The following is a 144179-nucleotide window of genomic DNA, read 5'->3' on the forward strand; positions in this document are numbered from 1 at the left end:
ATCTATTTGTGTCTATGCACTTTGTAATGTAGATTAAGCCCCTGAAAACCAAGAGTGTCAAGATTGAAGGCATATCAGGATGACTGGGATGAGCTATGTAAATCCACTCTTATATTATCACTGTTTAAACATGTTTATTAAAGATAATGCTTGGTAGCTATGGGAAAATACATGTAATCTTTATGACAAGCAAATTCTTGTATCATCATAAGTCCTCTTTGATATGTCATCATTGTGGAAAGCATAGTCATATTGGGCCATAGTGCCATAAGTTGCATGATGATAAGCACAAAGAGAAAGGAAAAGGCAAAGTGCAAGAAAAATTTGATGACTGTAGCATCATCCTTAGTAGATCCAATGTAAATATTGAAGAGATACATATATTGAGTCGGATGATGAGTACATCTTAGCTTTCTCTTTTGATGTTTCTTAGTTGACCAATGCTTCATCTATATATTCTTAGTGTTGGCTACTTAATTCCCGCTCTTCCTTTCATATTACCCCACATAGGGATTGGTTTCAGTCCTATTACAGTATAACATGTTTTGTGTGACTAGGAAATGACTTGGGCATTGGGGATGTACGGCTGCAATTTCCCTCAAGAAGCTCCTTCAATTTGCATAATGTATATCATGTAACAACTTTGACCAAAATCCTTCTATTTGTTGGATAGTTGGATGATATAGGCTATTATGTATCCTTTGGTGATTCCACATGGAAAATGAATTATGGGAATCTTGTCTTTGCTTGAGGTGCCAAGGCTGGCAGTCTCAATCCTTTATTTGGATTTGAATCTATTGACCATGTTTTGGCTATGGCCAACATATCACATGTATGTTTATGCCATCATTGCCTTGGGAATATGTCCTTAAAGGGAATGAAAATGCTTACTTGTTTGCAATATTTTTGGCCTCTTGATTATAAATGTTTTGATTCTCGTGACCATCATCTTTATGGTAGGTAGACATGTAGTTCTCCATAAGAAGCATGTCATTATGTGCATGGGTGAGACATTGATTCTTGTGCATTCTAATGTATGTGGTCCCATGGCCTGCCAGTAATCATTGGGTAGTGTGAAGTACTTTGTTACATTCATTGATGATTATTCACATAAGATTTGGCTATATCCTATTAAGTAGAAATCAAGGGCCTTATCTACCTTTCAACATTGTCTTGCTCTTATTGAGAACCAATTTGGATATTTATTGAAATTCCTAAGATTTGAAAATAGAGGTGGATATGTCTCCAAAGTATTTGAGTAGCTTTGTGATGAGAGGAGTATTAAGCGTTAGTTGACCATCCCATACACTTCACCCCAGAATGGTATTGCTGTGCCGAGTGTCTGAACATGACCATTTAGGCAATAGTCGACATTATGCTTAGTTAGGCAGGCTTATCACAATATTTTTGGGTTGAGAAAGTTACTTTTGCTATACATTTGATAAATAGGTTCCCATGCATTGCTATTGGTTGTCAAGTTGCAGAAGAGGTATGATTTGGAAAACCTCCCTTGTGCGCATATCTTAGAGTCTTTGGATGTGATGCTTTCTTTGCCATGCACTGAAGGACAATCACAATAAGTTGGATCCTAAGTCAATGAAACACATATTTCTTGGTTATGGGAATGTAGGTGAGATGGGCTATTGCCTATGGGATCCATAAGCTTGGAAGGTCATCCACAACCATGATATTGTCTTTCATGAGGAGAAAACGCATAAGTAGCATGAGCAGGTGGTTGATGTACATATAGTGATCTTTTAGAAGGAGCCTCATATTACCATACAACTAGCTAGATAGCTTGTAACAATTGATGTTTGAGTGGCCCATGATCATGATGTTGGATAGGATGTACAAGCCTCACAACATGTTTTGAGACGGTCTACTAGAGATAGACATCAACCTGATTAATTTGCACCTACCATGGACAATGTTATGGTGACAGATTCCAATAAATCCCTTATGAGAAGTCCATGTGTAGAGGTGATAGCCACTCTTGGGAGAGGGCCATGTAGTCATAGTTTGATTTACTATACAAAAATCATATATGGAATTTGGTTCCTTTTCCTAGTGGAGAATATGCATTACTATGCAAGTCGATGTATAAGTTAAAGAGCATCCTTGGATGTTCCAAGCTAGCATATAAGGCCAAATTGGTTATTAAGGGTTTTAACAAGAAGCACAATATTGAATTTGATGAAGTCTTTTGTCTTGTAGTTAAGATGACTATATTATGCTTGGTTTTTGCCTTGGTTGCGTACTTAGATTTTGACCTTGATTAGATGGATGTAAAAATGGTTTTTATTTATGGGGACTTGCATAATGATATCTATATGTAATAGGCTAAGGGATTTATGGAAAAGGGTAGGAAACACCTAGTATATAAGTTGCGAAAGAGCCTTTATGACCTTAATTAGTCACCTAGAGAATGGTACCATAAGTTTGATGTATTCATTCATTCACATGGTTGTACTTGCAGTGATATGGATCTATGTTTATATAGAAGAAGGCCCATGATGGTAGCGTCATTATCCTGGTAATTTATGTCGACGATATGATTACTAGGAGAGATCATGATGAGATGGATGCTTAGAAGACTCATCTCAAGAAGAGCTTTGAGATGAAGGATATGGGGTAGGCCTCACATATTCTTGGTATGCACATCACGTGCAATCGCTCTAAGGGGCTTCTTTACTTGTCACAATAGGCGTACATATAGAAGGCGCTTGAGAGATTCCATATGCACAATGTTAAGTCTATTGGCTGTCCTTTATCTTCCCATGTGAAGGTCAGTCAGGCCAATTTTCCTCAATTAGATGAGCAGAATACTAAGATAGCCAAGGTCCCTTATGCATCCATAGTGGACTGTTTAATGTATGCCATGTTAGCCATGTGCCTTAGCATAGCATTTGCAATGGGAGTTGTGGCACACTATATGGCTACATTTGGGCATTGATGACATTGAGATGGTGTCAAGGATATCATGAGGTACTTGAAAGAAACTGTAGTAGATACATCCATTTCCTATGGTGGACATGATACTATAGTCGTGGATTACACTAACTCCAACTATGTAGGATATGTAGATAGTAGAAAGTCCACCTTTGGATATGTCTTCACTTTTGCTAGAGTTTTGTTTCTTGGATGTCCATGGCACATAATGCACAATCTTATCTACTATTGAGACAAAGTATATTATATCCACGAAGGCTTGCAAGGAGGCCTTATGGTTATAGTAGGCTGTTTGGTGGCCAAGAATTTGGTCTTCTATATGAAGACAAAGCACATTGAGATGTGCTATCACTTCATTATAAGGAGCTGATAGAGAGAAACTCTCTCAAGCTTGTCAATATATCAGTTGATGAGAATCTTGTAGATTTGCTCACTAAAAGTCTATGAATAGAATGTTTGGCCTTAGGAAAATGAAGGATGTAGGATGAGATGATGTCTATGCCTCATCCTATTGCACTTTATGTACATTTTTACTTTGTCACTTTGTTCTTGTTCTCTTCTCACTTGAGGCACATTCACCTTTAAGTGGAAGGTTATTGGGGGTAAATGCATATGTGTCTATGTTGCCCTATACTTACTATACACATTGTGATCGCATATCTATACATTACAAATGATGGATGACTATCACGTCTCACTTGATTCGTAGGGAACCTCAAGACTGATCTTAAGAGAATTCGGTGGCTTGAAGAACTAAAACCAGTTCGATGTTTCTTATTTGAAGGGCAAAGGGTTAATGATATTGTGACAATTACTGGGGAGACAATGACACTAAACACAATATTAGTGAGGTTGGGAATCTCCCAATTTCCATTTTTTGAATACTAAAAAGGTGGCACCTAGATAACATGCCCATAAGTTTCTCAAAAATATATCATGGGACCTATCATTGAAAAGCGCTTGAAAAATGGAATCTATTGAGCTATGGAGTGCTCAATTTGGAGTTATAGTGTTCAAGTTGTGACAAATCCAAAGATTTGACCACGTGTCCCAAACTTATGGGAAATTTCCATTTTCCCCAATATGGTGTTACTATATCTTTGGGTGTATGAACAAGTCATCCAAATTATACCTCTTGATCATATAGTAGTCCGCGGGAGACATGCCAAAAAAGGCTACTCTGTCAGAGGATACCCTCCTTTACCCTTAGTTTATAGAGCCTTAGAGACAGACAAGAAACCACCCATACTTCTTATGCATTGACTGTCAAGGGTAGAAATGATAGTGAGAGTGATAATGATTGTTGTGATAGAGACTCACAGAGATCTCAGTCTTGCAAATAGTTTTGCAGTAAGTCTCATGGTCACAAGACCTCTTTGACATGTCATTCTTGTGGAAAATAAGGTCATATTTGACAATAGTGCCATAAGATGCCTGATGATAAGTGCAAAGAGAAAGTCAAGGGAAAAGTGTAGGAAAAGTTTGATGATCACAACATTGTCCCTAGTAAGTCCACTGTTAAGATTAAAGAGATAAATATAGTGTAGCTTGAGTTAGATGAGGAGTACATCTTAGGAGCTTCCTTTTTTAATGCTTCTCAATTGATTGATGCTTTGTCTACATATTCTTAGTGTGTCTTCTTAATTCAGGGTCTTCTTTCCATGTTACCCTGCATAGGGATTGGTTTAAGTCCTATCATAGCATGATAGGTTTTTGTGAGAGAGAGATGACTCGACATTGGATATTGTTGGAATTGGGGATGTACAACTATAGTTTCCTCCTTTAGGTAGCTCTTTTACCTTGCATAATGTATATCATGTACTAGCTTTGACCAAAAGCCTTCTATCTCTGCTGGATAGTTGGATGATATAGGCTATTATGTTTCCTTTGGTGATTTTGCATGGAAAGTTATCTCTAGAAATCTTATCTTTTCTTGAGGTGCCAAGGGTGGCAACCTCTATTGTTTAATTTTATTTGGGTCTCTTGACATTGTTTGGTTGTGATAGATATATCACATATATCCTTATGGTATTATCACCTTGGGCACAATCCTTAAAGGCAATATAAATGCTTACTTGTTTGTAGTATCTTCCATCTCTTGATTATGAATGTTTTGATTCTTGTGACCATTGTCTTTATAGTAGGCAAACATGTAGCTCTCATAAGAAGTATGGCAATACACAAATGGGTGAGCCTTTGGCTCTTATGCATTCAGATGTATGTTGTCCCATGCCTTGTCAATCATTGGGTGGCATAACGTACTTTGTTACATTAATTGATAATTACTTGCATAAGGTCTAGGCATATCCTATCAAGCAAAAAGCGAATGTCTTATCTATCTTTCAACATTGGCTTGACCTTGTTGAGAACCAGTTTGGGTATCAATTGAAATACCTAAGGTCTGATAGTGGGGATGAGTATGTCTCTAAAGTATTTGAGAGACTTTATGATGAGAGGGGTATTAAGTATCAGTTGATCGCCCCATACACCCCACCCTAGAATGGTATTGCCAAGTGCATGAACATGATCACTTTGAAAAGTGTTCGTACTATGCTTGGTTAGGTAAGCTTACTGCAACATTTTTGGATTGAGACAGTTAGTATTATTGTATATTTGATAGATAGATCCCCATGCATTGCTATTGGTTGTTAGGTTGTAGAGGAGGTATGGTTTGGAAAAGCTCTCTCATATGTGCATCTTATAGTTTTTAGATGTGGAGCTTTTTACCATATACCCAACGACACATGCAATAAGTCTAATCCTAAGTTAGTGAAATGCATCTTTCTTGGTTATGGGGAGGCACATAAGATGGGATATGACCTATGGGATTTGCAAGCTTCGAAGGTCATCCATAGCTATAATGTTATTTTTCATGAGAAGAAGATACATAAGTAGCCTAAGCAGGTAGTTGATGTATATAGGGTGATCTTTCAAGAGGAGCCTTTTATTATCATACAACCAGCTAGACAACTTGTAGCAGCTAATGTTTTGGTGTCCCATGATCATGATGTTGGATAGGATGTACAAGACCCAAAGCTTGTTTTGGATATGGTTTATACTAAAGATAGAGGTTAGCTTGATTTGTTTTCACCCTTCATGGACTATGCTATAGTGACAAAATTTGGGGAGTCTCTTACTTATGAGAAGGCCATGTGCATAGGTAATAGTCACTCTTGGGAGAGCGCCATGTAGTTTGAGTTTGATTCACTGTAGAAAAACCATATATTATGGGATTTGGTTCCTTTGCCCAATGGGAAATATGTATTGTTATGCAACTGGGTGTACAAGGTGAAGAGTACCCCAGGATGCACCAAGCCAACATACAAGGCAAGATTGGTTGCTAAGGGTTTTAAAAAGAGTATGGTATTGACTTTGATGAATTATTTTCTCCTATAGTCAAGATGACTATCCTACAATTTTTTTTGGCCTTGGTTACATAGTTAGATTTGGACCGTTATCAAATGGATGTAAAAAATGGATTTTTGGCATGAAGACTTATGTGAGGATATCTATATGCAGTAACCGAGCTTTATGGAAAAAGAAAAGGAACACTTAGTGTGCAAGTTGAGAAAGAGCCTTTATGGCCTTACACCTAGAGAATGCTACCATAAGTTTGATGCTTTCATGTATTTGCAAAGATATACGTGCAGTGATATGGATCCATATCTTTACACAAAGAAGGCACATAATAGTAGCCTTATTACCTTGGTATTTTATGTCAATGATATGTTGATTGCTAGGAGAGCTCATGATGAGCAAGATGCTTTGAAGACTCATGTCAAGAAGAGATTTGAGATGAAGAATATGAGGTAGGCCTCACATATTTTTGGTATGTGTATCACACATAATCACTCTAAGGGGTTCCTTTACATGCCACATCAAGTGTACATACAAACGATTCTTGAGTGATTCCACATGCAAGATGTTAAGCATATTGGCTTTCATTTATCTTCCCATGTGAAGGTCAATTAAGTCAGCTATGCATAGTTAGATGAGTAGAAGACTTAGATGACCAAGATCCCTTATGTGAGAGTGCATAATGAAAGAATAAATAAGGAGAGAGAGAGAGAGAGAGAGAGAGAGAGAGAGAGAGAGAGAGAGAGAGAGAGAGAGAGAGAGAGAGAGAGAGAGAGAGAGAGAGAGAGAATCTACAAGAAAAGAAAAGAAAAGTGCACTGAATAATAAACAAATATTGAATACAAAAGGAGAATCTATCAGTTCCTCCACATAGCCCACAATCTCAATTGAGGGCACTAGATTAGGATGATGATGAGATGGTAGCATGAAAGATGGAGGAAGATAATGGAGTTGAAGTGTGCACATGCAAGGAAGAAGCATGTTGAATGCTAAAATGACTTGATTTTTTGGTTGATTTTTATTGTCTTTAAGGGTTGAATGGTTGATTTTTGATGGATTTTGAATGATGTTTAGTTTTTTTGAGAGTGTTTTGGATGAGGTTGGTTATGTTTTGGAATCTCATGATGTTTTATAGTGGAGATATGATGTTTTGTTATATTTTGATAATGTCTTGATAAGTGTTTGATTGGTTCTGACAGCTTTTATTTTGCTTTTGTTTTGTTCAGTTTTTATTTTGTATGGAAGGATGATTAATGATTGATGAAGTTTGATGTTGTTTGAAAGCTCATTGAATGGTTTTTGATGGGTTTGAATGAGCTGGATGCTTTCTATTGACCTTCTGTAGCCCTCTATCGAGAGCTTATGTAGAGCCTCTGTTCCCATGCTTGTTTGCTGATGACTTTGAGGAGAGTACAATGACACTCATCCCTCTGATTTCATTGACCAGGGTACTTGAAAAAACCACACATGATATGCAATACAAGTTTAGGATAGGATGGTCGATGTGTTTATAGTTGTACATATAACCTCACAAAATGAAGTGGAGCACTTAATTGTTTTAAATTTTTGATAAAAAAACTTAGATTGCGTAAGTACCAGCAGCAATAATGATTGAGCAATGTGCCTTAGTGCTTACAAGCACTCATCTCTAGTTTATGTTGCTAGAGATGGTAGATGTCAGTCTTTATGAAATTGATGATGCCCTTCCAAGTAAAAGAACCTCTGAAATGAAGTTCCCAAATTAGTAACTGACTCTGGGAGAGATGACTCAATGATTAAAATCACTGTTAGTGACACCAAAAGATGAAAAAAGCCAGAAAGTCAAGCTTTCAAGCTTGTGGTTATGGCTACCATGAAACCACAGTTAGGGTTTGGCTCTGTGGGAGTAGCAGAGGAAGAATTTTTGAGAACCCTCTTCGGTGGAGATAGCCCACTTGGGGGGCTATCAAAGCCCCATGGTGGCCGCCATTATTATGCTTGCTATAGGCTGCACCAAGCTTGGGAACTTCACACTGTCATAACAATGCCGTTTTTTGCATTCGTTGCAATGCTGCCTACCACGTCATCCAATGTCAGGAGTTGATGCATTGTGCTGAAGTGCCCTAAGTTGAGGATGAAGTGTCTAAAAGAAATCAGGAGCTTATACTGCTTCTATTTCACACACTACCTTCTCCAAGGTCAGGGAGTCTAGCTGGCTATGGTGGAAATGAAGGTAACTGAGATGGCAAGAGTTCTTCTTGTGCACTTAGATGTGTAAAGAGACTGAGGGAAGCTGAAGGATCAGAGATGGCTCTAACACCATGTCGCAAATCAGAGTTGGAAGCATGAGAGAGTGTGCACAAGAGGGAGAGAGAGAGCTCAAGTACAAGAACAAGATCTTATTTAGTTAGTTGTTCAAGGTACAACTAGTACACTCTCCTCTACATGAGTGTGTACTTTAGGTTGTTTATATAGCCTCTCGAGGAGTTAGGGTTAGGGTTTCCCTTGTCCTCCAGTCCATTTACACCTAGCTACCCTTATCCTCTCCAGTGTAAGGAGAGTTTCTATGCTTATCTTTCAACAAAGACTGTATGATGAAGTTGAAGCAAGGTTGTCAATGACCTCAGGAAGAGGAGTCCTACCTCCTTCCATGCTAGGAAATGCAAAAGTAAAGAGTTCATGCTCAAATCTATCTAACAACACATTGAGGGACATGAATTAAAGAGGGTTATGTTGCAAATGTAGTTAAGAATGGTCACCTCATCATAAATATACATGTCAAGCAAAGAATGCTAAGGTGTTAATGATTTTAGAGTATTTACTTGAAAAAGAAGAAGAAAATGATGAGGAAGAGCAAAAAGCTAATGAAGAGGACAATGAACAAGAAGATGACCAAGGGGGTGACATAATAACTAAACAACCACATGATTCATCTATGACCAAAGAAGGTTATGCTGAAGTCTATGGTGAAGATGGGTGTATTGGAGACTTTGGATCACGTCATGATGGGTCTATGGATAGTATGCATTAGGCATGCAACAACCTAGAGAAGAGTTTAATACTTCTTTGGATGTTTCATTCCAACTTGTTCCTCGTGGGAATTTTGATTTAGATGCATGTGATGCATATAATGCATATGATGGGTCAAGTGAAGACATTATGCTTGAAGCTGAGGTAAGTACACCTAAAGAAGGTTTACATCAGCCTATAAAAGAGCTTTTTGCAAATCATGAAGAATTTAATGATGTAGATCATGAAAAGATTGATGTTGATGTTCAGGAAATAATGAAGATACACAACAATCATTAGAAGAATATGATGCATTTTTGTTTCCATTTGATCCAAAGGATCATGAGAATAGTTCTTTGTTTCCATTCGACCAAGGAGGTGATGGCAGAAAGTACTTTTCTTTAGTGGGTACCTCTGGATGTGATGTTTACTTTGATAGCTATCCATTTGATCTCGGGGGTGATTGGCTTTGTGATGTTCCATTTTGGCAAGCATCAAACACCAATTTCATACCTACCCTAAGTGCATTCAACCATCCTTTTGAAAGCATCAAGAATCTTTCAAAACTCTGAAATTATTCTAGTCCTAGGATAGTGGATAAGTTGTTGTATTAAAATTTTGTCACAAACTAAATTGCCCAAACTTGGTCAAAATGTCCCTTTTATGGATTGGAAAAGCTTCTATCTAGAGTCTAATTTTTAATGATTCCTCATTTTCTGAATTTGGATATGGATTTTCCAAGTTATATCCTTTTTCTTTCGACAACCCTATTTATGTCACCATGCATGTTTTTCATAATTTCAAGTTTCTAATCCATCCTATTACTTGAGCCAGATTCTTTATGACTTCGTGGAGTTTCAACAATAATATTTTGATATTGTACTCTTGCAATTCTAAGCTTTGAGGACAAAGTTTCATTAGGAGGGATGCCTTGTAATGTAGGGATAACTAGCATTAGTCTTTAAAATTAGTGTTTGCTATTAAAGGAGCAAGTGTGCCAAATGTAGTGTCCTCTTATCATTTTGATAATTTTCAAGATTCAAGGATCTTTCATGGTTCCTTCCACAATGGTATGGGTGTGCTCATGTCCCATCTAGGTTGGAGGTGAGTATCTAACCCCACCATTGCAAGAGGTGAGTTTCTTGGTGATCTTCCATCTCACATGCCCATGTACTTCTTGCTTTATGGCTATGGTTTCTTTCTTGGTCATGTGTGAATGATATCTAGATATGGTTCCAGAGATATTTTCTTGGTTTATTTGCAAGTATTGTATGGTTAAAAGCTCCCTTTGTTATAGTAAGGGTAATGGTTTGTTGAACTTGATTTCTTTGTTCGCCTTAAAGTCAAAGACTACCAAGACGCTTGATCTTTGTTTCTCCTAATATCTTTGCACAATTTCTAGATTCCTCTCTTCTTCTTATAGCAATAGATTAAGGGGGAATAGGGTATTCAATCACTTTTTGTGCAATTGTGCTCTCAATGACTGTATCATCATGGCATATGTCTCCTTTTGCTTTTGGTCTTGTTCTTTCATTTTCTACTCTTTTTGATTTGCTTGCATCAACCTTTGTTGATAGGGGTTGCCATGACTATTGGTGGCGCTTGTTAGGGTTAAAGGCTATCCGTGCCTAGCCACCTATAATTATAATGTATTTTTGTACCCACACATTTTTACATTAGATGTGGTGGCCACCCATCATTGTCATGTTTATTCTTTATTCATTAGTATGGAATAGTAAAGGAAGGTAGGTCACACATTGGAGCTTCAACCACTCTACTTTAGCCAAGGAAGAAGAGCTTCAAAATCAAGCTTCCATAGTAGTCATATCTTCATCCGTTTGAGGTACATATCAGCTTCCCATCTTCTGCAACTTCTTCCTCAGCTCTAGGAGGACTTCAAAATCATTAGTAAGTGACCTTCATCTGTTTGAGATACGTATCAGTTTCCCATCTTCTGCAACTTCTTCCTCAACTCTAGGAGGACTTCCTTAGCTCTAGGAGGACTTCAAAACCATTAGTAAGTGACCTTTGAAGGTTAAGAGCAATAGGGTAGGACCTAGGAAAACATGTCAAAAGTTGCCCTATAATTTTAGGGTGCTTCCCTAAATTGATTGCATTAGCCTATTTCTTTGCCACTCCTCTTACTACTTGCTTACCTATTGGGAATTTTTCCTTGCATACTAGACTCTACCTTGGTCACTATTCAAGACAAAGATGATCAAACATTGATTCACAATTGTGGATAGACATACCATTCACACAGTTGAGGGTAGTAAAATTTTGAATGATTATGCTTCTTTGATGCTTATTCATTGAAGGTTTAATTCTTGGATAATATATTAATTCTTGGGGATGCTTTAGGATTGATTAGAGCTCACTTTACTCAGCCACCATTGGAAGTTTTTATTGTTGTCATAAATAGTGTACAATAAGTATATGCATTGAATATTAGTGAAATACATACTTTTATGCCATTTGAGACTACTCTTGGATAATAAATACACATAGCTCTACTAGCTATATTAGATAGACTCTTCTTTGAGATTTGAGCTTTGATTTTAAGTGCCTTCACATTGATATTTGATAGATGTTTCATTGGTTAGTGATCTATTTACAGGCTTTGATATTCATGCCATTTATATGCTCTTGGATATATTACATGGTATCATTGGGCTTTTACATGTTATGATGATGTACATGCATTAAGCTTTCTTTACTCTTTGATACTCTAGTTTTCTTCCAATGGGTGTCTTTTTAGTTTTTCATACAGATCTTAGCTTTTGGAGCTTGTGGAATCTCTCTATATGCTCATTGGTTCATGTGGACATTGTTATGTAGTTATTGATCTCACTATGGGTTAACCTTAGTTTAATATTTGGTTATTTGGTACTTTCTCCTATTAAATGGGTTGTCGATCATGGATACATGATTCATTATGTACAAAGACTCATTGTTCACAAGTAGTGAGTTGGTTGTAGCTTGCTTGGGATGCATCTATTTAGTACTTGGAGTTGCATGCTCTTTCTTGTATATTGGTAGTCACATTGTAAGTCTTGTTGCTATCTAGAATTCCTTGCTAGTGAGAGCATCTTATCTTGGACATTTGCCTACAATTTACTTATCGTTTACTAAAATTTTATAGAAAAGATTGAAATTCAGTATTGAGCCATTTTACTAAGATTGGTCACTTGTTTTAAGTATTGTAGTGCTTCTACTTTGTGGGCAACAATGTATTGATTTGTTTTTCTCCTGCTACATATATTTTTGGATCGGTTTTGGGGTTGTTTTACTGATATCATAGTAGTCTATTCTCTCTTTATTTTGCAGTCATAATGGTAGGTACTCCTAGTGTTTCTAGGGACAATGTCATTTTTAATATTGAAAAGTTAGATGACAATATAATTAACTATTGGGAGACCTAGATTTGGCAAGTTTTGGTGCAAAAGAAGCATGTCAAGCCATTGAAATACAAAGGCATAAAGCCAATAAGATATGGATATTGATGTTTGGGAGGAGCTTGATGAGCTTGATGAGTTATGCAAGTTCACTATCCTTTTACATTTGTCTAAGCAAGTATAATTTAATATAATTAAGACTATTGGTGTGCATGGAAGTTATGGGAGAAAACATGTGATTTGTATGATAAGCAAAGCCCTGCTTCATAATTGTATTGGCTTAAGAAGCTTGTGGACCTTCTATAAAGGAAGATACTCATATATCTACTCATTTGAATGAGTTTCACTCTATTTGCAACCATCTCACATCGTAGAAGATAATCTTTGATGATAATGTTAAGTCTATGTCTTTGCTTGTCACTCTCCTAAGTTATACATTTTGTATTACCATTGATATTAATGCTTCTCAGGATGGATTTAAATGCTCAGATGTAGAGAGAGCTTTTTCTTTGCTATGAAGAAGTGAGTAGGAAGAATGTTGATGCTACCCGTGCATGTCATGCTCTTACAATTAGAGGTAGGAATGATGCTAGAGGCAGTTATGATTGCCTTGGTAGAGACCCACAAGAGAATATATCTAAGTCTAGATCTCATGGGCAAGGTCGTAGTAAATATCACTATCCTAAATCTTCTCTTAAGACCACAAAGCTATAAGGTACACCAAGACAGATGTGATAAAGGCAAAGTGAAAGTGCAAGTTAAGGCTAAGTTAAATGAGGATCAATGCATCACTAAATCTATTGCCAAGATTAAGGAGTTTAATTCATTGGAGTGAAGTTCAAATGATTATATTATGGCTACTTCTTCACTTGGTGCCACATAGTGGACTAATAGTAAGTCTTCGTTCTCTTGATGTTGTTTACTTGATTTGGGGGCTTCCTTTCATGTGACCCCATATTGCATTTGGTTCATACTTATCGTACCATTCTGGTTTAGTATGCATGAGAGATGATCATGTGTGTGATATTTTTGGCATTAGTGATGTATGTTGGCAATTTTCTACTAGTAGTTCTATTTTCTCCATGATATACATCATGTCCGAACTTTGACCAAAAGTGTTATTTTTGTTGGAAACTTGGATGATGTTGGGTATCATGTTTCTTTTGGTGATTTTACAAAGAAAATAACTCATGGAAATCTAATTTCTGATAGAGGTGCCAGAGTTGGTAATCTTTATCCTTTGCTTGTTTTTAGATCCACTAATCATGTATTGGCCATTGATGATCCTTCTCATGTATCTCTATGGCATCATTACCTTTGGTACGTATCACTTAAAGGAATAAATTTTTTTGACTCAATTGTAGTATTTCTTATCCCTAGACTATTCATGTTTTGATTCTTATGAAAATTATGTATATGTTTGGCAGTCATGTAATACTCTGGCTCTACATACATGGGTAATCCCTTCGTTTTTGTTATTCAGATATTTGTGGTTTTATGCTCTATCCATCTTTGGGTGGTGCTAAGTACTTTGCTATATTTATTGATGATGTTTCAAGCCTAGCCTATCCTATAAAGCAAAGGTTAGATGTTCTAGTGACCTTTTAGCACTTTGTTGCTTTGGTTGAGAACCAGCCTGGGTACAGGCTAAAATGCCTAAGATTTGATAATGGGGATGAGTATGTCTCACGTGCTTTTGAGTACTTTTATGATGATTGGGGCATTAAGTGCTAGTTGAACACCCCCTATAATCCACCTTGGAATAGTATTGTGGGGCGAATGGATAGGATCATTTAGGAGAGGACCTATAGAGTGCTTAGTCATGCAGACTTACCTCATATATTTTGGGTTGAGATAGTTACTACTATAGTTTATTTGATTAATAAATCCCCATACATTGCTCTTGTTAGTGCTAGAGTTGCAGAGGTTGTACGATCTAGTAAACATATCTCATATACACACTTATGAGTCTTTGGATGTCAAGCATTTTTCCATACTCCCAAAGACAAGGGCAACAAGTTGGATCCAAAGTCTATCAAATGCATCTTTCTAGGATATAATGATGTAGGTGAGATGGGCTATCATCTTTGGGATCCACATGCTAGGAAATTTATCCACAGCCATGATGTTGTGATTCATAAAGATAAGATGCATAAGCAACCTAAGTAGGTGATTGAGATGCATAGGGTGATCTTTAAGAAGGAGCCTTGTGTTACTATATATCCATATCTAGTTAGACAATCTACAGTTTTTGTTGATGCTCCAGTGGTCTAGGATCCACTTGTTGTGTAGGACCATGTTGATGATTGACAATGAGGACAATATGTACGAGCTTCATAGTCTTGTGATGCTCTACTAGAGTCTGGTGTCATTCTAATCATTATGACCCTTCTATGAATTATGTCATGGTGATAGATTTTGATGAGCCCCTTACTTATGATGAGGCTATGTGTAGAGGTGACAATTCATTTTGAGAGAGGGATATTGAGTCTGAGTTTGACTTACTACAAAAAATCATACTTGGGATTTTGGTTCTTTGCATAATGAAAAACATGCAGTGCTATGCAAGTGGTTGTATGAGTTGAAGAGCATTCCTAGTCACCTTAAGCTAGCATATAAGGCCTGTTTGGTTACAAAGGGTCCTAAATAAAAAAATGGATCTAACTTTTATGAGATCTTCTTTACTCTGGTCAAAATGACTACCCTTTGCTTGGTTTTGGTCTTGGTTGCATAGTTATATCTAGACTTATATAAGATGGATGTTAATATCTAGTGTGCAAGTTAAGGAAGAGTATCTAATGACTTAAGTAGATACCTAGGAAATGGTATCATAAGTTTGATAGCTATATGTATTCATAGCCCTATACCCATAGTACTATGAAACCATGTACGTCATCACTTCATTAGAGAGGTGATTGAGAACAAGCAGATAGAGCTTGTCAATATCTCTACAAACAAAAATCCCATTGATCTTGTCACTAAGAGTTTCTTAGTGGAATATTATAACTTCCTTAGGAAGATGTTGGGTCTAGAATGAGATGATGTCTGTCCTTATCTACTTGTACTCCTATGTATGTTTTTGTATTTTCTTCTCCTCATTTGTAGAAAATTTGCCTTTAAGTTGGAGATTGCTGGGGATTAAAGGCCACTTGTACCTAGCCACCTATAATTATCTTGTACTTGGTGTCCACACATATATATGTTGTAGGTGGCAACCACCCATCACTATCATCTTTATTCTTTATTCTTTACTATGGAGCAATAAAGGGAAGATAGATCACACATTGTGACTATTGGAGTTCCCACATAAAAGTTTGGCTCTCTTGAGTTCAAACCTCCATACCCATAGCTCTTGCTTTTGCTTGTGATATTCTCACTCCACTCTTGCTCACGCTTTTAGCTCTTTGGCAATGGGAGATGCTAGATGGGGTTTTTTTGGTTGCAAAAGACCAACGACTTTTAGTTCATGATCTAGATAAGGGCACCAACTCCCATGTGACATGATCCATAAGTGCAGTCATTTCTTCATCCATAGGATGACCCCAATGCTCATTACCCACTACATTCTCAAAACATCCTGCACAACCTTAACCATGTATGAATAGTGATGAGCTATATAGCTATTATATGTCAATCACTGGGTTGGCTTTCTCACTCTACTTGACCTCCGTGGACTTGAATCACTACTAGAAGCTTTAGCATCCTCTTCTGCCTTTCACACACCAGGTGTTTCAATAGATGGAATCCCAAGCTCTTCATCCAAGCTATGCTTAGCGCCATCTAAATCAACATCAACATGAGAGAAACCTAATAAATCATGTGTCACTATAGGTGAGTCCCCAACTTTCTCTTTACCTTTTTTTGACATCTATGATGCACATGGTGGAGTAACTTGTGACCTCAATTTGCTACTCCAAAGTCTATCAACAGAATCATGACTTGGAGACTCTTATGGTCCACTCAATATCTGTGACTACTGACCTATTTTTTGCATCGCCACACTCTCACGCTCATCAACCCCAACTACATTTTGCACATTATTGTACTAGCTCCTTATTTTATGAAAAACAACATCCTTGCTAACTTGCAACTCATGTTAACATGGTTATAATATCTATATTCCTTTTGCTCAAGTGAATATCCAATAAATACATGTTTTATTGGTTTGGGATCCAATTTACTATGTAACTCATTAAGAATATACACATAAACAATACATCCAAATACTTTTAGATGGGATAGATATGGCTTTTTGCTTGTAAACTTCTATTTGGGTGTCATACTATGTACAATAGCATTGGGTGTCCTATTGATAATGTATACAACAATAGGAACTATTTCAGCCCAATAGTAATGATGCATGTTTCTTTTTTACATTAATGCACGAGCCACCTTTGCAATATTCATGTTATTTTGCTCAACAACTTCATTTTACTACTGAGTATATCTACATGTATACTATCTCTATATACCATTTTTTTGCAAAAAATAAAAGAAACTCATAAGAGAGATATTTTTCCCCACCATCTAATCTTAGGTATTTAATATACACCTATGTCTCCTTCTCAACCAAAGCCTTAAATCTTAAGTGAGTGAACACCTCACTGTTCTCATGCATAAAGTAAACCCATACTTTGTGAGTACGGTCATCAATGAAGGAAACATAATACTTGCAACCACTCAAAGTTGCAGTGTTTGTATTAGGACCCCACACATCAGAATGTATCAATTCAAGTGGCTTCTTGCATATATGCTTTTCATGTGAAAAGTTGTGCCTTGCTTGCTTTCCAAGTTGACATGCTTTGCATACTTTGTGCATCTCATCAACTCTAAACTTAGGCAAGCCATCCACAATCTATTTTGATTACATGCCTTTCACCCATTGTACATTCATATGACCAATTCTCTCATGCCAAATTTCAATATCAACCACAACACCTAAACCTTGTGCAAACATGGCGACATCCATTTCAAGTAGACTTACATCAAGAGTAAACAATCTGCTAGCATGTTTCCTTTTTGCAATCAACCTACAATCATTTTTGAGATATTCTGCATAACAACCATCAGATATGAATCAAACCTACAATCCTTGTTCTACAATCTGACCAACAGAAACTAAGTTTTTGTAATATTTGGAACATGATAGCACATCAACCAAGTACTTAGTTTTGCCATCTTGCATACTCAAATGAATATTTCCAACACGAGTAATAGGGTGAGCTGTATCATCCCTTGTCTCCACATAGCTTGGAGACTCTGGAGTGCATCTCTCTCTAAACCACTCTCCATGAGAAGTGGTGTGGTTAGAGGCACCTGAATCTACATACCATACATCATTCTTTGATGAAGCCTCAACACTCATAGCGTTCATAAACTGTTGCATAACAAACAACTGTTCACTTCTGTCATCATTGTTTTATGCTATACTGAATGCATAGTTACCTTGTTGCTTTTTTCCATTTTTAATTTTAGCTTTCTTCTTAAAGCAATTTTTAGAAATGTGACATTTTTTACCACAATACCAACACTCTCTACTATCACCAAAATTCTATTTCCTAATAGAATGTGTACTTTGCACTCTTTGGCTTCCTCTTCTTCGGGGACTATCCTCCTCTATGTTGCTATGCATCATAGCCTTGACCACAACCACAACCTTGGCCTTTGCCATGACCTCTACCTCTACTAGTAGAGGAAAATACTTGTTCAAACTTATTCTTGCTTTGAGAAGAAGAGTTCAAGCCAAGATTCTTCTCCTCAAGTATCAACATAGAAATCAAATATGCGAAATTGGGGATATCATCCCTCATATTCATAGATGACTTGAAGCTCTTGTATTCATCTCCAGGTCCATCTAAGTATGCTCGCACAACATCATCATCATCAACTACCATACTGATAGATCCAAGAGCTTTTACAATACTCTTGATCTTCAAGGCCTAATCTAGGTTCTCTCAATTCACTTGGTTCAACTCTAAGTTAAGTTGCAGCTTTCTAACCTTTGTATTTACTTTGAATAGCCTTGCCAAATTCTTCGATGCAATAGCAGGGGTTTTAGATTCCTACAAATAGCCCATATGTTATTTGTGGCACTAATAGATAGCCAATACATGACTTTACTCTATGTCTATTCCCAATCTTTCTTAGCCCCTTTAACTATTCTATAGTAGCATTTTGTGCAAGAACTTAAGGTGCTAGTGCCATGTCTCCTTCAACGTAATTCCAAACACCTTTTTCCTTAAAAAAACATGTCATCTTGAACTTCCACGCACGCTCATTGCTCTTATCAAGCTTCTCGCTAAAAATCTGGTTGAAGTTGTTAGACATTTTGACAAAACTGAAAACCTCGCAAAACCTACAATGTGCAAGCAAGCTGATACCATGTGCACCACTTTATGAACACTATGCAACACTTTATGAACACTGTGAGTAATTAGATTTATGAATACTATGGCTTCTTTCCATTTTCCAGCAATTAAATTACTTCATGTTTGATTCTCTGGTTAGATTTTGACTAGGTTAGGTTCCTTTCATTTCACTTTCTAAGGCAATGGATTTCTTGGATTCATAGGCTACATGGTGATCATCTTGCATCAACACTCCCCGGATGCCATAAACACATTTGTTGAGATCTCGATGGGCTTGGTGAAGTTTGGCACCTTGAGTACGAGTGTCTGGTTCATATACTCCTTCATTAAGTCAAAGGCTACTTATTGATCACTTCCCCATGTGTAATTTCCTTCTCCTTTAGTTAGTTGGGATAGTGGGGTTGTGACTAGACTATAATCCTTTACAAATCTTCTACAAAATACAATGAAGCCTAAGAATTCTCCAACTTCTCGAGCTATTTTTAGGACTAGCCATTTCTTTACTGCTTCGATTTTCGTGGAGTCAACTTTGATTCCTTCCTATTCTACGATAAACCCTAGGAATTCTAGCTCTTTCACTAAAAACTCACATTTTTCTAGTTTGGCATATAATTTGTATTGCCTCAACTTATCGAATACTAGCTTTAAATGTTCATTGTGCCCTCCACATTTTTGCTCGCGACTAACAGAACATATATGTATATAATGATGAATACATCTATCTCTATCCTAAATACTCCATTCATTAGCCTACAAAATTTCCCGGTCCATTACTAAGTCCAAATCCTAGGACTAGCCACTCCAAGCTTTCATATCTAGTACAAAAGGCCATCTTTGGGATATCTTCTTCAACTATGCAAATTTGGTGGTAGCCTGACCCAAGATCTATTTGGCTAAAGTATTTCACTCCATGGAATCTATCTAGCAAGCCATCAACTAAGGGTATTGGGTATTTGCTCTTGATGGCAATCTTGTTAAGTGCCCTACAATCTATGCATAATCTGAGTCCTCCATCCTTCTTCTTGACAAACAATACTAGGGCTTCAAATGGGGATTTACTTGGACAAATAAAGCCTTGCTCTTGCAAATCATGCAGCCGCTTCTTCAATTCTATTAGTTCAATGTGATTCATTCAATATGGGGCCTAGTTAGTGTGATTGCTCTGTCAGCTGGATGTTGTGGTCTACATCTCTTTGGGGGATAATCCTTTGGGTAGTTCTGCACGCATCATATCTATATATTCCTTTCTACTACGAGCATCACATCAACATAGTCCTTAAGTACTTCTTCTACTTCTTTGTTGCCCACTTGTAATTTGGGACCTTTGGTTGCCTCCTTCACTAGCCTAAGTATACATAAGTACACCATGTCCCCCTACTTTACCAATTTCTCCACCTATTTTGCATTTCACATCATGATGTAAGGTCTATTGTTTGTAATGGGTTGTGTTGTTGATTGAGCTGGAGCTCTTGGGTTGCCAAGTCGTGTCTTTGTGGCTTGGCAAGAGACTCCTAATTTACTATCCTTTACTTGCACTCTAATTGGTCTTTACCTAGGAATTACATTCTTTCACATGGCACTCGTACATGTTCTCATTGCATATCTAGCAATATCTCATTGAATCCCTTGCCAAAAATTGTGATCACATACTTGTCATAGAACTCAAGGCTCAATTCATAGGTATCACTAGAAAATTGAGTGTGGCCTTCCATTTTCCTACTTCTACTTACACTCCAAACACGTGTTTCACTTCCTTTGCTTCTTCTTGTGTAATAGTTACTTTTAATCCTGGTGTGATAAAATTGTGGGTTGCTCCTGTGTCCACCATGATAGCTTAATTCCTTTCACTAACACTTCCCTTTAAGCGTAGGTGGTGCATTGGTGCTACTCGTGCGGCCATGCATTGGGGACCACACTCATTGTTCCCACCCTTAAATGATCTAGATTCTGATCACTTCCATTGGGGATCTCCTGAATGCGCGGGGGTTGTGGCTCCTCTCCTTCATAAGTGTTTATGGCTTTTACTCTAGATCCACTTGTGGATGCTATTTGGCATGGGGCATCTATTTTGGTTGTGTGGTCCCCCACACTTGAAACATCAACTCCTGTGGTTAAGGCTTGGGGTCTCCACCATGATGTATTTGACCCTACTGACCGATAAGATGTGCTTGGAGTTGGTCTATAGTGATTGTTCCCTTGCCTTCCAAATGTTTCCCTTGGTACCGATGCGGATTGTGATGTGGCTAGGGTCTTGAAATTCGACTTCTAATTTCTAAGATGGGTCCTTTTGGGGGGTTTAGTCTTGTGGTCCAAGAAATGGTGGTGAGGTTGGTGTTGAATCAGACTTAGCTCCCTTGGGAGACCCTTCTTCCTTCCAAATCTACCAATCTTTTAGCCATTCTCATGGCCTTAGCCACACTTGTTGGTTCTTGTCTCTCTACATCTCTTCTAGCCCACTCCTATATGCCAAATAGGAATCTATGCAATTTTGTGTCTATGTCTATATTTGGGAGTTGCAACATTAATTGCCTATACTTGCTAATATATTCCTTCATCTTTCCTTATGCTTACCTAAGGTTTCTCCACTCATCCCTGACCTTGAACTTTTCCATCTTTGGGATGAAGTAATCCTTAAACTCCTAATGTAGTTCCTCCCATGAGAAGATGGTACGGCCTTGTTCTTGCTCCAATAGGTTCTAACTAGTTACATCCTCTTCGAGATAGATGGTAGCCACATCTCCCTTCCTCTCTCCAACAATCTTGGCATGCTTCAAGTATCTACCTACCTCTATGATCCACTTCTTCAAAATTTACCTATCTCTCTCTCCCTTGAATTTGATGGGTTGGGGTATCTTGAACTCGCTCTCCTCTTTCTTATCGGTACTTTGTCTTGTCTTACTTTGTGTCCTTCTTTTGTCTCATATTTCAAACTCCTCCTTGTCCTTCTTCATCTCTTCAAACCTCCTAGATGCTTCTTCCATAGCTAGCATATCTACCAATCTATCTCTCTCTTCTTGTAATTTGGATCTCTTCTCCTCCTCTTGTTGTTGTTTCATCCACTCCATGTATCCTTGCTCTTCTTCAAATTTTCTTCTCCTTTCCTTCTATTCTTCCTTCATCTGCATGCTCTTCCAAATTGAGTCCAACGAGCCTAACATGCCCTCTAACTATATCTCTAATCTCAATACTTTCTCTTCCTAAGCTTCTCTCCATTCTTGACCTCAGCTCTTCTTCCTCTCTTCAACTACCACATGTGGGATGGGTGCATTCTCTCCGTTTTCCTCCATGTTGTTGTGGGAAGCTGCACCTTGGCTCCAAGTGGTATGTCACGGGGGAGCTGCGCCTTAGCTCTAGCTCATATTATTTGCCCTTACTTCCCCTGGACCAAAAAGTCTCTCTTGAATAGGTGAAACCCATTCAAATTGTGTTATGAAAAAAAAAAGGGAATCATTTGGGTCGAGTGTAGATATCTTGGCAACATGTTACTACAAAAAAGCAATTAAGGGAAGCTACTTTGATGGATGTCAATCTCCATATGATAGCTTTGAGAATGGTGCTTTTGCAAGTTCTATATGTGCAAAGTTACCCTTGGACTAATATTGCTGAATTTTTTATTGAGAAGAGTAGTATTTCACATGTTCGTAGGTTATTCAGGTTTCTTGGTGGAAACCTGGTGGCATGTGTTGAATTCTACATAGCCTCTTAAAATTTCATAATCCTTTCTCCTCATTTAATTGGCTCCCAACAAGATATTCTCAAATTTAAAGTTTGGCAACATAATCTCCAAAAAGGATGCTAATTCATCACAAATGAAAGTGTTGGCCACTTCCAAGTTGTTAGGTTTGCTTGATAAAGACTTACAATGAGATAAATTTAATCTAATAATGACATTCCTAAGAAATCTCGTCTTTATTCTTTTCGTCACAACATACATCAGTACTTCCAAGTATCTAGAGGCTATGGGCAAATTTGGTCGATCTTCCAAGAGTAGCTTCAATGGTATACTCCATTGCTTGGTTTTTAACCTTCTTTCCCTTAGCAAGTTAAGATGTTTGTGAAAACAAACAAACTCTAAAAAAGGTTGACTCATAAGATCTAATCATATGATTGAAAAATCCAATAAAATATAGCATGTTCAAAATATCAAAGGAAAACGATGAGACATATTTCTCCAACTATGGAAGTCCAAGATTTTTTTATCAAAGGAAAGTTTTTATATGGAGTATATATATTAGGAGTCTCCCCACTAGAGATAGGTGTATACTCATAAGATCTCTCACAATGGTTTTCTTTTGCACTACATGCGATGAAACCCTAATTCATCTCTTGCCTTGTTGTGAGATAGATTTGGAGCTTTGTTTCTTAAGTGTGAACCTTGGAGACTCAGTAACAAACACCCAACCATTCTTGGGTCATGGGCAAGTTTCCTTCTTTGTCCACTCTCCTATAAGATCATCCATGCCTATTCCATTTTCTCAAATGTACCGCTCTTTAGCACATCTATGCACCCCCAATACCTTTTTTATTTGGCCTCCAATATATATGGTCATATGGCCTATATTCAAGGATTAGTGTTATGGCATATCTCTTCTATGGTTTCAATAGATCCAATCCTCCCTGATGTGATTGCTCCTTGGCTACATATTGTTCACTCCACTCTTCTTGTATCACTTACATGACATTTGCGCAATGTATCTCGGAGGCCTTTTGGCTTTGCTTGTGCTTGTTGGGATTTTCTTAGATTGGCCAAAAGGCCTAATGTAAATGCTTTCATTTAACTTAAGCTTTGAGAGAGAGAGAGAGAGAGAGAGAGAGAGAGAGAGAGAGAGAGAGAGAGAGAGAGAGAGAGAGATGCATAGAGATGGTGGAAGACATTTTTGGCTTCGTGATAGCTCTTGTCATTTATGTCTTGTTGGCCTCAAGGGTTGATTTATTATGAAAAGCCTATGATTGTGCTTGATTGGCCAAAAGCCCTGTTGCAAATATTTCTATACATTAATTCAAACTTTTTCACAAAAATAAAAAAGGACATTGGAAGGCATTGCCACAAACTTGGCAAGATAAAGCCATAAACAAGGAATGAAGAGATGACAACAATAAAAAAGATGAAGTACAATCCTAAATAAAGCATGTTCTTTGTAGTCATTGACCCAAAAGTTTTTTATGAGTTGTAGATGTGACAATGGATATGATACATTAATGCACTTAATTAAATTCCTAGCAAAGTATTTGCTATGTTGACAAGCCATCCAACTATAGGTATAATGTAACATATTATAAAAAAGTAGAGTTAGTACACACACAAACACAAAGCCAAGTATGGCTAAGCAATATTGTGAACAAGCGTTAAATAAGGGATGTTACTCCAAATGAAGCAAACTTGTGTTTCCAAAGTGTACACAAGAATCATATCGTGAGTAATATATCCCATACATTGGACTGTATCCTAGTAGGTCAACATGCTTAAATTGACCACATGAGTGAATTGCCTATAATGAACAAAACTTGATATTCCAACATTAGAATACAAGCTGAATATATTTGTAGCTGACTTTACAGAGCCCCACAACAACTTGTCTCTTTCAGAGTGCAATTTCTGCTCACTTTAGAGTAATTGTAAGGAATTATATTTAGATGCTACAACCAAAAAGCCGCATGTCAATACATGGGATTTCAAAGATAGTAGAAGTTAACTGCAATTATTAACAAATGCTTTCTCCTGTGTACAATTATGTTCACAGACTGTCTCTGAATTTTTTTTGTGTCTGGGCTGAAACTTGCCAATAGGACTTGAATCAGCCTTTAGAAAACCCAGTCCAGATGGTAACACCCATGCAACAAGATTTGTTCCCCCATATTCTGTTCTCCCTCTGTGTCTTTAAAATGCACCTTGAGAACTCTCTTTCTTGCCAGACAAAGGGGAGCATATGTAGGATCATCTTGCCCTGTCATATAGACTGGCTGTTACTAGCTTGGCTATCTTGAACTCCTTCACTCAACAATGCTGTTTTTTATTACCTGACTTTCGAGGGAGACATTCAATCAGATCTGACAAGTAGCTGCATTCACTCCCCATGCAAAGAAATTATATGTTCTTTGTAGTCATTGGATTGAGTATTTTTGTGAGTTGTAGAGGTGACAAGGGATACGATAAATTGATGCAGTTCCTTAACTTCCTAGCAAACAATTGTTACATTGATGATGTGACCAACTGCAGATGCCAGATATACTGTAACACATTGTAGAAAAACAGAGTTAGTGCATACAATATACATACATACATACATATATAGAATATGCCTATGCAACATTCTGGATGGCCATTAAATAAAGGGTGTTGCTCTAAATAAAGCAAACTTGTTTTTCCTAAGTGTACACAAGAATCTATTTTAAGGAGTAACATACCTCATATTGGACTGCACCCTAGTAGGTCAACATGCTTAAATTTGCAGAGTGAATTGTCATAATGAACCAAACTTGATATTCCAAGATCAGAATACAAGCTAAATATATTTGTAGCTGACTCTTACAGAGCCCCACAACATCTTGTCTCATTCAGAGTGCAGTTTATGCTCCCTTTACAGTAATCTTAAGCATTGCCATACCATATTTGGATGCTACAACCAAGCGTGCCACATGTCAATACATTGGACTGCAAGGATAGCAGAAGTTAACTGCAATTCTTCACAAATGCTTGTCCCTTTGTACAATTATGTTCTGACTGTCAGTGAGTTTGTTTCTTGGGTGAAATTTGCCAATAGGACTTGAATTAGCCTTTGCAAGGACCCTTAGTCCAGAAAATGACACACATACAATGTGTGTCAAGAGTTATTATTGCTCCATTATTCCATTTCTCCCTCCATATCTCTAAAATGCACATTAAGAACTCTCCTTTCTTGCTAAGCTTAGGGTGAAGATAATCAGGACCATCCTGCCCCCTGTCACCCTTCCCTCAACAAAGCTATTTCTTGATACCTGACTTTCTAACAAGACATTCAATCAGGTCCGACAAATAGTTCCATTCACTTTCCATGCAAAGCATTGAAGGACAGTTTAAGGTCGTGCATACAGGGTTGATTTCCCTCTCTTAGTTCCCTGTTTTGCTAAAGGACCTCTTGTAATGTGATACATATTAAGGATTCCTGTCCATTGTGTAGCTATTTCGGAACAAATGCAGAATTTTGAAGCTCTGCTGCTCTCTTGGATTAGGCATGATGACATACAAAAAGCTCTGGTTAACCAGTTGCATCTTCAGGAAAGTTTGGGTTTATTGTCAAGCTGTCCTCTAATGAAGTCCTTACAGCAGTTTCCTCAGGAGTTGTCAAGCTGTCCTCTAATGAAGTCCTTACAGCAGTTTCCTCAGGAGTTTCACTTCCACCACCACAACTGTCTAATCTGATAACAAATTCTTCATCACTGCAAGCTAACATTGTCCTAAGATCCATTTGACACCCTTTCTGAACAAGCAGTTTGTGTCTTGGAACAATTCTTGAATCCAAAGAATAACTGAAGAACCTGTAGAATGCAAACATCATACATGGACTTAATGTAGAAAATAAAGTGTATCATGAAACAATTTTCTTGGATATCAAATAATTGACAACGGATTAACAGACTATGATAGAGATCTTGAACATTACCTTGGGAAATTGACAAGTTCTTTCAATGGCCGGCTCATTACTTTAACTAGAAATGTGAACTTCGGTTTCAGAATCCTCAAGCTGTATCTCAGGAGCATAGGAAAATCTGTGACCATTGCTCCTACATCATGTTTGTGAATCCCATGATAACGGAAAAACCTGACAGCAACCTGTACTTTGTTGGACAAGCTGCAATGAACAAGATCTGGTTGAAGGGATAAAACCTTTCCCAGATTTTCTACTGGAACCCCAGCCTCTTCAAGCAAAAATTGTGCCTGACCAATTATGGAGAACATATCAGTATCATGCACACATTCAGTCCTGCCCACCTGTGACAATTCTGAATGACTCAGGCTAAGAAAGGTGATTTTAAATCGTACAACCTTCAGGGTGAAAAGGCAATGCCTTGTTATCCATATAGCTGCCTGATGGACCAGCTTGACACTCTCAGATTGTAACACTAAAGGCTACTGGCCCTGCTGTAGTTGCATAAAACAGGTCACAGCACAGGCAGCATAAAAAGTTGCAGCAAAGATGGTCTGAACTGAGGACACAGGCCATGAATTGAAGTAGAAGAGAAAGATAAGGCCACAGGCAGCAAAAACGATTTCCTACTAGAACTCCAGCCTTTCCCATATTTTCTACTGAAACCCCAGCCTCTTCAAGCAAAATTGTACCTGGCAAACCCAATTCTGGAGAAGATACCAGTATCATGCACACATTCAGTCCTGCCCACATGTGACAATTCTAACTGAGACTAAGAAGGCGATCTTTAAGCACACAACCTTCACTGAGACTAAGAAAGATGATCTTTAAGTATACAACCTTCAGGGTGACAAGGTAAATACCTTATTATCCATATAGCTGCCTGATGAGCCAGCTTGACACTCTCAGACTAGAATACTATAGGCTACTGGCCCCTAATCACTGATCTGAAAATGAAGTTGTTGTAGTTGCACGAAGCAGGTTGCAACACAGGCAGCATAAAAAGTTGCAGCAAAGATGGTTTGAACTGAGGAGACAGGCCATGAATTGAAGTAGCAGGGGAAGATGAGGCCACAAGCAGCAAAAACGACCCCTCAGATAGATTTGCAGCTACCTGAAACCCTAAAACAAGGTCACATGATAGTTCTTCCACCAGCTTGTTTGCACATTATGTTTCCAGCCACACCCATATGCATGTGCGCACGCGCATGTGCACACACCAAAAGGGCCAGCCCTCATCATACACTTCCCCACACTGGAGGCTAGGAAGGATTTCCTCATTCATGAAGCACAAGGCATTAAAGGAAACAGGAGTCTCCTTAGAAGATGACTTCCCCCCACCCAGCTAGCCCACATGAGGGCGTGCATACCCAAAATTCAGGCAGCTAGGGACTCGGGAGGAAGGTAAAATGGCTTTCTTTGCAGGAGGTAGATTTGTGACTATGGAGATACACACCAAATGATGGTGTGAGACCTATGGGACCAGCCTTAATCTCGCAGTTTGGGATTGTAATGGATCACTACAGCTGGACATAGGTGCTTTTGAGGAGAATTTCAAGAGACAAGGATATCATATTCTTCTTGGAAACACCCTAGGACCCACATAGCACATTGCCACGTGTGCCGGATACAGATGGGGGTCAACACACAGGAGGGGAGGCATGTACCATGCATGACAGTCCAGGCTCAAGAGGAGTAGCAATATTATTCAGGGAGGAGCTATACTCACGGATCTAGATAGTCCATAGAGATAAGCAAGCCAAATATATGTAGGTGAGGATACAAGGGGAGAAATGCTCCTTGTTTATTGCTATATGATATTTCCTTCCCATGACATCCAAATATGCCTCCCCAAAGGGACAATCATCATATGTCATTTTGTTGGGGGACTTTCATGCCTGTACAGCTTGCCACCTAACATCCTTCGTCGGCACATCAAAGGAGATGTTATAGAAGTTGGACCCATCTAATGTGGGGGTGGACCATACTTCACAGGATACGGCAAAATACACAGAATATGGGCACTATCTCATTGAGATGGGTATAACATACAAATTAGCCATACTAAACAGCATGGCGAGGTTCCCCTTATTGGAGGATTCACATATTACCCTCGTCAAATGGCACTAGCACAATGGACTATGTATTAGCTACCCCACATTCACCCCACACATCCATGATTTCATAGTATCTCTGAACCCAATTAGAGTTGGTGATCATGCTTACCCCTCATTCACGATGGATCTCTGATACACACTAGACACTAAGTCTCATGCAGTTTCCACACATTCAAAATACTTCTTCTCTAGGGAGACAGCATGCATTTATTTAGGAGAGATCTTCAAACTGCCGTATGAGGTCGACCCCCACACTCCACCACTTGCACTTACTCAGCATTTCGATGAGACTTTACACATGGCAGCAAGCACAACTTTACCTCACGGTCCACACAATGAGCTCCTTCCAAGATGATCCCTCAAAACAGCTAGTATGAGACCGAGACACATCTAGAGAGGGAGATAGCACAAGAAGCCACCACACACACAGGCAAGGAAACTCCTTAGATGCTTCAAACCATGGAAGAAGAGAGCTTTCCTTGCCTAGCTAGAGAGAGACTTGTACCAACTATTCCTAAGTGAGGATCCCAAAGACTCCAGAGGCATGGAGGCTGTCGTGAGGACGTGTATTTTTGAAACCTCACTTAATATGTGGATTAATTTTTAATCACATGGTTAAGTAAATGTTACACATGTGAGGTGTAACTAGGGTTAGAGTAAATTTACGAGGCTAAGACCTGATGATATCACAGGATGCCAAAGGCAAGTTGCTATAAGTTATGCTACACAACTACTTGGTGGTATCTGATACCAGTTGTTGGCCTAGGTCATTCATTTGGCCATCAGTGTCGGTTAGTAATACTAGAGAAGTGGCATTTAATGGTACCTAACGCCAATCTGATGGTCAAAGATGATACAAAGATCCTCGGTAATGAAAGTTGCCTAGCCAATTTAATTATTTTTTTGGGCACTAAAATAATTATCAGATTAATTTTTAGTATTTAAAGACTAAAAAATAATATTTAATTATAGATAATGCTGAAAAACCATTTGGGAAGATTGCCACTTGTCAAAAATGCCCATGCAAGACTGAAAAACGTCTTTAGAGACTAGAGAGAGGCATTTTAGAGCATTTAGCCTCCAAAAGAGAGAGAGGAGATACTATTGATATGATTTGCAGCCATTGGAGGACCTTCTGAGACAGCCAAGGCAAGAGAAGACCAATCAACAACAGGTGACAACATCTATAGGCTGTTAAGACAGGGCAGCAACAATAAATTACTGATTTTTATTCAGTCCCTCGTAGAGCAAGTCTGAATTTTCTCTCCTTAGCATTCTCTCTCATCTCCCAACCTTTCTACATCCTTGCTCCGAAGATTACAACATTGAGATCAACAAAGACTCGAAAATTTCAGATTTCTATATTGTAAACCCTAATCTGTAGTAGAAATTAGGGTTTACCAATAGCCTCGGGAAGCGTGCCAAAAATTGGAAGCTCAAAGACTTGGATTCAATAGGGTTGAAGATGTTTTCAGTCAAATTCAATTGGAGGGACCAGCAAATCAATGAATTTGAGGCATTTCCATCTCCATCAAAGTGGGTGAAGGCCAATTGATTGCCTGAATCAAGGGCCAAATTAGATTGAAGACTTGCCAGTCATTTTGGACACCAAGGGAAGTTGAAATACCAAAAGGGATTGGGAAAACCCCATTGTACATCAACTTCTTCTTCAATTAAGTTATAGAAATACCGAAAGGGATGCCGGTTTTGGGGCCAAAAGAGTGTCCATTGTCCAAGATTGTGAGTTAATTTGCATTTCTTAGTTTTATAATAAATGTTGTTGCTGTAACTAAGTTGTAATTAAGGAATTACCACCCATCAACGGAAGGAAGACTGATTTCAGAAACTCTTCAAAGAGCACTCTCCAACCACGCCTATCACTTCACTTGACACATGAAGACAATATACAGCCGATCTACTAGACCAGCCTCCTCTCCTAGATCCACTGACATTGTGCCCACAATCAGCTACTTTTCACAAAGAGCATGGTATGAAAGGCCATTGATAGGTTATATACAGGTAAGGTGCACGACCATGATGGATTGGTAGTTGAGCACTATTGAGAAACCATATCATTTAATACCGTTTACCTCCTCCATTTCTATTTTCGATTTCCATTTGCAGCCCCAAAAAGGCTTTTTGAGTGCCTTCCAAGAGAGTTGAGGTGACACCCAAGAGACTTCAATGGGTGACACTCTAAGTGATCTATGCCTATATATATAGCATTAACTCCACCCATTCATTCACCCCACACTCTTTCCTTCCGAATACTCTCTCCATCATCTCTCTTCAACCTCTCCATTGTTGCTCACACCCCTCTGGAGAACATTGCAGTTCTTCGTGGTCATCTTCCATCTTCTTCATCTCTTCCTACACCAAGCTCCCTGTCTTCCACACCTTCCATGATGCCTTTTGGGCTACAAATTCTCTTTCTCCACCTAGCAACCATCTTCACCATCTAGCATAAGATTGTACCTACGTTTCTGGTTGTAGATTCTGTTCCTCCACTTGGAGACCATCATCTCCATTTGGCGTCAATAGGCACCTACGTTTTTGCTGCCACATTAGCTCTCTCTACCTAGCAACAATACTCTCCACCTAGCGTTAACCCCTCAGGCTATGTTTCACAATTTGACACCTCGTGGCATTAGTGATGGCTCTAGCAAGCACCTGCTACCTTGGACGCCTGCATTTTTTGCAATTCCTACTCCATCAAGGGCTAGATTTCCTCATATGGCAAGCCATCCTGTTGATCCTCATCTTCCAAAGTATGCATCCATAGCTGGTAATCTTCTTCCTTGACTCCAATAATATCAAAGGACTACATCTTGCTCCCTCGACATTTGTCCTTCACCTTCAACATACATATTTGACATCCTACTATCGAAGGACCACATTTTCCTCCCTTCATTGTGGATATTCCCTTCAGATGTTGCTACTTGATCAGACATGACAATGCAATTATCTTTAGAGCTTCGGTTTTGTTGTATCAACTTTGTTCACTTAGCATGAGTCAGTGCTTCATTATCTTCTTTTTCTATGTTTTTGGAGTTTCTCTTCTCTCTCAGTGTTTGTTGTACAGCTTTGTATTCCCCTCAACAAACCCTATTGTCTCTTTGGTTTGCTTTCACAGCACTCATTTCTTGACATGGTATCAGAGCCAAAGGTGCTCAAGGAGCCATGAAGATCCTTTGCATCAAAGTAGGCAAAAACTGGTTGGAGGAGCAACAACCTCTTCTTATTTACCCCCCCTTTCCCTTTCCATAGCATCATCGAGAGTTATCATTATCTTCTTTTCCTCCCACCCTCCCTTTTTACAGGTTGGCACTTGGTACTATGGATTCTCTTGGCAAATAGTCCATCGGATGCTCCTATTGCAACAAGAACGGTCATGCCACCAAAGGCTTTCAACTTTGACCTTTGCTCCCCACACCACCAGAGCACATGCATCTACTACTAAACACTCCTTGTGTCACACCATAGAGATTATTCTGCATCAGCTATCAAAGTAGTATACTCAAGGCAATAAGATGCATTCGATGCCCACTAAGTCCTTACAAGAAAAGAAGGATCATCATGCGCCTTGACCTCTTGGAGACTGCTGCAATGTACTATGAAGGTTTTTCCCACCTATTTTCAAGACCAATGGCTTCCATGGCCACAGCCTATAGTTCTGCAATCCGCTCCACCAAGAGAAGTGACTGTTGGAGATTGTCCTCTCATCAATTTGCTCCTTTGAAAGGCAGTGACTATTACACTCCTTCCTCTTCTTCGGCTCCACAATCCACTCCATTCAACATTGAGATACAATGATTGTTGTCAAACCTTGGCTCCTTAGGAGTTTCCTATTACCTCACTTCCCTTGTTTTGCTCCATAAATAGTGACTCTGATGCAGGCATCAAGGAGATTCTGTGTGATACCCCTCCCTCCATTACCTCTCCTACTCAAGTTTGAGAGACCAACTCTAGAAGCTACCTAGCTTCTATTCCATTGGAGCCCCAAATACCCTTTTCGGCATTGTTGACAGCATTTCCTTTGTCTTTCGATATTTCAAAGGCCATGATCCATGAGTTTCTTGATTCCCTATCTCCCTCTAAGGGGGATTTCACGAGGGATTTGGAGAGGGCTCATCTTTCTTCTTCGGAGGGCGATCCCATTCCTTCAATTTAAATGGGATCCCTACTCATCCTGTGGTTTTTCAAATACCATTTATCTTCTTGGGGTGGTTGACATCTCCATATCATTTCATCCATTGATACCCCTTTCCCTTTATTCCCAATGATATCCTCGAGCTGCAAGTTTTTCCTAGTTTAGGGCTTTGGATGTTTCAGCCATGGCTTGCTGGCTCGGCCTGCATATGCCTTCCAATATGAAGTAACGGAGCACGTGGCTTCTTTCCTGAGGTTGAGTTTCAAGTCCTATCAGCTCATCATGTCTATTGTTCACTCATGGTGTATGATGCATCGTTGAACATCTCTGTACATCCTCTCACTAGCTACAAATTGAGATAGGCAGATATGGTGCAAACTCCCTCCCCTTAGAGGACAAGATTTGCCAACTTTGTCAGCTCGAGCCAAAGACAAAGGAGCACTATGTTGAGCTAAAAATGTATTAGCCTGACTTAAACAGCCCCAAAACACACTTAATTAATGAAGAAAACCTTTTATTTTAAAAAGAAACACGATCCTAGAGAGTTATTATGTCCCACATGCAAAACCCTAATTTGGGTGTCCCAAACTTTCTATAAATATGTATACAGCCCACACTCTCCTTCAATCTCGTTTTTGTAGGTTTTAGGAGCCATAACTTTGCTGCCTACACCCCATTCATGGGAAACATCGTGGTCAAAGCTTCCACTAGCCACCTGCAATCATCTAGCACTTGATTCCAGCCTTCTACACGTGTATGCTGCTGTCACCAGGCCTGTGGAGTTGTCGCCTATAGTTGGGTATTGTCACCCTACAATTGGATGTTGTCACCACTTGTTGTCTGCCACAATTTTCTCTCTTCTCTAAATGCTACATTTCCAGTTTCTAGCTACCACCTGACATTCTCTCACCTTTGACATTTGCATTTGCATCTAATAGTTGTCGCCTGTTTTTCTCTCTCCTCAAGTACCTACGTTTTTAGTCTTTCTCTCTCTTGCACTGTCATATGCATCAGATCCAACCTTCCTTGGCTGCATTTGTTGGTGTTCGACACTCCAAGTCTCTGCCTTCACTGCGATTCAAGATTCATTTGGAGTACGGCACACTCTACAACTTATAACCTCTACCTTGATCCCAAAAATACGAGAGTTCAAGGTTCAGTATTCACTACATAGTGTGTTTGTTGCATTAGCATTGTATATTCATTATTAATTCACTTTGTTATTTATTGTATTCACTATCTCTGAGTTACCCTGACCCTAACCCTAGTTGTGTTCTGAGTTTATCAATCTATGCTCTGTCGTAAGATTGGTTTCATGCTTTTTGCATTTAGAGCATTTCTTCAAATGATATCAAAGGTAGACTCTCTGAGAAACCTTGGCCTTTGATTGGAAAGCTCATTCGCAAAAGCAGAAACAATAGAAGGATCGGATGACTTCAAACAGATTCATGACACCGCTCCAATCTCCATAGCCAAACATGGATAGAAAGAATCAGTAGTGGGCCTCTGAGCTTTCTACTGCCCAATCTGACATGGGCGGAGAACCATCAAAATACCATGGAGTCCACAGACCATATCAAATTTCTACCACTGAGTATGATCTCATTCTTATGCATAGAGCTCAGCAAAAGGTTGAAGGTAAGCTTGAGTTTTCTCCTTTAGATTCCATACACAGAATTAATGATCTTGCAAGACCTCCCGAATCTCCACTCCGGACTAGCCATTCACAAGTGAAACCTGGCTCGGATTACACATCACTTCCCCACTACTTTTCTCCAATGATGGGTACAAACCAAACTATTTCAGATTCTATGCCAATTGATTTTGCATTTTTTGTTGGATAGGGAGATGCTCATTAAAAAGGGACTCTTCAAAACAAGCTTTGGCTTGAGTAGAGGAAGATAAGTATTTCTTTGTGAGCTCAAAACTAGGTAAAAAGCTAAAAGAAGAACTTGTAGGTATTCCTACCCTTCCTTTTCCTTCAAATGATTTTTTTTCTCATGGTCAGTATGGAGTAGGTGCATCCTCATCTAGTGCATTTTATAGACAAAAGGAACCTACGATGTTTCCCACAACAACATCCATCACAAATCAATTTGAACTCTCACCTACCCCTCCCTCGTTTTCTGCTACGCATTCCTTTTAGCCTACATTAAGTGCACAACATTATCCACTACCGCACACCACACCGGGGGTTCTGTACATTTAGGCACAACCTTTAGGACCTCCACATACCTATTTTCGGGTGGTGTCCCTATGATGGAGGCTCAATCTCCCATATACATACTTTTGAGTTTTCCCTCTCCAGGGCATTCTTCGAGTGTGGATCATTTGGTATCACAAATTGCCTCTATGGCATTACCTAGTGGACCAGCCGATCATTTTGTATTGACCTAGCCAACATTTGGGCAAGGCTATGGTGTCCCTATGCCTCCACTTAACATCTACCGTATCATATGGACCTATGTCCGTTTTGGTACCTCCGCAATAATCGGCACTCATTGGACATCAACACCCTATTTCTGCCTATCCATCTTTAACCACTCCTCATCATCCACCACCATCATCTTATTCTCCATCTTATTCCATCTATCCATCTTCACAGACACCTCATGGTTCTAGTACCTCATCCACCAAGCATTTAATGACAAGACTAGTTTCAACGGTTCAAACTACACCACTTAGTCAAATTTGATGAGTCATGTCTTAGACTCTCAGAACCTATGGGACTTAGTGCAGAGGTTGGAATTCCAACCTGATCTTGCCCCTATTCCATACGAGGCCATCCACTCATGGAAGGCTCCTAACACCTCCGCTATTATCGAGCTTATACAAGGCTTGTTGCTTAAGTTTCACTCTCAACTTCAACATTTCAACTTAGCATCGGAGTGTTGGGCCCACTTGATTGATCACTATATGGCTCGGGATACAACCCGTTGCATCAATTTGAATCATGAGCTCCAAAATTTAAAAATCACAGACAAGGATAACTTAAAAGTCAAGTTGGCTGAATATCAACGTCTCCTCGCTAAGTTCTCAACAACTGGGGCTCCTAAGTCCTCTGACAATCAGGTTACCCTTTTCCTTAACAAGTTGCCAAGAAAATATTTCCATTTTGTGTAGCACGTGGTTTCACAGCCTTAGATGCCCACATTTGATGAGTTTGCGTGTCAACTGTTACGCTACGCACGGTTGTTCGATCAATTTCAGAACATGTCCTCGGTAAAGGGGGCTCTAGTTGCATCTTTTCAGAGGAGACAACAGGGCAAGGGCACACAAAACTCAACTCCAAATCAAAATAGGATTAGTGAATACCAAGGAAACAATCAATCCACACTAAAAGCAGGATGGCAAAATGTACCTAAAAAGAATCAGTATTGTTAACATTGTCAAAAGGCTAGCCATTATAACAATGAGTGTCGATCTAAGACAAGAGACACACAGCCCAAATCCAAGAATCAAACCCATGCACCCCAATCGGATAACCCTGAATAAGGGAAGCAAGGTGGTGGCAACCCTCAGCAAGGGCAGTAGAGAGGCCAAACCCACACTACTACCAATCCATCATCACAGTCGGCAAACTACTTAACTCTAGAGGGTTTTCTTGATTGGTCTACAGAGGCTCAAATCGTATCTTTAGAGACATCGGATGCAAGTCTCATTCACATCTATGAGTTGCCTCTTGATGAGGTGCCCACAAAGGCCCGCTCGTCACAACCAGGCACATCAGTATCTGTTTGGCTTGTGGACAGTGGAGCTACCCATCACATGACTCCTAGAGCGGACATTTTTATTTCCTAAGTCCCTACAACTGGGAGTGTTCACGTAGGCAATAACTCCTCAATCATGATTCAAGCCCAAGGTCACATCAAATTTTCCACTGACCGGAGTCCAAATCTGGCTTTGCTAGATGATGTCTATCATATCCCCTAGCTTAGGGTGAACTTGTTGTATGTTCAACAACTTTATCAATTGGGGCAAGCAATTTTCTTCATAGAGAACATAGTCCAGGTCCTAGACTATTAGATTGGTTTAGTGATTGCTCGCGACAAGGCACAACCTAACGGCCCTTACCACATAACCCACTTTTTTACCAAGCCGACTGTTGATGATTCGAAGTTCCATCGCTTCCAAGCTTTGGCCACTACACGGGAGTCCATGGACTCTGAGCATCTGTGGCATTTTTGCTTGGAACATCTTGGCTACAACTCTCTTTATGAGCTATCATGTCAGGAATGGTTGAGGGCCTTCCATGTCTAAAACTATCTCGAGATGTTCATAAAGCATGACAACTAGGTAAGTAGCATCATACACTCTTTTCTCAATAGTCTATCACTCAAGCTGCTTAACTCCTTAGGCTCATTCATGTTGATCTTTGTGGTCTCACATGCACTGCCGCCTTAAATGGCACTGTACTTCTTTTTGATAGTGGATGATTTCTTTAGATATATGTGGGTATACTTCCTCAAGCACAAGTCTGATACCTTTACTTATTTCAATGCTTGGGTGCTGCTGATTCAGAACTAGACTAGTCGTCCTATGGATACTATAAGGAGTGATTATGGTGGCGAGTTTACTTTCCATGAGTTTTCTAAGTTTCTACAGAAGTAGGACATTGCACGCTAACTTACCTTTACCAACTCCCTTGCACAGAATGGAGTTGTAGAGCCTAGGAACTCGACTATTCTAATATGGCACAATCTTTTGTTCATAGTAGGGCTGCTTGAGTACCTTTGGGTCAAGACTCTTAACACTTCAATGTACATCCTCAACTGATGCCAAACTACCAAAATCCCTAAACAGACTCCATACGAGGCATTCTTTGGCTCTTAGCTTGTTATTTCTCACTTCAGAGTTTTCGGTAGTCGTGCTTATATATACTCTCCTAATGACAAGATAGGAAAGCTCACCCCTCAAGCTAATCTCTTAATTTTTGTGGGCTATTTTTCTTAAGTAAAAGCCTATCATTTATTCGATCCTTGGACGAATAAGGTGATCATTAGGAGGGATGTCATCTTTGATGAAAAGGACATCGTGCACTGGATTCTTCGTCCTAACCTCCGCTCACATCATTTGAGATCGTGCTTACTAACCCGGGTCTACTGCCAACTCTTGACCTTCCTATAGATACTTCAGCTCTCTAGCCTCCTCCGCAAGACCCGTTATCTTACTGGTACCAGCAAACCATGTGGGATTCGAGACCCTTCCATCGAATCTCACTCTGAAGGATCCTAGAAGGTCTACTCAGCTCACCCCTTATGCTTCATATACATTACTATTTACAGGTGATTACATTGCACATTCTGAGCCGGACAATTGACAGAAGGCTCTCCAGGATCCTCTATGGCATGAAGCCATGGAAAAGGAACTGGACAGTATTGACCAAAATGAGATATGGACCATGGTGGATCGTCCTAGTCACAAGAAGGTCATCAGGACGAAGTGGATCTTTAGGACCAAGCTAAAGGCTTATGGTACTTTAGACAAATACAAGGCTCACCTTGTAGTGCAAGGTTTCAGGCAAAAGCGCATCATTGACTACAAAGAAACCTTTGCACCTACTACTTGGTTGACATAATCTTGTTTATTGTTGTAGTCGCCGCTCACCACGGTTGGCCGATCTATCAGATGGACATCAAAAATGCCTTTTTGAATGGTTATTTTGGAGGAGAAAGTCTATGTGGAGCAGCCTCTTGGATTTTCTTCCGTTAGCTCGACTGACGAGGTATTTCTCTTGTTGCAAAAAGCTATTTAGGGGCTGAAGCAAGCATTGAGATCTTGGTACCACAAGATGGATGAGTTTTTATAGACTCATGAATACCATTCTACCCCCTATGATTCAAATACATGTGTACCACTAGCACACAGGCCAGATATATCCCACTTTATGTTGATGATATACTACTCACTGGCTCAGATTCTAAGGCTTTAGTAAAAATTAAGGCATAGCTTTGTGCTACCTTTGAGATGGCAGACTTAGGATTGTTGTCTTCTTTCTCGGGGATGGAGATTGTTAGATTCGAGGGAAGTATTTTTCTTTCCCAACAGAAGTACGCGCCCTACAGCTGGTGGAACAATATTGCACTAATGAGACATGTTCAGTGGCCACGACTCTAGATCCCACTATCTTGCACAAGGATAGCTCAGGTTTGTTTTTTTAAGCTCATATCTATCGTTCTGTTGTCGGAAAATTACTTTGATTGATTCATACTAGGCCAGATCTTGCATTCTCAATTAGTTTGCTTAGTCAGTATTTTAATGCACCTAGAATGTCTCATTGGACTGCTTTTCTTCGTGTGTTAAGATATTTAAAGTATACTTATAATTTTGGACTAGCTTCTGGACATGGTTTATGCTTGTAGGGATACATTGATACTGACTGGACGAGAGATCTTGATACCTGGCATTCTCATGGAAGCTATCTCTATACCTTGGGCACAACACCCATCTCTTGGGTCAACCGTAAGCAGGAGACAGTGGTGGCTTCCAGAGCCGAGGCAGAGTATCAGGCTCTCTTTAATGGCATTACGGAGGCCATCTATCTAAGGAACTTGTTGGTTGCACTTCAATTTCCTTGCGAGTCGCCTACAGTTGTCTACTCTGATAATTAGAGTGTCATTGCCCTAGTAGGCAATCCTATCATCTCCCCTCAAACATAGCATGTGGCATTTCACTAGAGAGCAAGTTAAGCTAGGCACCATTTACCTAGATTTTGTGCCATCAAGCGACAATTTTGCAAATATTTTGACAAAGATAATCAACCGGTCAGTTCTCCAGTATCTTCTACCACCAGCTCGGGTACCCCTCATCTACTTCTTTAGATTGATGGGGAGAGGGTGCTTCTCTCTTACTTCTCCTTCCAATTTGAGAGGGGGTGGTTCCCTTCTCTTGATAGTGACATTGATGATGCTTACAACTTTTTACTTTCAAACATTTATTTATTATGTATTGTAGTATTATGAATATTTGTAACTTCATCCGCACTATCAAGTCAACATGATTGTAAAAGGATGCTTAGGCAAGTGAATAATTCCCTACGAGGGCACTGTCCAAGTGACACCATTACATCAGATTTTGAATGAGCACAAATATTTGTATTCCCCTTTTGCATTACCCCATGCATTGGCATTTTGTTCATGTAAACATGCATCTATGCACATTTATCCCTTTTCAGTTACCCTTCGAGTGGTCGACTCTGGATCCACCATGATCGTGGCATTGCACATGGCAATCTCCAAAGGCACTATTTTTTCTATGCTTGCATGTTGGGTTTGCTTGTCTTGCTTACTTACCTGTTTTGCCTCTCTATCCACATATTCTCCATATGATTCTTACATACACACACTTAGGTATCCCTAGGAACTTATCCTAGTAGTATATGGGTTTGTTTTGCTTGTTGTATGAAGGTCATGGGGCTATCCATCCTTATTTTCCCGTACTTCGGGGCACAATGACTCAATAGGACGAAATTTGATTCAAAACCCTCAAGTCCCTATGCTCCACTTTGGAAGTGGAGGGATCATATCTTGTTTTGGAGCAGCCCTTGGGTATCAACAATCCCAAGGGGTAATCACTTTACCACAGGGATCAAAAGCAAGCCGCACAAGATGGTCCCGCAAACAGTTAGCAAAGGGCTTCGAAGCAGAGGATATTTTTTACAGCCCATTGAGACTACGGCATTAGCAATAGATACCAACGGTGTCTTATCTTTGCAACGTACATAAGTGCATAAGGGATCTTGTGAAGTGCTCGGGATAGCTACTGCCAAGTGCACATTAGACTTTTTTTCTCTTTTGGCAAGGACATCAACCCAATCCTAGTTAGGGGAATCCAATGGCTACATAGGTTGTTTCCCTTTATCCAAATAGGGTGTAGTGGGACCTTGTTTTCTTGAGGATCATCAGCCATACAAGCATCATGGACTAGTGAAGCCAAACTCCCCTCCATAACAGTGGTCTTTCCAAAAATTTGCCCATGAAATGCCCTAGTTGTCCACATGAAAAACAATGCGCTACAAAGGTTTCCCACTTACAACGATAGTGCAACGAAGGCATATCAGGACAATTCAAGTGCAGTCAGCTGGGCCTTTTGTGTTGTATCCCATAGCATGCATAGGCGGTTGTGATTGGCAGCCTGCGAGCTAGGGGGAAACAATACCATGGCAATCGCTCCCATAGCATCCTTAAGCAACAGCCAATAGACTATGGGACAGCATTCAACTTCAACCCATACTGGGCATTCTTGCTGTAACAACCAGTGGTAGTTCACCAATAGTCTTCAAGCCACTACATGCACCAAGTGTTTGTCAAAGAACAATGGGACTCTGGCTAGAAGATCATCCCAAGTGCTTGTCGATTTGAGCAATATGTCAAACCTCACACAAAGCATGGGGCAGTGACCAGCCAAGAGTAATGGTCTCCGAATCCAAAATAGCCCCACCTCCCATTGTTTTGGGAGTGCAAACATGGTGCCAAGAGATCCAAGAAATGCCCATTTGTGTAGAATCCTTCTTCCAAAGCAAGCATCAAATGGGTTGAGTGATTTCCCATAGATAAGACTTTGACCAAGGGAGCAAGGATAGGTAATATGAAACCTATAATTGTTTGAGTCATTTTCAATCTTACATGGAAAGGCCAGGCTTGTGATTTCCAATATACGAACTTGTTCATGATGCATGAGAAAATCTCTCTCTCTGTGGTCTCATTGCATGTAGTACAAAAGACACATCTACCACTAAAGATCTTGCAAACCATGCAGCATATCCCCTATGGAAAGACCCTCGATAAAAAGCCTCCGTATAAAAACTTTACCCTAGTAAGGAAGCTTAGACTTCCATAATAAGCACCCAAAGGGAAATGCCGCCGGAGCCATTCCTCCAAGTTCAACCAAATCAGCTTATAATCCCAAGGCATCCGGAAGTAATGACAAATATGGCACAAATAATAAACCCAACATTGACCAGGAATGATAGCATCATGTATAATCCTCAAACCCAATCTTGCCATCCTATTAAACTTATCGCACTTCATGTGCTTATTAGGCTAGTCAAGCAACCTAGATGTGGAAAAAACCTTAGCTTGCAAGGAATTAGCCTAAACTCTAGATTCACAAGGACGCCCTGTAGTGAAGTAAAGGATCTCCTGTCAATAGACAATCGGGTGGTGCAAAAGAAGAAAAGATTGTGAAGTTTTAACTAGAGTTGAGTTCAAAACACCTGCTAAGAGGCAATCAAGTGTGAAAAAAGAAAAGATTGTGAAGTTTTGACTAGAGTCAAGCTCAAAACATTCCACCTTGAGGCATGGATTCCAATGCAGCTATGTGAGATGCCAATTTCCTCAATAAAAGCCATAGCAATGTTTGTCCAATGATGATATTATAGACATGAACACTCCAACAAGGCCAACCAAAACACTATCATATGAATCTTGACATCAACAAGGCAACACCACCCAAACATTTTGCCATAGTAACATGTTCCCAAGAGACCCATACCTTACCTAAACAATTTCCTTCCTTTTTCCACAAATAAAAGATGGGCTGCACCAATTCTTGCAATGCATTTTGTGTCCAAGGAAGCAAAGGCAAGAAATAGGAGATCATACTTATCATGATCATTTGTGCAACTTTCAATCATACATATAGAGACTTGACCTAAGGTTTCCAATACATAAACTTATCATGAATGTGGGAAGACATCCAATCAAGCAAAGCACGAGGGGCCGCATCCACGCTAATGGGATTTACTAGAGCCACTTCCTACATCTCTATGAGGATGGGTTTATTGGCCAACCACAGAATATGGATACACTCCATGCCCACGGTATGTGGGCTGCTATTGAACAATTTACACCTCCTCCCACCAACTAAGGACAGAGTCGAGCAAATACACAAATATTCAAGCAAAGGACAAGATATGCCAGCTCTACGGTCAAGGACTCGAGATGGGGGAGCACTAAATATGCAGATGTACAAACTACTAAGGCATCGAGGAAGGTACCATTACCTATTCCGTGAGGTGGAGTACAAGGAACAGAGATATCTAGGGATTTTCCTCGTAGAGCTCCAAAGATGCTGCATAGTACTACTATGACACAAGAAACCAGCTCACCCAAAGGGACCCAAGTAGAGAGTAGTGATTAGATTTCTTCCATAGACCATATTCTACACAAATACTAGTTCAGCAAACACAAAGTCATCCCACCAAACTGCACCTACTCCATGCTGCAAAGTCACACTAGGCATGGCCATTGCACTTTGCCAAGCAGAAGAAACTCAAGCACATGGTCCACAAGACTGAGGGGCCCATATCATAGTCAAATCAGAGCTGATCATTGCGAGACACAAGAGACTCACCCCTCCACAGATCAGCAAACAGGCCCTGAATCACATTATGGCTGGGATCCTATGATAACTGTGAGATTCAAAGAGGCAACTGTAGTATCTACATATCTTGTACATACAGTTCTTGGACTTGGAGATCTTTCAATATTAGCTTTAATACTAGGACACATGTTTTTCACTTCCGTGATGAGATGACATCAAACAAATATGTACTTTGGTTTTGTCTCATAGGCCAAATTTCCATTTTGTAGACGTTAATATTTCTTTCTTTCTTCTTCTTCTTGTTTTTGGGTTTTCAACAAAATATCTTGTGTCTTACCAAAGGTTTAATTTTATTGTCAAGGCTGTAGCTCAAAAATGGTGGAAACTTGACAATGATATCACCAAGAGCCTCCTCATAGACACCTACATCACGTAGGAAACGAATCTGTCCATTTTTTGAGGAAAAAAAGTTTATCAGCTTAGAGGACATTATAAGAGAAAAGAACACTAAAAGGCAAGTGTTGTACCTTAGGTGCAATATTTTCAGCTAAATTGAGGCAAAATACTGATGGTTGGACAGTGATGATTTTTCTTAGACCATAACCATCCACCCCAAGATAATAAAAAAATTTGACAAGAGGCTTCCATTGATCTTTAATACTGCAAGCAATCAACTGTGGTTTGCTGGCTAGGATTTCCCCTAAAGTGTTGTCATCCAAACCAAAACCCTTCAAATACTCCACCTGAAATTCCATAACAGATCAACCAAGACTTTAGCCTACATAGACAGCAATTACTTTAAGAGAAACTGATTATACTCCGTCACAACTTTCTAGAAAGAATATGCTTAAATTAGCTCAATCGAAGGGCACAAATGTTAAAAAGTTAAAGGTTGTCTACAAAATTGGGCGAGTCTACTGTTTCAACATGCACATTGTTCTAAAATTGTCAAATGTTATGCTTGTGATAATAGTGTCAAGAATCGTGTGGTGGGAGGACTTGCTTGAGCTGCTGCGCCAAACACACACTGTATACACAAGAGGAAGCTGGCTCAAGAACACAAGAAGAGAGACGGAGGCCAAAACGTTTTCTCGCTGATTTCTTCTTCTTCTTCCACACACTATACAATGTACACAAAGTATAGATAAGATACAACATAAAGGAAAGTGGCCTACTAAGTCAAACAGAGCATAACAGACTACACTAATCAACTAGCGCTATATCTTTGCCAGCTCTAGGTAGGTGTCACAAACTAAATATAATAAGTGATAAGTCAATGGCCATGTGAGTATCATAATGACCACCAACGTGCTAAGTGTAGACGTGCGGACCCATCTAGCCAGGCGGTCCATCATCAATGTCCGCACGTGTTGAGCTTACCATCTCAACACTCCCCCTCAAGCTCAACTCTATCTCTGCAACTCCAAGTAAGCTTTGGAACTTTCGAAGCTTCTCTACACCCAATGCCTTTGTGAAAATGTTAGTTATCTAATCTTGTGTGCTGACATATACCAAGTCAATCTCTCCTGCAAGTACCTTCTCTCTCACAAAGTAGTAGTGCACCTCAATGTGTTTTGTCACCTAATAACTTTTGCAACCATACCACCTCACATGCTGCCATAGCAGCACCTCTATACTCAGCCTCCGTACTTGATAAAGCAACTGTAGGTTGCTTTTTACTGCTCCATGTAACTGCTGCACTACCAAGGGAAAACATGAATCCACTAGTAGATCTTCTGTCTGACATGCTACCAGCCCAATCTGCATCTGTGTATCCAAAGACTTGTACATCCTTACTTGCCTCATAAAAAAGTCCATAATGTAAAATGGACTTTACATATCTCAATATAGGTCTAGTTGCATCCAAATAAGGCATTCTAGGCATCTGCATAAATTGACTGACTTACAAGGCCAACAACATAGCTTAAGTCTGACATTGTGATAGTCATGTAAATCAAACTCCCTACTATCCTCCTGAACATAGTAGGGTCTTCTATCTCATCCCCAACGTCGGCACTCAACTTCACATTTTGCTCCAATGGTACTGAAAGAGGCTTACATGCTATCATACCATACTTGGATAACATATCCAAGCCATACTACCTTTGGGATAGCCATATACCATCATCACATCTGATCACCTCAATACCAAGAAAGTATCTTAGCTCACCCAAATCCTTCATCTCAAACTTCTTCTTCAAGAAGTCCTTAACTTCAACAATCCCATTGTCATTGTCACTTGTAATAATCAAGTTATCCACATAAATGACTATGATGACCAAACTTGCATCTTCCCTTCTCACATAAAGTGAGTGATTAGCATCGAAAATACAAAATCCAATATTGACAAGATACTCTCCAATCTTGTCAGACCATGCTCTAGGTGCTTGCTTCATCCTATAGAGCGCCTTCTTTAACCTGCACACATATATGGGATGCTCTAAATCCTCATAACCTGCTGGCTGCTCCATATACACTTCTTCTTGCAATTCACCATGCAAGAAGGCATTCTTAACATCCATTTGCTGCAAACTCCAGCCTTTGGCTGCTGCCAAGGCAATCATACATTTAATAGTTGCCATCCTAGCAACTGGATTGAATATCTCTTCGTAATCTATGCCATATGTTTGAGCATAGCCTTATACTTGCTAACTGAACCATTTGCATTATGCTTGACTTTGTAAACCCACTTACAGACAATAGCTTTCTTACCCTTACACAAGGGTACCAAATCCCAAGTCTTATTGGCTTCTAATGCAACCATCTTCTCATCCATTGCCCCAGAATGGTTTGGCTGAGCGGATGAATAGAACCATCTAGGAGCGTGTACGTAGTATGCTTAGCCACGCAAGCCTACCACAGAGCTTTGGGCTGAGGCAGTTAGTACAACTGTGCATATCATAAACAGATCACCTTCTAGTAGTTTGGATTTCCAGGTTGCAGACGAGGTATGGACGGGAAAACCCCCCTCTTATGCGCATCTTGTCAGAGTGCAGCGGTGCGGAAGCATAGGACTGAGAGAGAGAACGCAGAGAGAGAAAAGAGAGAAAGAGACAGTGGAAGATGAAGATCTGTTGTATAAAGTGTGCTGTATACAAAGATATGCAGATATATATACGGGCGCAATGGGACTGCGTGTCTCCACCTCGACGATGCAACCTGCTGTTCACCTCGAAGTCCGCTGCAGTCTGCACTGTCTCCTGTCTGAAATCTGCGAACAGAGACGGAATCTGCATGAGCCACCAGTCTGTAATCTGCGAGCAGAAAAGTGTGTGAGACTGCTGAAGAACTCGGCTATAAATAGCCAAAATCTGGGCGAAAAAACAAGCAGGTCGGCTGCATTAAATGCAGTCGACTGGACTGCAGTCAGTCGGACTGCCACGTGGCAGTCCGACTGGACTGTGCAGTTCGGACAGGCTATGTTAATGAAAAACAGGATTCCGTGCCAAGGCAATGCAACTCTCATTGTCACATTGCAACAAAGTAGGACGAGTTTGGGGACAGCCAAGCTCCTCCAATAATCTCCGAAGCCACACATCCTCACATGTGGTGGAAGACGCGGCCCGATACTCCGCCTCAGTAGACGAAAGGGCTATCATGGGCTGCTTCTTGCTACTCCATGAGATAATACCTGCACCCAAGGTAAAACAATAGCCTGTAGTAGACCGCCTGTGGTCCACATCACTGGCCCAATCCGAGTCGCTCCAACCTGCAAGTACAAGATCTGAACCATCTGTCCCTACGGGATAATGAATCCCTAAATCATACGTCCCCCTCAAATACCGAAGTATCCTCTGAGCAGCCTGCCAATGCACCGTCTGAGGGTCACTCATAAACCCTGCCAAGAGCCCAATAGCAAAACAAAGATCAACACGAGTGTTGAGGAGCCAAATCAATGAACCAATCAACTGACGATAGCGGGAAGCATCCGCCATGGGAGAAGCTAAATGGGAAGTGGCCTTCCAGTTTGGATCCATAGGAGTAGAAAGGGTCCGACAATCCTCCATCGCAAAAGAAACCAAGAGCTCCTGTACATATCTCTGCTGAGAGATGAAGATCCCCCTCTGAGACTGATAAATCTCATGGCCCAAAAAGAAATGGAGGAGACCCAAGTCCATCATCTCGAACGTCCGATGTAAAGCTGACTTCGTCTCTTGGACCTGCTGTGCATGATCACCTGTGACAATCAAATCATCAACATACAACACAAAAAGCACACAACCATCCTCGGAAGTGTGAACATAAAGCTGCGGATCGGCCTTAGAACGCCGATATCCCAACTATGACTGAAGGAACGAATCAATCTTCTCGTTCCATGCACGTGGAGCCTGCTTGAGGCCATACAAGGCCTTCTTCAACCTGTAGACTTTCCCATCTGAAGATCCAAAGCCAGGAGGCTGCTCGACATAGATCTCCTCCTTCAAATCACCATTGAGGAAGGCCGACTTCACATCCAACTACTAGACAGGCCATCTCCTATGGCCAGCCAAGGCAAGAACAGCTCGAATAGTCGCCATACGAGCAGTGGGGGCAAAAGTATCATGACAATCAATCCCTGGGCGCTATGCAAAACTTTTAGCAACAAGGCGAGCCTTGTGCTTGTCCAAAGAACCATCGCTAAGATATTTGGTCTTGAAGACTCATTTGACGCCAATCACCTTCTTATTCGGGGAGCATGGCACAAGTGACCAAGTGTCATTCCTCTCAATAGCCTCCAACTCGGCTTCCATAGCTTTCTTCCATGGTGCGGACTGTAAAGCCTCCTGCATGGAGGTGGGCTCTCGATCCTACATAACACGGGTTATCAAACAATAGTTAGAGCAAACAAGCTCCGTAGAATGTGCCTGGTGCCTCGTGATCGCTGCCGACCATCCTGCGGTCCCCACTCCTCAGGAACCCCTTCGATCCCTGAATCACGGAGTGTGTCACGGGCCCATCGAGAAGGAGGCCGGACCTCCCCTTGTCTCTCTCCATCAGCTGAAGACTCTGGAATATCCACCGGTGGTAACTCCTTGGGGGTGACCGGTGGAACAGTAGACTCTGTGTCAGAAACAGAATCAGAATCAAAAGACACGGGCTCCAAAGGAACTGTAGCGGGAGCCCAACTCTCCCCTGGATCTCCAAGAACGGGATGCTCCTCACCCGCTGATATGGCCGGAAGCTCCACAAACCGCACATCTCGACTAGTGTACACATCCCGCTTGACGGGATCATACAATCGATAGCCTTGGGACTGGGAGCTGTAGCCAACAAATACCTGTCTTCGGGAAGTTGCTTCAAATTTATCACGGTGAGCCTTGGAAATGTGAACATAGACATCACACCCAAAGACCCTAAAATAAGAAACATCGGGCTTAGTCCCAAAGTAAGCCTCAAAAGGTATCATCCCATCAACGGCCGAAGTGGGGGATCGATTAAGGATGTGGACTGCAGTAGCCACAGCCTCGGCCCACAAAAACTGAGGTATCTGTCGGTGCTCCATCATGGTGCGCACTATCTCGATCACACTGCGGTTTTTCCGTTCAAGAATGCCATTTTCTTGAGGAGTGTTGGTATTAGCAAACTCCTGGTGAATACCTTTATCTGCACAAAAACGAGCAAACTCATTAGAAACAAATTCACCACCCTTGTCGGATCGCAAGGTCTTTAATTTCCGGCCTGATCGGTTCTCCTCAAAGAGAAGCCAATCCTTGAAGTGGGAGAAAGCTTCTGACTTCAATGCCAAGAAATAGGCCCATGTCATCCTGCTGTAGTCATCTACGATCAGCATGAAGTACGAGCTCCCGCGCAAGGACTCGTTCCTCATAGGGCCACAAAGATCCGTAGATACAAGCTCCATCGGTGAAGTAGACCGCCGCGAAGCTTTGTGGGGAATGGCATCCCTATGTTGCTTCCCACGAATGCAGGAGACACATGGCTGCTGGCTCACCACTATATCCGGCAACCCTCGAACAAGCTGTCCACGTGACGCCCTCCGAAGATAATCATAGTTGAGCTGACCAAACCGAGCATGCCATAACTCTGACTGGGTCTGAGAGGTAAGAAGAAGAGTAGAGAGGGCGGTGGAAGACTTCAATTTATAGATGCCGTTCTCATATCCGGATGATAGAACCTTCCTTGACCCACGATCAAGGACTCGGACCGAATCACTGTCAAACTCCACTAAAAGTCCAAGGGAGCAAATCTTATGAACTAACAGTAGATGATACCCTAAACCTGGTACATGCAAGACCTCTGAGGTATGGGTATCACCACGTCTATCTGGAATAAGCTGCATCTTACCCCGTCCTGCAATAGACACTGAAGAGCTATCTCCAATGAGAATCTGCCCACGCGAGGGTCGCAACTAAGCTACACCATCTGATGAAGGAATCATGTGCCGGGAGGCACCACTGTCAACGATCCACTCTCGAGCCTGGGGAGCCGTCATCGCAACATCAAAAGCATTCGGTGAAGAGTCCTCAATGACAGCTAGATAAAGAAATGCAGCTAATGAGGATGCAACCACCGCTCCAGAATCCTTCGTGTCCTTGTTGGTGTCCTTCTTGTCTTTGTCAGGGCAATCCTTCTTCCAATGACCAGTCTTTCCACAAATATGGCATGTGGATTCTTTGTCCTTGTCCTTGTCCTTCTTTGACTTGTTATCCCCCTTCTTCTTCTTTTGGTCCTTCCCCTTCTTCTGAGAGGCTTGACCTGTCAGTGCCTCCGATTTGGAAGCATTCTGTCCCTTTAGTTATTCCTCTTGGTCCAAGGCCATAGGAACCAACTCTTCCCACCGAAGAGTGAACTCTCGCCCTGAAGCAATAAGAGCGGAGTAGAAAGTACCGAATCATGGCGGTAACTGGGATAAGAGTGTGATCACCATGTCTTCGGAGGAAATCGGCTTCCCCGCATTCTGAACCTGCGTCTGAAGCTGTCTTAGCTTGTTGATGTGCTCCCGCAATGAAGAAGACTTGTTCACGGACAAGGTCCGCATCTGAACCTCCAAAGAAACCCGCTTCATTAGGGTCATCCGGTTATACATCTGATCAAGCTCCAGCCATATCTCCTGAGCCATCGTCAAGTGCTCGATGTGAGCTATCACGGCTATAGTACAAGATAGAAAAAGAAAGGAACGAATCCTGGCATTCAGTTTGTCCCAGTGAGACTGAGCCTTGGCCAACTCCGCACGAGCATCGAAAGAGAGTTTGGACTCATCTCTTACCGAGAGCCGGTCGATCTCCTCCTGTACAAGCTCCGCCAAATCATAGGACTCAAGGATGGCCAACATCATGACGCGCCAAATGCGGTAGTTGTCGCCATCGAGCTTCTGATCTGCGGGAAGAGCCGGTAAGACAGGCACCTTCCGGTCCATAATTGTCTGGAACTCCAAGTCAATCTCTATAGACATCTTCACCTGTAATGCCTTCACAAACGCAAAAGCAACCCTCTCTGACTGTGGTAACTCAGCTTGCTAGGGCTCATCTGCGTCCTGAAACTTCTTCACCCGCCGGAGGCGATGAAAAAGCAAAACCTGCACTTAAAAGTTGAAAACTCAAACTTTCTTCTTGTCAAACAACAGTAAACAGCAGCAAATCCACCACCTGGACTCCTTTCCTGCGCGCCCACGCTTGCTTCAGCCTTGTTCTGAGGCGCAGCCCTCCTGCCTGCCCTCAAACGCTGAAAACGCAGCCTTGTGTCGCGATAGAAACTCCTCTTCAGGTTGGTTCTGCACTCAGTCAGCCCTTCTACACTGCTCTGATACCATGTCAGAGTACAGCAGTGCGGAAGCGTAGGACTGAGAGAGAGAGAATGCAGAGAGAGAAGAGAGAGAGAGACAGTGGAAGATGAAGATCTGCTGTATAAAGTGTGTTGTATACAAAGATATGCAAATATATACACGGGAGCAGTGCGTTGGACTGCGTGTCTCCACCTCGACGATGCAACCTGCTGTTCACCTCGAAGTCCGCTACAGTCTGCACTGTCTACTGTCTGAAATCTACGAACAGAGACGAAATCTGCGCGAGCCACCAGTTTGTAATCTGCGAGCAGAAAAGTGTGGGAGACTGCTGAAGAACTCAGCTATAAATAGCCAAAATCTGGGTGAAAAAACAGGCAGGTCCCGACTGGACTGCAGTCAGTCGGACTGCCACGTGGCAGTCCGACTGGATTGTGAAGTCCGGACAGGCTATGATCTCTAACACATCTCCGTGTCTTTGGATGTGAGGCATTTTGCCATGTGCCCAAGGACAAGAGAAGTAAGCTGGATCCCAAGAGTGTCATAATGTATTTTCCTTGGTTATGGGAATGTAGGCGAAATGGGTTACCGTCTCTGGGATCCGCAAGCGCGGAAAGTCATCTGTAGTCATAATGTAGTCTTCCATGAAGACAAGATGTATAGGCAGCCTTAGAGAGTTGTTGAGATCCGTAGGGTCATATTTCAGGAGGAGCCGAGAGCTCCCGCACAGCCAGTTGAACAGCCTACAGCTGCAGTACATGCTCATGGTCAGGGCGTTGGACAGGCAGTTAGGTAGGCAGCAGAGCCTGCCGTGAGACGGTCTACTAGAGACAAACGTCCACCAGATAGATTTCAACCCTCGATGCATTATGTCTTGTTTACAGATACAGGAGAGCCTTTCACTTATGATGAGGCTATGCGCATGAGTGACAGTCACTCCTAAGAGAGGGCTATGCAGTCTGAGATAGACTCCCTGCATAAGAATGACACTTGGGATTTGGTTTCCTTGCCTACGGGCAAGAAGGCTTTGCCATGCAAGTGGGCGTACAAGCTAAAAAGTACCCCTGGACACCCCAAGCCGGCATACAAGGCTAGATTGGTAGCAAAGGGTTTTAAGTAGGAGCATGGTGTGGACTTTGATGAGGTCTTTTCTCCTGTGGTTAAGATGACCACCCTGCACTTAGTCTTGGCTTTGATTGCTCAGCTTGACTTGGATTTATACCAGATGGATGTCAAGACAGCTTTCTTACATGGGGACTTGCATGATGAGATTTATATGGAGCAGCCTAAGGGCTTTGCAGAACCTGGCAGGCAGCACATAGTGTGCAAATTGAAGAAAAGTCTTTATGGCTTGAAACAGGCACCTACGGAGTGGTATCATAAGTTTGATGTCTTTATGCAGTCACAGGGCTACAGCCGGAGTGCTATGGATCCGTGTCTTTATACAAAGAAAGCCCGTGATGGTTCTTCATTGATTTTGGTACTCTATGTGGATGATATGCTGATAGCAGGGAAAGCTCATGATGAGCTAGATGCTCTTAAGGCTCAGCTCAAGAAGAGCTTTGAGATGAAAGATCTGGGACAAGCCGCTCACATACTTGATATATACATTACACGCGACAGGCATCAGGGACTCCTCTACTTGTCATAGAGGAAGTACATTCATAAAGTCCTTGAGCGCTTCCGCATGCAGGACGTAAAGCCTATTGGCTGTCCATTGCCTTCTTATGTGAAGGTATCACAGGCTAATTGTCCGCAGACAGAAGAGCAGAAGGCCGAGATGGCCGAGATTCCCTATGCATCCGCAATGGGCAATCTTATGTATGCCATGATAGCCACTCATCCAGATATTACCTTTGCAGTTCGTGGTGGCACGCTATACGGCTACACCTGGCAAGAAGCATTGAGATGCTGTGAAGGGTATCATGAGGTACCTGAAGGACACTGCAGATATGTGCATATGCTATGGCAGCCAGGATACAGGAGTCGGGGGGTACACTGACTCTGATTATGCAGGACATGCAGATAGTAGGAAGTCCACTTCCGGCTATGTATTCACCTATACTGGAGGTGCTATTTCTTGGATGTCCAGGGTGCAGAAATGCACGGCCCTTTCTACTACAGAGGCCGAGTATGTTGCAGCCGCTGAGGCTTGCAAGGAGGCCATTTGGTTGGATCGTTTAGTTACTGACCTTGGTATTGATGCTATCCCTACACTGCATTCGGATTCTATGAGTGCTATTCAGTTAGCCAAGAATCTGGTCTTCCATGCGAAGATGAAACACATTGAGGTGAGGTATCACTTCATACGTGGGGTCGTTGAGGACAAGTCTGTTGATCTTGTCAAGATCTCGACTGACCAGAATCCTGCAAATCTGCTCACGAAAAGCCTCTCTACAGAGTGCTTTACCTTCCTCAGGAGGTTGATGGGCATGGGATCTTTGAGCTGCAACAATTGAATCATCACATGAACGGTTATAACTAAGAAGGTCGATGGGCATTGATGGTCCTTCTCTCCCTTTCAGCTATCCCCTTCATGCATCTTCTAGGAATCTAATTGCTTTCTCAAACAGGTAACATGTGCCTCATTCATGTTCTCATAAAGAGATATGAGCTTATCCCAAGTACTCTTCGCAATCTGACATAAGCGAATGTGTGGAATAATGCATCCCTTGATCAAAACAGCGATCAAAGAGTGTGGTTGAGCATCATGCATATCCCAGCATACCTAATCAGCAATAGCAAAAGTAGTAGTAGTAACTCCTGAACAGCTACAAATAGCAAGAGAACCACCTAAAGTAAAAGCACTACCACCTAGGGGTGCACTAGGGCCTATTGGCCATACCTCTAAAACCATGACAGTTCCCCCAAAGCCTTTTGCATCCAGTACATGCTTCTTTATGTACAACCAAGTGGAATAGTTGGTATCATCCAACTTGTCATCAGCTGAAAGCATCCCACGCAACTCATTCTGATTATCTACCATCTTTGCACACAATGTGTCATGAATGCAACTGAGGCAATTGCTCAAATTAAAATGGACAAGGGAACTATTGTCCCAACACTTGTGTGCAAAAAAATTTGCCGAAAAATACAATGATGTAAGAAAGAGCTTACAACCAATGCAAACATTGATGTAGATGCTATTTAGGTGTTTACACACAGCAATGTCAGGGCAGCAAGCTGAAATGTGTTGAAATTGGAGTCAAATCAGGTGATTTGGATGGAAACCCCCAAATTTTTGTGCGAATGTCAAAGAAATTGCTGAATTTGCATAGATATGATGAACATTGATGCAATGGAAGGTGGATCCAGTAAAAAAGACCCAAAATTTCTGCCTGAAATTTCAAGAAATTTCAGATATTAGGTAGGGTGGTTGAAACCGCCAAATTTCCAGATGCCGGGCATGTGAGAGAAAGTTTCTTTGAAATTCAGGATGGGACAAGCAAGAGGGACTGGGATTTGCACAAATTTTTGAAAACCCCCAAATTTAAAATTTAGGATTTCTGCACTTTTAGCATATTGGCATCTTTTTACACAGCTGAAAATGGCATAGATAAGCACGACAGAACAAAAATTGCACAAATTTCTAAAAACCGCCAAATTCAAAATTAGGGTTTCTGAGTTTCTTTTTTAGATTTGCAGAAAATGGTGGGTAGGCCTAAGGAAATGGAGGGCAAGGGCAAGGCTGAGAGAGGCTGCATGTGGGGGTGCATGCAGGATGCAAGGCTGTGTGCAGGATGCAGGGCTGTGTGCAGGTGCAGCAGAAAAAACAAAGGTTGAGGTGGCTGGAGCGACAACAGCTGCAGGCAGCAATGTCACGAGGAGGGACTCAATGTATCAGAGCTGGCAATGAAATTGATGCAGCAATGGCGGCGAGGCTGCCGGCACAATGGCTCTGATATCACTGTCGGATCGAATGCACACCTCAATAGACACAAAGTGGAGTACAGAGAGAGAGAGAGAGAGAGAGAGAGAGAGGTGTACTTTACGAAAAAAAAAAAAAAAGAGAGAGAAGTGTACAAGAGTATCTTCGCTAACAACAACCCCTCCCACACAAGAAGGTAAAAGGTGCACGTGGATAGGGTGTGCTCATACCAAAACAATTCTAAGGAAAATACCAGATGTATTTAGCAATTATGGTGACACACAAAACATTTGCAAAGCTATGAAGGTAGTAGTAGTAACTCTAGACTCTTGCCGGTAGCCAATAATAACTAATACATAGTGAGATTCATGTGTATGTTTAGCAATGTCATCATGTAAAGCTGTTGCTGCTGCTGGTACCACTGGTACTACACACGTATCCATTTATACACATATATGCATATGCATACATACATCCTTTTATTAAATCCCTAATTCATCATTTCAGACCAAGACCGAACTCTGTTTGGTAATCTCTGGAATGTGTTTCCATTTTTCCACTTTCAAAACTCCTCGCAATTATGCTAGGAGGCATCTTTGGGCATCCGCTACTACAAACACATTGTTTATAGGGCAATCATATATTGAATATTCAGATTGGTTGACAACATTGGCACATAGAGAGCTCATGGAGGATACTCTTTCACTCTTGGCCTTGGCTTTGGCTTGACTTTCAAATCACTCATTGGCCAAGCCAAAAGTGCCTACAGTTGCAAGATCATTGGCTTAGGTTGAGTATCTGGCCATGCATAAACGCACCCCATTGGCATCTATTTTTAAAAACAAAATGCCATTGCCTTGGCAAGTGTTCCATTTAAGGACCAACAATATTGGAGTTCACCGATTAGGGTGCTCATGAGTAAATTGAGTCCACAAATCTTGGACAATGTGGCACATGTTATTAGAAAGTCCCTTCCATTGAGTGGCCCTGGTAAATCTTTTAGATAAATTTGGAGTTGGATCACCATCTTCTTTTTCCTTGGCTTATTTGGGTCCTTTTTCTCCAAAATCTCATTAAGAGGGGGTGTAGAGAGTGCTTTTGGTCCATTTTGGCCTAGCTTTTGGGCTGACCAACTAGCTGACCTATAGGCCAGACCTACACATATTTTCACCATGTTCTATCTGGCACCTCTGCACATACACTATTCTTCTCAATTTACCAATTCTCTCTTTTGGAATTTTTGCTGTCCAGATCATTTCATCTCTGTTTCCATGAGTACTTGCCACCTCTTTTTGATTTGAACCCATAACTAAGAAAATTGCAACTCAAGTTGTAACTATCATCAGGCCAAACATAGCATGCCATGTCATCATTGAACTTTTTTCTAAAACACAGAAGTTCTATGCAAAGAGACTTCAGCAAAAACATCAGTAAGGTACAGAATTCTATAATGTCATACCACTTGAGAAATCCCAAGATTGAAGAAGTTGCTGAACTCCCAAGCAGCTAAAAGGATCTCTTGCCTCCCCATGCACTCCAAGTCGCCCTAAAATTTCTCTCATCTTTCTTTTAGGATGTGTCTTTATCCTTTTTCATGTATGTCCAAGTTTCTTAGAGGTCAAAATATGCTACTACGTTGTAGCCTCACTACATATACCGAGTAATTATGCTAATATTAAGTTCCCATCTGTGAAAATGTCTTGCATTCCACTCATTTAGAGTGCATATGGCACCTATCTAACAGCCCACCATATTGTGCATTATGCCTCGCAAAAGCCCTCATATCAACAAGCTGGTCATTTGCCTTGGCCACTATTCTCCAAATATCAATCTTCTCTCTACATGTACATAAAATACCAATCTGAGAGCTCATCCATTTTTCCCAGTCGCCAGGGTACTCTGCAATCACTCAGTCAAGCACCTCTGTCAAATGCCTATGTGCAAAAAGCATTAAGGAGTGAAATACTTCTAGGCTTAAAATTGTCCTCTAGTTGAGTTTGAAACAGGTGGCCAAGTAATGCCACATCTATTCCAATGTTACAGATCCACCAGGGTAGTCTTTATCTTGCTCATCTAGATACTCATCATTAATGTGGCCATGTAATCGAGAAAAAGAATGTCAAGAGGGCAATGCAAGAAGGGATTTCTCCATACCCATTGATCCTGCATTCCAGTTAAGTCTATGTAGGGGCCTCCTCTGATATGCCCAATAACTCCAACCTTCTTGTGGACAAGTGGCTAGAGTTGGATCTATGCACCACATCAATCAATTATCATGTGCAACCTGAATACCCTCTCAAGTCAACCTCCTCCCTGATGCGTCAACCATCTTCACCAAATGACAATGAGAAGGATCCCTGTATGCTACCAAAAGAAGAATATCTCCTGTCAAAACAAGCATATCCAGACTGTAATACACAAGGAAAAAATGCAAAAAACGAGCACAATGAAAAGTCTTGAGGTTTGTGCCTCAGGCCCCAGAAAAAGTAGATTTGGTTTCAAATCCCACAGTTTGAGTATGCATAGAGCAATCTGCAAAGCTGAAATATGGACTGCTGGAATCTGCTAGCCATCATTGATGCTCAAACTTCCTTTAGCTCGATGCAAAGTCTAGCAGAAAGGAGGCTTCACTATGCTACCAACTTTATGCCTGATACACTTTCATGAACCATTTATAACAATAGGCACTGAAGAGACTTTAAGAGCATATAAATACATTCAAATGCAGACCCAGTTACAAATTGACTTCTTCTAACCAAAAAGAAGCATACCTTATTGTACATTTCATCCAAAGTAACATGGCCAAGGCATGCGGGAAAGTTGTAAACCATTTTACCAAAATCATCTGGTTTGATACCCAAGCGTGTATAGAACATAACTTGTTCCAGCAGCTCTTTCTTTTCACATGCCAAAACTTTTGGAGATCTCCTTATCACCCAACCAATCCATTCTTTTCTGACACCATTATTTAAGAGTATTTCTACACTTTCTTTCAGCTCTGCCATTGTCTTTTCTAATATCCGTGGTTCCCGTGTTAATACAACACCAAGTTCTCTACCTTGGATATTGATGCTTTTCAGCCATTTAATCTTGGGCTGCAAATTTCCTTCATAATCTTCCACCATAAAAACAAGCCTTCCAATCTTTGGAGGAGTAAAATGATGGTGTTTTAGCCACCTGGTCATATTTAAGAAAGGAGAAGCGTGGTTTAGGCCATGTGTAAGTTCAACAAGAAAGGCATAAACTACTAATGAACAGCCGTCAAGGTCCCTGTTAAAAATGATAGTTGAGAAAGATCAGTTTGATGCCAAAATCTTTTTTTAAACTACGAGTTGGAATTTGGACCAAGTTAACTTTATACCCCCACTGATGAATCTCTTATGAGATAGCAGCATAACAAGAAGAAAAACTCAGGCATGCCTTGAGGTCATCTAATAAACTAGTCTCCTAAAATGTACACTCAAAAAAGATGTGAATTTATGATATACTATAGCCCAAACGCAGTCTTGCACTCCTCTACTCGAAATCTACAGTGTGCCTGCTGCCCAGTCCATGACACATCCAATCAGCCACAAACACTTCTAATCTTGGTACCTCAAACTGTGAACTTGCCATCCAGCTCTCTGCTCATGCTGATGACTAACTAAATAACTAAGGACCAAGAGTGGCTTTAGCAGTCCTAGAATAAATTCAAAAGTAGGTCAAACTTATCATATTGGCTCTGGCAAAGGGAAAACGACTCACTTGGTGACCACACAAAGAGATTTTGGGAGCTACTTTTGAAAGTCCAACATTTCAAGAAGATTAGTGGCTCTAAAAAACTTACGAAGTTCCAAGGAGGTTTGCATTTTAAACTTCATACTACTCTTAATCATTATCATTGTTCTAGTCTCAAGAAAAATGACCATGCTAAGAGATGGAAAATGGAGCATAATGGCAACAGATCATTGCAAAAGAATGATGATGCGGACTTCTTCGGCCTTTACCTCTCTTCTTCTTTCTTCTCAAGCACAAACCGAGTTATGGCATGCTTGGTTCGGCCACCTCAATTACAAGTATCTTCGAAAGGCAGCTCGTAATCAACGTGTTTGTGGATTGCTAGAGATTGGGGTGAGCCACCCACCATGTGTGTCTTTCATTCGTGGCAAGTAGCATAGAGATGTGATTCCCAACAAGGCTTTGGCACAAGGCATTGGCTACGGTCGAGGGATGAGTATATTTATAGTTTCATCGAAGACTTCAAGGCACCAATGCAAATCTATTGATGAAACAATTACAAGGGAATGGGACCCCATTGACTAAAGAAGCACAAGGAGCTCAAGGTAGAGATCAGCGATACCGAGTGGGCCTTCTTGTTGAAATCTATAATTTCCATTTGGGATGTACACGATCAACTTATAGCTTGGATGAATGAGATAAACTGTAAACGCATGCGAGTGACCAACTTGTACCGCAAAATCACTTATCTTATAGTGGGCATGGCAACCAAACATCACAATGATATAGGAGGCAAATGTCTATTTTTGCACATAAAAATGTAGCAATATTGGTAATAATGCGGAATGAAAAGCTACATATAATAACACATCACAAGTTCTTATAAATACTCACAGTCAACGTTTCCAACTAATTCTCAATGCAAGCTTGTATAATACGCTTGTCACAGGTGACCATGAGAGCAATTTCCCCACTCGTATCCTCCACTTCTAATGTGCGCTCCTTTCCTATTCTTTGTCTTTGCGTCTTTTTCTGTGCGGTCACATCCTTGTTGTGCATTACTTGATTCAATGCTTTGTTGGTTGTCGCTCTCAATGTCTCCAGCCACCTCTCTCCAATATTCTAATTTTCTCTTTCCCTTTCAAGTTCCCTCATCGAAGCATGTGTACCCTCTCCAATCAGTGAACTCAAGCTAGTTTATTGGAAGGTTTCTATGAGGATTTTGCGGTTCTTGAGCGGGACCCCTAACCTAGGTATTTATTATCCAATAGCATGTACAAGAGATTCAGCCTTTGTTCTTCAGGGCTAGACAGATTCAAATCGGGCTAGAGATGTTAACCATAAGAGGTCAACAATTGGATATTGCTTTACTTTGGGTGCAAGTTACACTCCAATAATTGCACATCAATTAGAGTCAACTGGTGAGTGCCCACCTCCCCATTTAAGGAGGATATACTGCATTTGAGACGACAAACAAGCCTCATCTTCATCATAGCTAAGCCCTATGTCAAGTTGGGATAATCCTTTTATTCATCTTCTTTTGTTGTGCAGGATTCAGTTGTAAGTCATCATGGAGACCATGACCTATATCAATATGTTAATATTCATGGAGGAGGTTCTAGAGGCAAACATACATTTTCAAGTATTCCAAATTACATTACCTTCTACATCATTAAGCACACTGTTGGTGCTAATCATTCTCAATTCCTTCAACCCTTCCTTTCATATGATCATTTAGGATCTCTTTCTTATGCTGTTTCGATAGCTTGGGATTAGATTTTACACTTGCATCATACATTTGTTAGCATGCATTTTATCAATCCGTCATCTCCTGGTTGTGAGCTCCATCAAAGTCTAAAGAAGACATAGGAGCTATGATTGTTAAAGCCCATTATTTCTGTGTGCATTTCTTTTTCAATGAGTTTAAGGTTTGTTCATGCTAGCGGATAGCAATTTATGGCCTCTGCATTTCTTTTCCAATGGGACTAGCGGGGTGGGCAGCTTGTATTTATTAGGGCAGTCTACTCATTATTTTTCCCAGCATTATTTTATTATTTTTACATAGGTTGGCCAGCATATTATCAAAAGTGGATGAATCAATGGAAGCATGAAAGAATGCTGAAATGAATTGCTCAGCACAAGATAGAAGAGAAAGGAAAGTGTCACATGGATGTGAAATTTTGAGATGCTTTAATCTTGTCAATAACATTCAATTAAGTTATTAATCAAATGTGAAAAGTTGTTTAGCACATGTGATGCACATGGCAGTTATTTCATGATAATCGGTCAAGGACCTCGAGGATGCAATGGGTGTCAAAGGCAAAGTTACAATAAGTTATGCCAGCTGGGCTTTGGGGGCTAGTTGGTGTTCAGTTTTGACCCTAGGACAATCGTTTGGCCAATAAGTATCATTGGTGACACTAGGAACTAGCATTGATCAATTAATTAATGCCAGTCTAAGCATCAACAGATGTTAGGATCCACTCCAAGTTGCAAATGGCCTAGACAATTTCATTATGAATGGGTACATTAATTTTGGGCATAGTCAAAAGGGATAAAATTAATTTTCAGAATTATTTAATTCTAAAAACTAATTAAATGGTTGGATAATGCTAAAAAATTGGTTTAGAAGGTTGCCACTTGGCAAAAATGCAAATCCAAGATTCAGAAGACGTTTTTGGGGGCTAGAGAGAGAAATTCAGTTCATTCAACCAAGAGAGAGGAAGGAGATGTTGTTGGTCTAATCTACAGCCATTGGAGGACCATTTGAGGCAACCAAGGGCAGGAGAAGACCAAATTGGAGTAGGCAACAACAATTCTTGCCTTCTTAGAAGCTAGCAACAACAGATTGGGGCTCACGACAGCAATTCGAGGCCTCCTAAGAAACTGGCAACAGCATTAAATGCTATCTAGTACAAGCAACAATAAGACTTCAGGCTTTTCTCGCATGAAAATCAGAAATTTCTCTCTCTTTTGGCATTCTCTCACCTTCTCCAGTCTATGCTCAATCATTCTCAACATTTCTCAACCATTTGGATCAAATCTCAATCAAATTTGATGGACAGCTGAAAGATCTTTCTTATAAACCCTAATTTTTTGTAGAAATTAGGGTTTAACAACCACCTCGGAACTTGTGCCAAAAGGAGAAGGCGTCATACATTGAATTCAACACCTGAAATTTGCATAATTGTCAAGGAATTTAGATGCTAGCCCATTCATTGTAAATTGGGGGCAGCATTTGGCTAGTGGATGGTTCAATTTGTGCAAGTCCTGGGTGAAAATCAAGGGGCAATTAGCCCAAATTGCTTATTGATTGTTATCACATCAAGGGGCTTTTAAAAAAGCAAAGGAGATTGTGGAATCTCAGCTTGTACTCATTCCATAAGCAATTAAAGTTAAAGAAATACCGCAAGGGGCACCAATTTTGAGGCCAACAAGGTGTCCAATGTCCAAGATTATTAAGGTAAATTGTGCATTTCAATTTATGTTATTTGTTAACTGATGTAATTAAGTGCTTAATCAAGGAATTACCACCCTCTCCAAGAAGGAAGGTTGGTTTTAGAATGAGAAAGCACAAGAACACTACAAAGGAGAACTCAGAAATGTGCTCAAAAAATGGAATCCATATACCAAACACAAGACAATTGCATACAACAATGAGTCACTGGCTGAGTGGGCATTGGCACCTACTCCCTCTTCCCAACACGGCATGCACTCAATTTGCAAGTGATGAATGTTTAAATGTGGAGAAGGAGCCTAAATATATAGGATAAAATAATGCCAAGAAAGTGATCAGATCGGCCAACATAAAATGCTAAAATGATCACCAAAATGACAAAATAAAAAACACCTAAATAATACTAAAATGCCTAGCACATCTCAAGGCTAGAAAGTACATCAGTTGGATATTAAGAGTAGATTTTTGAATGGGAATCCACATGAGGATGTTCATGTGTCACAAGCTCCAAGGTTTGTGATTAAGGAAAAAGAGCACATGGTTTGCAAGTTGCACAAGGCTCTTTATGATCTCAAACAAACTCCTTATGCATGGGACTCTTAAAATCAATGCTTATTTGGCCAGCAAAGGGTTCAACAATAGTCCAACTGCTCCGACTCTATACATTAAGAATGAAGGAGGGCAACTTGCTGATTATCATTCTTTATGTGGATGACATGTTAGTCACCGAACCTAAAGATTATAAGACTGCAAATTTCAAGGCTGAATTGAAGCATGCATTTGCTATGTTAGATATGGGCCACCTACACTACTATTTGGGGATCTAGTTCACCCAAAATCAGCATGCATCATCATGTCACAATCACAATACATAGACAAGTGTTTACATAGGTTTAACATGCAAGATTACAAACCTATGTGCATTCCCATGGAGCCAGGCATAAAGTTGTCCATGCATGATGATGAAGAGATGTTTGATGTTGCAATTTACAGCCAAGTTGTTAGTTGTCCTATTTATCTTTGCAACACACACCCTGACATTCAGTATGCAATATCTCAGGTGAGTAGATATATGTGCAGCACATGGACCATACATTGGCAAGCTATTAAGTGAATCTTTAGATGTTTGCAAGGTACTCAATCACATGCATTAATATTTCCCAAGGGGAAGACTTGCATCCACAGGCTTATAATGATTCAAATTGGGCTGGTGATGTAGACACTAGGCAATCTACAGTGGCTACCTCGTTTTGTGAGCCTGAGTACAGGGCAGCCTTCACCACTATAGTGGAACGTGTATGGCTATGTAGATTGTTGTCTGATCTACAAGTTTCTTTAAAGGGTCCTATACCTATTTTTTCTAACAATCAAAGTGCTATTGCAGTGGCATAGAATCTTGTGTTATATACTCGCACAAAACACATTGAGGTACATTACCATTATGTCAGAGAGAGATGCTATGCAAGAGAGATTAGTTTGATTTATATCCCTACACAGGAGAATGTTGCAAACATTTTCACCAAAGTACTTCTTCGTGAGAAGTTTGAGGCTTTTTTAAAGTCCTTGAACTTGCTACCCTTTGGTGATTGATCTTCTTGTACTTCTATCACATTGGCCCTGCAAGAGGTGTTAGAATATGCCAATTCTATGGGTAATGCCCAATGTTTTAGTTAGTTGGTTTGTCGAGTGAACACAACTATATAAATAAGTTGTGTCACCTATCATGAGGACATGAAATTTTGCTTGGTTTACTTAACATTTTGTTTACAAGTCAAGGACCCAAGGAAATCAATAGATGTCAAATGCAAAAGTTGTCTTAAGTAAAATTACACAATATTAGATGGTATTTGGTACCAAAAATTGGCCTAAGACATTTTAGTAGCCTTAAGTATCAGTTGGTGACACTAGGGATTTGACATTTAATGATACTTAATGCCAATCAGGGGGACTAAAGAAAACTTATGATTACTTGGGAGATGAATTAACTTAGCCAATATAATTGTTGGTTGATCAGACTAATTTTCTAGGCACTAAAATAATTATTGAATTAATTTTCAACTTTAATTGATTTTTTGGAATTTTCTGAAAATTAATTTAATAATGTAGATAATGCTAGAAAATAGGATTACAAAGCTGCCACTTGGCAAAACTTGCACATACAAGTGGGAAAGATGTTTCAAGGTTGAGGGAGGAGAGTGAGAGAGTGAGAGGGGGGGGGAAGGGGATTCATTCCAACCTTGTGCAAGCTAAGAGAGACAAAGAGAAGGCTACCATAGCTGCTACAACAGTTGAGAGGCCATTTCTAGCTAGCAAGAGACCCTCCGGGAGCTAGTGACATGCTCTAAAGAGACTACAGCAGGAGGTGACAACAGTTTGAAGGTTGTTTCAGCCAAGCAAACATCATATTCGGTGAGATTCAAATGAGGGACCAACCAACATTCAAATTTGGGGCAAATTTCATTTCCCAAGGAGTCGGTGAAGGCCATTGCCCGAGAAAATCAAGGGGCAAATCAATTTGAAGACTTGTTGATCATTGTTAATAGCAAGGGGAATTTTGGATTGCGAAGGGCATTGAAGGAATCCCATTGTATTCGAATTCAATTGCAATTAAAGATTTAAAAATACTCAAAGGGGTGCCAGTTTTGGGGCCAACAAGGTGTCCAATGTCCAAGATTGATTGGTAAATGTTTGTGTTTCAGCATTTCATTAATTATTGCTTGTTGTAATTAAGTTATAATCAAGTTATTACCACCCCTCCACGAAAGAAAAGCTGGTTTTATCACCACTTCTAGAGTTAACTCTAGAGTTAAATTAACTCTAGTTGAGTTAACTTACTTAAGACCTATTGTACTTTCATTCTATCATACTAGCACTTGCATCTTTTAAGTGCGGAACTACTGCCCACTCTTGCTCGCTATCGTGTGTTCACACACACACACACACACACACACACTCTCTCTCTCTCTCTCTCTCTCTCCATTTCCGACAAGACCTGCAAGTAATGAATAATTGGAGGAGGAGGTGCCTAGACCAATAAATAGGCTATGACCAGCAAACAGTCAGCCAACAATAACTGGATAAAATAATCAGGTCAGTTAGCTCAATAATGCCCAATCAGCCCAAATCAAGCCAATAAATCAAGCATCTATATAAATAATGTGCCCAACCCAATAACACATGCACAAACTTACTCATGACCTATCTAATCTGCTAACACCTCTCTTAGATCATGGGTGATCTGGTACAATACAATGATACAATGTTTGACTCATCATAGAGTACAACAATGACATTTAAATAGGACAATGGATACCCAAGGACTGGATATGCAAGTCACCACCAAAGTGCCTCGAATGGAACCTAATGTCGATGCCGATCGTACCAACTCCTACAAACAAAGAAGATTCATAGCAACTCTCTATGTCTGTCAAACAATGCCTCGGTGTAGCATATGTGGCCAGCTTGTCAACAATGCCTCTTAAGCATACATGACCATGGATTCCCCGCCTTCAGGCAGACCACCAAACTGTCCCCTCATGTGAGCTCAGACTAGGAACCAATCTTGCTCTTTGTCAAGAAATAGCCCATCATGAACCTGGATGTCAATCCCCAACTCCAGATTTCCAAAACCTACCAAATTTCAATCAATGCAGAAGGAAAGTCCCTCTCAAGATCCTTTGCACTTGTATACCTATACACATTACGCTCACCTACCCCGCCTCGCCACGCTCACTTTGTGGATGCTCAAGCAACATAGAGAACATATGAGTGAAGCTCACTAGCTGTGCGAAGATGTCTAGGCCCATAGAGCATTTGCTACTCCATCAAACTCCAAAGGGAACTTATAGAGTATAGCCCCCACTAGATGAGTCTCTGGAAGTACAAACTACATATGGCAAATTTGATTCTATACTTGTGTAACACAAAGTAAAAAAGACTAGATGGTATCCTTCGACTCGAACTTCATATGCTAGAGCTGACCATAGAGGGTCACCACATGCATGTTTAATGGACCCTTATACAACATCTGGAGCTTCTCCCACACTCTAAAGTTGTCCTGCAAGAGGTGACCACCAATAGAACCTCTAGAAATGCATCAGAGAACAGCGGAATATGCACAAGCATCATATGTACCCCATATAAGCACAACTTCCTCATAGTTGGCATGACCCCAATCATTTGGAAGAGGAGTTGGAGTCCAAGCTGCACAATAGCTCCTAAAACCGCATACCATAATCGCTTCTGCATAAAGCATGCTTTCAAACAACACTCCATGTTAGGTAGTCAGGCACATTAAGTTTATCATCACTAGAGTAGCGAGGAGGTGCCATGTGGAGAGGATAGGATGAGAAGATAAGGAAAGAAGAGAAACAAAGAGAAAGTACAGCTACAGCACAACATAAACTGCACTTGCATGAGTTTACATGCAGTAGAAAGAGGAGCTGATCACAAAACAATTGCTGAGCAAGGAGAAGTTGATCACTCGCAACCAACTGAGCTTGAAAAGATGGTCACCCAACTTGCAAGGAAGAGAAAAACTGTAAACACAAATGCTGGAAGGCAACATGCAATCAGTAACAGCATTAAATGCAGGCACATGGTAATTCAATAATGCAGAAAATTAAAATGCAAGCAGCTAAGGTCAAAATGCAGGCAACATAGGGCTGAAAACAGGCCGTTTTGCACCAAAATCAGGTCGCCTGGGTAGTAGCAATCAAGGAAGATCAGGAACAACAATGTTGAGCTAAAACATGCTTTACAACTGATAAGCATTTTTAAACAGCCCCAAAACATTCTTAATTAATGAAAAACGCAAATTTGGTGTGCATTTCAAGAGAGTTTCAATGTTCCCCCTAAAGCCCTAATTTTCAGGGCATCCTTCAACATCTATAAATAGATAGGCTGCCCACTATTCAGCCTCATCCTTTTGTGCAGGTTTCTCACTCTACCGTGCAGATTTCAATCATCAGCCACCTACCATCTACTGTCCAGCCACCACTGACTACAGCCCATCACTATCCAACCCTAGGCGGCCTATTTTCAACCATTGCCTTGCTATTTGGAGGTCTCCATCTGCTGCATCATCACAACACCTAATCACCTGCGTTTTCAGCATCTAGTGCGAAGTGACAAGCTACTGCCATCTCTCCCACCGGGCGACTATTGCAATACCTGCGTTTTTCCTATCCAGCAAGCCATCTACATCAGCAAACACCTTTCTTGTTGTCGCTTGACAATCCTTAGCCTCATCACTCTCTCATCTCCAACTAGTGGTTACTACACTCGGGATTCGTCTCCAATGGGCGTCACTCTCTGACACTACATTGCTCTGCCCTTGGACATTCTATACACTCTTACATTCATTTACAGCATTCATTCACTTCAGAGTTTCTTCTCTCTATGTTTGTCTCTATGTTTGAGTTTTGAGTTTTTGAGTTCTTATGTTTTGCGGTTAGGGTTTGAGTTTTGCTTGTCTCTATCTAAGTCTTTGTGTTTCAATCTTGGCCGTACATGCTCTATTTCCTCCATGCAAACCCTAGTATATCTTCACATGGTATCAGAGTCAGTGCTCTTCTAAAGAGTATCCTGTGGTGATTGTGGAGACTAGTCTTTATGCGAGACTCACACACAATTCGATTCTAACTCATAATGTCTCAAGTACCTAATTCTTCGGCTCCTATGATGCCCTATCAGGCTTCTCCATCATTGGAGACTCTAAGAAGACATTATGATCTCGAGGAGGAGATAGACACACCTTCACCTTTACCATCTTCTTCTTCTTGTTTTAATAATCTTACAGATGAAGAGTTTGAGAAGTATTTGTGCATCACGTACAATTCAGTTTACGCTCCTCCAATGAGTGCTATTACTCCATCTAGACCGATTGGTGAGACTGGCCATCTCTTTAATCTTGGAGGGATTATGACATTCGGCATGCTTGGCAATCCATCTTCTTTATCTCCGCCAAGCCTTGTGTCAAGATTGCATAACCCTTTCAAATCGTATGAACCAAAACCCTCTCCTATTTCTTCTTTTGCTGTGTAGGATTCGAACGATTTTTAGTATGTTAACTTTAATAGAGGAGGCTCTCGAAGCATATACCTTGTGAAGAAAATTGCTAGGGTTTGCACTGAGGACACACAAAGTGTACGACCACGGCAGAAACACAAAGAGACAAACATAGACACAAAGAGCAAAACTCAAATCCTAAACACAAAACTCAAAAACTCAAACCCTAAACGCAAAACTCAAAACTCAAACACAAAAAGAAGAAAGGAGAGAGAGAATACAACTCTGAAGTGAATGAATGTTGTAAATGAATGTAAGTGTACAATGTGCTCAAGGGCAAAGCAATGTCGGAGTGTGACGTCCACCAAAGATGGATCCCAAGTCTGTGACCACCAATCGAAGTGTAGGAGTGCTGAATAGTGAATGGCAGCAAGCTGGTCACCAAAACGCAGCAGTCTAGAGGATGGAAATTGGTAAACGCAACAGTGTACCGCCGATCATTGGCTGGAAACTGTGCACAGTTTGCTGTAAGCAGCAGGCTAAAACAATGTCTGATGTGGCTAGCGATGACTGGATGATCAAATTGCAGCAGATGATGATGTCACCATCCAGCAGCTGCGTCAACATGGATGAAGGCGCCAGCAGCAGGAGCAAACACAGATGGAGTAGCAGTAGTCTCAAGAGCTAGACAACCACGTGGGAGGAGGCTGATGGCTGAAATCTGCACGTGGAGTCAGAAACTTGTACAAACGGAATGAGGCTGAATAGGGGCAGCCTGTCTATTTATAGATGTGAAAGGGCGCCCCAAAAATTAGGGTTTCCACTGAACTCTCTCAAACTACTCCCTGTTTTAGGGTTTTACTCTAAAAGAGTATTTTTTAGTGTGTTTTGGCGCTGTTTAAAAGGCTAATCAACAAGTAATGCATGTTTTAGCTCAACACCCCCTCTCATGCCCAAAACTGAGCCGAAAGGTTAGGCCAACCACTGTAATGTTTATTGACCCCAAGACATCCCATCCCAAAGCATCCAGGGCATCGGACAAAGGGTACACGTCAATTGCCCATTGGCCTGCCAAGCCCTACAAAGGCGGATGGAACTACATGGAGCTTTTTTTTTTTAATAAGTGAGGTAAATTTTATGAGATGCGGCCGATTGAGTAATAGTGACCTAGAAGACGGGAGTAGGGAGGGTACACCCAACACGTAACAAAACAGAACAAGCTAACCCATCCACTCAAGGTATTGATGACAAGGAAAAATAGGTAATGAGGTATCCATGTGACGAAGGTATATGGTGGTATGGTAACAACAGCCGTCGATGGAAACAACATAGAATCCGCTCAAGTGGTGCTCTGCACAATGAGATGCAAAGTATGCTACATGTTGAAGAATGTTCATGAAGCAGGTGCTACTTGGACAACGTCTCTCATGGAAAAATTATTCACTTGCCCAAGCGCCCGAGTACAAAGATGATGAAATCATGCAATGCAAAGGGTAAGGTACAACAGGGGGGAGAACCCGATGTCGAAGACAAAGTGCTAAAGCCTGTAGAATCCCAAGACGGGTAGGAACCTCCTCTCAACCTAGATGTAAATGCCGAAGAAGAAAGAGGAGCCTGATGTCGGTCTTCATATGGTGTTGAGAACCATAAGGAATGAAAGAAGATGAAGTGGATGAAGCACCCCGCAAGAAAAGCAAGGTAGAAGTCGCCGCCATGATAGCATCGAGAGAGATGCTGCACGATCCGCCTCGGGAGGGTAAACCGCCATGCTGGAAGAAAAGCAAGCACTCCGAGGATGATGAAACCTTGAAAGAAACGGTGCACATCCCCATGTCTCTAGCCCACGTAGGACCAAAGCAATCTGCAAGTTAGTCCTACACTGAAAGACAAAACCCTGCAAAAGAGATGAGAATCTGCAAACACAGAGGTTAGTGGTGAGATGCTCCAAAGCAAAACAAAACAGAAAGAAAATCTAACTCAAAATAAATGCAATGAATGTGTATATGTCTGAGAAAATACAGCGGAAGACAAAAAAATGGAAAAGCTAAGAACAATGAATCCTATAGGCCCGACTCTAAGAGTGCAAAAAATGAATGCTAGGCTGACCAAGGGTATCCAAAAGGACTTAGAAACATGCTAGGTTAAGAAGGTGGCCATCATCGTGTACGTCCAATAGCAGGGATCTGCCAAGGGAACGCCTCACGAGGTGGGGAGAAAGGTGAGATAGATGCTTGAAGTGCAACAAGATCGGAACCTGCAAACCAGTCAGCCAGTCCCTCAGGGGTAGTGAAAGAGATGAACTACTGAGGTTGTACTCGAGCCACATGTCCAATAGCAACAACAACGGATGTTGAAGGAGCAGATGAAGCAAGAGCGGAGAGCATAGCCCCACTGGACTGTGCAATCGCAGCGGTCTACTGAGGCTTTTTAGGTGGAAGACCTTGGGCCTTGGAGCGACACTCCTCGTCCACATGGCCTGCTCTCTGGCAATGTGTGCAAAACCGGTTTTTCTTAGGAAGTTGCTGCTAGATAGGTCTAGATTCTTTGGTTCCATCTGAGGAAGAGAAGTTACCCTTTGATTGGCTTGCCTTCGCATCTAGCGAGTTCTTGCCACTAGTGGTTGTCCCTTCCGAAGAAGAGGCAACCAACCCCCTCTGCTCTGAATAAGACTATGATGAGGATTTTTTATAGACGTGATCATACAGCCTCGCGTAACGCAAGAACTCGCACTCAAACTCGTAGAAGGTTGGCAATCTAGGTTGGGAGATGATGTGTTGAATGAAATTAAAGTACTTGTCGTGCAACTTATTCAAAAAGAATGTAACTTGGTCGTCATTTGACTTTGGAGAGCCAGTAGTGGCAAACTCGGCAAGTAACTGCCTATATTCAGCCAGCTTGACTTTCAAATCATCCCCTTACTTAATAGAGAACTCTTGAAGCTCAAAGTCAAGATTGATGCATCGAGTACGATCACGAGCCGCATAGCGGTCGAGAAGGTGACTCCAACACTCTGACACGAGCGGGAAGTGCTGCAACTGAGAGCGAAACTCAAGAAGCAATCCCTGCATCAGCTCAACATTGGCTGTGGCATTGCAGGCTCTCCATTAACGGATGTAATCAGAGTGAGCTAGTCGAGGGTCCAGCATAGACTCTAGACCAATGACGAGGTCCCAAAGACCCTAAGGCTCAAGCACTTGTTGCATGAAATTAGACCAAGTGGTGAAATTTGACCCGTTAAAACGTGTCTTATTCGTGAAGGCATTCTTGGCCGTTGCAATACGAGTGGTAGTGCTAAGAGATGGATAGTGTAAAAAAGTGTAGTGTGGGTAGAATGGGGGAGAACTAGACACAAGTATGGTAGCCACATGAGGAACCCAAGGAGGTGGGACGAGAACACGGTGAGCAGAAGATGGGAATCCCTGCATAGATGTAACCAAAGGAGAGTATGAAGACGCACCATAAGCTGAGGATGGAAACCCCTGCGTACGAGTGGTCATGGGAGATGTGAAGCTGGGGATAGTAAGGGGAATGCCCATCGCAGTCGCCCCAAGAGTTATAGGTGTGCTCATGTGCTGAAAGGTGAGAGGCACTGTGTTAAAGGGTGGCACTCCCCCTAACGAAGTACCATGGTGCAAAGAGGTAGAGAATGGGGTGGAGAAGGAAAAGGTGCTAGGAGCGGAGATGAAAGATCCAACCCCTAGGGGGTGTGATGCAGATGTGGAGTATAATCCAAGGTTTTGGAAAGATGATGAGAGGTGTGATATAGAAGGTGGGATGCGAGGGAAGTGAGAAGTATGTGTGATATGCTCAAATAAAACAGAAGCTCTAGATGTACCTAAATTTCGTCCGCTTCGTGAGCCCCCTCTATTGAAATTCACATATGCAAAGCCATCCGGATCCTGTACCTCAAAAAAAAAACAGGCAAGGGTTTTGATTCATGCAACACAAAAGAATTGTACAAATGAAACCAGCCTTCCTTCTTGGAATGGGTGGTGATAACCTGATTTAAGAGTTAATTACAGCAATAAATAAATGCACATAAAATGAAATATACACTTTACCATAACATTCTTAGACACTAGACTCCCTGTTGGCCCCAAAACTGGCGCCCCTTGCGGTATTTCTTTAGCTTTCGTTCAATTGGAAGGAGTACAACTTGAGATTCTTCAATCTCCTCCTGCTAACCAATTGCTCTTGCTGTCATAAATGACCAGCAAGCCTTTTGGGTCATTTGCCCCTTGATTCACCTAGGACTTCTTCTCCAATTTGACCCTTAGCTGGCCAAATGCTGCCCCAAATCAATTCGGGATGGGCTGGCTCCTGCAATCCCTTGATAATCTTCAATTATCAGCTGGCTGATTTCAATCCCTTGACCCTTCAATCTTTGGCACGGATCCCAAGGTGGCTACTAAACCCTAATTTCTGCTGTAAATTAGGGTTTACTGCAGAAATTATAGATCAGCCCACCAAAAATGGCTGAAATCTCCTCCAAATGGCTAAGAATTGCTGAGAATGGCTGAGCGTAGGCTGAAGGAGATGAGAGAATGCTGTAGAGAGAGAAAATTCTGAGATTTGTCGGGAAGAACTGATCAAAATCAGCTGCTGCCCTGCTGTACCAGCCCCAAACGGATGCACCAACAACAATAGGAGCATCAGAGACTGTGATCTTCAGGAGAAAGTGCATCAGCAGCAATTGCCAACTTCCCAAGGTCAAGAATATGCAATCTCCATCACCAAAATGGTCTCCAATGGCTGGGAAATGGCCCCAAAAGCTGGGAGCCACAATCCAACATCTCTTTCCAACAGGTCCAAAATGAAAAAACGAGATTTCCCTCTCCCTTCAGCCCTATTTAGCCTTTCTTCCACTTGCATAGGAAAGTTTTGTTGAGATATCGAGCTCCACTCGTGATATGCCAGGGTGACCGTTGTGCATTTATGTCACCAACTTGTTAGCTGCAGATGCGGTTGGTACACCGCCCATGAATAATAGCTAGATGACAGCTATCCTTATCTACTCTAGTTCGTGACTCAGTTAGTATGCCACCTTAGTTAGTTGAGTTTGGTTTGAGACCCATATATAAGGTTCTTCTATTTCTCTGTACTAGAGTTCTTTTTGGCTTACACAACTAAGAAGAGAAAAACTATTTTCAGCCTCCACTTTTGTGTGTATTCCCCCATTGTGTAAGTGAGAAAGCTATAAGTGAGACTCCTTTCTTCTCTCCCATAATCTTGACATGGTATCAAAGCCTGGTTCGTGGTAAGGAGCTCAAGAAAGCAAAAGAAGTTCGCGGTGTTCTGGTAAGAGAACCAGTGTTGCTTTCATTTTTCGAGTTTGGGAGCAAGTCTCTGCAAGTAGCACAGCCGAAAAGTGCAAGACTGCATTGTCTCTGATTGAGACACCCTTCATGGTGTAGCAAGAGGGCAGTATATGCTGTGGGAAAGGGCTTTAGCCCTTGGTAGCTCTGTTTTTTTTATTCGAGGCCATTTCGGGACCTGTTTTGGAGGCGGAAGTTTTTTACACGCACTCAAGAAAAGGCCCTGTTTTTTTATGTGCAACCACTGTTCTACAGGTCGGTGAAAAGTTACCGTAGAAATTGCATCGTATGCCTGTGCGCAGAGACATTGGGAGTTATAGAATCATCCTTGTTGCCTGTTGATGCAAAATGTCACTAGGAAGTGACTGTGTGGTCAAATACCACTTTCGTCAGTTTTGCAGATTTGCCCTTGTGAGGCTGAAGCTGTGTTTTTTGCAGTGACAGAATTTTTTGCAGTGTTCTGTAATGGCGTCTGATTCTCTTTCACAAATTGTCACTGAAAAGCTTGACAAGAACAACTTCCAAGCATGGAAGTTTAGAATGACGAATTTCCTTATGGGAAAAGGATATTGGAAATTCTTTGCAGGAAATGAAGAAGAATCAGTTCTTCCTGATGTTCCCAATCAATAGCAAATGCAGACATTTAAAGGATGGCATGAGAGAGCTAGAAAAGTTATGTACTGACTGTCTATCAGTATTTCAGACTCTATGATTGTGCATATTCAAGATGCAAGTACGCCAAAGGAGGCATGGGATACTTTGTCAAAAATGTATAGCACAAATACGCAAGCCACGAAAATGCAGCTCAAGCAAGAGTTGCATAATGTGCAAAGAGAAAGTATAAGCATCAATGACTACCACATGAAGGTAAAGAAGATTACAGATGCACTTGCTTCCATTGGGTCGCCAGTGGAAGATGATGATTTAGTTTCTGTGACCTTGAATGATCTAGGAAATGATTATGCACAGTTCCGAACATCCATTTCCGTCCGTGAAAGATTTCCTGAATTTGAGGAGTTGATTGCTCTTCTAATTTCTGAGGAGTAGAGAAATGGTGGTGCATCTTCTTCAGAAGGAACTTTAAAAGAAGCTGTCTTCTACTCAAATACTGGAAGAGGTAGAGGCAGAGGTAGAGGAGGCCGATCTGGAGGCCGTGGTAGAAATCAGAATATGTAGCAAACTCAAGAAAACCAGTCCTATGGAGGAGGACGTGGTAACTCTAGAGGCAGGGGGAGCCAAAGAGGTCGTGGTGGATCGCAAAGAGGCTAAAATGCAAACAGCAATGTTGAATGCTACTACTGTAGTAAAATGGGTCATATGGCTAAAGACTGCTATAAAAAGCAGAATGACATCATGAATGGAAAATTACAAGGGAATTATACATCTTCTAGTAAACAGGGTGATGACAGAAATGAGCATTTATTTATGGTGCAATACATGAACAATTATGTGACAAGTGCAGAAGAAAGCAACGAAGTGTGGTATGTTGACTCAGGTGCGTCAAACCACATGACAAGTCATGCAGAATGGATGCAGGATGCAAGGAAAATGGAAAAACTAGGATTTGTGGATACTGGTGATGATACTGCACATCCTATTGTGCAGATTGGAAAAATTCATTTGTCTATGCAGGATGGGAAAAAGAAATACCTATCAGATGTATTTCATGTCCCGAATATCACCAAGAATCTGGTTTCTGTTGGTCAAATGGTTCAGCAGGGCTTGCAGGTCAGATTTAATCCTCATGGATGCTTTGTTGAGGATATGAAAAATAAAGGTCGCTTGATAGCAAAAGGAAATAAGAAGGGCAAAATGTTTACGTTAGATGCAAACATGCCTGAATTGAGTGCAGCAAAGTTTGCACATGGGACCGGTGTAGTTGCAGATATTGATATATGGCATAAACGTATTGGTCATGTTAATGTACAGCAACTTAAATCAATGCAGGCCCAAAATATTGTTGCAGGATTGCCTAAATTCAAGGTTGCAGAAATGCATAAGGTATGTGAAGCCTGTCAATTTGGAAAACAGGCAAGGAAACCATTTCCTAGACATGTTCAAGAGAGTAAGAAGCCATTGGAATTAATCCACTCTGATGTGTGGACTACTAAAGCTACATCTATTGGAGGCTGTCATTATTTTGTCACTTTTATTGATGACTATAGTGTTAGAGATCATTGTCTGGTCGGACTGCATAGTCCACTCGGACTGTACAGTCGGACTGCCACGTGGCAGTCCGACTTGCTGCAGTACAGTCGGCTGCATTTAATACAGCCAACCTGCATTTTCTAGCGCCCAGATTTTTGGCTATTTATAGCCGAGTTTTCAGTCTTCTGCCCACATTCTTCTGCTCGCAGATTACAAGCTGGTGGCTCGCGCAGATTCCGTCTCTGTTCGCAGATTTCAGACAAGAGACAGTACAGACTGCAGCGGACTTCGAGGTGAACAGCAGGTTGCATCGTCAAGGTGGAGACATGCAGTCCAGCGCACTGCGCCCATGTATATATCTGCATATCTTTGTATACAGCACACTTTATACAGCAAATCTTCATCTTCTACTGTCTCTTTCTCTCTCCTCTCTCTCTGCGTTCTCTCTCTCAGTCCTACGCTTCCGCACCGCTGCACTCTGACATGGTATCAGAGCAGTGTAGAAGGGCTGACTAAGTGCAGAACCAACCTAAAGAGGAGTTTCTATCGCGACACAAGGCTGCGTTTTCAGCGTTTGAGAGCAGGCAGGAGGGCTGCGCCTTGGAACAAGGCTGAAGCAAGCGTAGGCGTGCAGGAAAGGAGTCCAGGTGGTAGATTTGCTGTTGTTTACTGTTGTTTGACGAGAAGAAAGTTTGAGTTTTCAGCTTTCAAGTACAGGTTTTGCTTTTTCATTGCCTCCGGCGGGTGAAGAAGTGTTGGGACGCGGAAGAGCCCTAGCAGGCTGAGTCTTCACAATCCAGTCGGACTGCCACATGGCAGTCCGACTGACTGCAGTCCAGTCGGGACCTGCCTGTTTTTTCACCCAGATTTTGGCTATTTATAGCTGAGTTCTTCAACAGTCTCCCACACTTTTCTGCTCGCAGATTACAGACTGGTGGCTCGCGCAGATTTCATCTCTGTTCGCAAATTTCAGACAGGAGACAGTGCAGACTGTAGCGGACTTCGAGGTGAACAGCAAGTTGCATCGTCGAGGTGGAGACACGCAGTCCAACACACTGCTCCCGTGTATATATTTGCATATCTTTGTATACAACACACTTTATACAGCAGATATTCATCTTCCACTGTCTCTCTCTCTCTTCTCTCTCTGCGTTCTCTCTCTCTCAGTCCTACGCTTCCGCACTGCTGCACTCTGACATGGTATCAGAGCAGTGTAGAAGGGCTGACTGAGTGCAGAACCAACCTGAAGAGGAGTTTCTATCGCGACACAAGGCTGCGTTTTCAGCGTTTGAGGGCAGGCAGGAGGGCTGCGCCTCGGAACAAGGCTGAAGCAAGCGTGGGCGCGCAGGAAAGGAGTCCAGGTGGTGGATTTGCTGCTGTTTACTGCTGTTTGACAAGAAGAAAGTTTGAGTTTTCAACTTTTAAGTGCAGGTTTTACTTTTTCATCGCCTCCGGCGGGTGAAGAAGTTTCAGGACGCGGAAGAGCCCTAGCAGGCTGAGTTACCACAGTCAGAGAGGGTTGCTTTTGCATTTGTGAAGGCATTACAGGTGAAGATGTCTATAGAGATTGACTTGGAGTTCCAGACGATTATGGACCGGAAGGTGCCTGTCTTACCGGCTCTTCCCGCAGATCAGAAGCTCAATGGCGACAACTACCGCATTTGGCGCGTCATGATGTTGGCCATCCTTGAGTCCTATGATTTGGCGGAGCTTGTACAGGAGGAGATCGACCGGCTCTCGGTAAGAGATGAGTCCAAACTCTCTTTCGATGCTCGTGCGGAGTTGGCCAAGGCTCAGTCTCACTGGGACAAACTGAATGCCAGGATTCGTTCCTTTCTTTTTCTATCTTGTACTACAGCCGTGATAGCTCACATCGAGCACTTGACGGTGGCTCAGAAGATATGGCTAGAGCTTGATCAGATGTATAACCGGATGACCCTAATGAAGCGGGTTTCTTTGGAGGTTCAGATGCGGACCTTGTCTGTGAACAAGTCTTCTTCATTGCGGGAGCACATCAACAAGCTAAGACAGCTTCAGATGCAGGTTCAGAAAGCGGGGCAGCCGATTTCCTCCGAAGACATAGCGATCACACTCTTGTCCCAATTGCCGCCACGATTCGGTGCTTTCTACTCCGCCCTTATTGCTTCGAGGCGGGAGTCCACTCTTCGGTGGGAAGAGTTGGTTCCTATGGTCTTGGACCAAGAGGAACAACTAAAGGGACAAAATGCTTCCAAGTCGGAGGCACTGACAAGTCAAGCCTCTCAGAAGAAGGGGAAGGACCAAAAGAAGAAGAAGGGGGATAACAAGTCAAAGAAGGACAAGGACAAGGACAAGGACAAAGAATCCACATGCCATATTTGTGGAAAGACTGGCCATTGGAAGAAGGATTGCCTTGACAAAGACAAGAAGGACACGAAGGATTCTGGAGCAGTGGCTGCACCCTCATCAATTGCATTTCTTCATCTAGCTGTCATTGAGAACTCTACACCGAATGCTTCTGATACTGCGATGACAGCTCCTCAGACTCGAGAGTGGATCGTTGACAGTGGTGCCTCCTGGCACATGACTCCTTCATCAGATGGTGTTGCCCAGTTGCGACCCTCGCGTGGGCAGATTCTCATTGGAGATAGCTCTTCAGTGTCAATTGCAGGACGGGGTGAGATGCAGCTTATTCCAGATGGATGCAGCGGTATCCATACCTCAGAGGTCTTGCATGTACCAGGTTTGGGATATCATCTTCTGTCAGTTCATAAGATTTGCTCCCTTGGACTTTTGGTGGAGTTTGACAATGATTCGGTGCGAGTCCTTGATCGTGGATCAAGGTTCTCTCATCCGGATATGAGGAGAACGGCATCTATAAATTGAAGTCTTCCACCGCCCTATCTACTCTTCTTCTTACCTCTCAGACACAGTCAGAGCTATGGCATGCTCGGTTTGGTCACCTCAACTATGATCATCTTCGGAGGGCGTCACGTGGACAGCTTGTTCGAGGGTTGCCGGATATAGTGGTGAGCCAGCAGCCATGCGTCTCCTGCATTCGCGGCGGTCTACTTCACCGATGGAGCTTGTATCTACGGATCTTTGTGGCCCTATGAGGAACGAGTCCTTGCGAGGAAGCTCGTACTTCATGTTGATCGTAGATGACTACAGCAGGATGACATGGGCCTATTTCTTGGCATTGAAGTCAAAAGCTTTCTCCCACTTCAAGGATTGGCTTCTCTTTGAGGAGAACCGATCAGGCCAGAGATTGAAGACCTTGCGATACGACAAGGATGGTGAATTTGTTTCTAATGAGTTTGCTCGTTTTTGTGCAGATAAAGGTATTCACCAGGAGTTTGCTAATACCAACACTCCTCAAGAAAATGGCATTCTTGAACGGAAGAACCGAAGCGTGATCGAGACGGCACGCACCATGATGGAGCACCGACAGACACCTCAGTTTCTGTGGGCTGAGGCTGTGGCTACTGCAGTCCACATCCTTAACCGATCCCCCACTTCGGCCGTTGATGGGATGACACCTTTTGAGGCTTACTTTGGGACTAAGCCCGATGTTTCTTATTTTAGGGTCTTTGGGTGTGATGCCTATGTTCACATTCCCAAGGCTCATCGTGATAAATTTGAAGCAACGTCCCGAAGACAGGTATTTGTTGGCTACAGCTCCCAGTCCCAAGGCTATCGTTTGTATGATCCCGTCAAGCGAGATGTGTACACCAGTCGAGATGTTCGGTTTGTGGAGGTTTCGGCCATACCAGCGGGTGAGGAGCATCCCGTTCTTGGAGATCCAAGGGAGAGTTGGGCTCCCGATACAGTTCCTTTGAAGCCCGCGCCTTTTGATTCTGATTTTGTTTCTGACACAGAGTCTACTGTTCCACCGATCACCCCCGAGGCGTTACCACTGGTGGATATCCCAGAGTCTTCAGCTGATGGAGAGCGACGAGGGGAGGTCCGGCCTCCTCCTCGTTGGGCCCGTGACATACTTCGTGATTCAGGGATCGAGGGGGTCCCTGAGGAGTAGGGACCGCAGGATGGTCCGCGGCGGTCACGGAGACACCAGGCACATTCTACGGAGCTTGTTTGCTCTAACTATTGTTTGATGACCTGTGTTATGCAGGATCGAGAGCCCACCTCCGTGAAGGAGGCTTTACAGTCCGCACCATGGAACAAAGCTATGGAAGCCGAGTTGAAGGCTATTGACAAGAATGGCAGTTGGTCACTCGTGCCACGCCCCCCGAATAAGAAGGTGATTGGCGTCAAATGGGTCTTCAAGACCAAGTACCTTAGCGATGGTTCTTTGGACAAGCACAAGGCTCGCCTTGTTGCTAAAGGTTTTGCACAGCGCCCAGGGATTGATTGTCATGATACTTTTGCCCCCATTGCTCGTATGGCGACTATTCGAGCTGTTATTACCTTGGCTGGCCATAAGAGATGGCCTGTCTACCAGTTGGATGTGAAGTCGGCCTTCCTCAATGGTGATTTGAAGGAGGAGATCTATGTCGAGCAACCTCCTGGCTTTGGATCTTCAGATGGGAAAGTCTACAGATTGAAGAAGGCCTTGTATGGCCTCAAGCAGGCTCCACGTGCATGGAACGAGAAGATTGATTCGTTCCTTCAGTCACAATTGGGATATTGGCGTTCTAAGGCCAATCCGCAGCTTTATGTACACATTTCCGAGGCTGGTTGTGTGTTTTTTGTGTTGTATGTTGATGATTTGATTGTCACAGGTGATCATGCACAGAAGGTCCAAGAGACGAAGGCAGCTTTACATCAGACGTTCGAGATGACGGACTTGGGTCTACTCCATTTCTTTTTGGGCCATGAGATTTATCAGTCTCGGAGGGGGATCTTCATCTCTCAGCAGAGATATGTACAGGAGCTCTTGGTTTCTTTTGCGATGGAGGATTCTCGGACCCTTTCTACTCCTATGGATCCGAACTGGAAGGCCACTTCCCATTCAGCTTCTCCCATGGCGGATGCTTCCCGTTATCGTCAGTTGATTGGATCATTGATTTGGCTCCTCAACACTCGTGTTGATCTTTATTTTGCTGTTGGGCTCTTGGCAGGGTTTATGAGTGAACCTCAATGTTAGACAGATCATAGCCTGCACAGTCAGTCGGACTGTGCAGTCGGACTGCCACGTGGCAGTCCGACTGTCAGCAGCCCAGTCGGCTGCATTTAATGCAGCCGACTTTAAATGCAGCCGACTTATTCCAGGCTGCGCCCTATTTTCTGGCGCCCCAGTTCGTGGCAATTTTCGACTATTTATAGTCGACATTTCCAGCAGTCTGGTCACTCTTCTCTGTCGCAAATTACAGACCGGTGCCGCGCAGTTTTCTGTCTCTGTTCACAGATTTCAGACAGCAGACAGTGCAGATTGCAGCAGACTTCGAGGTGGACAGCAGGTCGCATCGTCGAGGTGGAGACACGCAGTCTAGCGCACTACGCCCGTGTATATCTTTGTATTCAGCATTCTTTATACAGCAGATCTTCATTGTCCACTGTCTCTTTCTCTCCCTTCTCTCTCTGCGTTCTCTCTCTCTCAGTCCTACGCTTCCGCACATAGCCTGCACAGTCAGTCGGACTGTGCAGTCGGACTGCCACGTGGCAGTCCGACTGTCAGCAGCCCAGTCGGCTGCATTTAATGCAGCCGACTTATTCCAGGCTGCGCCCTATTTTCTGGCGCCCCAGTTCGTGGCAGTTTTCGACTATTTATAGTCGACATTTCCAGCAGTCTGGTCACTCTTCTCTATCGCAGATTACAGACCGGTGCCGCGCAGTTTTCTGTCTCTGTTCACAGATTTCAGACAGCAGACAGTGCAAGCACATAGCCTGCACAGTCAGTCGGACTGTGCAGTCGGACTGCCACGTGGCAGTCCGATTGTCAGCAGCCCAGTCGGCTGCATTTAATGCAGCCGACTTATTCCAGGCTGCGCCCTATTTTCTGGCGCCCCAGTTCGTGGCAGTTTTCGACTATTTATAGTCGACATTTCCAGCAGTCTGGTCACTCTTCTCTGTCGCAGATTACAGACCGGTGCCGCGCAGTTTTCTGTCTCTGTTCACAGATTTCAGACAGCAGACAGTGCAGATTGCAGCAGACTTCGAGATGGACAGCAGGTCGCATCGTCGAGGTGGAGACACACAGTCCAGCGCACTGCGCCCGTGTATATCTTTCTATTCAGCATTCTTTATACAGCAGATCTTCATTGTCCACTGTCTCTCTCTCTCCCTTCTCTCTCTGCGTTCTCTCTCTCAGTCCTACGCTTCCGCACCGCTGGACTGCATGTACCAGGATTAGGGTACCATCTCCTTTCAGTTCATAAGATTTGCTCCCTTGGTCTTTTGGTGGAGTTTGACAGTTCTACTGTGCGAGTCCTTGATCGTGAATCGAGGAAGGTTCTATCATCTGGATATGAGGAGAACGGCATTTACAAACTGAAGTCTTCCACTGCCCTCTCTACTCTTCTTCTTACCTCACAGTCACAGTCTGAGTTATGGCATGCTCGGTTTGGTCACCTGAACTATGACTATCTTCGGAAGGCGTCACGTGGACAGCTTGTTCGAGGGTTGCCGGATATAGTGGTGAGCCAGCAGCCATGTGTCTCCTGCATACGGGGGAAGCAGCATAGAGATGCCATTCCCCACACAGCTTCGCGGCGGTCTACTTCACCAATGGAGCTAGTATCTACGGATCTATGTGGCCCTATGAGGAATGAGTCCCTTCGTGGGAGCTCGTACTTCATGCTGATCGTGGATGACTACAGCAGGATGACATGGGCCTACTTTTTGGCACTAAAGTCAAAAGCTTTCTCGCACTTCAAGGATTGGCTTCTCTTTGAGGAGAACCGATCAGGCCGGAAGTTGAAGACCTTGCGATCCGACAAGGGAGGTGAATTTGTGTCTAATGAATTTGCTCGGTTTTGTGCAAATAGAGGAATTCACCAGGAGTTTGCCAATACCAATACTCCTCAAGAAAATGGTATTCTAGAACGGAAGAACCGCAGTGTGATCGAGATGGCGTGCACCATGATGGAGCACCGACAGACCCCTCAGGTTCTGTGGGCCGAGGCTGTGGCTACTGCAGTCCACATCCTTAATCGATCCCCTACTTCAGCCGTGGAAGGGATGACTCCATTTGAGGCTTATTTTGGGACGAAGCCAGATGTTTCTTACTTTCGAGTCTTTGGGTGTGATGCTTATGTTCACATTCCCAAGGCTCACCGTGATAAATTTGAAGCGGCTTCCCGAAAACAGGTATTTGTTGGCTACAGCTCCCAGTCCCAAGGCTACCGACTGTATGATCCCGTCAAGCGGGATGTGTACACTAGCTGTGATGTGCGGTTTGTGGAGGTTCCGGCTACTTCAACGGGTGAGGAGCATCCCGTTCTTGGAGATCCAGGGGAGAGTTGGGCTCCTTCAACAGTTCCACTGGAGCCCGTGCCTTTTGATTATGATTCTGTTTCTGACACAGAGTCTATTGTTCCACCGGACCCTTCTGAGGAGTTACCACCGGTGGATATTCCAGAGTCTTCTGCTGATGGAGAACGACGAGGGGAGGTTCGGCCTCCTCCTCGCTGGGCCCGTGACACACTCCGTGATTCAGGGATCGAGGGGGTTCCTGAGGAGTGGGGACCGCAGGTTGGTCCGCGGCGGTCACGGAGGCACCAGGCGCATTCTTCGGAGCTTGTTTGCTCCAATTATTGTTTGATGTCCCGTGTTATGCAGGACCGAGAGCCCACCTCCGTGAAGGAGGCTTTACAGTCCGCCCCATGGAAGAAAGCTATGGAAGCTGAGTTGGAGGCTATTGAGAGGAATGGCACTTGGTCACTTGTGCCACGCCCCCTGAAGAAGAAGGTGATTGGAGTCAAGTGGGTCTTCAAGACCAAATATCTCAGTGATGGTACTTTGGATAAGCACAAGGCTCGCCTTGTTGCTAAGGGTTTTGCCCAGCGCCCAGGGATTGACTGTCATGACACCTTTGCCCCCACAGCTCGTATGGCAACCATTAGAGCTGTTCTTGCTTTGGCTGGCCATAGGAGATGGCCTGTTTATCAGTTGGATGTGAAGTCGGCCTTCCTGAATGGTGATTTGAAGGAGGAGATCTACGTTGAGCAGCCTCCTGGCTTTGGTTCTTCAGATGGGAAAGTCTACAGGTTGAAGAAGGCCTTGTATGGCCTCAAGCAGGCCCCGCGAGCTTGGAACGAGAAGATTGATTCGTTCCTCCAGTCTCAGTTGGGATATCGGCGGTCCAAGGCTGATCCGCAGCTGTATGTTCACACTTCCGAGGATGGTTGTGTGCTGTTTGTATTATATGTTGATGATTTGATTGTCACAGGCGATGATGCACAGCAGGTCGCAGATTACAGACCGGTGCCGCGCAGTTTTCTGTCTCTGTTCACAGATTTCAGACAGCAGACAGTGCAGATTGCAGCAGACTTCGAGGTGGACAGTAGGTCGCATCGTCGAGGTGGAGACACGCAGTCCAGCGCACTGCGCCCGTGTATATCTTTGTATTCAGCATTCTTTATACAGCAGATCTTCATTGTCCATTGTCTCTTTCTCTCCCTTCTCTCTCTGCGTTCTCTCTCTCTCAGTCCTACGCTTCCGCACCGCTGCACTCTAACATTTTCCCATCTGAAGAACCAAAGCCAGGAGGCTGCTCAACGTAGATCTCCTCCTTCAAATCACCATTCAGGAAGGCCGACTTCACATCCAACTGATAAACAGGCCATCTCCTATGGCCAGCCAAAGCAAGAACAGCTCTAATGGTTGCCATACGAGCTGTGGGGGCAAAGGTGTCATGACAGTCAATCCCTGGGCGCTGGGCAAAACCCTTAGCAACAAGGCGAGCCTTGTGCTTATCCAAAGTACCATCACTGAGATATTTGGTCTTGAAGACCCACTTGACTCCAATCACCTTCTTCTTCAGGGGGCGTGGCACAAGTGACCAAGTGCCATTCCTCTCAATAGCCTCCAACTCAGCTTCCATAGCTTTCTTCCATGGGGCGGACTGTAAAGCCTCCTTCACGGAGGTGGGCTCTCGGTCCTGCATAACACGGGACATCAAACAATAATTGGAGCAAACAAGCTCCGAAGAATGCGCCTGGTGCCTCCGTGACCGCCGCGGACCAACCTGCGGTCCCCACTCCTCAGGAACCCCCTCGATCCCTGAATCACGGAGTGTGTCACGGGCCCAGCGAGGAGGAGGCCGAACCTCCCTCGTCGTTCTCCATCAGCAGAAGACTCTGGAATATCCACCGGTGGTAACTCCTCAGAAGGGTCCGGTGGAACAATAGACTCTGTGTCAGAAACAGAATCATAATCAAAAGGCACGGGCTCCAGTGGAACTGTCGAAGGAGCCCAACTCTCCCCTGGATCTCCAAGAACGGGATGCTCCTCACCCGTTGAAGTAGCCGGAACCTCCACAAACCGCACATCACGGCTAGTGTACACATCCCGCTTGACGGGATCATACAGTCGGTAGCCTTGGGACTGGGAGCTGTAGCCAACAAATACCTGTTTTCGGGAAGCCGCTTCAAATTTATCACGGTGAGCCTTGGGAATGTGAACATAAGCATCACACCCAAAGACTCGAAAGTAAGAAACATCTGGCTTCGTCCCAAAATAAGCCTCAAATGGAGTCATCCCTTCCACGGCTGAAGTAGGGGATCGATTAAGGATGTGGACTGCAGTAGCCACAGCCTCGGCCCACAGAACCTGAGGGGTCTGTCGGTGCTCCATCATGGTGCACGCCATCTCGATCACACTGCGGTTCTTCCGTTCTAGAATACCATTTTCTTGAGGAGTATTGGTATTGGCAAACTCCTGGTGAATTCCTCTATTTGCACAAAACCGAGCAAATTCATTAGACACAAATTCACCTCCCTTGTCGGATCGCAAGGTCTTCAACTTCCGGCCTGATCGGTTCTCCTCAAAGAGAAGCCAATCCTTGAAGTGCGAGAAAGCTTCTGACTTTAGTGCCAAAAAGTAGGCCCATGTCATCCTGCTGTAGTCATCCACGATCAGCATGAAGTACGAGCTCCCACGAAGGGACTCATTCCTCATAGGGCCACATAGATCCGTAGATACTAGCTCCATCGGTGAAGTAGACCGCCGCGAAGCTGTGTGGGGAATGGCATCTCTATGCTGCTTCCCCCGTATGCAGGAGACACATGGCTGCTGGCTCACCACTATATCCGGCAACCCTCGAACAAGCTGTCCACGTGACGCCTTCCGAAGATAGTCATAGTTCAGGTGACCAAACCGAGCATGCCATAACTCAGACTGTGACTGTGAGGTAAGAAGAAGAGTAGAGAGGGCAGTGGAAGACTTCAGTTTGTAAATGCCGTTCTCCTCATATCCAGATGATAGAACCTTCCTCGATTCACGATGAAGGACTCGCACAGTAGAACTGTCAAACTCCACCAAAAGACCAAGGGAGCAAATCTTATGAACTGAAAGGAGATGGTACCCTAATCCTGGTACATGCAAAACCTCTGAGGTATGGGTGCTACCTCGGCCATCCGGAATAAGCTGCATCTTACCCCGACCTGCAACAGAAACTGAAGAGCTGTCTCCAATGAGAACCTGCCCACGCGAAGGTCGCAGTTGGGCAACACCATCTGATGAAGGAGTCATGTGCCGTGAGGCACCACTATCAACAATCCACTCTCGATCCTGGGGAACCGTCATCGCAGCATCAGAAGCATTCGGTGAAGCGTCCTCAATGACAACTAGATGTAGAAATGCAGCTGATGAGGGTGCAGCAACCGCTCCAGAATCCTTGGTATCCTTCTTCTCGGTGTCCTTCGTGTCTTTGTCAGGGCAATCCTTCTTCCAATGGCCAGTCTTTTCACAAATATGACATGTAGAGTCTTTGTCCTTGTCCTTCTTGGACTTGTTATCCCCCTTCTTCTTCTTTTGGTCCTTCCCCTTCTTCTGAGAGGCTTGACCTGTCAACGCCTCCGACTTGGAAGCATTCTGTCCCTTTAACTGTTCCTCTTGGTCCAAGACCATAGGAACCAACTCTTCCCACCGAAGAGTAGACTCTCGCCCAGAAGCAATGAGGGCAGAGTAAAATGTACCGAATCATGGCGGCAACTGGGACAGTAGTGTGATCGCCATGTCTTCGGAGGAAATCAGCTTCCCCGCATTCTGAACCTGCATCTGTAGCTGCCTTAGCTTGTTAATGTGTTCCCTTAGCGAAGAAGACTTATTGACGGACAAGGTCCGCATCTGTACCTCCAAAGAAACCCTCTTCATCAGGGTCATCCGATTGTACATTTGATCAAGCTCCAGCCATATCTCACGAGCCACCGTCAAGTGCTCGATGTGAGCGATCACGGCTGTAGTGCATGATAGAAAGAGAAAGGATCGAATCCTGGCATTCAGTTTGTCCCAATGAGACTGGGCCCTGGCCAACTCCGCAAGAGCATCGGAAGAGAGTTTGGACTCATCTCTAACCGAAGGCCAGTCAATATCCTCCTGTACCAACTCCGCCAAATCATAGGACTCAAGGATGGCCAACATCATAACGCGCCAAATGCGGTAGTTGTCGCCGTCGAGCTTCTAATCTGTAGGAAGAGCCGATAAGATAGGCACCTTCCGATCCATAATCGCCTAGAACTCCAAGTCCATCTTTGAAGACATCTTCACCTGCAATGCCTTCTCAAACACAAAAGCAGCCCCCTCTGACTGGGTAAACTCAGCCTGCCAAGGCTCTTCTACGTCCCGAAGCTTCTTCACCCGCCGGAGGCGATGAAAAAGCAAAACCTGCACTTTTAGGTTGAAAACTCAAACTTCCTCCGCGTCAAACAGCAGTAAACAGCAGCAAATCCACCACCTGTACTCCTTTCCTGTGCGCCCACACTCGTTTCAGCCTTGTTCCAAGGCGCAGCCCTCCTGTCTGCCCTTAAACGCAAAAAACGCAAATTTGTGTCGTGATGGAAACTCCTCTTCAGGTTGATTCTGCGCTCAGTCAGCCCTCAAACACTGCTTTGATACCATGTCAGAGTGCAACGGTGCGGAAGCGTAGGGCTGAGAGAGAGAGAAGGGAGAGAAAGAGACAGTGGACAATGAAGATCTGCTGTATAAAGAATGCTGAATACAAAGATATACACGGGCGCAGTGCGCTGGACTGCGTGTCTCCACCTCGACGATGCGACCTGCTGTCCACCTCGAAGTCTGCTGCAATCTGCACTGTCTACTGTCTGAAATCTGTGAACAGAGACAGAAAACTGCGCGGCACCGGTCTGTAATCTGCAACAGAGAAGAGTGACCAGACTGCTGGAAATGTCGACTATAAATAGTCGAAAACTGCCACGAACTGGGGCGCCAAAAAATAGGGCGCAGCCTGGAATAAGTCGGCTGCATTAAATGCAGCCGACTGGGCTGCTGACAGTCGGACTGCCACGTGGCAGTCCGACTGCACAGTCCGACTGACTGTGCAGGCTATGATCTGTCTAACACCTCAGACGGTGCATTGGTAGGCAGCTCAGAGGATACTTCGGTATTTGAGGGGGACGTCTAATTTAGGGATTCATTACCCCGCAGGCACAAGTGGTTCAGATCTTGTTCTTGCAGGTTGGAGCGACTCGGATTGGGCCGGTGATGTGGACCACAGGCGGTCTACTACATGTTATTGTTTTACCTTGGGTGCAGGTGTTATCTCATGGAGTAGCAAGAAGCAGCCCACGGTGGCCCTTTCATCACTAAGCCGGAGTATCGGGCCGTGTCTTCCACCACATGTGAGGCTGTGTGGCTTCGGAGATTGCTGGAGGAGCTTGGCTGCCCCCAGACTCGTCCTACTTTGCTGCAATGCGACAATGAGAGTTGCATTGCCTTGGCACGGAATCTTGTTTTTCATGCCCGGACGAAGCACATAGAGATCCAGTACCACTTCATCAGAGAGAAGCTTCTGGATGAGACCATCACCGTGGAGTACTGCAAGACGGAGGATAATCTTGCAGATTTGTTTACGAAGGCACTTCCCCAGGCTCTACTTTGGAGACATTCCAGATCCCTCAGGCTTCTGCCCCGCCCAAGCTCTGAGAGGGGGTGTTAGAGATCATTGCCTGGTTGGATTGCACACTCCAGTCGGACTGTACAGTCGGACTGCCACGTGGCAGTCCGACTTGCTGCAATACAGTCAGCTGCATTTAATGCAGCCGACCTGCATTTTCTGGCGCCCAAATTTTTTGCTATTTATAGCCGAGTTTTCAGTCTTCTGCCCACATTCTTCTGCTCGTAGATTACAGGCTAGTGGCTTGTGCAGATTCGGTCTCTGTTCGCAGATTTCAGACAGGAGACAGTGCAGACTGCAGCGGACTTCGAGGTGAACAGCAGGTTGCATCGTCGAGGTGGAGACACGCAGTCCAGCGCACTGCGCCCGTGTATATATCTGCATATCTTTGTATACAGCACACTTTATACAGCAGATCTTCATCTCCTACTGTCTCTTTCTCTCTCTTCTCTCTCTCTGCGTTCTCTCTCTCAGTCCTGCGCTTGCGCACCGCTGCACTCTGACATATAGCAGAAAAGTTTCGGTGTATTTTATGAAAAAGATAAGTGAAGTGTTTGGGCATTTCAAAACTCTTAAAGCTATGGTTGAAAAAGAAACAGGCCTGCAAATAAAATGCCAAGGTCAAATGGAGGGGGAGAGTACCTCTCAAATGAGTTTGCAAGGTTCTTGCAGAAGCATGGCATAAAGCAGCAATATTCATGTAGTCATACCCCACAACAAAATGGAATTGCAGAAAGGGAAAACAAGCATATTGGAGAGGTATCTCGTGCCATACTCAACGAAAAAGATTTGCCAGATTTTTACTGGACTGAAGCAGTTACTACAACAGTCTACATAATGAACAGGACCTTGGAGTTTTGCTCTTATACTAGCATGGAGGATTCTCCTCCCGCGACAAATTGTGCAACATCTCTATTGATGCTATCATGGCAATGACTTCTATCCTTGCTCTTTCAGTAGATAGAGATGCTTCATCATTTTCATTTATATGGTTCTCAGCACCACACAAAGACCGACATCCTCAAGCTTCTCTTTCCTCTTCGGCATCAATATCCAAGTTGAGAGGGGGGTTCCTACCCTTCTTGATATTCTACAAGTTTCGGCACTAGTCTTCGACATCGGCCTTCCCCCCCCCTGTTGTACCTTCCCCTATGCATTGCATTATTTCATTATCTTTATACCAGGGCGCTTGGGCAAGTGAACAATTTTTCCACGAGGGACTACCCAAGTGGCACCTACTGCATGAGCATTCTTCAACATGTAGCATACTATGCATCTCATTGTGCAAAGCACCACTATATGGATTCTTAACGCTTTCCATTGGTGGATTGCACCACCATCCTTCTTCACGCGATACTTCGTCGCCTTTCCCTCATCATCAACATCCTCAAGTAGTTGGGTAAGCTTGTATTGTTTTGTGATGTGTTGGATGTACCACCCCTACTCCCGTCTTTTGGGTCATTGTTACTTAGTTCAAGAAATGATTGAGCAACCAAAGAGAGAGTAGGGTTTGAAGGAGGAATACGGAGTGTGTACAGCAAACACTGAGAAGAGAAGAGAAGAGAAGAGAAACTCAGATGAATGAAACGAAATAATGAAGTGAATCTAATACAAAGGTGCCATAGCACGAAGGATACCCTGGAGCAAGGAGACTACCAAAGAAGCCTCTGAGTCTACAAACGCAAGGATGATGAGGTGTTGCTTGGAGCAAGGAGACTGTCGTCGAAGAGGAGGCTCTAAATCCACGATGCAAGGATGATGACTGTGATGCCTGGAGCAAGGAGATTGTCAACCGAGGATAAATAACCTCTGAGTCTCCAAACATGTCTGAAGATTGACGCGAACTACTGAGGAGTGACATCAAAGAAGATAGAAGAGCCAGAAACTGAAAATACAAATATAGACAGTCTCTGAAGATGGAAGTGTTAGCAAATTAGTCAGCTCAGGTGTGAATCTGTGCTGCAGAGGCTATGGCCTTTTTGTAGTATTTTTTCTAGCATTTTTTGGTGCCCTTTTTAGGACTGGGGAGCATTTAATGTTGGCCAACCAGCATTAAATGCTGACCAACTGCATTTATTGCTTCCCCCATTTTATGCCTATATATTGCTAGGGCTCCTCCTCCCCTAGTGTACAGGACTGATTTACCCTTCTGCTGCCCTGGCGACTGCTGTCAACCTGATTGCGACCAGATTTTGGCTTCCATACTCTGCGTTTTCATCCGCATCTGCATCGTCTGCCTGTCCAACACCTCCTGCTGCCTGTGTTTTCCTCATCAGGCTGCTGGCAACAGTTCCTTACACCTGTTTAGGCAGTGTGCAGCCTGCGTTTTGCTGTTTACAGCACTCTTTTGGGCTGGGCAACTGGCAGAACAGGCCGTTTTTGCTGTTTCTAGCAGATTTGAACTGATTTTTTGACTTTGTGCAGTAGAATTTGGCTTATTTTGATCAGCTTTTGGGTTATACTACATGTGAACTCTTGCTTTTTGCAATCTATGCTCGTGGTTTGGCTGTGTTCCTTCTCCCAATCCCTTCTTTTCTCTACTTCTTTTTTCAATCCTCTCCAGATGGCTCCTCCCTACACATCCCCTGATGATACGCTCCATGGAGGTTCAAGTGAGGCTCTTGCAGCTTCAGAGAGGGGTTCGACGAAGCAGAAGTTAAAGGCCCAATGTTACCACTATGGCAAGAAAGGTCATTTAAGGAAGGACTACAAAGAGTTAGCGGCTTCCAAAAAGAAAAAGGAGCAGAAGACGAAGCGGGATGCGGACTCCTCTGACGAGTCCTCCTCTGCCTCAGGTTCCGATTCCGATCCTCCAGCCAAGGCGAAGTCCAAGGGCGCAGAAGGGATCCTCTTCTTCGGATCATGGGAAGAGCTTAGTGGCCCCTTCCTCATCTGCTTTCTAGTGGTGGTGATGTGGTCATCCCTCACGACTCTCCAGTGCCAGAGAGGGAGTGTGAGAGGGTGGTGAGATGGAGTAGCCGTGCCTCATCTATATGTCTATACAGATGCACAAGATCCAGAGAGGGACATCCCTGACGTATAGACCAAAATCTGGCAGGTACAAATCCTGGAGCTAGAATTGACATCCAAGTTCATGATGGGCTGGTTACTTGACAGAGAGCCGGAGGGTTTTGTCTGGAGCCCAAATGAGGGGACACTTTGGCGATTCTGGCCAAAGGCGTGGATTCCATGGTCACATGTTCAGAAACATGTTTGGCATATTAGTCTTGTATGTTCTAAGTGACATAGGTGACATAACACAGAGAGCCGCTATGATTCTTCTCTATTTTCAGGTGGTGTTGTTATGATTCTTCTCTATTTTCAGGTGGTGTACCGTGTTGTTATGATTCGCATCGACGTCAGATAATCTCCAAGGCCACTCATTGCTAGGATATCCATGGTTCTTCTGGTGGTCCTACGTTGTATAGTTTATGATTCCCCATCATTGTACTATTGTATTGTATCAGATCACCCCTGATCTGAGAGAAGGTGTTAGCAGATTAGTCAGCTCAGGTGTGAGTCTGTGCTGCAGAGGCTGTGGACTTTTTGTAGTATTTTTTCTAGCATTTTTTGGTACCCTTTTTAGGGCTGGGGAATGCTGGCCGACTGCATTTATTGCTCCACCCATTTTATGCCTATATATTGATGGGGCTCCTCCTCCTTTGGTATACTTCAGCCATCATTTGTGGATTCTCTGACACTTTCGAAAGACCCTAGAAAGTCTTTTTGGAGCTGGAAACTGAAACCTAAAATGGAAATGAAAAAGGAAAACTGTACAGAATGATGTGGTTTCTCAACAACCCAATCAGCCGCCGCACCTAAAATTAACTTTCCACCAAAAAAAAAAGTTCAATGTGGTTCCATCTGCCTTTGTAGAGCTTGGTAGGCCACTGGGCAGCTAACGATAGCACCCTTTGGCCAATGCCTTATCATCTTTGAGGTGACTACTTGGACTCCCTTGGTAAAATAACCATCGTCTCTGTAGTCTTGGTAGGCCACTAGACAATCAACGTACACCCTTTGTCAGATGCCCTGCCTGCTTTGGGGTGGGATGCCTTAGGGTAAACATTGCCGGCCTTTCCTTTTAGGCTCAGTTTTGGACTTGCAAGGGAGTGTTGAGCTAAAACACGCTTTACAACTAATTAGCATTTTTAAAGAGCCCCAAAACACACTTAATTAATGAAAAACACAAATTGTGCAGGTTTCTCACTCTACCATGTAAATTTCAGCAATCAGCCACCTACAATATGTTGTTCAACCATCAATGACTACAACCCATCACTATCCAACCCTAGGTAACCTATTTTCAGCCATCGCCCTGCTGTTTGGAGGTCTCCATCTGATACGTCATCGTAGCACCTGATCAACCTATGTTTTCCACATCTATTGCCAAGCGACAAGCTGCAGCCATCTCTCCCACCAAGCGACTGCTGTAGTATCTGCATTTTTGCTGTCCAACAAGCTCTCTACATCAACAAACACCTCTCCTGTTGGTTGCTTGACAATTCTCTGCCTCAGCACTCTCTCATCTCCAACTAGTGGTTACTACACTTGGGATCCCTCTCTAGTGGACGTCACTCTCTGACACTACATTGCTCTGCCCTCGGGCATTCTATACACTCTTAGATTGATTTACAGCATTCATTTACTTCAAAGTTTCTACTCTCTATGTTTATCTTTGTGTTTGAGTTTTGAGTTTTTGATTTTTTGCGTTTTGCGTTTAGGATCTGAGTTTTGCTTGTCTCTGTTTGAGTCTTTGTGTTTCAATCTTGGTCGTACAAGTTGTGTTTCCTCAGTGCAAACCCTAGCATATCTTCACAATTGGTAGACTTCAAATAGCAGAAAACAATACTCCATGACCTATCACAATGGTCTAATAACATGTAAAGAGTGGACGCAACAATGGAAGCATAGAAGAATGTTGTAATAGACTTCACAATACGAGAGAGATTGCAAGAAAAGAGAGAAACACAAGAACACTGCAAAGCGAGAACTCAAACGCGTACTCGAAAAATAGAATCCATATACCAAGATATTAGATAGTTATATACAGTAGTGAGTCACCAGCTGTGTAGTGGCGAGCACTAACTCTCTCTCTCCAACAAGACCTACAAATGATGAATAATTGGAGGAGGATCCTAGGCCAATAAATAGGCCATGATCCAGCAAAAAGTCAGCTAGCAATACATGGATAAGATAATCAAGTCAGCCAGCTCAGTAATGACCAATCGGCCCAAATCAAGTCCAATAAATCAAGCTTCTACAAAAATGGTGTGCCCACCCTAGTAACACATGCATAGACTCACTCATGAGTTTAAGTAATTTGCTAACAAGATACCTAAGCAACGGATAATCAAGCCACCCCCAATGTGCCTAGGAAAGGCACTGATGTCGATGTTGGTCATACTAATCCCAAACCACAAAGAGTAGAAATAGCTAAATTCCATACCTATTCAAACTTCATGAATCATCTCCCGAAAAGCACTATCATGGCCATGGATTCCCCCATGGACCACCAATGTTCCCCCATGTGAGAATATACTAGGGGCAAAAGAACGCTCTCTATCAAACATCCCATCATGAACCTAAAGACAAACCAACTCTAAGATTTGAATCTGCCAAACTTAGTCAATGGCAATGCGTGTGGAAAGCCACACCTAGGCTCCACCACACCTACATATAGATGAGGTTCAAATGCCCCACCACCACCACCCTCTCATACTCCTTTCGCACTAGAGTGCTGTGGGATGATAGCACCACTAGGGCTAGCAAGTTGCAGATACCGACCCTTTCACTACTTGGCTAGAGTCAAAGTCCGAATCTAAGAACAACGACTCGTTAGAGGAGTCTTTTCTTAGCCTTCTTCTTCTTCTTCTCCTTCTCCTTCCCATAATGCCACTAGTTTCTTGCAATCCTTTCAAAGATGCCCCTTCTTACAACAATGGCAACACTGACTTTTCTTCTTCTGTTGCTTGTCACCTCTCTCTAAAGTATCAAAATCATCCAAAGATTTGTTGCAAAAATGAGATGGTAAACTCCCCTATAAATGCAAAGCAACCTCATGCTCAAGCAACATCAAGGTCATATGATCAAAACAAATAGGTGTCGTCAATATCTGAGCTCGTAAAGCATTGGCAACACCATCAAACTTTGAAGGTAGCTTGTAGAGTACAATCCCACGAGAGGGGCTTTGGGAAGGGCAGACTGCATGTTGCAAAGTTGATCCTACGTTTTTCACCCAAAGTAGAAATGGTTAAATCATATTAGCTCAAACTAAATAGTCTGCAACTAGCCATAGAGGATCACAACTCACATGGTCAATGGAACCTCCTACATAATCTCAAGCTTCTTCCACACCTTTGGAGATATTTTGCAAGAAGTTAATAGAAAATTTTAGAGAAATCCCCCTAAAGTAAAATTACAAAGTACAAGGAACTTTGTAAAGAGTGTCTTAAGTACATCACAAATACAATGATTATGTAAACAACCAATATAGTGGGCTATAGTGCTAGACCATCTAGAAGGGCGATATGGAAAAAGTACCCAAGTCCCAAGTTCACCCGAGGGCATCTCTTCTCTTCCTCATCATCTCAAAGCCACCTTGCATCCTCTCTTATTCCAATGGAGAGAGTGAATGATCTCTATCCAAATCCTCAAAAGAGTCTCTATCACGGATTGATCTTAAAGATCTGTAGCAAATGGACGTTATGAAGGGTTTTTGCTTTTATAGCCCGCGAAGGCAATTAAGTCGGCCTACCTGACCAACCTACCATATGAGCCTCCACTAGTCGGCCAAGGAATATTCCCTTTACCGTCAAGCTGCAGCCAGGGGCTGCTTCTGTGGCCCCCGGACTCCAAAATAGGGGCCCCTTTTAACTCCCTTACCCTGTAAATCGATGCAATGTGCCTCGAGTTGCTACCAGCTTAACCACTCCGTCTAACCCAAAGATTAGACCCACAACGGTCACCTTTTTGCCATCCGGTCACATAGACCTTGTCTGATATACAAGTCAGGACTCGACCAATATCCGCTCACATAGGGCTTCTCCTCATAATGGGGGCCTTACAACTTTGAGCACCATGGATTATTGGTGGCACCTTATGAGGGTGGGGTATTGAGCATATCTAATGCACCTCGTTGCTCACATGTACTCGGCTATAATACTAGCAATCAGCTCCCATCTGTGACAATGTCCGTGGGTCCACTGTGCCTATGAGTAATGAGTAATCAAGAGTGGAAAACCTGCTCAAATGTCGAAAAATATAAAGGGATAGATATCAACTCTCATAGCCATAGAGTCTAACACAAGGTTTGGTACCCCATACAACAAGAAGCATCCATGGTTCATGCACATGGGTAATATCCATGTATCACTATACTCTCTCATTCATTGATCATCAAAGGAGGTGTGAAGACGTGTAGTTACTCAATAAATGTGCTAGAGAGGACCTAGACAATGCATTCTATGGTGTTCCAAATGCGCTTAGGGAAAGAGGATACACTCACATTAGTCGACCAAGATAATTGTAGGCAACCTATAAGGTGATAAAGCACTAGAGCCTATTGACTTGGGCTCTCTCTTCTTATTGCACATATAAGTCACCCCCTGGCACTTCCACGTGTCACCTTGTCATCATTATTACATTTAGCTACTATTCTCCATTTTGGCTTGAGTAGATTGCTAATGTAGTCAACAAGCTAACTTGTTGCAACAAGTATGATGGGCTGAGAGAAAAAAGGAGAGAAGGAAAGTGAGGAAAGTGTAAACACCATCACAAGAACAGTAAATAGTCAATGAACAAGAAATAAATCATGAACAAGAGAAATGAGAACAAAGGAGAGTAATCCTTCTATGCATATACTATGCAAGTGCTGTCCTAGAGTGAGCCATGCTTGGAAGTGTAAAGGGCGTGTAGATGGCCATAACAATGTGGCATGTAGCATTTACCATTTGTTTACAGGATTTGAAAACAAAGCTAATGCACTTGGACCAGCTTACATTGCAACAGCCATTGTGATCGTGTTCTTAGCAAGTCATCCAATGTTTCCAATTCAGCCATTGGCCACACATCCACGCTTTCAGGTAATATGATCCTGAGAGTGAAAATTCAATGGTTTCTTTCCTATAGCTAAGATTGCATTATGGTTTTTGTACATCTCACAAGGGATTCAACAATTTGGTAGAAACCTTGGAAAACAATGCATGCAGCATTTGACATGAATAGTTTAACGTCTGACTTCTCTTTCTGGTAAAGGATTGCAACATTATCGAGTCTAGTATTGGAACAGGTTTGAAATTCCTGGGTCTGAATTCCAAGCACACATAGGGCTGCAGAGGTTCCAACATGCATCAGGTCATGCGTGTGTTAGCAAGCATCCCAGCCACATAGCATAAAGAGTCATGCATCCACAATATGAGTTGTGAGGAAACTGAGTGTGGTAGCATAGCACAAATGGCAAGAAGCAGATGATAAAAATCACCACACATGAATATTTCAACTTTACAACTAAAGGTCTCCACAGAAAGAAGGATATCAATAACTGATGATCTGTGTCCTGCTCCTTACTTGACAATCTTCGCAATGCCAGTCTTTTCCAAGCAAAGTCGCGCTCTAAAAGAGAAAGATGCATTCACATGTTGCGGTTTCTTCTTCAAGGCAGCTGCTTCAATCATGATATGGTCAACAAACTCCGCCATGTTGGAAGTGAGAGTCTTGGAGTAGGTTGGCCCCATTCTGTTAGCCCTTAGGAACTCAATAATCAACTCTTTCACAATCTTTCTCCTCTCTCTCAGGGATCTCCGCAATGCCAGCTCTTTTTCATCGGGCCGCTGCGCTGCCTGTCCAGAGATAAAACTCTCCAATACCTCATGAGCAGAGGTAAGTTTGTGTGCGTTTCTGTAGAAAGATACCACACTGGAGGAAAGCTCAGGGGGCAAGTCCTGTGAAAGGCTAGTAGCATCCACGTCTGGCTCTGTTGCATGACTGCTATGGGCTACTGCAGATAGGCATAATGCTTGTCTCTGAGTGTGAAGGCCGATGGAGCGACCAACAGGGGATCTGAAATTAGAGGAAAACACCACAAGCTTATGTTCTGATCCAGCTTCAATACATAGTCTCCTCAGCCGAACAACAAATTTGGGTGAAGAAGATGAAGGCAAAGCAATAGAGGGCAAGGCCGCCGGCGGGACTATGTCTAAGTAGTCCATTGAATTGCCGTGTTCTAAAGGCTTCAAGCTATGTCTTCAAGCTCACTTCATCTATGCCTTCAGGCAAACAGGAAAACATACATGCACGATTGGTCTATCCAAAAAATCTGGGCTTCCACTTTTCTGTGTTCTTTTTGGAGGAAATGTTAAATCAAGTGATAGCAAGGCAATATAACGATTTTAAATGCCTAGTCAATACTTACTAGCTCAAGTAGTTAGTGATATGGTGTGCCAAACCTAAGATTAAGTCTTCCATTCTCACAAGTAGTGGTGAACGGCAAACGCACCTTCACCTTATATAATATAAAAAGTGATTATAGCTCCACTAGGCCGATCATCAAGATGGATGGTTGTAATGGGACCACATATTGAGTTGGTGCTCAAGGGGTCTAAGTAGACCCTTGATTACAAGTATCAATTTAAGCCTCGATATTGAATTTATACAAAACCATTTTGCGTCCAACTATTTTAAATATACAACCTTTCAACTTCTGTTTATTTTTTGTTTGGAACATCGCCCCAAGGCCCACAGGCCAATCATTTCAAGTTAGCCTCACATATCAATGAAGGTACCCCCTTAAACCATTCATCCAACACTTGAACCATCAACCATACATAATGCACACATTGTCCTTACCAATTGAGCTATCGTTCAGGGGTAATAAGGCAACACAATAGCCAAGGTCTACCTAACATAAGGGTTGTTTTTAGATATCATGTAGTTAGACTAAGGCTACAAAAGGGTAATTGCAAAGAAGCAGTGTATGTCCCAATGTGATGATACACATAGGACCGAGAGTTCGAAAGGTAACTACAAAGCTATATGCAAAGGAGGATGTGCATGTAAATGTGGTCGATATAAATGCTATTCATAGACATCATGTGCTGCACATAGTCTTCAAAGAAAATGAACCTTTGAGCAATGAGGTATCATGGGTTTACTTCGGAGGCCACCTAGGGGGGGAGCCATACTCTCTTAGGATAACTTCTTTGATAATAGTTGCACTTTGGTCACACTACTTGGACTCACAAGAAGCATTATGGGCTTAGACCTTGTCAATTTTGAAATCTTTGGATGATTCTTTATTATGTCAATGATTTTTCAACTCCATTAATATACAATATTTTTTTCTCAAATGCTTCTATTTAGAAACTCGACCAACAAATCTACTTTTGATTCAAAACATTGGTAAGAGTTGGAAATAGCAAGGCTAAACATGGTGGGAAGTGCCTTTGTTAGTGGTACTACATGTCCTTTCCCCTCCTCTAGGGCTACATGCAAGGGAAGGGATTGGATGATCCATTGTGAGTGGTATTGCATGTCCTTTCTCCTCCTCTAGGGCTACATGCAGAGGAAGAGATTGGATGATTCATTGTGGGTTTACGTGGGGATAGCTAGTTTCTTGCCTAAAGAAACACTCATTTTAGAATGCCCATTTTGAGTCTGTTGTGGTTAAAGGCTACCTATGTCTAGTCATCTACATTCACTTGTATATTGACTAGCATACATGTACAATGTAGGTGGCAAAAGCCCATCATCACTATCACTTCATTCTTTATTGTTTTAGTGGACAAATAGAATAAGGAAAGGCAAGTCACACATTGTGACTATTGGAGTTCCCACACATCACTCTCTCTCTTCTTGCTTGGATCTCCATAGCTCTTGCTTGAACCTCCATAGCTTTCAGCTCCACCTTTCAACCAGTATCAAAGCGGGCATTCAAGGAGCTTCATTGACATTCACTTCAACCTAGGAAGAAAGCTTCATTCGCAACTTCCATGGTAGCCACTCATTGAGGTATGCATCGCTCCCATTTCTCCCCCGATCACTTTCGCCCTTTCCAGCATTTATCAAAGCCTTTCTTTGAAACTTTTGAGCTTTGTCAAGTGAGTATTGAACTCAATAGTAGTACCAGACAACCTGATGCCAGGAGGCATATTCCACGGTGGATTCCGTGCCGGGGTATGATGCCAGGAGGCATATTCCATGGTGGATTTCGTGAGGTTTTGCGGTGGATTCCGTAAAATTTTATTTACTGGGGCTCATACACAAAGTGGATTCTTTGTGCGAGAAGTGGATGGGGACGCCTATCCTTTTCGGGTGTTTTGTTAATTTTATGTGTACATGGGTGATTCCATAGCGGGTGATTCCACAAAATACATATTTAAATTAATAAACATTTATGAGTTTAGAGTGCGTACTCGTGATAATTTAAGGTTAGGATTGATTTCTAACCAATTTATTTATGTAGTTGAAGACTGCTAGGTATTCACTTTTGTCGGTTAATTGTATTATTTTTCTAACAATTGTGAATGCTTCAGTTGATGTGTAGAGCAAGCAACAGTAGCAGTGGAAAGCATTGGAGGATAGCGTGCATTCAAGTTATCATCAATATTTTGATGGGCGCATACATTAGGCATGGCGCCTATATTTTGTCGCGCTTATTTATCAAAGCGCTTGATATTTATTTATTATTTTTGTATGCGCATGGGCGCACGATTTAGATATTTGTATTGGACATTGTATTTGGGTATGCCTGACTTCTTGGGCGCCCATTAGCTTTAATTCTCTATTGGCACAAAAGCAAACTCAAAAGCTAAAGCGTGCTATTTTGTAATTTGGGCTATTATTTGAGCTTGAAGATGATTAATATATGAAATACATGCTTTGTGGAGCGCTCACACAAGGCATGGGGGGAGATTGCACCCAATTGGTCTCTTGTTCATGTCGTGCAAGCTTTCTACATTGATTTGTGTGCAAAAAGTAGAGTTCTTTTATTCTTGGGGACCTTCTAACGCTCACTACGCGCGCTTACGGCATCCGATCTGTGCATCAGTGGTATCAGAGCGAAGCTGAGATCGAGAGCTTCCAATTGCTTACCATCTTGCGCGAAGGCGGAGCTCCTGGAACGATCGAGCTCTACAATCAGTTTCGTCGCGAATGGTCAATACCAGCATGTTCCTGGCGATCAAGAACCCCCATCTGCACCTTCTGATTGCAAAGGACCCCGGCGTGTGTAGGCGGAGGACCACGTGGATATCTCCTACATCAAGTCATATGTAAACAATAAGCTCAATATCCAAAAAGCTTTAAAGCTTTAACTTAAAGCTTATCAAGCTTAATAGTAAGCTTTAAAAAGATTACTCCACGAAATTCATCAATCGGCGGCAAGAATATGTCCTGGATGGCGCCGATTTCGTCGCCAACATATTGACGTCCTCAAAAATCACGATTGGTTTAATTCACTAAAGCTCCTAAATCCTCTAAGTTCTCCAAGTCTTCCTAATCCTTCAAGTTACAAATATCATAAAAGACTTACTCCAACAACTCCCATAAAGGCAGTTCACACGCAGAAGCTTACGAACTAGTCTATTGCTCTCTGGTAGACTCTATTCACACCTGTAGACTTGCTGAACCAGTTTCAACAAGAACAGAAGTTCATACGCAGGTCATACGAAGATTATACACTGTTTCTACGAAGACGGTTGTGACAACGAATACCATAATCGCAAAGAACAAAGACCATAAAAGCCAAACAAAATATACAAGCCTTGTATACCCGCCTTTGAGCTACGCTCATCCCGCTAATAAGATTTCGAGAGTGTGAGGTCTTTTGGATTTTACAAGATGACCGATCCAAACATGGACGATCTTATGGGCTGAAGGTGATTTACCCGAACCAACGATGGAACAAAAGTTGGATTTGATTATGATGCAGCTCGAAGAAGAACGAAGAGCCCGATAAGCTTTGCAAGTTCAATTGGCCAATCTGCAACGAACTACCACCGACCAAGAAGGATTGCAACCCAAAGATCTTATACGACGTACCATCGATGCGACACTTGAAGCCCAATCCATCCGCAAAGAAACAAAGATAAGTAAAAGAAACTTCAAATTTCGTACTTTCAATGGATCACGTGATGGAAAGACTGTACTTGCTTTTATCAGTCAATTTGATGATTACTTCCATGAAGAAACATATGCTGAGAAAGACAAAATTAAATGTGTCACTAACCATTTAGTCGATCGAGCATCTTTATGGTGGACTGTGGTCCGCAAGAGCATTGATTGTCCCACTACTTGGGAGACTTTCAAAAAGAAATTTTTGTAGAATTTCCTTCCTCCTCAATTCCATGAAAAAGCCATTAAGCAATGGGATCTTCTACAGCAAAGAGATCGCGAACCTATTTCCCAATACACTGAACATTTCTGGAATGCCCTACTGCAACTCCGAATGCTCGAAGATGTACCTGAAGCAACTCACAAATGCAAGTTTATGTCTGGCCTACTTGGACATTACTATGCAGAAGTCAATATGTTCAAGCCAACAACTCTTGAAGATGCAATTTCCTTGGCTCATGACACCGAAGACAAGATTCGAGGAAGAGACAAGCGACCACAACAATTTCAAACTAATGGTAACTATGGTTCCAAACAATTCAATTCAAATTTTCGAAGATTCAATCAAAGTCGTTTTCTTCCATCTTCATTCCGTAAGTCTTGGACACGACCACCTGCTTTGCCATCAAACACCAATCCAAACCCTAAGCCATCCTCACAGTCAAATCCCAACATTCCTAAACTTCCTGCCATTACCAATAATGTATCTAAAGCCAAACCCATAGTTTGTTACAAATGCCATCAACCTGGACATCTAGTAGCCAATTGTCAATCGAAAAAGCCACCTATCCATATTAATTATCTTGGAGCAATCAAAGAAGAAGAACGTGAAGAGATGCCTGACTTTATGGAAGATGATGATGACATTGGTACTACTTCGGATACTTTGCCAAGTATGCCAACTCCCCATTCTTTGTTAACAATGAAATGTTTTGTGCATGGTAAAGAAAATACTAATTTACATGATGATGGGAGCACACATGACTTTATTTCTGCAAAGTTAGTTAAATAATTAAATTTACAAACTGTTTCTACACATTATCGCATTAAAGCTGCATTCCTAGGCACGAGATATAATGGAACATAAGAGGTGCATAATATAGAAATTAAAATTGGTGAATATATTGAACGAAGAAATTTCCTAGTTGTACCTTTGCAGTCTAGTGACATTATTTTAGGAATGCCTTGGCGTCATCAATATAATCCCGAGATAGATTATTCTACGCATACAATTAAAATTTATTTTCAAGGAAAATAAATCACATTGCATGATGCACGCTTCTAATAACTTTCCACTGCTTACTCATACTCAAGCTAAACGTGCCTTACATAAAAGTAGCAAATCTTATTTAATATGGGTGAATGAACTTCAAGCTAAAGAAAAACAAATGCATCCTAGGCATACTCAATTTCTTGCCCAATTTCAAGATTGTTTTGTTGATGATTTACCACCTGGACTACCACCTTCACGACCTGAAGATCACAAATTAGATTTAATTCCTGGAACACAACCACCATGTAAAGCACCATATAGACATAACCAAATTGAACAGAAAGAAATTCAAAATCAAATAGAAGAATTGCTTAACAGAGTATTAATTCTCCATTTGGTGCACCTGTTTTATTAGTGAAAAAGAAAAATAATACTTATTGCATGTGCATTGATTATCGTGCCCTAAATAAAATTACTGTTAAGAATAGATATCTGATTCCTAGGGTAGATGATCTTATGGATAAACTACAAGGATCAGCCATATTCAGTAAGATAGATCTTAAATCTGGTTATAATCAAGTAAGATTGGATAAATTTGATATATTCAAAATTGCATTTAGAACACAATTTGGACACTATGAATTTCTAGTTATGCCTTTTGGTCTAACTAATGCACCAACCACATTTAGTCGTATGATGAATCGCATATTCTTGAAACATCAGCATTGTGTCATAGTACTCTTTGATAATATATTGGTATTTAGTAAAAATGAGAATGAGCATTATGAACATTTGTCTTTAATTTTTAAAGTTGTTAAAAGACAATCAATTATATGGTAATCCAGAAAAGAGTGAATTCTTTCAAACAGAAATTGAATATCTAGGGCATATTGTTTCATCAGAAGGTATTAAAGTCGACCCTAAAAAGATAGAAGCAATTTTAAATTGGCCCATACCCAAAAATGTGCATGAGTTACGTTCTTTTCTAGGTCTTGCTAGTTTTTACAGAAAGTTTATGAGGAATTTCTCATTACTTGCATTACCTTTGACTAAACTTTTAAAGAAGGGTATTGTATAGAACTGGTCAGATAATCAACAAAAATCTTTTAATTTATTGAAACATGCTTTAACCCATACTCCTGTATTACAACTACCTGATTTCAATAGACCATTCTTCTTAGTAGTTACTGACGCTAGCTGGAATAGGAGCCGTCCTTATGCAAGATAATCATCCCATAGTCTACTCTAGCTGTAAACTCAAACCATCTGAACTTAAATATTCTACATATGATAAAGAATTACTAGCCGTAGTACAAGCCTTACATCAATGGAAAATTTATTTAATGGGTTCTGAATTTATGATCAAAACTGACCAACAAAGCATTAGACATCTCCTTAGTCAACCACAAATATCTAACCGACACATTAAATGGGCAGCTTTTATTCAAAGTTTTCATCCCCTTATACAATATCAACCAGGAAAAGAGAATGTTGTAGCTGACGCTTTGAGTAGAAGACCGACAATTCATAATATTTATGTGATATCATTTGATTCCCTTATTCCTATGAAAGATACTTATCATCAGGATCTTACTTTTCAAGCTGATTGGAATAAACTAGTTGTAAATAATTGGATTCCTATTAATTCACTGTCTTACAATAATGGATTTATGTTTTATAAAAAAAGATTATGTGTGACAGTTCCATTTAGATCATTTGTTTTGCATGAGATTCATTGTCCTCCATATCAAGGTCATAGAGGTATTATATCTACTTTGCATACATTGACTGAAGATTTTTATTGGCCACATATGGACACTGATGTATCTAACTTTGTTTCTGAATGTTTAGTTTGTCAACGAGTTAAAAGACACCATGGTAAATAGTATGGTTTACTAATGCCATTATCTATTCCATCACGACCATGGGAACAGATTTCAATGGATTTTATCACCGGTTTACCTAACACTAAAGCTAACCATGATATGATTTGGACTGTTGTATTCATTCCATACAAGAAAACTTTAACTGCATCTCAAGTTGCTCAATTGGTTTTGAAATCTATTTTCACTAATCATGGTTTACCAAAAGTTATTATTTCTGATCGTGATTCTAGATTTTGTAATAATTTTTGGATTACTTTGTTTGCTAACTTAGGGACAAAGATTGATTTTTCATCTGCATTTCATCCTGAAACAAACGATCAAATAGAAGCTACTAATAGTACTATTTTAGATCTTTTGCGTGCTTACACTGTTTCAAAACCACACACATAGGATACACATCTACATTTACTTCAATTCGCATATAACAATACACCACATACAGCTACAAAGAAAGCACCATTTGAAGTTATTTATGGATATAGAATTCAGATTGCTGATGATATTGCTAATATGCATGCTACTATTTTTTATGAAGTTAAAGATATGATTGCCAAAGCCTAGCAATCATATACAAAACAAGCAAATAAGAAAAGACAGGCTATGGATTTTAAAGTTGATGATTATGTTTGGTTACGTATAGAAAAACGTAGATTACAAAGTGTAGATAAACACCCAGTTGTAAAATTAGCACCTAGATTCTATGGACCATTCAAGATCATACACAAAATCAATGACAATGCATTTAAACTAGAACTACCACAACATTGGAAAATCCACAACACCTTCCATATCAGTTTATTACGACCCTTTAGAGGCCAATTGCCTGTACACCCTATCTATGAAAATCCTCCTTTACTAGATGATGAAACTAAAATCCTTGAGCCTGAAACTATTATAGATACTGACTTTATGACCACTAGAACTGGCCGTAGATATTCTAGATATTTGGTCAAGTTTAAAAACCATCCTGTTGAAGAGGCCCAATGGATGCACGCTAGAGACTTAAATGCTTTCCCCACTTTATTAGTTCCACATTGAGCTAATAGCAATTGAGGACATTTGCTATCCCACCCCGGGGGTATGATGCTAGGAGGCATATTCCACGGTGGATTCCGTAAAATTTTATTTACCGGGGCTCATACACAAAGTGGATTCTTTGTGCGAGAAGTCGATGGAGACGCCTATCCTTTTCGGGTGTTTTGTTAATTTTATGTGTACATGGGTGATTCCATAGCGGGTGATTCCGCAAAATACATATTTAAATTAATAAACGTTTATGAGTTTAGAGTGCGTACTCGTAATAAATTAAGGTTAGGATTGATTTCTAACCAATTTATTTATGTAGCTGAAGACAGCTAGGTATTCACTGTTGTCGGTTAATTGTATTATTTTTCTAACAATTGTGAATGCTTTAGTTGATGTGTAGAGCAAGAAGCAGTGGCAGTGGAAAGCATTGGAGGATAGCGTGTATTCAAGTTATCATCAATATTTTGATGGGCGCATACCTTAGGTATGGTGTCTATATTTTGTCGCGCTTATTTATCAAAGCGCTTGATATTTATTTATTATTTTTATATGTGCATGGACGCACGATTTAGATATTTGTATTGGACATTGTATTTGGGTACGCTTGACTTCTTGGGCGCCCATTAGCTTTAATTCTCTATTGGCACAAAAGCAAACTCAAAAGCTAAAGCATGCTATTTTGTAATTTGGGCTATTATTTGAGCTTGATGATAATTAATATATGAAATACGTGCTTTGTGGAGCGCTCACACAAGGCATGGGGGGAGATTGCACCCAATTGGTCTCTTGTTCATGTCGTGCAAGCTTTCTACATTGATTTGTGTGCAAAAAGTAGAGTTCTTTTGTTCTTGGGGACCTTTTGACGCTCACTACGCGTGCTTACGGCATCCGATCTATGCACCACAACTAGCAACTATCAACATGATCTGCACCTAATTTGCTACCCCTATTCTTGGCTTTTTTTACCCCTTCTAGCTCTCGTTGTGCACTCCATGGAGGATAAATCTACTATTCAAACTTGTTGTTCACTCAGTGCGCACGACAAACCTACTGTTCACTCTATACACATGAAAAACCTATTTTTCACTCTATGGAGGATAGATCTATTTTTTAGACCTATTGTTCACTCTATGGAGGATAGATCTATTGTTTAGACCTACTATTCACTCTGTGCAGGATGATAGACCTGATGTTCACAGTGTTATAGATAGACTTATTGTTCATTGTGTTGAGGATAAACATGATGTTTATTGTATTCAATACAAACTTGTTGTTCAAGACAGATCTATTATATACTGTTAGGGTAAGTATTTAACTAGTTTAATACTCTATTGATGCTTATGGAGAAATTTTGGTATGCTCGAATGATGTATTGATGCTCAAGAAAGGCTTTTAAAAGCTTAGTATTTGGAAGGTTATATGTTCTTCTACCTTGTGACATTAAGCTTATATGTTGAAATCTTATGTATTGCATACCTACAAGCACTTTCAAGATGCTACATGGATGTATTGATACTTGGAATTGATTATTATGCACGAATATGCTTATGTTGAGTTCTAAGCCTTAGTTTTGGGCTCCATTGGATATATACTTGTAGTGGCTAATTGCTTTTATGGTTTTCCATTTGCAAGTTTGAAGGATTATTGCGGGTATATGCTCCCACATGTATTGATTCATGTCATCAGGCACCTGGATGTTTGTATTGAGCTTTGCTTGGCTCTTGGGCATCTCGAATTCACTTTCAATGGGAGACACTTGTGTATTTTCTTCTAGAGTTGGTTCTTTAAACACGTGAAAGCCTCTTGCACATGTACATACTTAGTTGATATATGCATACATTGTTCTTACATGTATAAACTCTTATGGGTTGATTTTCTCTTAAGAATTTCAACACCCTATACCTATCATTGTCAGTGGTTTGTCAATGATGGATGCTTGACATGCATTGGTTGTTTGCATTTGTATATTTGACACTTCATATGCTTTAACAAATCCTAGTACTTGGTTGCTACACTGCTAGTTGCATTCTATATATCATGGTTGCTTCTCGGATATTCCTAGCAATTAGAGCTTACTCCATTGGTCATTCACCTAGTGATGTATGGCCATTTACTACAGTTTTATGGACAACGATGTTAAATATTGTTTCCAAGCAGTTTCTTTGAGTGCAAATGCATTGTTTGAGCACTCCAATGCCTAATGTTAGTAGACAACTATATACTCTTTTTTTCCCTACCTCCTTCCCTCCCTTTTGGTGCAGTTTTGGGCCTATTTTCCTATATTAGCAACAACCTATACTCTTGTACTTTGCAATCATTTGTAGTCATTATGGTAGGTACTTCTCATGCATCAACCAACAGTGTTATTTCCAACATTAAAAAGCTTGATGGTAACAACTTCTAATATAAGAATATGCAACTATGACAAGTCTTGGTGCAACAAAGAAGGTTAGGCCATTGAAGACAAAGGGTATAGCCAAAATATTAGGATAGAGAAGATTAGGATGATCTTTATGAGTTATACAAGTCCACTATCATATTGTCTTTGTCTAAACATGTGTACTTCAATGTTATCCTCTATTGAGGGTGGCGTATATGAGTTATGGAAGAAGATCCTTGATCTTTATGACAAATAGAGTCATGCATTGTAGTTGTATTGGTTGAAGAAGCTTATGGACCTTCATATGAAGGAGAGCACCCCTATGTTTACTCATTTGAATGAGTTTCACTCTATTTTCAACCAGCTTATGTTGCAAGACATTGAGTTTGAAGATAGCATAAAGCCTTTGTTCTTCATATGAAGGAGAGCACCCCTATGTCTACTCATCCAAATGAGTTTCACTCTATTTTCAACCGACTTATCTTGAATGACATTAAGTTTGAGGATAATATAAAGTCTTTGTTATTACTCATCACACTACTTGAATCATGGGATACATTTCATACTATTATGAGTGTTAATCCCCCTAAAGGTGGTTTTAAATGCAGTAATGTAGAGAGTGCTCTATTGATAGAAGAAGTAAGCAAGAAAAATTTTGATGCAGCCCACACTTCTCATGCATTGAGTGTTAGAGGCAAAAATGGTGGAAATGGTAATAATAACTGAACATGAACCGCAAGACTTTCTAGACTATGATGTCGTGACACACATACCGAGCCTAACATTGAATCAAATGTCTAAGTTCCCACTACTGAATGCCTTTTGGGAGGGCACTGAGATGCACACAGTATTACTTGTTATTGCCTTAGGAGATACTACACGAAAGGGGATAGTGGACACGAGAGCAAGGGTCAATATACTTAGTCACATAGTCTTGCAAGCTTGGGGAAACCCACCGGTGGAAACCACAAGGTTCAATGTCACTCTAGTAAATGGGATGAAGGTTAGACCCTTAAGAGTCCTAAAGGAATGGCCACTAAAGATAGCCGGAATTCAATTCTCAGTGAACTTCATAGTTATGAAGGGAGTGGATTATGATATCCTGCTCGACAGACCTTGGATGAGGAATGCCAAAGTAATAGTGGACTGGGGTAATGGCTTGATATTCTTGGGTAATAGATCATAAGCAGTCTGAGTAGAGATCGGCACATGGAAAACCTCACCAGTGGACTTAGATGCCATCTCCACCTTGTTAAAGGATGACTCGAGGCCTAGAAGCGATCATAGACCTCTAACTAGGTACTTTCCTTGCCCTAAGGATGAGCGATATTGGATGCATGTATTGGCAACCATTGATCTCCTATTCTCAGAGGATGAGGGTGGATCCAGGCAAGCTGCAAACTATGCTAGCAAACCTAAGATTGCAATCACTTCTAACTTGCATGTAGTACCCTTGTGCATGATGGTCGGGATTTCTATGGGTCAACCAACACTAATCACCTATCATGTCCCATCAAACAAATTAGAACTTCACAAAATCCTCGAGTACCTATCAAGTCAGCTTGTGGATAATCTAGCTACCAATTTAAAGCCTCTCAAGGATCTTTTGGAAAGTAGAGAGTGGCAATGGACTAAAGTGCATGAGCTAAATTTCTCATATAACTGGGCTCTCATGGCAAGTGTGGCATAGCTCAGAAGTAGGAACCTTGCAAGCAACATATAGTTCCAGTATGAGGATTCTGATGACAAGGGTGAAGATTGCTATTCCATTAGTGAGAGGAGAATAGAGAGCAAGTAGAGACCATAGAATATGATATAGAGGAAAGAGTCAATTGAGAAAATCAGAGTGGACACTAAACCCTAAGAGGTCAACATGTTTTGAGTGAGCAAAGGAGTTGCCAAGATAGATTGTGATTGAGCTTGGTTAGAATGGCTGCGAGGTGGTAGATTCTGAGCAAGTGGGACTAGCTTGTCCTTGCACCACACCACTATTTGGAGTAGATTCAATTTCGGAGTTACAAGCACCAAGGGGAGACAACCTCTTCAATAGTGAGGATAACAAGTAAAATTTCGAGTCGGAGACGAGCTTTGATAGTGACCTCAAGATACCTCAACCACCTAGGACCCGATGCACCAAGGGGGACCTCCTAGTCCACCTAAGGCACAAAGAGGTTAAGGGAGGAGAAAACGAAACAATCAAAGTTTTCAAAAGTTGAATGGTAGAAGAAACCCCAAGACCTACCCAAGCACTTCATGAAGTGTAAAAAGGATGATCAAATAGTGGTGTTAGTAGGAGCCAAACACAAAGGGCAAGCAAGTGAACCCATCAAAGGACCATCCAAGGTTCAGGAGGTTAACTTGCTGGGAGGGGAAGGCAAGCCTTGACCCGTGGACATAGTAGATGACCTCAAGAGGAAGAGCATGATCTCATAAAAATCTAAGGGAGTTCATTGATGTGTTTGTGTGTTCTTTAGACAAGTTGAAGAAAGAATAGATCCAAGTATTGTGACTCACAGCATTCCCATGACCCTCGAAGCATTACTAGTTAAGCAATGACCATATGCAATGAATCCTAAGCATGGACACACCATAAAGGAGGATATGGATAAGCTATTGAAGACACGATTCATTTATGAGATAGAGCATATGGATTGGTGTCACCCATAGTCATAGTCATGAAAAAAAATGAGAAGATTCGAGTGTGTGTAAACTATAAGAAGGTCAATATAGCCACCAAGAGAGACAATTACCCACTACCATACACGGAGCATATGCTAGAGAGAGTGGCAAAAAGAAAGCCTACAGCTTTCTAGATGACTTCTCAAGCTATAACCAAGTGCAAGTCCATCTGGATAACATGCATAAGATGGTATTCGCCACCAAATGGGGGGGTGTTTGCTTACATAGTCATGCTATTTGGATTGACTAATGCTCCTGCTACCTTCTAGTGCCTCATGTGTGCCATTTTCAAGGACATGCTTAAGAAATGGTTGGAAATATTTTGTCGATGACCTATGCATTCACACCACTTGGGGAGAGCACTTGGAAAAAGTTGCAAATAGTCTTTGAATGATGCCGGCAATACGGTCTCTCACTGAACCCCCTAAAGTGCTAGTTTTGGGTAAAAGACAGATGTATCCTAGGGCATTTGGTGTCTAAGATTGGCATTGCCATTGACTTCTCCAAAGTCAGAGTCATTGTCGAATTACCACCACCCATGAAACTATAAGGGAGTTAGGTGCTTCTTGGGACACACAAGGTACTATTAGCGATTTGTTCTATTGCTAGACCACTTTACAAATTGTCGATCATATTTGAGTGGATCAAGGAGGAATGCAAACATGCTTACGAGGAACTAAAGAATTCTCTTACAACTGCACTAATCCTATGAGCCCTAGATTGGAACATAACATTCCATGTGCACATTGATACATCAAAGTTTATCTTGGAAGCTGCTTTGTTTCAACTTGGTGAGTATAATCTCAACTATCTAGTGAGCTTTGCTAGTAGATGACTCATTGAGATAGAAATGAACTACTCCACAATGGAGAGGGAAGGGTTAGACATGGTGTTCATCAAAAAGAAGTTTAGATACTTCACCTTCTTTGTGGATCATCAAGCATTGCTTTATCTTGTGAATAAACATTGTGCAATGGGACGCATTACTTGATGGTTACTTTTGCTTTTGGAATTTGACTTCTCTATGATCATACACAAGGGAAAATATCATTATATGGCAGATTATATATCTCACATACCCATAGGAGAAGCTATGAGATTGGACAAGGAATTAGTGATGCCCTACTGAATGCACATCTTTTTAAATTGTCTAGCCCAACGAGATTGTTTAGAGCAGATCTCACACCATATTGGGCAGATGATATACTCCACATACTTGAGAATGGACTACCAGAACAACTCATAGAGAAAGCTAGATTAAAAAGACTAATCTTGAAGATCCAAGCCTATCAGTTGATTATAGGTCAACTGTATTGGGTAGGACAGGATGGACTCTTAAGGGTGTCTATGAATACAAAATGTATGATGTGCTCAAGGAAGCACATGGCAGAATAGCTAGAGGAAACTTCACTAGAGACACTATACTACACAAGGTGCTCTAGTCCCAATTGTGGTGGCCAATGCTATTTCGCGATGCAGCTAAGTTTGTGAAGCATTGTGATGAGTGCCAATGGACCAAAGTCCCTACTTGTAAGGATAAAATGGAGTTGACCTTAGTGATCGTGGGCCAACCATTCACGAAGTGAGGAATCGACTTTATCGGTCCAATCAACCCTGCATCCCAATACTCCCAATCCAAGTATATTATTGTTGCCACCACATGCTACCTCACCAAGTGGGTGGAAGCTTGAACAACTTGCAAGAGTGATGCGAGGACCACGACAAAGTTCCTTTGGGAGTAAGTGATCTCATGGTTCAGTTTCCCCTTTGAGTTGGTTAGTGACCAATGCACACACTTCATCAATGAAGTGATTGGATTGCTACCTTGTTATCCACCTTCTTAATAATCCACAAAAATTCCTCTCTATATTATCCTCAAGCCAATGGTCAAGCTGAATCCACAAACAAGATCTTGGTGGGTGTTCTAACAAAAGTGGTCTCTGTCTCGTGCAGTTGACTAGGACAACAAGCTCATGGTAGCTTTATGGGCATATAGGACAGAGCCTACAAAATAACCATAGGATAGATTCCATTTAGGTTGACCTATAGAATCAAAGCTATTTTACTAATGAAATTTTTTGTTCCAACCTTTAGAATAGCAGCCCCAAGAGAGATGGGACGGCCAAGAAGCATGGACAAATCGATTAGTAGAGTTAGAGTGCCTATCGTCTGAGACTCGTCTCATTATGACCCATGCTCTAATCTGCAAAAAGGCACACTGCAAAGTTTGACAAATACATCAAACAATGAGACTTTGGCAAGGAGACTTAGTCTTGTCATACTCTATCAAAGGACACAAGCAAAAAATGAAGTTTAGGAGATTGGGACCTTTCAAGGCTTCCAATATCAGTAGAGCAAGGGGGAACGTGGAACTTGAAACCCTAGAAAGAGAGGATATAGGTTTCTTCAATGGAAGTCGCATAAAAAAGTATTGCCCTCCATCACATCCATTTCATGAACCTCCGATGATAGAACCACCGTTGTCACAACGTGTAGGGATGAAGGTCACCATAGGGGTTTGGCAAGATAACTAAACAAGATAAATGGATATGTGTCTTCAAGAGATAGGTAGATTATAGTGAATGTTTAAAGGTTCGAGGCTCTTCATGGTCAATCACAGGGGTTTGAGAAATAAGATTGTATTGGAGTTCGAGAGCTTAAACTCCGGAGATGGTAGAGATAAGAGAAGAGTTGAAGGTTTTCAAGCCAAGTCCTTGAAGATGTTAATAGAGTTTCCAACTACATGTTCTTAGCAAGGGTCACATGAGTATTACCTCATAAGTTCTAACTCAAATCAAGCTTGTTTTCTTGATTGTAAGAGCAATTATGAAGTCAAGTACAATATGATGTCATGTATCATAAACAACGTTGTAACCCATCATGCATACATGATACCATAGCATGAATCAACTTTTCATGATTACATTCAATGTAGAATGTTAGGAACATAAGCTCGTGAGTCAATTACAAGGCTTGTAGGGCAAAGAGACTTGCTTCAAAAGAGCTAAAATAGAGATCTCGATAAGGACAAGATACCACATCCAAGAAATAAAGAGATAAAGTTCTTCTTAATTCAACTCAAAGCATCTATGAATAGTCTACAAACATTGCCCTGCAATAGGGACATTTAATACTTGCATATTTTGATAATATGTCTTTTGAAGAGTAGGAAATGAATTAAAAGAACACAGTTGTATCTAAAACTCTGAATATGGCTGAAGATATCAGCTCCAAATCAGTCCATAAAGCTTCTAGAATTCACCTCTGATAATAGCATAAACTTTCCCTAACATAGAGTGCATAGATCAACCAAATACAAGTATAAATCATACCATATGAAGCTATAGAGAAGTAAAAGGAACTGCTATCCACAAATCACTGTGAGGGTTGCCTATTTTAGCCCACATACATGGCATCTATCTCCCAAGAAGACACTTTAATGAAGTATAAAAACAACCCCTATATTCAAGAGCATGTAACAAGCAGTAGGTAGCTTGAAATAAGCATATAGAAGTAGGAGAGAAGAAGGAATTCCTATTTCCCTCTTGAAAACCTTGTTATTGGCTACCTATATTAGCCCAAGCATGTACATAGAGCAATCAAGATGCTCTCTTGCTACCCCTTCCACAATGCTTATGCAATGTCAACTTGCATCAAGCATGTCAATGTCAAGTAAGTCCAATAAATGATCATGAATCTTCAAGAGGAGGAAAATAAGTGGTGTTGCCCACAATTCTTTGTTTGGGCTGAAATATTCAGCCCACTTTCTTCACATAAACAAGTCAAGAAGGCTTCTTGATACTCCTCTCTTCAAGCTTCCACAATAATAGGTTGCAGTAAGCTTCCAAGAGCAAGAATGAGTCCTTTGTGTCAAGATTAATCAATAAAGCAAGTAGATGAACTTCAGCCCTTCAGACTACAAAACTGGAAGACCAATAATAGTCCCTATTCAACTCTTAAAGGACTCAAGGGAGTGAGTTTAATGTCTCTCTTGACATGGGAGATCAAACTCAGCATACATAAGTCATGCCTAGTCCTTCCTTCAGACTCATAATAGAGCTCTTGTATGTATGGGCTATTGCCCTTTAAATACACAGTTCTGCCATGTTTTACACAGCCAAGTGTGGCTTTCCATTTTCGTTAGTGAATGAGAAGAGTAGCACTTACATGCCAAGTGGAGTCATCTGCAGTTACTTGTGGATGCATGGCTTGAACTTCCCCTTTGTGTGGTGGCTTTGGACACCTCTCCCCCTTCTCCATCCATGGCACCTGCTCAACCGAAAAAATGTGGCGAAAAAAACGGCCTGCTCCTCTTGTCTTCTTTCTTGACTATTTTATTAGTCACACAAGACCCAATGTCCTATGCTCACAAACATAGTAAACTTCATGAACTTAAGTGATTCTTCTTCCTAATGCACTTGTGAGTCATGTTTCTAGAGTAACTTCATTACTAACATATGTAGCTAGGGCCTCATCCAAGCCAATTGTCCATGATCACATATACCATGTCATATGTAGCATGACTTACAAAACTTGTAGCAACTTCATGTAAGCAATGCAAGGAAGGTTAAGAGTAAGTATCTAAAATCAATCATCTTGTCAAGGACCCATGATAAATTTATTGCATTTAAGGCAGAGAGCCCCCATCTTTATTACACCATGCCATATGCTGGTGGACCTAGGATTTTAAGATTTATTGCACTAGTCAAGTCCCTATGTAGCATGTCTAGATTACAAGTGACTAAGTGATATATGTAAAGGTTAAAAGTTTTGTGTTTAGACCATGGGCAAAGAATCTCATGACACTGTCAAACGTGAGGGTTGCAACTATCATAGAACTCAAGGAGGCGGATGAGGAAGTAGTAGCACCAACCTACCTACAAATCACCATAACCTCCCAAAAACCATATACCCTTGATGTGCTAATTGATGAGGGAGCTAATTCAAATATCTTAATGCACGAACACTAGATTGCCATTGAGACAACCCCAATTGCAACCAACCAATGCAAAATTTAGGCCATTTGGGCGGCAATTCTATCCATTGTTGGGGAAATGCAAACTCATGGTTTCTATAGAGACTAAGAGCTAACCCATCATCTTCTACGTGCTACCTAATAAGCAAAGTGTTGGTAAGGAGTCACCATTGGGGCACGTGTCTAAAAAACAAGCTCATTGAATGTTGGCTACAACTCAGAATACATCCACCTTGTCATCGATCATGATAGAATAGTAATGGCTTTCAGCAAGGGTACCACAATTGTCCCAAAACCTATAGCACCACTGATAGTTAAGCCTAGTGTCAGCCCCAAGGAGGGGGTAGTATATCACAATGTACTCCCATAGTACCTCCATAACCATATCTAGGAACCACACCCAAAACTACAGTCCAAACACTCAAGTGGGTCCCTAAGCATAAACCACACTTTCACAAACGTCAATCATTGGGAATGCATAGCTTCCATGCCTCAAATTCTAGGCCTAAATAACAGAGTTGGTGCTCCTATAGTTCACAAATGATTGAGCAATGCTGGGTTCCAAAAGCCCTGCTATTGTGAGCCCAAGGATACTATGAGGGTAACATCCTGTTGTGGTTGCCTAAACTCTCAAGTGCTATGTACGATCCTCAATCTCATGCCCAAAAACCAAGCTTCAAAAATGTCAACCGAAGTAGGGGAGGAGAAGAACCAAAAGGAAGGGTGCTCAATTCTTGAGTGCTCAAGTGGCCTATCGAGCCAATGCTCAACCAAAATTCTACGAGTGACCACTTGTGGGAGCTCTCGCTCAACCGCCAAGACCCACGGACCACTTATTGCCAAAACTATGCTTCTTCCTTTCCCCACAGAGTGGGGGTCTTCTCCCTTTCTTCCAGCCACTTCTGTCCCAGTCGATTGCCAGTCGCGATCACCTCCTCCATCACCTTGAGGAGTAGGACCCTCCGCAGGTTGTTGGGCATGAGGAAGCTGAAGGTGAATGGGTCTTTTTTCCTTTCCTGCTGCTCCCAAATCACCAGCTCCACGTGGAATCCAGCAGGTAGGTCATCGGGGCATGGTGGGAGGGGTGGGGACAGTTGCACGACCGGTTTGGCTCTTAGTTGCTTCTTGGTTTCTTCAACTGACTTTCTCCATCTCTCCCTTAGTGCGGCTTGTCTCTTCATGGATGGATCAACCTGTTGCTGTTCTTGGACACGCGGCGAGGGGGGTTGTGGGATCACCTCTTCTGTGAATCTCCCCATAACGAATTCAAGCTCAGCCTCCTCCCCCTGCCGGTCTTCTTGTTGTGCTCCTTCTTCAAAGCCCATTGCGTCAATTTCTTGGGGGGTTAGACCGGCCAGTAGCAGGTATTTTCGTTGCTCTTCTAGGATCAGCCTAACCTCCACAGGTTGAGGTGGCATTTGCAACCCTGCATGCAAAGGTCTATGTGCAATGCTCAGTTTTTTCTGTACCACCTCCAATGGGTGGGTCGTGTCCATTAATGTATTAATGAAGGTCTTTTGTTGGGTCGCTGAAGGCTGTCTGGGCAGCTTCTGCTTTACTCTCTGCGAGGATTTTTTCTTTCTCCACCAAAGTGAGGCGCTGTGCCAATGTCTTCACCCTTTTTTCGTTTTGCGCTACCCATTCCTCTACTCTCTTGTTCATTTCTTCCATGCTTTCTTCCTGCTTCTGTACCAGGCTTACGAGCTTCTGCTCTTGGGCTTTGAGTTCCTTGCTCATGTTCTCTTGCTCTTTCCTTTCCAAGTGTAGCTGATCGGTCATAGACTCGATCTCCTTTTGCTGTTGCTCCCTCTCCTGCTTTCTCTCCTCTTCTTTGGCATTCAATTTCTCCATCATTTGCTCGATGTTGGCAGTTTTCACCTCCAATTTCCCATGTTGCATCATGAGGAGCTTATACTCTCTCTGCATCTGCACCAATTCTTGATTCTCATCCTCGAGCCGCTGCTTGTAGCTCTCCTCCATGTCCTCCTTGGCCTGTAATTCCTATTTGAGATCAAAGATCTGTCATTGTTGCATGGCTATTATGCGGGTTTTTTCAAGCTGGAAAGTGGCTACCGACTCCTTTTTCGCCACCAACTCAGCCACGGCGATCTTCTTTTCCTCCTGCCTTCTCCAATTGGGAGAGCAACTCAACAACGTACTCATTGTAATTGGCTGGTGGCATCACTATTGTGTGGATTGGGGTGGTCAAGGCTTCCACTCTCTCTGATGCTTCTGGTCCTGTCTTGACTTAGTATCTGCGGTTGGTCTCTTTTGCCCCGTGGCCGTGGTCTCCGTGCTCTTTCCCTAGGCCATTTCTTTAATGATAAAATATTACATCCATGCCACGAAGTTGGAGACCTCCACGTTGGTGGGGATGCTAGGGGTGAGGGTTGTTGGTTCAGTGGGGGGCACCATGAGGGTGGGGATAGGATGGAGAAGGGCCTTGCCTTTGCCTTCAAGGACAACGAGTGGTGTGACTTCTGGTGCCTGTGTGCTAGAACTAGGCCCTTCTTCCCTAAGCAGGCTCCAGGCTCCCAGATCATCGGCCCTGCTCTGCTGCTCAATGGACCGTCGTGTGGCTTCGGCCAAGTCCTCCTCCTCCTTCGTTCTTAGTTTCTCTTCTTCCTTAGTAGCTCTTCTTTGCCTTTCTTCTTCAGTTTTCCAGTACTCTTCCTCCAGTTTCTCTTTTTCTTCCTGTTCTTTCCTTTTCCTCTTCTCGGCCTCCTGTTTTGACACCTTTTTAGCCTTGTTGACTTCTTTCTTTGCTTTTTCTTCTTTCTATTTCTTCTTCTTCTCCCTCTCCTCGGCCTCCTTGAGGGATTCTCTTTTTACCTTTTCCGAATCCTCTTTCTCCTTCTTACAGCCTTCATCTAGCTTCTTTTTCTTTTGTGCCATCTTCTTTGTGGGTTTCTTGGCCTGCTTTTTGCTCGATTGTTCTTCTTCTTCCTACCCTTTCTTATCACTCTCAGTCTTGTCGCTGGACCTCTCTTGGTCCTAGTGAGGGGGTGACCTGTCGGGCATTTCTCATTCCCCTTCTTCTACATCTTGTGTTTCCTTCACTGCCTCCTGGAATGAGCACAGTCAAAATGCTTCCATAGGGAATATATGAGGCCTTCTTTCTTTTCGTGGCCTTGGAAGCTGGGGACTCCCCTCCTACTGGTATGCTTCCTAAAGCTAGTACTTTAGTCGCCTGGTCGATGGTTTTGTGTACATAACCATTCCAGTCAACTTCATGCAAGGTGTGAGCCATTACGCTCTCTAGCACAGGCATGTTGATTCAATGCATTAAGGTGTTGTAGCGCTGGCTTGAGAAGAGCGCGTGTACTAGCTTCGCTTGCAGTCTGGCTTTTGCATCAGGAATGTCCTGGATGCTGATGCCATCATTAGTTAGCACATCCTCCTTTTTCATTTTCAACATGGCATACACATCCCTCTTCTGCTTCTTCTCTATCTTTGGCTCCAGTCCCAATGCCTTCTCCACCAAGGGTGGGTTTAAGTGAACCTGTACTTGTTTAGTATTTTCTCCCCTTCCTATCGTGACGGTGCCGCACTCATTGTCAGGGTCATAAGTCCTAAGAAACTCCACACACTTCATGTGGTCGGGTTCTTGTGCAAATTTCTCGAGGTACTTGGTGAGGTTGCATTGCTTGATGACTCTCTTGGCCACTTCCTCCTTGGCCACCATACCCTCTACATTGTGAATGGTTTGGAACTTGAGCTGGTTGTAGGCGCGGCTTTCAAGAGTGATGTGGTATTGCGCTCTTTCCTCCTCCGTGAATGGAAGTCGATGGGCGTGGTCTTGCTGCGACATCTTTTGTTCCTATCATAATCCAGAGCTTCCATTAGTGCTTCCAAATTAACAAATTGCTGGAAAAGTCATAATTAAAAAGAAAGTCTCTATATGTTTATTGAATGAAAGCATTAAAATCCCATCTAATGTAGAATTTTCCCTTCCGACTTTAACTTTTTTTTCCTTTATTTAAAAGTTGTTTATGTGTTTATGTGTTTTTCTTGATTTTCTTTGGTTTTAATTTGATTCACCTCACCCCCGATTCAGCTCATCCCCCTCCCCTCCCAGCTCGAGAAGAATCCTTCCTAGGATTGAAGGTTTTGGAAGTCGAGAACATTCTGCAATGGGCCTAGGAGTTACCGGCATAGGAACCAAGTGTAGAAATTGGGGTTGTACTCTAACTGAGCTTCTCGGTCTAGATCAAAAGGTCGAGTGCCCACATGTGTGATGTAAGTGAGAACATCTGTTAGAAAGTCACCAGAAACGACGCGGCTAACAATATGTAGCTCTTCCTCAATTAGTAGGCGATCGAGGTAAGGGTGTCCTTTGATGTGCTCTTCCAAGGGTCAACCACCACGAAGAGTGGTTACCGCTCTATATGAGGTTGGCATGACATAAGTGGGATCGTACTCCGCTATTTTGATTGCGTGGCACTGCTCAGCATTTGTCATGACTTGGCACCCTTCTACTTTCCATTGCAACCTAAGAGTGTACCAGTGCCTCAAGAACATGGATTCAATCTTAACAAGTTTGGATAATTTTGCAATTTCTTGGTCGGTGATGGCAGAAGTGGTTTGTTGATCATATGACGTAATGAGGTGCTGTTTGAGGGCTTGCTCTTTAGAGATCTCGCTGTTGAGCAATTCAATAGCGGAGTTAGCTGCTTTTGCAAAGGCAAGTTCAAACGTCTCCCAAGAACAAGGCATTGTACGAACTTTGGTTGCAAAAGGCTCGGGCAACAAGCCTAAGTCCAAGCGGTCGTAGCTCAGAGCTAGCTCCCTGAAAGTAGCATCTAGCCATCTAATGCAATCAACCACGTCATTCCCCGTGTCTTTGGCTAGATCTGACGCAAGTGTCAAGAATTATTTCTACTCGTAGGAGGGTTTAAGACGTGCTGGTGGTTGGGGTTTGATAGCACTAGAGCCTTTGACAATGAATAGTTGTGGTTGCGGGTGTTCTTGAGGTTGCGGTTGGACTTCCTGGCTTAGGGCTGGGGAAGTAACAGCTACTTCTAATGGACTGCTGCCTTCAGAATGGATCATTGTAGTCAGATGGGCTCTAGTGAGTGATGGCTCATGTGAAGATGTCTGTCGTTTGGGCCGATAGGCTTGTTCGACTCTCTTGGGCATGTGTGTGGATGAGCTTGATGGATGTGGGCATGGGGAGCACTGCGGTTTATAGTTTTGAGGTTCTATGGGGCTTGGGGTGATCAAGCTTGGGGGCGGTGTATGAGTGGTGCACTTGACCGTGTGGGCTTTAGGGATCCATATTCAGACATTCCCCTCATAGTAGCCTTGCACGTGCAAGAGGGCTTTACGGACCCAAGTTTGCTTGATCATGCACCGATTTCTGTAACTGCACTTTGGTTTCCTAGTTTTAGAGCTTTGGGTCCGATGAGGTTGTGTGCGTCGACTCCTAGGCGGTGGTTGCGACTGTCTAGGCCTCCATTGAAACCTAGGCTGTTGGGCCTTAGCTTTTGCTGCCATGAGTAGCGGTTCTTGAGAGGTGGTGGGTTGTGGCCAAGCACTACATTTCTCCTTAGATTTGACTGCTAATATTTCTACCAGTGGCCGTGCGGACTGGGGTGAGGTCACGCAGCCCTTGCTGCCAAGCAAACATGTGTCTTCAATGCCTTGATCAACGAGGGAGTGGACTTCAATGTCTTGACTCACAATCATTGGACCCAACTTGGCAAACCACCACTACAACCCACTAATGCCAAATTAAGCCCATATGGGGGCCACTCATATGCACTTCTTGGCAAGTGCAGGGCCGTCGTTTCTATCGAGTCTGAGACTGTACCAATGATCTTCTACGTGCTGCCAGACGCCAAGGATGCAGGCACGAAAACGCTGCTAGGGCGAACCTTCAAAAAGCAAACTCGTTGCAAAGTTGATTATGAGTTGCAGTGCAGCGACTGTGATGTGTAGGTACGCAGGCTCTACGGTTTCCTCATTTTCATCATCGATCTCGATGATGGTGGCTACTCGTACTTTGACATGCGGTTCCAACATTGGTGGCTCATGCAAAGGATGCGTGGGAGGATAGTACTTCTTGATATGACTACCATTGAAGAAGCCTATTCCCTCACCGTCTAGAGTCCCGAGCTTGATGTTGCCCATTAGGCTGATTGCACGGACTTTGAAAGGTCTAAGACCCCTAAACTTCATTTTTTGCTTATGTCCCTTAACTGAGTATAGGAGCACTAAGTCGCCCTATTCGAAGTCGCATTGCTTGACGTGCTTGTCAAACCAGCTCTTGCGTCGTGCCTTCTCACATATGAGTGCATGAGTGGCTAGAAGGCGAGTCTCCGAGAGGTGCTTGAGTTCAACTAGGTGTTGCGTCCATGCCTCCTATCCTTCCCATCGCTCTTGAAGTGCAATTTGTAGGCTAGGCACGAAGAATTCTACAGGGAGAATTACTTCGGTTCAGTAGGTCAACCTAAAGGGGATCTGGCTGATAGCCATTTTATAAGCTGTGCGGTAAACTCACAAGGCTGCCATCAGCTTGTTATCCCAATCGCTGCGCAAGGTAGAGACCACCTTGGTTAGGACGTTGACAAGAATCTTATTCATGGATTCTACCTGGCCATTTGCTTGAGGGTAGTATGGAGAGGATTTTCGAGGATAATTAGGAAGGTGGATAGGAGATGCGCTATCACTTCATTGATGAAGTGTGTCTCCTGGTCAGTGACTAGTTCAATGGGACAGCCAAATCGTGAGATCACATGCTCCCACAAGAACTTGGTAGTCGTTCGAGCATCGTTCTTTCGTGTTGCTCTTGTCTGTGCCCACTTCGTTAGGTAGTCTAGCCACAATGATGTATTTGGCGCGTGAATACTGTGCAGTCGGGCTGATGGATCCTATGAAGTCGATTTTCTATTTTTCGAAGGGTTGTCGTGCAATGATTGGGGTCAACTCCATTTGATCCTTGCGAATCAGGACCTTCATCCATTGACACTCGTCACAATGCTTAACAAATCGTGCGGGATCACGGAACGGCATTGGCCACCATAGTTGAGATTGCCACACCTTGCGGGCCATCGTGTCTTCGCTAAAGTGTCCACCAACAATTTCACTGTGTGCCTCTGAGAGCAGTTCTTTCCCTAAGCGATATAGCTGGCTTGCTATCAACTGGTAGGGTTGGATTTTGAGAATGAGTCGCCTCAACCTTGCCTTCTCTATCGGTTGTTCAGGCAGCCCGTGCTCAAGCACTTGGACTATGTCATCTACCCAATATGGCATTAGATTGGCCTTGAATCTCTCTCGCTGGAGAGGTTAAAGAGGTGGGCATCTAGCAATTCATTGGTAATGCCTTCTCCAGCGGCTTCTCCTATGGGGATGCATGACATATGATTAGCCATGTAGTGCTATTTTCCCTTCCATACAACAACGAAGAAGTCAAACTCCAAAAGTAGAAGGAGCCACTGAGCTATGCATCCCGTAGCGCAAGGTTTATTCACTAGATATAGCAAGGCTTGATGGTCCACAAAAAAGGTAAAGGGTGTAGCCAATAGATAATGCTGGAACTTCTTTACAACAAACACCATGGCCAAGCCCTCTCTTTCTGTCGTCGAGTAGTTCATTTCCATCTCAGTGAGTTGTTTGCTAGCAGAGCTCACTGGATAGTCTAGGTTGTGCTCGCCAGGTTGGCACAACACTGCCCCCACAGCAAATTTAGAAGCATCAATATGCACGTGGAAGGTAATGGTCCAATATGGGGCTCGTAAAATTGGTGCTGTGGATACAGCCTTCTTCAACTCTTCATATGCTCGTTGGTATGCTTCAGTCCATTCAAAGACAATCAGCTGCTTGTATAAAGGTTTGGCTATCAATGCGTAATTCAGCACCAAACCGCCGATAGTATCTCGTATGGCCTAAGAAGCATTGGACTCCCTTGTAGTTGGTTGGGGGTGGAAGGTCGACAATAACCCTGACCTTCGAGAAGTCAGTGGCAATGCCATTCTTCAACACCACGTGGCCAAGGATGCATCCATGCTTTACCCAAAACTGGCATTTCAAGGGGTTCAAGGAGAGACAATATAGGTGACACTGCTCAAAGACTGCTTAGAGTTCGTCTAAGTGTTCCATCCAGGTCGAGTGAACGCAGAGGTCATCGACAAAGACTTCCAACTCCTTGCGAAGCATGTCTTTAAATATGGTGCACATGAGGCGTTGGAAGGTGACAGGGGCATTAGTCAACACGAAAGGCATGACTATGTAAGCAAAGACGCCCCACTTGGTGGCGAAGGTAGTCTTATGCCTGTTGGCAGGATGCACTTGCACCTGATTGTATCCTGAGAAGCCATCCAAAAAATTGAAGGCCTCCTTGCCCGCCACTCTTTCAAGCATGTGCTTGGTGTATGGCAATGGATAATTGTCCCTTTTAGTAGCAGCATTCACCTTCTTGTAATTGACGCACACTCTAAATTTTCCGTTTTTCTTCATCACGATGACTGTGGGTGATACCCAGTCTGTGTGCTCAATTTCATAAATGAATCCCACTCTCATCATCTTATCAATCTCTTCCTTGATAGCATGAGCATGCCTTGGATTCATTGGGTACAATCACTGCTTCACCGGCATTGCGTTTGGTGTCATGGGTATATTATGAGTCACTACACTTGGATCTACCCCTTTAAGCTATTCCAAGGACCAAGCGAATACGTCTATGTACTCTTGCAAAAGAGCGACAAGACTCATTTCTTCTTCCTTAGTCAAGTCATTGGCAATGAAGGCTGGTTGGGATGTCTTCCCTTCCTGGGCTAGGTTCACCTCCTTGACCCTGGCTAGTCCCTCGATTGGTTCGCTCGTTTGCCCTTACCGTTTGACACCCAACATGATCACTACCCTATCTCCTTTCTTAAATTTTGTAAATCTTTTAAGGAGGTCCCGCGGTTTTCGTTGTTCGTCTGTTCTTGTGTCCATGGGTTGTTTTGCCCTTTCCTGCTTCAATCGTCTGCGCCTCAGGTGGACGGGTAGGTCCTCGTTGGTACGTCGGGTCTTGGGCGGCCCAGGTATTTCTGGGTCGCTATTCGAGCTTACCTCCGATTTAGAGTCAAATTTGCCGTCTTCGCTAGAAGAGGGGGTCTCCCCTGTTGGTCATAGTTCAGATGGTGATTCTGTCCTAAGAATTGGTGTCGCTCTAGGTTGGGCTAGGCTAGCTTGCTCAAGGTCTATGGCTCCTACGTGTTCTAACCAAGTGCGATCACAATCCATGTGCATGATCCCTTGCTCTATCCTGTAGACACTCCTTTTTTGTGGCTTGGAGTCCGCCCGTATTTGTTCTATTTCATGTCCCTCAGTGTCATACTCTACTGTGTCTATCTCACCCTCACTTTCATCACTGAAGGTTTGGCAGTCCTCGTACTCGTTATCAGAGGCCTCTACATCAGACTGCTCATTTTCTAGGGCTTGGTATATCTCTTGTCATTGATTAGGGACTAGGGCCCAGTTGTACATAAGGTTCAAGTTATGAACCCTGGTCCATTGCCACTTGGATTCGCCTAAGAGATCCTGGAGTGGTTTAAAGTTTGCTACTAAATTGTCAGCTAGCTTGTCCATTAACTATTCAAGAGCCTCCTGGAGTTCTCTTTTGTTGCTTGGCACTTGGAAGGTGATGGGCTTAGTTCTCCCAAGAGGAGTTCCTTCCATCATGCAAATTGGTACGGAGGGCGTGCCGTCAGATGTGCCCATCATCTTAATGGCTTGCTCATACGCCTCTTGATCCAAGAATGGAAGGTCGGCTGTAGCAAGGACATGCATCCAATCTCGCTCATCCTTTGGGCATGGGATATACTTGGTCAAGGGCCCATAAGACCTCTTGACTTGAGCGTTACCCTTGAGCATCGCGGAGATGGCATCCAAGTTGACTGATGAGGTCTTCCAAGTATACATTTCTACCCTCACAGCTTCCGTTCTGTTGCCTAGGAAGATTAAACCGTTACCCCAATCTTTGATAACTCTGGCATTGCGCATCCAGGGTCGGCCTAACAGGATATCGTAGTCCACCCCCTTCATGACTATAAAGTCGACAAAGAACTGGACACTTGCGATTTTCATTGGCCAGTTTTGAAGTACCCCGAATGGCTTTACTCTCATGCCATTTGCTAATGTGACATTAAATCGAGTGGTCTCGATGGGTGGGTTTCCCCAGGTCTGTAGTATTGGGTGGCTTAGCACACTAATCCCGGCTCCCATGTCTACGATCCCTGCTAGGACTGGTAACACTGCATGCATCTCGGTGCCTTCCTAGAAAGCATTAACGTGCAAGGATTTTGGCACAGAGTGCATTGTTAGACTTGGTATTTGTGTTTCTGCATCATGATCGTGTAGATCAGTAGCTTATTCTCGTGGCCTCTCAACCCACTACTTGAGGTCTTGCCATAGGGTGGGATGCTGCTTAAGCAGATCTCCCAGGCTTAACATCACAGGGGTGGTCACTAGCGTGGTAAGGAGGCTGTTCGCTGCTCATCTCTCTCCTAAACCGGATTGTCTTGGCCAACGGCCGTGACTGATTTATGGGCCTGCATCATCAAGGTTTGGCGTAAGCGGTGCTGCCTGCGGTACGGTTGCATCTCCTGACTTTGGTCGAGGGGGTGAGATCAGCGTGCTTATGCTGGGGAGATCATCGATCTCGTCCTCTAGGATGGGCTCAGCGTCCCTTAAGTGCTCTTGGGCCTCTTTCATCCAGTCCTTCACTTTCTCTATGGCCTCGAGTTGGCACTTGGGATGCGGGTATTCCCCTACCTTGGCACATAGCACTCTTAGTTTTCAGTGCGATCTTAGCTTCCGATCGCTTCTTCCTCCACCTGCCGCTCTTTTTCCTTATCGAGGTTGCATCGAGGTTACTGGGTCCTGGTAGTGATATGTCGGCCTACTTCGTCTGGGCATGGGTCATGACCCGCAATGGGATAGGTGTGGCCTCCCCGTCGAGGTTCTCGACACTGAACAGCCCCAATGGGACAGATGGTAAATTAGCCAAACTTGAAGAAGGTTTCTGCTTTGGGCAATCGATGAAGAGATGGGTGATTCCGCACTCAACACACCTTAGGTCAGCTTTGTCTCTGTTCTACTACTCCCTCTCGAGGCAACGTGATGAGACATGACATGGGTGACCACAAGTCCAATAAATGATTGGATCCTGCGTCTACCCTCCTAGGCCTCTACCTCGTCCTCTCCTCAATACCATTACCAGTACTGGTCAATAATCCATAAGAACTGCATTGCCCTCGTCATCGTGAGAGACATAAGGGTATAAGTAAGTCTCTTCCTCATTTGGCTCTTCCACGTACGTCGCTCGGTGGATGGGTCACATAGGGACCAGGTGGTCTAGGTATGCCTATATAGTTTATGTCCACCCTAGGGACAGCCGGCTTAATGTCGTTAGGTGCAGGAAGGACCAATGGAGCTCCCCTTCCTAAGAGTGGCTGCGGCCTGTTCGCTAGGTAAGGCTGACCGTATGGTTGGGAGTAAGGAAGTCTTCAGGGCAATCTGCAATGCACGATGTCGTGCCCGAACCTACCGCAGTTAGCACAAGGTCTCGACCAAGGGTCTTGACACTCGTTCGGCAAATGGTTTCCGCCATACTACACACATTGGACATGTGGGTGCATTGGTCGTCTCCACATGTCTTGCAGCTTGGCTATCTCCATCTTGACGTCAGCCAAGTCTTGGTTCGTCTCGGTGGCTTTCCCCTTATCTTGGGATGATGGGGCTGGTCGTTCACTAGAGGTTGACACTCTCTTTGAACTTCGTGAGTTGGTTTCTTATGAGTTGGAGCTCCTGGAGCTCCGCTCTTTCAACTGATCATCAATTATGATGGCTTCCTCAAAAACCCTAGCTAGCACGTCTCGCTGCAAGCTCGAGTTGGTTGCCAAAGCCTTATACAGTTCCTCGTTTCGAATTCTGTTGATGAACACCGTTGAAACTGCTCTTTCAATCAGTTGTTTGCTCGTAGGGATTCTCTTGATGAAGAGACTCCTCACGTGGGTTACGTAATCGCGAATGTCCTCCTTCTCTTTCTGCTTGACATTCATCAGTTGTACTAGCAGATTGTCGGAGTATCCAGGCTCCGCAAATCTCTTGATGAAGAAATTGTTGAGGCTATTGAAATTTGCTCGCTCTGTGGCATCTAAGCTTGTATACCAAGTCCTGCCCTTGTCACCTAAGCAGAGCCCAAATGCTTGAGAGCACTGAGTCAGATTGCTGAGGCCGTTGGCTTTGCAGACTTGCTCAAACTACTCCACAAAGCTATATGGATCGTCGTGGGGTTGATACTTGTCGAGCTGCTTTGCGACTATTGGGATTTTAGACTAGCTTTTAGAGCCTTGGGTTGCTCCTAATCCTGCCAACAATGAGGTCACCAATACTGTAGCACTTTGCTCTACTGCGGTGTTGTCTAGCAATCGCTTCATAAGAAGCTCGCTCAACATTAAGTCTCCTTCTAGGGCTCTCTTGTGATCCGTTCGGTTTCTACCGACTAAGTTCAGCACTCGCTGCACCTCTCGTAACTCCATGCTTTGCCTTTGGCTCCTGGCCTGCTGGTCTCTATTGTATTCGACCATGCTTTGCAATGCTTTGTGGGCTAGCTTTCTCTCTTCTTCTAAGTCTGCGATGATAGCATCTGCTGTCTGACCGCGGTGCTCATACCGGGCGTGTGCATCGTAGCTGCTAACCAACTGTTGAATAGCCTCTGGAAGACGCCTAAGTCGAGTTTCTCGTTAGACATGCGGTCTGAATTTTCTTCTGCCATAGTCGAATTCTTGTGCTCCACCAAGCTATCGATCAGGTTGAGTAGGTTTGTCAAATCCACTTCGTTTGTGTTGCTTGCTTGGTCCTACTTCATGTGTTGATGGTTTGTCTCCGTCTGTGGGTTCTCTTCTATTCATGGGTTCCTTGAGTAGTTTATTAGAGTGAGTTCCTTGACTTATTAAATACAGTCCTCAATTTATCTCCACTCAGTGTGTGTGTTCTTTCTAGTGCACTTGTGCTCAATCAGGCTTTCAGTTTTCCTTAAGTGCACTTCAAGTGTGGAAATTCAAGGTGAGTGTGGCAAACAGCCTCTAAGCGTCTTACACACCCTCGCTTCGTTTTGGGCATGATAGGCTTTGTCAATCAATTCTTTGGCCGTCTTGACGGGATTTAGGGCTTTTCGGTTACGTTGCCTTGCCCGTTTTTGGGTCAAATTAGGGTTTTATGACTCATCAAGTTCTGAGCATTAGGAGGGCTTGCGACAGTTTGCACTACTGAGCTCTAGCTGGGTCAGGTCAAATTTCTGAAAATTTGAGGCAAATACACACTCGGCCCAACTAGTCCGAATTGCAGGGGCTGAGTGGGTGACTCAGACAGCCAGAATCACACTGGTCTGAGGACAAAAACTTTTTGCGGGCTGAGGTCTGAATGCTGTCACTCGGACGGGCTGAGTCAGGTGTTGGGCCAAGGGCCAAGTCGGGTCTTGGGCCAAGGGTTGAACTGGTAAATGGGGCTGAGTGGACTACATGACGAGTGTCGAGTTGGTCAAAGGGGCCGAATGCCATCACTCGGATGGGCCGAGTGGACTATGGGCCGAGTGCCGATTAGGGTTTTTGGGTCAAGCCGGCCGAATGGCAGAGTCCGAGGGCCGAATCTAGGACTTGGCCCAAAAACAGTCGCTCGGACGGGTCGAATGCGGCACGACGAATGCTACGCGACGACGATTTTGATCAAATCTCGCGATTTAGGAAATCACTTCAAGCACAAACTTTCAGATCCTAACCGAGGTACCAAAGGAAGTGATTGGTATACCTAAGGTGAGTGGTAGGCTCTCCAATGACGAGATTGAATCGAATCTTTGTGGGGCTCTCTCTCTCTCTCTCTCTCTCTCTCTCTCTCTCTCTTTCTCACTGCAATGGTTGCAAATGAGCTCTCCCTTGGCCTCTTGGCTCTTAAACCCCCTCCCAGGTAAGGTTTTGATGCTCCCAATCACTCACTTGCCGACATTAAGCATCCCAAGCAAGCTTTTTGCCATTTTTTGCATGATATATACCCTGTTTTGCAACAGTAAACCCTACCCTTTCCCGATTCGATTTCCTAAATCCTATCCTACACTAAATGCAACAAGAGTCGAAAATAACAAATTGAAATGATTTCTCCCTATTTTCCAATCATCAAACAAACAAACTAACCCAAAATACTTACTTGTTTGGAAGATCAAAACACCCAAACTTCCTACCTATCTCAAGCTCCGTTTCGGGGATGAATCCCTTACTTCGATGCTTGATATGAGGCATGCAAGCACTCAAGCTTGAATCCATTGGTCCCGACAACGGAACCAAAATGTGGGAGCTCTTGCTCAACTGCCAAGACCCACAGACCGCTTATTGTTTCAAGCATTCCAAGCAAGCTCTAATGGCTATCTCTCACCTAGCCGATGCGCCGTCGATCCTACGAGTGTAGTGAGCTTACCTTGATGCTGACATGAGTTGCCTTATCTCTCGCACATACTGGTAGCTCCACGATCCTAGATGCTACCTCAAGCATCCTCAAGCCTCTTCCATCTCCAAGCTCCATTCACAATTGCCACGTGCGCAAGAGAAGAGAAGAAGAGAAGAGGAGATGGTGAAGAGCTTCACCCTCTTGATCCCTCACTCTCACACACTCACTCTTTCACACTCTCACACTCCCTCTCTCAAGAGCACACACAAGCAAGGAGAGGAGAAGAAGAGAAGAGCTCTTGTTAGCCACACACCAAAGAATGAGCTTCCATTCACTTTTTGAACTTTATATATACAAACCCTAAAACCCCCATGGACGCCCATCCCTTTTTACACGATTGGCCATTGTGGCAAGGTCCTTTTTTCTAATTCCCTCTTGGAGCCCCAAGAGAGACACCAAGGAAATAGGGTTTCTACTGCAAGAAAATCTATCTTGTCATCATCAACAAGCTTTTATTTCATTCTTCTGATCATCAAAACAAAGAAAACAACAAATCTTCACACATTATCATAGTAGATTTCTCCCACGAATTTGATAGAATCAACCATATTTCATAATCTTCATAATCTCCATCAAAAGAACAAAGAACACAAAGAATACACCATCTTTGAATGGAAATACATCACATATTATTCATCTTCAATGTCTTCATAGTTCTCTCTCTCAATCTCTCATATACATTTACACTGTTTTGATAGATTTGACTATCTCTGACTATCTCTCTCTCTCTCCATCAATAGTACATCATATCCTCACTACAATAATCAATAATCCTTCTAAGGTCGTGGATACACCTTCCAAAAGGTATGTCTGATATGAAGAGTCACCAAAGACTTCATAGTGTCCTGTGAAATCTGTCTTCTGTCTCACTGTCTTCTGTAACCTTCTGTGAATCTTCAGCAATAGTTACTTCTTCACTTCAATTAGCTTGGATAGAGCTTCCATTCATCCTTTCCTAAGACAAAAAACACTTCCCAAAATATCCACACATCCATCATAACACTCAACAGAAACAACAGAACAGAACCACAGAGCAACAGAACAACAGAGCTACAGAAGCTTACAGAACTTCACAGAAGAAACAGAACCCATTAAAAAAAAAAAACCAATTCAATCTTTCATAAACCTCTTCACACCACTTCAATCATCTCTCAAAACATTCATTCAATCATCTCTACTACCAAAACAGAAACAAAACAGAACAAAAGAGAAGAAAATTAGACCTTACAGAACTAAACATTCTCATAAAAAACCCTTCAAACTTATCCAAACCTTTCGAAACACTTCAAAATATCTTCAAATTCAAACAATAAGTCATCAAAAACAACCATTTATCATTAAAAACAACAAAAAATCAGCCCAAAAACCAACATATTTCACACTCAACATATCTCCACACTTAGAAAGGAAGCGTCCTCGCGACCTCAGGAAAAAATGAATAAAAGCTCTAATCTCTTTGCTAAAAAATCTTCAATCAGCACAATGTAGCAGCTACAATCATGACCCCAACATCAGCTTCATAAAACCTATATAATATGTTTCAGCTTCCAAATCTTCAATTGCAACTTCATCCAGCTAATAAGCAACATCATCAATCTTCACAGCTCCTTATTCACAAAGAAAAACAATACCCAATACAAAAAATACCCATACACAAATATAATTTGAATGGCACAACTCCTCAAAAAGGTCGAAGAGAAAGAATAAATTTCCATTAAAAAGAAGAGAGTGTACACAATCAAGAAAACCCTCCTACTAAGTAGGATGAAGGTATTTCTTCTTAAACTGCTGACTAATTTTAAGATGGTCCAAGACTTTGTTTTCATCCACAAAGTACTGAGGTACATTTTGGAGGAATTGTAGGCAACACATCCTTTCCAATAAAATGATGAATCTGGTAGGGAAGGCCTATGCAAAATAATATAAGAGATCCATTTGAGCAACTACTACATCCTCATTTGGATTAATCAACATCTGGGGGATACCCTTGCGAGTATTCAAGTGTGACTGATGATGCATGAATGTAAGATACCAGCAAAAATGAGCAGCAAGACGAACTGTGGTATTTCTAGAAGTACCATGTACCCTAGCAAAGTGAAGGTAATAATTGGAACACGCTGCAGAAGTATCCCAGGACCCTGGAATGAGAGGCCAATTAAACACTGGACCTATCACTGAATCATGTAATGTCCACTGTCTTCTACGAAGGATGTCACCATCATACCCTGGGGTATCCAGCACTGTTTGGGGAGGAAGGTTAATGTAATCTCTCGGAGAGGGTAATGGAATGAAAGGAGAGCATTGTAATGGAGGATAGGACATATCATAAAAAGAGGGTAATTGAAGGGATAAAGAAGGTGGAAAAGATGGAGAATACACCAAAAATGTATGAAGGGATTCTGTTGAAAAAACTGAAGGAAAAGGAGGAACAATAGGTGGAATGTTAGAAGGAGTAGGAGATACTGTAGGATCAGCAATGAAAGGACATGTAGTGAACACTGGAATGTGAGGAAATCTTGAAGGGGTAAATGATAAGAGAGGAATATTATCAGGACTAGATGAAAGAAGAGAAACATATAATGGCAAACGATAAGACATTAGGGAATATGATAAAAGATCAATAGGATCTAAAGGATAAATAGAACATCGGAAATTTAAATCCTGAAAGAAAGACTCAGTAAATAATGGGTTATTAGCAATGAAGCTCAACAACTGAGATTGAAGAGGCTGGATATCTGATTTATGAAAGACACTTCTCAGGCGGTGAGGTTCCAAAGCAACATCCTCCAAAGGTGGATGCCAAGCGTATCCCTTGCATCAAGACGTCTGCTCATGATAAGTTCGTAAACTCTCTGCTAACAAAAGCTCAACTGAATGTACATACATCACTGTCTATAAGATGACATCTCCCACATAAACATTTAAATCTTCCTCATCAGAGATCTGTAGATAGCCTGTAAGATACATGAAAGAGAGTAATTGGACCTCATGGAGAATTAAATCATCCACAAATCTGTCAAAAACAGCTCGTAAGAGATCTGCACCATCCATCCTCTGGAGGCTCTAAATCCACATTGCTCAAAGAGATATATAAGGCAAACCTTTGTTGATGATATTTCACCCAAAATGATGGAGGAGGTGACACCAATTCAGTATAACGGACAAAATCACTCTGCACACAATCCATCCGCTCTGTTGAAGGCGATCAACCTTAGTTGAGAACCCATCACAGAGCTTAGCCTTATGTTGCAACTGATTAAGCTCCTCTTGGGATGACACAACAGAAGATACAGGAGCAGGAGGGGAACAGAAAGAACATCCACCTTCTGATTAAGTTCTTCCAAAGTGACCATCTCTGCAAGGGCAGAATTCTTCTCAAGCATCAAAGATGCATTCTTTTCCTCTAGTTTAACAACCTTAGCTTCTAGCTCCTGAATAGTGACCTTCTGTGAATCCATTAAGGCTGTGGCAGTAGTCATCTGATTGTGGATATCACTGAGGGTAGCCCTTTCTGAAGACACATCCTCCATTGCCTTACTCAATTGACTAGTGAGGGAATCCACCTTGTCTTGCATGGAAGTGTAAACACTAGTGTACAGTGTCTGAAGACAGGAAGTAAGGGAAGTTTCCAGAGTAGACTGGACATTGGAAACCATCTTTGGAAGCATGGGTCCAGCTAAAATGGTTTGTAATGATGAAGGGATCTGTGAATCTAATTTTCCTTCCTTTTGAGCGCAAACAGATTGGTACAGGAAAGGAATGAAGGAAGGGCACTGCCAGACACAGCAGGAATGGATGTTTGCACAAATGGTTCTTGGACAGAAGGATTGGAAGGTCCCTTTGTGCGAAGGCGTTTCTTTCTAGAAAAAATAACAGGCGACTCCTCATCTTCTGAATTAAGCTGCATGGGTTTAGGAGAAGAAACTGATACTGTAGGCTGCACTGGTAAAGGAGCTGGATCTGGCACTGGAACACCACTAGGAGGAGGTGCAAAAGTAAGGATCTTTTGTAGGAAGGCACCATAAGAAACAATACTATTTTTACCTTTCCTGACACGCTGGAAATGCTGATCCATCTTAGATAACAAGAAACTTGCCCAGTTGAATTTAGCTCCCTCCAGAATCTTCACAGAAGCTGTGAATAATTCTTTTGATAGGTATTTGGATGCATTCTTTCCTGACATGAACCGGTCTTGTAGGAATTGGCATAACTGCTTCCAGACTCGAGAAGAAATGTGGGCAACAGACACCCTTGAGCTATTAATGAGCTGGTTAAGGAGCAAGGGGGTGGAAGTTTCCTTCTTCATCAGTGTAACTATCTCCTCAGCCGTCAGTAGCTGGTTACCACTAGGCACAAAGGAAGCAGATAAGGGCAAACATAGTGCTTCACTGATATTGGCTACTGATAAACAGAATGTCCGGTTGTAAGCCAGGCCAGACTGGTTTTTGTAAGAAGCAAGGAAAGAATAACACAGCTTCTCATCCACAGGTGGTAAAGTGAGAGCCACAAATGGACGAAGGCCAGCTCGTCGAATACAATCTGCCTCTAACAGAAGAGAATAATCATGGACCGCAAGAGGAACATGCTGGACCACAATGGGAGGCGTAGAAAGAGGTGCCATTCAGACTATGGTAAAAAAAAAACCACACACACCACCAGGAAAACAAAAAGAAAACCTGCAAAACCCAAAAATAAAACCAAAACTGAGACCATTGATAGGAAACCGACTAACAACCCCCAAGCAAACCACATCCTAGAAAAAAACAGCATGACCTCTTCACATGTGCGATCGAAAGCTTCATGCTATGCAAACATACATGCACCCTGTAACCCCGTATCATGCAGAAAATAAAATAAAACTACATTCCGTAACCCAGATAGAGACTCAAAAAAAATCCTAACGCAATCAAATTTACCATGTTGACCAATGTCACATGACTATTCCCACTCCCACGTAGCGTTCACGTCCTACAGTGCGATGGAGTGTGTGAGTGAAACTAACGACTCATTTTTTTATTATATAAACAATTAAGCATCGTTCATTATTAAATTAACCCATTAATGCATAGTGAGTCGACATCGTAACCCAGCCCCACTCAGATTTTGACACGACTGGACTAACTGCTTGAGTCTCTACTAATGCAGTTCCTTGTTATAATTAGATGATGTATGGCACTTGCGTGCATGCATGCGTGACTTCGGGGGTTGATTTTAATTACAAGTTAATGTGTCTGAAACGCGTGTGCGTGTGCATTTGTGAATTGATTTTAATTTACAACTTATGTGGGTTAGGGTGCAAAGGTGCACGTGCAACGGCGGGGGTTCTTTTTACAATTAACGTCCGATTCATTTTATTTACAATTTATGAGGTACAGTCTGTTAATTATGTGTGTTCAACGTTCGGTTGATTTTATTTACAGTTAATGTGTGTTATTGTGCAAGTGAGAGAGGGAAAAAAAAAGAACCTAGTAATGTGTGGGTCTGTCTACAAAGTCGGAAATCACAACCTCCAAAAGTGGAATGCCCAGTCCACAAAAATCCAAATAACTGTCAAACAGTCAACTGCCAAGAGTTGTCCTGTTGGATAGAAAAACAAAAACGAGCTAACACCATGACCACGACAAAGAACAATGAAACGGATGACCAAAAGAAAAGAAGAAGAAAATATATGTCTTGGATTTATTTGGATATGTTGATTGGTAGGGTTTTTATGTTTTTAGTTTGTGGTTTTTTTTTTTTTGGTTGTATTTGTTTTTTTGGTTTTTTTTGTGTTTTTTTAAAAATTTTAAAGTTTAAATTTAACAAAGAACCCAAATTTTCCCACTACAAGGACAAAAATCTAGATTCTTTCAATGTAATGGAAATATTCAGTTAATGTTGGGGAGTTTCGAAAAAATTTGATTTATAATAAATACATTGTCATGAAATGTTGCAAAAAGAAATAAATGTCCAAGATTATGTGAATATTTTTTGTTAAGAAAATTTCCAAAATAGGAAAAATGATAAATGTGATTTTTTAAAATTTTCTCTAATTATTTATTGATTTTTATGTTTTTTTCTGCAATTTTAAGCAATTTCCAAGAAAATTAAAAAGATTTTCAGCCAATTTGGAAATTTCATGCATTATTTAATAGGAATTTTCAGGCGAAAAAATTAGAAAATTGTGGGAAAAGGTTTCAGCAAATTTTGGTAAATTTACAATTTTTTTTTCTAATTTTAAGTGTGTTTAATGGAGTTTATGATTAAAAAATGATTTGCATATTTCAAAAAGGAATACCCGGACACATATGAACAGCTGCGCGTGCACGAACTAGCACGCACCACCTCACGGACATGTCTAAACGCGCGTCCCACGCGTGAATAGTCGCTAAAAGGCGCGCTTCTGCGTACACGCACGCGAACAGCCGCTAACGGACATGATAAAAGCCGCAGCAACACGGGTGGCCGTGTGAGAACCACGGGTAGTAGGTGTTGATCTGGTTTAGTGGTTGGACTCGCTGCGGGAGGGGGTGAACAGGAGCTAAGGTAGGGAAGGGTGGGCTTAGGAAGGGGTTAAGGGAAAGGGGTTTAGGAAGGGTGGTGGGAAGGGGTATTAAGGGGGGGTGGTGGAAATGTGTGTGTGAATGGTGTGTGAATGAATGGGGGGGTTTATGTGGGGGAAGGTGTATGAAGGGTGTGTAATGGGGGGTTTGGAGGTGGGAAGGTGTGTGAGTGTGTGTGAAGGGTGTGCTAAAGGGGGGGTGGGTGAATGATTGGTGTGTTTGGAGGGTGTGTGAATGGTGTGTAATGGGGGGTTGTGTGAATGAACTGTGTGTAGGGGGTGTGTGTGTTAATGGTGTGAATGGGGGTTTGGGGGGAGGTGTGAATGGGTGGGATGGGGGGAAGGTGTGAATGGGGGAGATTGGAGGGGAAGAGGTGGGAGGTGGGGGCGGAAGAAGTGGGAGGGCAGGCGGAGGAAGGCCGGTAGGAGGGCAGCGGAGGCGCCCTAGTGGGAGGGCAGGCGGCGGAAGGCTGGTAGGAGGGCAGCGGCGACCTAGTAGGCAGGCGGCGCCAGGCGGCTGGGGGGGAGGCGCTCGGGCGGCACACCAGGCGGCGGGGCAGCAGCAGGGAGAGGCGGACGGAACCAGGCCCTAGCGGCGATTCGGAGCAGGTGGACAGGCGCTGCAAGAGGCAGAGGCGCAACCAGGTGACGGTCACCAGGGCGGCGGCGGCCAACTCCAGGCCAAGGCGGACGTCAGGGCAGCGGGCGGGCGGAGGAAGGCAGGGCAGCGGGCGGAGGCCGGCAGGCGCCGAGGAGGGGGGTGCCAAGCGGAAGGGCGCAGGGCCGAGAGGGAAGAAGGGAGAGGGGGGGTAGAGGCAGGAGAAGGAGGAGGCGGGGGAGTGGCGGCGGGAGGAAGCAGAGGAGGAGGCTGGAGTAGGGGAGGAGGATGGAGGGGAAGGCGGGGGAATGAAGGCAAGAGGGAGCAGGAGGGGATGGGGGAAGAGATGGTGGAAGGGAGGGAGCAGAGGAGGAGGGTGGAGGGAGAAGTTACGGGGAGAGAGAGGGAGGGGGAGGAGAGAGAAAGAAAAAAACGAGAAGAGAGAGATAGAGAGGAGAGAGAGGGTGGTTGGGAGAGGGAAGGGTGCCCGTGTGGGGAAGGGAAAAATACAAATAAAAATTAATTAATTAAGTGTTGTTTTTGAAAAAAAAGGAATTAAGTAATTAAAAAAATAAAGAAAGGGAAAAAAGAAAGAGTGAGGGATAGAGGGCATGCGCTTGGGATGGGGTAAAAAAATTTGCAGTGGCGAGATTGGAACGGCGCCGGGACGTCAGCATGGGGTGCGTGTACGCGACCGGGAGTGGCAAGACGCGTAAAACCGCAAGAGCATGCGTTCACGCGCGAGACGAGTCACGCGAAACATGTCAAAATAAAGAAAAATTAATATCACACAATCCGATCGTCGAAACGAAATGGTATAAAAATGAAAAATGTACAAGACGTCAGGGGGAACATATGGGAAAAGGTCAACGGGGGTTTCGGGAGGAATAAAGGGCGTGCACATGCAAAAAACACGAAAAACGGCCTCGAAAATACATACGGGGATTAATTTCAAGAAATCCGCTCGCTGGAATGTAGGGCAGAAAGAAGGAAAAATGTGCAGAAGAACGCGCCCAACAAGCCTACCACATCAAAACACCGTGCTGACTGAGATAAGACACGTTCACTTGGGAAAAACATAAAAAGAACACGCGCAAATACGGTCGGAAATTAATAACAGAAGATCGGTTCATCGAAACAGAGGGCAGCAAAAACGAAAAATGTGCGGGGGAAAGGGTTGCACATGCCTGTCATGTTAAAATGCAATTCCGATAGGGTTAGGAGGCGTTCACATGCAAAAATACAAAAAATACACTCAAAAACGCTTTTAAAAATTAATAATAAAAAATTCAAAAGTCGGAATAAGGGGGAGAAAAAGGAAAAATATAGGGAAAGACGTAGTGGACACGGATGTCAAGTCAAACCAGAATTCTGATGCAAACAAGGTAGGTTCACATGGAAAAATGTCAACAAGACGCACGAAAAGGTCCCGAGAAACTGCAAAAATTAATAACGGACAAACCGTGCATTGGAATGATATGGACTAAAAAGAAAAAATATTAGGAAGGAAGGGCAGGATAGGGCTATCACGTCATATCACTTTTGTGAAGCAAGAAAAGCGCGTTCACATGGAAAACCGTCTAAGGTACTCAAAATACTTCAAAAATTAATAACTCAAAAACCGTGCATCGGAACAGGGGTGGGTAAAAAGGAAAAGTGGTCAGTTCAAAGGGACAAACAGGGCTATAAGGGCAGATGGGGATTCTGCTGAAAGTAGGGTGCGTTCTCATGAAAACACGTCAAAATAAGGGAGAAAGAAAAATGGAGGAGGAACAATCCCAAGGGAGGGGTGACAGTGGACGGGTGGGTGGGGAAGGGACCCCAAGAGTGTAACAGAAAGTCATGGCATACATGCATGATCAAAGTGAGGCATATGCAGGGCGGTATGCAATGTAGACGCGTAGGGACGCGTCCCCACACTTAAAACCTTAATGGATAGGGTTGACCAAGTAACAGGGACCTAATACCACATGACAGACCAACCGCTAACGTCCCCACACTTAAAACATGAACATCACTGACAACAAAAAGTGTAGGGTTAAAAAAACTTGGCCCGTGTTGTCGAGAATCAAGGTTGACTGTTGATGGCACATCCACTGTCATTGTCGACTGCAGGAGGTACCAAGGTATCTTCACAGCACACGTCCTTCGTGGCAGGGACCATGCGGCAGCACCCAGGGAGGTAGCTGGTGGATGAATCGTGTCGAGTCGGTGTTGCTGACGAAGGAGAGTCACTCAGCTTACAGCACTCAGATGGGATGAGAGAACAGTCACTCGCTCCATTACGGACATCACTCGATGAATAATGATTGAAACCCATATCTCACACCCAGTTTAGGAATTGACAAAGGAATGGTACAAAGGAGTACGCCAGGGTGCACAGTTGATGGTGCATTAGTGCGTCCAATCCGGCTGGCATAGGTGCAAGGAGGAAGGCAAGGGAGCCTTACAGGGCAGTGTACAGAACAGGGTGACGTGTCCTGTGAGAATGACACAGACCCACCCTGTGGGTGCATAGGGAAAAGAGAACATACCTGACTCCAAAGGTCGTAACGTCCCTCAATCTCACCTCTCGGTAATCGATTGAAAAAACTCCAGTCACACTCAGCCCACCCTCTGTCTCACGCTCTGTTGAAAAATACAGAGGGCAGCCATGTCCTGAAACTCGTTGATGTAATCCTCACGGTCACTTATGCAAAGGTTGTATGCCTTGTGCGCATTTGATGGTGCAATTGTGCATCCCGCCCTGTGCTGGCATACGGTGCAAGAAGGAAGGCCAGGGAGCCTTGTAATGCAGTGCATAGAAACATATCGTGCTTTGTGCATTGAGAGGCCCATCCCGTGCGTGCAACACTTCATTCACACTACTCACCTCTCATTTGATTTGAAGGGAAAAGACTGGTCACTCGCCCCACCCTCTGTCTCACACTCTGTTTGATAGTTACAGAGGGCAAACCATACTCACTTCCCCATCCTGTTAGGATGAAAGCTCACGTCACTCGATTGTTTGTCAATGAAGATCGCGTCGTCAGTTGTTGAAGAGGCGTATCCAGGGAGGTAGCCATCAGATCGAATGTTGTGTTAGATAGGAACATGGCGTCTGCTAGAGGACTGTCAAATGCTCTGCAGAAAGGCACAGGACATAGCGTACCAAGGGAGGCAGCTTCGGAACTGGATCTTGGGAATGTCAATTGATGAATCCACTTTCTGGACTGCTGGGTGTTGCCACATTTTCCAGAGCCAGCTTCCCGCCCAAGGGTGTTGACCACCTTTTCTGTGAACGAGGCCTGCTATGACAGAGAATTTCTTCCTTTTCTCCCATAACAGATTTTTTTCTCTTTTTTCTTTTCTTGTTTTTTTTTTCTTTTTTTTCTTGTTTTGTTGTTGTTTTTTTTTCTTTTTCTCATATTCTCGATGGTGTCTCCACCTTTTCTCGAAGAATAGGTCAGCATGACAGGGACCGAAGTTCTTTTCTCCCATGACCGGTATGTATAATTTTTTTTTTTCGAATTAAGCAAGGGAATGGTAGAAATACCATTTGTTAGGACCATCCTCACCACTGCCGCTGGTGGAAAATAGAGGATAAGAGATCAATGCGAAAGGTGGGGCTGAGGGGACAGAGGGTTGCATCCACCTCATCAGGAGTGACTGTAGAACGGCTATCAGAAGTAGCATCATAAGAGTTACAGTGCCATGCCAACGGGGGAAAGGATCAGGTGACTGTGATTGTCAAGATCCCCAAGGAGGGAAGTACTTCTTCAGGCGATATCCATTGATCAGGAAGGGATCATCAAAGGCAGCAACGGTCTTCACTTGGATAGAGCCATTAGGGTTGATAGCAAGTACCTTATATGGGCCCATCCACCGCTATTGAAGCTTGCCAGTAAACTTTCTAAATCGTGAATCATAGGCTAGGACCAAATCACCTTCTTTGAACTCCTTGTGCTTGATGAATCTGTCATAGTAAGCCTTACGTCGAGCTTGCGTGGCTTCCAAGCACTGTAGAGCCATCCTGCGAGTTTTGTCCAAACATTCCAATTGCAGGAGATGACGTTGCCGTGAATCATCGTCCCCCAAACGCTCTTTGATAGCCACTCGCAAAGAGGGCAATTCCAGTTCAACAGGGAAAACGGCTTTTGTACCATACACTAGCTGGAAGGGTGTCTGTCCTGTTGCTGCTTTATGGGAGGTTCTGTACGCCCAGAGGGCCTCTATAAGTCGATCATCCAAAGCACGACGATGTGCGGCAATCGTCCTTGTCGGGATCGAGCAGAGGATGTGATTGGTGACTTCGACTTGGCCGTTGGCTCTGGGGTAGTAAGGAGTGGACTTGCGATGGCGGATCTTATATAGCTCTGTTAACTCTTCCATGACTTTATTAATGAAATGAGTGCCTCTGTCACTTACCAGCTCTAGGGGACTGCCAAAACGGGTGATGATATTCTTGTACATGAACAGGGCTACACTGTTACCATCGTCTCGCTTTAGGGCTTTAGCTTCACACCACTTTGTAACATAATCCGTACATACCAGGATGCATCTGTTCTATTTTCTTCTGGTGGGGGGGATCAATGGGACCCATAAAATCAATCCCCCACTTCTCAAACAGCTTTAAAGGAAGGATAGGTTGCAATGGCATAGCACTGGTCGTGGTGGGTTTTCCTCTGACAGACATCACATCGCTTGCAGTAGTCTTAGGCATCCTTATGAATGGTCGGCCACTAGTAACCTGCGAGCAGAGCCTTCCTGGCTATAGCTTCTCTTGCAAAGTGGCCTCCACATGGCTCGTCATGGCAAGCCTTCAAAACAATCCCAGTCTCATCTCCTGCAACACATCTTTGCAGCACTTCATCTTTGCCTTTCATGTACAGTGCACCGCCTAACAGGGTGTAGGGGGCTGATTCTAACATAAGCTTCTTCCTTTCCTAACTAGAAATGCTAGGAGGGTAGTGTTGGGTTGCCAGAAGATTGGCAATGTTTGCATACCAGGGGGTTACAATTTCTACCAAGAATAGGGAAGCATCAAGGGAGGTCTGGATCAACATGCTCCTCGTTTGCAGTCTGCGGGATATGCGACAGATGATCAGCAAGAACATGGGAACGACCAGGTTTGGTAATTACCTCAAAGTCGAACTCCTGGAATAGAAGGAGCCATCTCATCATTCGTCCTTTTACGTCTGCTTTGTTCATCAGGAAGGACAATGCCTCATAATCCACATAAAATTTAAAGTGGGTAGACAATAGATAGTGGCGAAACTTCTCTAGGGCAAACACCATTGCCAAGCACTCCAGCTCGGTCATTGTATAGTTTCGTTCCCTATCAGTGACTTTTTGGCTTGTGTAATAGATCGGTTGATCTAATTTTGAGGATCCCTTCTGACAGAGGATAGCACCTAGCCCTTCAACTGATGCATCAGTGTGTACATGAAACTCCTTCGTCTAATCAGGAGGTTGCAAGATGGGTGCCTCTATCAGACATTGCTTCAGAGTGTTGAAGGCTTTGTCACATTCTTCCATCCAAATAAACTCTGCATCTTTCCTCAGAAGCTTATGCAAGGGGGTTGCCTTTGTTGCAAAATGGGCTATGAACCTTCTGTAATAACCCACATGGCCTAGGAATCCCCTCAATTGTTTGAGGTTGGTGGGTGCTGTCAGAGTGGCGATGTTCTCGATCTTTGCAGGGTCTGTTGATATCCCTTGTTTAGAGACAATGTGGCCCAATAGAACTCCAGAAGAGACCCCAAAGATGCATTTGTCGGGGTTGAGGGAGATCCCATACTCTCGGCATCGGTCAAAGCATTGTTCCAAATGTCCCCAGTGTTCACGGATCAAACTATAGACACAGAAGTCATCCAAATATACCTCAATAAAGTCATGCAAATGATTTTGGAATGCGGCCATCATGACTCGTTGGAAGGTAGCAGGGGTATTGCAGAGCCCAAACGGCATCACTCGATAAGCGTAGGTCCCCCATTCTGTGGTGAAGGTTGTTTTGGACTGATCTTCTTCTGCTATCTGCACTTGGTTATATCCACTGAAGCCATCTAGCAAGGAGTAAAGCTCATGTCCTGCCATTGTGTCTAGCAGTTGGTCTGTAAAAGGGATAGGAAAGTGATCCTTCTTCGTCTTGGAATTCAACTTGTGGAAATCCACACATATACGAAGCTTGCCATTCTTCTTGGGTACAACCACAATGGGTGAAACCCATTCACTGTTGGCCTGGATAGATGAACTCCGCTTCCAAAAGCTTCAACAGCTCTGCTTTCACCAATGTCGAATAATTCGGGTTCATTCGCCTCTGTCGTTACCGTACTGGCTTGCTATCAGGCTCCATGTCAATATGATGCTGACATATTGTGGGATCAATCCCTTTTAGGTCTTTATAGGACCATGCAAACACGTCCAAATTCTCTTTCAACAAGTTGTACAAGGTTGACAACTCCTCTTCTGGTAGGCTGCTACCCACCTTCAAATGGTGTTCAGTGCCATCTGCATCCACAAAGGTTAACTGCCTTTCACCTTCTACTTCACGGATGAAGGTCCCATGGATTGCTTCTGGGTACAAATCTGACTCCTTTAAGAGGGTGGTGTCCTCTTCTGATGTCCCACTAGACCCAACGTCTTCTTGTAGTAAGGACTTAGGTTGCCCCTTGAAATGGTGAAATGGGATCAGCGCTGTCTCGATTTTGGTTTGAATGTTAATTACCTTAGAGCTTGAGGACTCCTCTTCAGAGGATGTATCTAGGAATGCTACAAAACAGGGGCTCTC

At 42.7% G+C, this 144179-nt stretch overlaps 1 protein-coding gene across 1 annotated transcript; it reads right to left on the reverse strand.

Annotated features, from left to right (window-relative positions):
- Positions 1-24661: 24661 nt before the first annotated feature.
- Positions 24662-97857, reverse strand: LOC148008612 (transcription termination factor MTERF2, chloroplastic-like). Its single transcript, XM_087674163.1, has 7 exons — positions 97087-97857; positions 57629-58034; positions 43800-44015; positions 43610-43717; positions 26698-26972; positions 25463-26572; positions 24662-25286 (listed from the first exon to the last, which is right to left on the reverse strand). The coding sequence occupies exons 1-6, from the start codon at positions 97725-97727 to the stop codon at positions 26293-26295; spliced, it is 1926 nt and encodes a 641-aa protein (XP_087530289.1). The 5' UTR covers positions 97728-97857; the 3' UTR covers positions 24662-25286; positions 25463-26292.
- Between the last annotated feature and the right edge of the window lie 46322 nt (positions 97858-144179).

This window comes from Lygodium microphyllum, unplaced genomic scaffold (assembly GCF_053477565.2).
Source record: "Lygodium microphyllum isolate KBCC unplaced genomic scaffold, Lygodium_microphyllum_v1.1.10 scaffold_117, whole genome shotgun sequence".
Classification (NCBI taxonomy): domain Eukaryota; kingdom Viridiplantae; phylum Streptophyta; class Polypodiopsida; order Schizaeales; family Lygodiaceae; genus Lygodium; species Lygodium microphyllum.

Bases quoted from the DNA above. Each gene is read 5' to 3' on its own strand.
- LOC148008612 (XM_087674163.1), bottom strand. From the start codon at position 97,727: ATGGACTACTTAGACATAGTCCCGCCGGCGGCCTTGCCCTCTATTGCT. The intron at 44,016-57,628 runs GTATGCTTCTTT...ATGGAATTTCAG, and splicing joins TGGATGAAATGTACAATAAG to GTGGAGTATTTGAAGGGTTT. The intron at 26,973-43,609 runs GTAAGACACAAG...ATAATTGGTCAG, and splicing joins ACAATAAAATTAAACCTTTG to GCACAATTTTTGCTTGAAGA.